The sequence below is a fragment of the Peromyscus leucopus genome, chromosome 7, assembly GCF_004664715.2.
Source record: "Peromyscus leucopus breed LL Stock chromosome 7, UCI_PerLeu_2.1, whole genome shotgun sequence".
Classification (NCBI taxonomy): Eukaryota; Metazoa; Chordata; class Mammalia; order Rodentia; family Cricetidae; genus Peromyscus; species Peromyscus leucopus.
In genome coordinates, this window is record NC_051069.1 from 21,080,716 (window position 1) to 21,224,894 (window position 144,179).

Below are 144,179 nucleotides of genomic sequence, written 5' to 3' on the forward strand. Positions count from 1 at the left end.
GTTTCAATCTTGCTTTGGTCCAATGCTTATTCACTATGCTCCCATTTCTCCCTTTTGGAATGGTAATGTATATATTCTGTGCTACTGTATGTTGAAAATATGTGATCTGCTTTTGATTTTGATTTAACCGAGGGTTAAAGTTAAGAGATTGCTTTGAGTCTCAGAAGAGACTTTGGACTTTAAAACAGTGCTGAGACTATGGGGACTTTGAGAATTGTACTGAATGCATTTTGCATTATAATATGGCCACAGGTTTATGTGGACCAGGAAGTGTAATGGAATGAGAATGGCTCTCATAAGCTCATGTGTTTGAGTTTGTGGTCCCCAGTTAGTGTTTGGAAGGATTGAGGAGGTGTGGTTGTGTTGAATTAAGGCCTTGTTGGAGGAGGTGTGATGCTGTGGGATGTCTTTCTGTATGCTGTGAATATGTGTTACTCTGATTGGTTGATAAATAAAGCTACAATGGCCTATGGCAGGGCAGGATGGAGCCAGGTGGGAAAATCCAAGAGAGACAGTGAGAGGAGAAAGAGTGGGGGAAGATGCCAGACTGCTGTCCAAGGAACAACATGCAATGGAACACAGGTAAAGCCATGGAACACGTTGTGATACATAGATGAATAGAAATGGGTTAATTTAAGATGAAAGAGCAAGCTAGCAAGAAGCCTGCCATAGGCCATACAGTTGGTAATTAATATAAATTAATTAATATAAATATAAATATTAATATAATATTAATATAAATCTCTGAGTGATTATTTTACAAGTGGCTGTGGGACATCAGGGCCAGGTGGGGCACAAGAAAACTTCTAGCTACAGTGTGTCACTGGGGGTGAGCCTTGAGATTTAAAAAAGACTATGCCAGGCGCAGTAGTAGTGTCAGTCTCAGTCTCCTCTCCCTCTCTCCCCCTCTCCCTCTCCCTCTCTCCCTCTCTCCCCCTCCCTCCCTCCCTCCCCCCTCTCTAATTTGGCCTGAATATTGGGGCTCAGATATAAGGTATCAGCTCCTGCTTCAGCACCATGCCTGACTACTTGGCACCACACTCCCCACCATGATATCCATGGGCCAGCTCTCTGAAACTGTAAGCAAGCGCCCAATTAGATGCTTTTTTCTATAAGTTGCCTTGGTCATGCTATTTCATCATGGCAATAAAACTATTTTTATTTTTAATAAAACCAAGACATAGAGTATATACTTTGGGGCCTGTTTTTGGCTCAATCTAATGTGTTTCTAATTTTAGCATGTTGTAAATATTAGTTCTTAATCCATTTTTTAGTAGTAAGTGGTATTTCATTTCAATAACATACCATAATTTATCTATTTTCTCCAAGTGATATTCAAATTGTTTTACATTCTGGGTTCTTATGAACGAGAGCTACAATGAATCTTTTCATATAAGTATTTGTATGGATAGATATTTGTGGTGGTATTGTGTTCCCCAAAATATTGTGTACCTTAATAAACTTATCTGTGGTCAGAGAACAGAAAAGCCACTAGTTAGGCAGTGATAGCACACGCCTTTAATCCTAGCATTCCAGAGGCAGAAATCCATCTGGGATCTCTGTGAGTTCAAGGCCACATTGGAAACAGACAGGCATGGTGACTCACGCCTTTAATCCCAGAAAGCCAGCCTTTAATCCTAGGGAGTGATGGTAGAAAGCAGAAAGGTATATAAGGCATGAGGACCAGAAACTAGAAGCATTTGCATTTGGCTGGTTAAGCATGTGGCTGGTTAAGCTTCAGGCTTTCCAGCAGCAGTTCAGCTGAGAGCCACTGGGATGAGGACACAGAAGCTTCCAGTCTGAGGAAACAAGACCAGCTGAGAAGTTGACCAGGTGAGGTTAGCTGTGGCTTCTTCTGTCTCTCTGATCTACCAGCATGGACCCCAATAACTTGCCTCGGGTTTGATTTTATAAGAACTTTTAAGATTCCTGCTACAGATATTCATTCCTATTAATTAGGTAAGTCTCATATTTAGAGACTTCCTTCATAAGAAATGGCCACTTTCCCAAAGTAAGTATCTGTTTCATGATTTCTTTCAGCAGGGTATATGAATTACAGTTGCTCCATATCCACTAACAATATCAGTCTTTTCTATATTTTAGCTGTTCCAGGAGTATGGAGTGCTCTCATTGTGGATTTCATTTGTGTTATCTTTTTAAAATTAATAATTTTTAGTATTCTTGATGATTACATACATGTATACAATGTATCTTGATCATATCCATCCCCAGCTCCTCCCTGCCTCTCCTTCTGGATCCTACTCACCAATCCTCCTCCCCTCTTCATGTCCTTTTCCTATAAAAAATGATCCACTGAGTCCAGTTAGTGCTTCCTGAATGGTCTTGGGTATGAGGCCTTCCACATAAGCATGGGCAGCCTACCAGAAACCCTCCCCCAAATACCAACTCTCCTTCCCCCAGCAGCCATCATGTCAATAGCTCCCTAGTAGAGGGGATACCTCATGATGTCCTCCCTATCCTCTCCTCCCCTATCCATGATGGAATGTTGACTGGCTTGATCACATGCAGGTCATATGCAAGTAACCCTAGCTGCTGTGAGTTCACAAGCTCAAAGACCATATTGAGACCAGATGGCAGCATTTCTGAATTCTTCCTCGTCCTTTGGCTATTAAATTCTTTACCTTCCTCTTCCAGAAGATGCTTCCTAGGCCTTGAGGGGTTGGTTTAGATATCCCATTCATGGCTGAGCACTCAGGGGTTACTTATTCTTAGCCATTTGACATGCTATGAGTCTCGGCATTAATTGCTGTCCACTGCAAAAAGAAGCTTCTCTCACTGAGAGTAGCATTTATGGATATAAACAAATTTTTAGAAAGTTGTCTGACAAGTCAGTTTAACAAAACAACAGTAGTAGGTCTCCCCCAACCTTCCCCTGGAGGCTATGATCTACCAGTCATGGGCTTTTGACAAGGCTTACAGTATCAGGCATGGATTCTCCCTGTGGAGTAGGCCTCAAATGCATCCAGAAAGTGGTTGCCCCCAGAATAGTCATGCCACTATGATTGTACCAATAGGCATATCTTGACTGGTATTGAGTATGGTAGCATGCAGGATTCACTGCTGAGTATGATCACTGATGGCTTTTCTCCCCCAGGAGCTTGCATAGCACTTTCTAGCACTCTTAAAGCTGGCCAGTGGGGAGGTAGTTTCTAGGTCAATTCGAGCTATTTAACTTCGTGATGTCTTCCGCAATAGGGTCTCACCATTGAGTTATGGTGGGCAACTAAGAGTAGTGGCAATAGCTTGTGTTTGGGGAGTCTCTGGGGCCTCCTTGATCAACAGCTTGTAGGGTGATATCCCATACCTGGCACTGGTATAACCCATGTCTTCTGGGAGAATCACTGTCTATCCACATTTGCATTTTCTTATAACTAATGATGTTTAGCATCTCCCAAGAACTTATTAGGTATTTGTTTATTCCCTTTGGTGAAGTATCTTTTCAGGACTTTTGAAAACATTATAAATTGGATTGTGTCTATGATTTCTTTTCTTTAGATTTGTTAGATATATTCTATGTAAATGCCCTACCCCAAGTCTGACAGTCTGCTACAGATCTGTTCTTCAGCTTTTATGTTGACAGAGTATAGGGTATCATATGGTTGGTCTCAAAATGACTAGGCTGGTCTTGTATCTCCTGCTATAGCTTCCAGACTGCTGGGATGACAGGATACACCACCATACTCTTCATCCTCATACTGCTATCATTTGATGAAGGGACCCATTTCATTTTGATAACTGGCTTTTTTCCCTGATGGATGGTCTAATTTTCACATGAGAGGCTCTTATCAGCCCAGAGACAGAGTGGAACGAGGAGCTCTAAAAGAGCCGAAGATAACGGGATGCAGTGGGATGGTGAATTCACCTTCTAATAGTGCGAGAGTCCAGCAGTGGGGCTGTGAGAAGGCACAGGCTTAATCAGTGATCATAAACCCCACGCAATCCATCATCCTGCTCACACTTCCTTTTCCATCCTATGTAACTCTTGCTTAAAAGCATCCTTTCCCTTCATCCCTACCCTGAAGGGTTGTGGAAAGGCAGGAAGGTAAGATTGCAAAACTCAAATCTGATTCTCACTACTTATTTGTGTTTTTAGAAAAATATCCTTGAGGCATGTTAGTCCATTGAGCAGGATGCCAGGCAGAGCTCTGTGCAGTGGGAGGGGCCACATAAAAGCTGGAAGGTGACAAGCCGTGAGGACCCAGAACAAACTCCCAAGCAAGCTACCAAAGGCATCTGCTCTTTTTACCCTTTAGCTGGCTACTTTCAATATCCTCCATATTTTTTTTTTTTTAAATAAATCAGGTGGCGGTGGTGGTGCACACCTTTAATCCCAGCACTCGGGAGGCAGAGGGAGGCAGATCTCTGTGAGGCCAGCCTGGGCTACCAAGTGAGTTCCAGGAAAGGCGAAAAGCTACACAGAGAAACCCTGTCTCGAAAAACCAAAAATAAAATAAAATAATAAAAAAAAATATCAGTGGGTGTTTATTCAACTATTTTTTCTAATTTAACTTTTTATTGATTCTTTGCGAATTTCACATCATGCATCTCGATCCCACTCATCTCTCCACCCCTTTGCATCCTCCCTCTGCCCTTGCAACCTTCCCTGGGTCAAGATAAAAGAAAATCTAAAGGACAAGAAAAAAAGAAATATCTTGTTATGGAAGCTGTAGTGTGGCCCAGTGAGTCACACAGTTTACCCTTTAGTCTGTACATCTTAACTTATAAGTGTTCATTGCAAAGAGTCATCGGTCTGGTTGGAGGCCTCTGGTTTCTGCTACATTATGGATCCTGGGTCTTCCCTGGGATTCCTCTTGGATACCCTGCTGTCCTGTGTCATGGAGATCCTGCAGCTTTGGGTGGTTGCCAGGTTGGTCAGCCTGCCTTCTTTCTCTCATCCTCAACACTATTGTGAGCTCTCCAGTACCCCCCACCCCCTCCACCCCCCACCCCCCCCACCCCCCCACCCCAGGCTATATCACCCTATACAGTAAGCAGCAGGGGGCAGGGCTGGTTCTGCTCTCCTGTGCTGACTCAGGCTGGGTCCCCCACACCGACATCATCAGGGCCAGCTCTACTGTGTTGCCCAGGTGAGGGGCAGGGGCCACTCTGCTGAGTGCTGCAGCTGGTGAGAGGCAGGGCCGGCTCTGTTGCTCTTGTGAAGCCCCCTCCCCACTCCCCATCTTGTTTTAAAACATTCACGCCTAGAAAATTCTCAAAGAACAAATAAAAATATTACAAAAACACTAAAACATGCTTTCCCACAAACCATCTCACGGCTATGATTTAAGTAATTTATTTTGTCAGAATGAAACACAGCCAAAGTAAAGGGCGTCAACATTGCCAATAACCTGTACAGTTTCATAAGTGTTTTTTTTTTTTTCCTGAAAAATTTATGGTGGCCTTTTTTTTTTTAAACCTTTGAGAAGCCCAACCAAGCAGTGCCTAGGAGAGTTCAGCTCTCTACAGAAATGCCTTTGAGAAGAAAATCTAGAATGGCAGAAATTAGGAAGAAAAGATTTTTTTTCTCTCCTCTTGCTTCAAATTATCCACCTTCCTTCTCAGAGATAACAAAGGAAGAAAATGGAGAACATTTTATGAAATAAATTACCATTTTTTTGATGGGAATAATCTGTTTCACAAGCTTGGTATATTTGGAGACCATGTATACTATACCATACCACACCACATCACACCATACCATACCATACCATACCATACCACCCCACACCATCCCACACCATCCCACACCATCCCACACCATCCCACACCATCCCACACCATCCCACACCATCCCAACCCACACCACACCACACCACACCACACCACACCATACCTGTGCTGGGCTGGTGGCTCTGGATACTTAAGACCCCAAAGCATCAAGCTAGGTTGGGCTGCCACCATCACTAAACCGGGGACCCCGTAGATGGGATATCCAGTCTGTTTCTGCATACATAGAAAAAGCCATTTCTTTTGGATTGGGGTGGAAGAGCCCAAGGCTTTCCTCTGGAAGAGACTTCAAAAAGTCTAAAAGCGAAGGAAGTTTTCATTTTCTTTCTTTCTTTCTTTCTTTCTTTCTTTCTTTCTTTCTTTCTTTCTTTCTTTCTTTCTTTCTTTCTTTCTGTCTTTCTTTCTTTTTTTCTTTTTTTGAGTTGATCTAACCACTGGAAAAACGCCAGTTTAAATATTCAAATCCAGGCTCTGTCTCACCCCAGTTGGGCCTTCAGAGCCTGTGATGCTGGGGGCTGGGCTGCATAGCCACCTGCTAGCAGCAGGAACCACAGGTAGGTGATGGTGTGGGAGGGGGGTGGGCAGCGAGTTCAGCAGACAATGGTGCCAAGGGAAAAGGCCCCATCCTTAATTCTTCAAAGCAAGCGTGGTTCAGTTTTCTCCGTCCAGCTGCAGAAGAAGGAAAGATGGGAGGTGGTAGAGGAAGCCGGCAAAGATAAGAAGCCATGGCCTGGTGTTAGGTTACAAAGCTGCCAGGGGGATGTGGAGAAAGCTATCATTGTGCAATATGCCCAATGTAGACAGATAGGCGGCCCAGGGCCTTCATCTTCCTTAATCTCAGATTCTGAGAGCAAGCCTTTGTTGTAGACTAACCAGTCACTCACAGACTGAGACTGGGGTGAATGTCAGCCTTACTTGTTCACTCTGAAAGAGAAGGGGAGTGTGGGGAACATGGGAAACCACCTAGACTACCTATCAAACCCCTCCCCCAAGCATTACACTTTTTGTGCTCCTTTGCCCTCAGTACAGAGTACCTTGCCCCCTATGGGATAGTGAGAAGGTGGCACTGTTCCTGCTTTGCAAACAGTTTGTGCAGAGCCCCAAAGGACCCAGTTCTCGGCATGCTCCACCCAGACTTGTGGTACCTTAAGCTCCATGAAGAGAAAAAGCTCAGTGCTCCAGTTTTGTTTACAGGACACCAGGCCAATTGTTTAGATTGGTGCCACTTGACACTGAGAGCTACCTGAGTGCAGACCAGCCACCTGTCCATCGGATGTAGCCTGCACTTGAGACCACGAGGAGGGAAGGCAGGCAGTCCACAGAGCCAGATATATCAGACATTGGCTGGCTTGCTTAGGACTGAGCACTGCTTTTGTGAATCTGTCTTTAAAGGAACAAGGGTTTTTGTCTACTACCACAGCTCTGAGTCCATGGAGATGCCAGTGGACATACTGGATGAATGCCCTCCAGAGGCCAGAGAAGTACCAGGGCTTATATTTGTGAGGACTGGAAGCTAGAGCTGACAGGCTCAGATTCTCAGTGTAGAAAGGATGTGAAAAACCAAGAGAAGGCAGTCTCAGGGTCTCATCCTGGTCACATCTCACCCTCTGCTAGTCTCCAAGTGAGCATTGGATGACCTGCTTTTTGAGTCAGCAAATGTGAGGATGCGTGTGGGCCATGGAGAAACAAGAAACACCCTGCTGCTTCCTGATTGTGGAAACATTGCCAGATGTGGCCTCTACGGGTCATTTGAGGTTGGCCAGTAGATTTCTTAGGTCACTTCTGATGGCTGATTTTCAGTGATACTTTTAATCTTTTGACACAACCTGGAAGCAACAGAAGGAAAAATAGACCACAAAATACCTAAGCTGTCAGATTGATTCTTCTTCATCTGCACACAACGGCCAGTGCTCTAAACTTCTGGGAAATTTCCCCTTTCTTCACATTGCCAGGAATGTGTTTGCCCCAGATGCCCTCAACCTGTTCACCTCAGGGAGTTCCCCTGGACACCTGGCCCAAGATTTCCTCATTGTGCCAGGGCTCCCATCAGCTTCCTCTTCCTTCCATGTCACTTTTCTCTTCAATCCTTGCTACCATCTAATACATGAAATAATTATGTGCTCTGCATCCCTACTTTTGACATCCTTGGAGGCTTGTTCATTGTGGTGGTACAGTAGCATTGGGGGCCAGTTAAGAGAAAGTTACTTCCTTCTGGTCAAAAGGATGTGAAAATTTAAAATAAACACCCCCGCCTTGATCTATGGAGCAGGAAGATGACTCAGAGGAGAAAGCACTTGTCCCACAAGTGTGAGAACCTGGGTTCAGATCCCCAACATTTATGTACAAGCCAGGTGTGATGGTCAGTACCTGTCATCCTACATAGACGGTTGCCAGTTCTGTTTTTCCTTAATTAATGAGCCTATCTATAGTTTTGATGATTTTTAAAATATTTTCCTTTATTTAGCTATAACAATATCTACTCTGATGTTGATTTTCAAGTTTTTTTCTTTGAGGTGAGAACTTCACTTATTGGCTTAAAATCTTTTTTGTTAGATTTATTTTAGATTTTTCAAATCTATGTGTATGTATATGTACCTGTGTAAGTGTATGCTACAAATGTACCTGCAGAAGCCAAAAGAGGACATGAAATCCCCTGGAGCTGGAGTTACAGGTACAGTGATCCACCTGACATGGGTGCTGGGAACTGCACCCTGTTCTCTAGTGTTTTATCCATAATGTGGTGTGGGGGAGGTTCTTTTCTGATGTGACTATCTGGTGTTCTAAATGCCTTGTAAACCTAGATGTACATTTTCATAGATTTGGGGAAATTTCTGCTATGATTTGAGAAGTGTCTGTTCATATAATATGTCCATATATAACTGGATTGTTTATTTTTTGAGTTCTTTGTAGACAATGAATATTAACCCTCTTGTACAAAAACAGCTGACAAGGGTCTTCTGTTTTGTGAGCTGTGTCTTCACTCTGGTGTTTTTTTTTCTTTTGCTGTTTTGAAGTTTTTGATTCAGTTCCAGTTGTCAATTATAATTATTTCCTGAGAAACTGGAGTTCTGTCTAGGAGGTCATTGCCTCAGCATGGATGTTAGGGTGTTTCTGTTGCATTTTCTCTTAGCCATTTCAAAGGTCTTGAGAGCTTTTGACTCATCCAGAGTTAAATTTAGTACAGAGTGAGAGATAGCGAGCTAGCCTCAATATTCCACATGTGGATATCCAATTGTTCTGGCATCATTTGTTGAAAAGATTGTTATGAGTTTTTGTAACCTTTATTAAGAACCTGATTATTGTAGCTTGTGAGTTTATGTGCTTCTATATAAATCTCACATATATATGTGTATATTATATATAAGATATATTTAAAGTCTAGGATTCACGTATGAGAGAAAAGATGGTATTTTACTTAATGATTTTCTGTGGTATCAATTTTCCCACAAATATCATGATTTCCTCCTTATTTAATGTTGAATATACTACACATATATGCATATATATATCCCATTTTCTCTACCATCTATATGTTGATGTGTAACTAGGATGGATTCCTTAGCTATTGTGAATATTGCATCACTAAACATGAATGTACAGGTGTTTCTACAGGAATAATTAGTCCTTTGGATATACACACAGGAATGATGTAGCTGGATCATATTGTACATCTCATGTTAAGTTCTGATGGGAAATACTTGTGATCTCACAGTAGTCTTAATTGTATTTCACTGATGGCTATAGATGTTGAACACTTTTGCAAATATTTATTGGCTATTTCTGTTTCTTCTTTTGAGAACTGTCTATTCAGTTCTTTAGTCCATTTATTGACTGGAATATTTGTGTTTAATTTTTGCAGTTCTTTTATATATGGTATATATTGATTCCTTGAGATATAGTTGCTAAAGATTACTTTCCATTCTGTAGGTTGTCCCTTCACTCTTCCACTTAGTTTTCTCCCCCCCATGTATAGCTGCTTCTTAATTTAATGTAATCTCATTTGTTGTCCTTGGAGTTATTTTCTGTGCTACCAAAGTCATTTTCAAAGAATCTATGCCTTTGCTGATCTTAAGCTATCATTCCTCTATTTGCTTCTGGCAGATTCAGCATTGGAGCCTTTATAAAGTCCTTTGCTGGGGTGTCTTTCTGTATGCTGTGAATATGTGTTGCTCTGATTTGGTTGATAAATAAAACACTGATTGGCCAGTACCCAGGCAGGAAATATAGTTTAGGCAGGATAAACAGAGAGGAGAATTCTGAGAACAGGAAGGCCGAGTCAGGAGTCGCCAGCCAGATACAGAGGAAGCAAGAAATGAAGCCAGAACTGAGGATAGGTACCAAGCCACATGGCTAAACATAAATAAGAATTATGGGTTAGTTTAAATGTAAGAGCTAGTCAGTGGTAGGCCTGAGCTAATGGCTGAGCAGTTTTAATTAATATAAGCCTCTGTGTGTTTACTTGGGTCCAAGTGGCTGCAGGACTGGTGGGTGAGAGAGATTTGTCTTGACCATGGGCCAGGTAGAACACAGGAAAACTTCAGCTACAGTCCTTCATTTATGTTGAATTGATTTTTCAAAGTGCAGGATGAGTGAGATGATCTAACTTCATTCTTTACATTCCCCTAGTGTTATTTGCTGAAGATGCTGTATTTTTAAACAATGCATATTTTTGATAGCATACAACAATTTTTGACAAAGCACTGAGTTTATTTTTGGGTCCTGTGTTCTAGTTCATTGGACTACATGTTTATTTTTGTGCAGAAGATCATGCTGTCTTTATCACTATACTCAGCAGTATAATTTGAGATCAGGTATTGAGATACTTTCAGCATCACCCTTGATGTTTAAGATGATTTTGACATTTGTGTCTTTTTTTATTCCATATGAAGTTTAGGATTGTTTTTTTTTTTTTTAAAATAATGTGACTAGAACTTTGACAGAGGACTGTGTTGAATCTAAAGACCTCTTTCAGTAGTAATTAAGATAAAGATTCTGCAAAGCCATAAATATGAAGATCTCTCAATCTTCTAGATATCAACTTCTTCAGTGTTTTCAAATTTTCATTTTTTCTTTTAGTCTTTCTGATGGCTATTCTTGGTTGTCAACTTGACTATACCTGGAATGAAATATAATCCAGAAATAGAGGGCACATTTGTGATCCAGATCTTGAGGCAAGAAGACAACATGCCTTTGATCTGGGTCTAGAGGCTAGATGACATACACCTTTAATCCATCCTTGAGGTTGGAAGGCACACCTTTAATCTGGGCTATACATTCTGCTGGAAGCCTATATAAGGACAATGAAAGAAGAAAGGGTTCATTCTTCACCTGCTTGCCCTTGCCTTGTCAGCATATCCATTATAGCTGAGACACCCAGGCTCGTGGGTCTGAGCAGCTACTAGATTCTTGGACTTGCCATTCACAACTAGTCATTGTTGATCTGCAGCCTGTAAGTCATTCCAATAATGAATGAGAGGAAGAGAGAGAAATTCATTCCATAAGTTCTGTGACTCTAAAGTGAAGAGTTTGTGATTAATTTCATTGGCATAAATCTCAAACAGCCTAGTGTAGACTCTGTCATGTGGATATTAGTGTTAACTCTAATGAAGATATATAATGAAAAGGAGCAAGCTGAGCAAGAAAAAATATTTGTGGAGAAAAAGGGCCCAGAAAGTGGAACGGAGCTAAATTTTCTGTTCAAAGAAATTAATGGATTAAGAAATGGAATAAAGTGAGTAGTGACCTCAGGGCAAGATTCCACCCAGCTAAATTTCCAATTTGTAAAAAGGAATTAGAGCCAGGTGTGGTGGGGCATACCTATAATCCCAGCACTGGAAAGGTAGAGGTTGGCAGATCTGAGCCTGAGGCCAGCCTGGTCTACAAAGTAAGTTTCAGAAAAGCCAAGCTTAGGCAGTGAAAGACAGCTGGAGAAGATGTATTTGAACAAGGGGGCCATGTTTCAGCCCCAACAAGCAGCAGAACCTGTCTGCTTTCGTCACATGGTTCTGGCTTTAGAGTTAAGGATAGATGAAGGGAGTTACAGGATAGAGCCAATGAGGCCAGGTGTGTGTCAGGGGTGTCCTTGAGTGGAGGCCTAGTAGAGAGGCCATTGTGTGAAGCTGTGAACTTGAAGCCTGATTGCCTTGGAGAATCCAAGATGTTAGAGATGCCAGAGTCATAGGATATCTGCTAAGGAGAGATGCTAACAGGGAGTAGAACCAGCCCAAGAGAAAGAAGTGTGTTGCAGTCAACCAAGCTGAAGAGAGTTGGAGATCTGAAGAGTGTTTTATCATCAGACATGGAGCTACAGAGTTTTGAATTTGCCCAGCCAGTTTTAGGTCTTACTTTTGTTTAGTATTTCCTTGCTGTGTTCCCTTCCCTGCATTTTTGGATGGTAATGTATATCCTGTGCCATTATATGTTGGAAGTATGTGATCTGCTTTTTGATTTTGATTTTTACAGGGGGAACATAGTTAAGAGATTGCTATGCATCTCAGAAGAGACTTTGGACTTTGAAACAAGTCTGAGACTGTTATAGACATGGGGACTTTTGAAGTTTGACTGAATGCATTATGATATGGCTATAAGCTTTTGGGGGCCAGGGAGTGGAATCTGGTGATTTGAAAGAAAATAGCCCCCAAAGGAAGTAGTACTAGTAGGAGGTGTATCCTTGTTGGAGGAAGTGTGTCATTGTGGAGGTGGGCTTTGAGGTCTCTTTGTTTAACTTCCTGTTGCCTCTGAGTCAAGATGTAAGGACTCTCAGCTCCAGCACCACATCTGCCTGTATGGCACCATGCTTCCCGCCATGTTGATAATAAACCTTTGAAACTGTAAGCAAGCCACTTCAATTAAATATTTCCTTTATAAGAGTTGTTGTGGTCATGGTGTCTTTTCACAGCAACAGAAAACTCTTAAGACAGTCTTTCACCTTGATAGTTGGTTTATCCCTATGGTTTTAAGCCATTATGGTTGGAACAGTTTCTACCATGTTCATTAATAATATCTAGGAAAACAAATAGTTTTTATGCTGATTTTTCAGAGTTCTGATGCAGTACTTGGGTTATTTGATGTGTGGGGTAATTTGACTTCCTTTTCCTTATTGGTATTTCTTTCATTTTTTTCTCTTGTCTTACTGCTGTAGCTAAATATTTTAGTATTTTAATGGAATGAGTGGAGAGTGGAGACACGTCTCCAGATTTTAGAGGGAATATTTTGTCCTCCTCATAACCATGTTGATTATAGCTTTCTTTTTAACATAATTTGTTATGTTCCTAGTTTTTGCAGGTCGTTTATCATGAAGGATATTAAAACTTTTGTCAAGTGCCCTTTTCTGACTCAGTTAACATGGAAATCATGTAATTCTATCTTGTCTTAAAATATATTACCTTTGAGTATATTGGGTGAGCTTTGTATCTAGGGAGTAAATGAACTTAGTTACGATGTGTATAATATTCTTAATGTGTTCTTGAATTTGATGTGCAAGTATTTTGTTGAAAAAATTTACATCTATGTATGTTCATTAGATCGGTCTGTATTTTCCTTATCTAGTTTTGTTACCATGGTAATGATGTTCTATTGAATTAATCTGATAGCATTTTCCCCTTTCTACTCCAGTTTGCATTTTGGGAAGTATTGGTTTTGGATCTTCCTTAAGTCCAATAGAATTTTAGCAGCAAATCTGTTCAGTCTTGTGCTTTTTTTAAAGGCAGATTATCCCAGCATTATTATTTTACACACATGTGCACACACACACACACACACACACACACACACACACACACACTTTATTCAATTTATAATTCAATTTTAGAGATTTATGTGCTTTGCTGAAAATATGTAACCCATGGCTGTTGGAAGTTTGTAGATCAGTTCAATCCAACTGAAACAGTATAGCTCTAAAGTTTTTGATTTTTGCTGAATTTTGTTTAGACAACCTATTGAAAGAGGAGAGTGGGCTATTTAAATCATCTGCTCTCACTGTGTTATGGCCCATCTTACCTTTATGACTTGCTGTGTTTGTCCTGTGAAACGGGGAAGCTGTAACACCAAGTGCAGAGGTTCAGTCTTCTGGATGAATTCTTATGTGTAAAGGATGCTGATCTCTCTTCTGAGTTGTTTCCATTTGAAGTCTACTTGACCAGATTTGGGAAGAGCTGTGTGATCTCGTTCTTGACTCCCATTTGGTCAGTTGATTTCCATCTTTTGACTCTCCCCTTCTGGTGTCTCTCCCCCCCTCCCCTTCGCACATCCAACTAAAGTTTTAAGGACTTCAGAGATAACACAGCTATACAGCTGCAGTGTGCTTCAGACTCTAGCCCACCTGTACCTTTTAAATGCCGACTGGAGACTACTACACTTAGTGTCATTACCGAGAGTTGGCCATTTTCTTTTTTTGTTTTGTGGGGTGTGGACTAGTTATTTGCTGATCTAGTCTGTTGGACTTGGTGCATTACTTCCCGGCTCTCCTTTGCTCATCTACTCCTTTCACAAAATACTACTCTTTTCTGTGCTCTGGTGGATGAAACTTCCCTCTGTGTAGTTTTCCTCTTAAGCATTTTCTTCCTGCTGGCTTAAACGGATTGCCTTACTTTGTACTTTCCTTGAGATGTTCTTATTTCTCTAATAATTTTAGATGCTTTTTGTTGGTATACTAATGACTTCAGATACTTCTAGGGTGGCTCTTTCCAGCTGCAGTTCTAACCTTGACTGTGTCTGGACGCAGGTAGAACATTCCCTGGGTAGCTACTGCTGACCCTGTTCTGGAGTAAATAACATGCTTTTTTTTTGGTGGAGAAAATCCCATTAAGGCTGATTTCTCTTTTCTTAACTTTTCTCTAATAGGGACTCCTTTTTTTTAAAAAAATTTTAAATCCTGACTCTTCTACTCTAGTCTCATAGATGGTTTCTAATGGTTGATCTTCTTGAAGTCTTGCTCTTTGAGGTCTCTGTGATTCTCTTTCTTGGGTTAACTCATCTAGGGCTTGCCTAATGGGTTTGATGTGCCATCCAGGAAACTTATTAGCATTCACATATTTTGATATTCTATGCTCACAATTATTCCATTGGGGGGGAAACTATAAAATATTTCCTTACACTTAAAAATTGTAGGCAGCAATAATCTTGGTTCCTGGATCTTGTGGAGAAGGAATAATTCTTTATAGTACCCATTTTTATTTTCTCTGAGTAACAGACTATCTCAGAAAGTTTTAGCCAATTTATTCAGTTCTTACACAAGATGCTGCAGATAATTTCTAAATTTAAGTTAATTGTAATCTAAAACACAAATGAAAACAAGTAGTATTTAAATCTTAATGTCTACAAACCTGTATCTTATATTGCTATGTGAGGTAAAAAAAATCTAAACACTATTTTTACTTTGACAAGTGAAAATACTGAAAAACACTTTTAAGTCATCTAAAAATGTATATGTGCCCGGATGTTGTCTAATAGGAACACAAAGAACAATATGCAAATCCAATAGTATCAACAGTTTGCATGTATAAGCAAGATTTCAAAACCAAAGTTTGCAAATTAGACCTCAGACTAGAGCCTTCTGCCAGTTCTCCTAGAAGAATTCACATTGTACAAAGATGATTTTCAAGGGGTTTACTGTATTTAAAAAGGAAAAAGGAAATAACACAACATGAAGGTGGCTCAAAAACAGAAGGGCTCAGAGTGGGCAGCCCAGACCTTGAGAGATTTCTTCTTTTCAGAGGGAACTTTGCTTATGAGAGGACCTCATAGCCAAAATGAAAGAAACTGAAGCAAATGCTTTACCCAAATTTATTCACAGTATAAAAATTACTGGAGTATTCTTTTTAAACAGAAAGAGCTTATTGGGTTGACAAACTAGAACCTTCTGATTCAGTGTTATGACATGCAAAGTAGACTATAAAGAAAATAGTTACTAATTAGATTGAGTCCTAATTAAAAGTAAATTTCTGTTTCTCTAAAATTTAGATAGAATTTATTGTGTGTGTGTGTGTGCGCGCACACACACACACACACACTGCAGAAATACAATTAACATTTGTGAAAATGTTTTTTTTTTTTTTTTGTCATTCCTACCTACCTTGTGAAATACATTTTTCTAGGTTCTGAATCCCTTTGAAACAGTGGTTAAATTTATACAGAGACCACTCGATAAACCTCAGGAAGTCAGGGATATAGTAGTCATGAGAAACATCATACTGCATAAATTACCTCAAAGCACAGATATCCTGGTGTGTGTATAAAGTCAACTGGGTCTCTCATCAGAACGGTCTAAAAATAAAAGAAAATCTCATACACACAATCAAACTGAGCTGATATTTCTTTTGGCATATGGACAAACTAGTCCACACCACTCTAGAAATACAATGAAAAAACACAATTTCTGACAAAATGAGGGACTGTTATGTATAAAACATAACTTACTTGGTAAACAAGATTTAAAAATATAAAAAGGAAAAACAATTTTCACTCCTTTTTCCCCCTAGAAAAACTATGAGTAAAAACTTAAGGCCACAACTCATTATGTATGAAATGTTCAACTCAAAGGGAGCTCAGGCTTGCTGAGCAAAAGAACTCTCCGCAGTCAGTATTTCTCTGTGGGACTGTTAACTGCAGGATGACATTTTATTTAACAGACAGCATGGACTTTGTACATGCCCATTATCAGTGCCTTGAAAACCAAACAATTTAAAAGTTAGCAGCAGTTTCTGCAAGGTACAAAAATACACATTTGTTACATAACACGGTAATAAAATTTGTCAAGATATATTATACAAACTCATAGCATTTGAGATAAAGAATCAGTCTAATATATTATAGATTGATGGAGTCTAATAAAATGACATGTCTGTCTTCAAATCATATAATACTTTACAGCAATATTAACAGACTATTCACATTGAGTATCATGGGAGCATCTAAGGAAACAGAGCCAGAATGGTTGATGGAGAACCTTACCAACTATTTTCTTCTATGCTTCAAACTGGGTGGACAATTTTCTACTGGCCATTATGAAAGGAAAAAAAAAAGCCAGAACTCTTTAGTTTGCTCAGGAGGCATTCTTCCAGAGAGACATTCTAAGCCATAAGATCTTCATTCACATCATGCAGTTCTGACAGTAGTGTGCCCTAAAGGGAAGGGTCGTCCTGCTAACTTTATATATTAATACCACAAAAGATACACATGGATACTTAGGAGTCTTCATATGGAAGTGGTTGGTTACAAGGTGGGATCGAGTTCAGAGCTGATTGAGATTGCCAGTGTCATGAAGGAGCTCTTTGGACACAGAGTTCTAAAGGATAATTATGATAGGGCAAACAGGGCTGTGCCCCTGAGAGGTAGGTGGCACTTCTGTAGTTAATACTTAGATGGGTTCTTGCCCTACAACTGACAAAGTGATGTTTGGGAGACGGGAGCAACATCTGCCATGAGTTTCCTGGTGACTGGTAGGGAAATAATTCGGGGATAAGCTAGTTTTTGTGTGAAAAGTCCTTTCTACAGTGGATTCATGAGATCATATAGACTCTAGGCAACTTCTAATAGGTGGTAAGTATCTCAAATGAAGGAGGATGCACATCTATTTTTGGACATATCCCTCCATTTCATCCTAACTGACAAGATCTTACTCTTAAGGAAGGAGACATCCTGGTGTAGCCTTGAAGGTAAAGAGAGGCGAGAAATCCATGATAAACTTCTGGGGTCTAAACTTTGAATATTTATGAACCACAAACCATTTGGAAAAGTTGGAGAACTTCGGCAAGAAAATCTAAAGACAGTGACCATCAAAGACAGCTCAACAGGTTCTACTCAATAACCTTCCATCCCGTCAATCTCTAATCAATAGCAATCTATGGAATGAAAGGATAATTGACAATTGTTCTTTTGTTCCTCTTGGTTGACTGTAATCTAACAAGCAGTGATACAGAGGAACATCTCCACAGAGATGCCAGATTGAGAATTGATACTCGTGGAAACAGATAGGCAGGGTTGCTGCAGGAAACTGCCATTAATCAAAACGAGGTGTGATTGATAGAGAAAAGTGTCACGTGGTAACCTGCCATTGAAGCCTAAGTCAGCGGCCTTTTCTGTGACATCTTAAGTATTGAAGGATCCAACTTTCTGATTTGATACATCTCTACCCACATTGTCTTACTGACATCAGCACAGTAAGAAGCCTTTCTCAATTACATAAATGTTGCTACCAACATGGCACAGAGCATGGCATCTCTAGTTTCTCAGCAGCCTTGCCTCCAAAATTAGTCAGCCTGGGAAAATTGCAAAATCATTTCTCTAATTCTTATATGGCTACTTGTTTTCTACACTACTAAAGCAAATGTTGTCGGTGGATCCCTTTGTAAGCAGGGATAAGATACATTTCTGAACACGTTTAGCACAGGCGCTGTGAGGAGGACACCAAAGTGAGCAATCTTTCCTTCTTTGTTTGTCTATCTACATTTCTGAAAGATGTGGATCAATCCGACCCTAACAGAAAAACAAACAACTAACCAAGCCACCCACTTGCAAAGCTGTGCTGTCATGGTGTCCATAGCTCTTTAATCACTAATTTTCTCTACTCTGCCTTTATCAATGAGCTGGTCCCTAAAATGACCCTGTGAAGACACATGACTGGGAAAAGCCATGGACTTAGATCCAGGGACATGTTTTCCATGATTTCCTTAGTGAATGTACATGCTTTTCTGAATGACTCAGTGGTCCCTCTCTCGCCTCTTTGTTCCATGGCATAAAGATGGCTTCCCTCTACTATTCTCTTGGTGGGTCACTGATCTTCATTTAAGGTACTCTGGTCTTTCAAGACAGTGAACTCACAGACCGCTGACACAAGCAAGCTTAAATGAAGGACACGTCTTCCGTCCTGTCCGCATCCTAACAGCTCAGAAAAGGACTAACCCACACTGTAACAGGAAAAGCCTTTCAGAACTTTATATGATGAGACTTTTAACCAACACAGAAACTGTCATCTTAGCAATGATTGTCCTTGTGCTACCTGCCCCGGGTGTCTTAGGAAAGGGGTCATACTAATTACTGTCTTTGTTTTGATTAGCCCACTTCCTGTTCTTAAAGATATCAGATTGCTTATTTTGATATCAGATTCTTATTGCAGGTAACTGTCTTTGGCTAAATGTCTTTCCTCATCATCGCAACCTGTTGGAGGCTCTGCACCTGGGCTGGCCACATCCTCCACAGTCCCAAGATTTGCTGAGGCTTCTTCCCAGGGGCTGTCAGAAGGGTGCTGCCCTCCACTCTCTTCTCCCTCCTGCAACATCACACAAAGCTTGAGTCTGCTCTCCAGCAGGTGGGAGGGAGAGCGGGAGTGGTGCTCTGAGTCCTGACAGGCAGAAGAACTGCACCCATGGGCTGTCTGGGCAGCTCCAGGTCCTTCATCCGCCCTTAGGCATATGCCCTCCTCACTCTCTTGCAGAGAGTCAGCCTCTGGAGCACCAGAAGCATGTGGAGGTGCCTCCAAAGGTTCTTTCAGGGAACAGGATTTCCTCTCCTCTGGTCTGGCTGCCTTTGTTTTCTTTTTGAGGGACCAGTTTTTCAAAGTGACCAAACCACTTCTCAACCATGCGCTGGGGTGAAGAGTTACAGAATGCATTTGTGATGGCTGCTCTAGGGTACCTTTTCTTAAATAAGCAAGATGGCTGCTGGACTGCCCCATGGAGGGACCAGGCATTCCAGATATGAGGCCAGGACCGTGAAAGTCAGGAGACAGCTCTTCCTGTTTTCTCTGAGCCTGAAAAGTGCAATCTATTGGAGAGGAAGTTTCGGTGGGTGTAAACACAGAGTGTTCAGAGATCTGAGAGAAAGCGCTGTCCTGGGAGCTTACTGATGAGCCGGATGGGGACGTGCCTGGGGAGGATAAACTAGAATAGCTAGCCCTCGGGCAAAGGTTCAGTCTTGGGGGCAAAACCTTCTCAGTGCTTTGGTGTGTACCACTGCTCTTGCCCACCTCAATCCCCATGACCAAACTCTGATTAATGAGCTTCTGCCCCTCAATTTGCAAAGATTTATGCCTTTTGAGATAATCCTCTTCTCCATGCAAGAGGCCTGTCTCACAGCTGGTTTTATGTTGTTTCTTTGAATAGATCCCCCTGAGATAGGACAGTTTGTAGTTTTGGTCCTCTATGCTGGGTTCTGAACAGCGCCGATGAACCCGTGAGCTCTTCCTGGCGTCAGCTGTGTGTGGTGGGGAGAATCTGCATGTATCTGCATCAAAGGGCTGCTTCCTGGGATGATCCTGGGAGGACACGTGACTGTAAGATGCCACAGAAATGGCCACCGGCTTGGACTTAGTGAAAGATGTCACTTGATTTCCTTCATGACCAGACAAGCTTTTCTTCTTAATCTTTTCATTAGTAGCATTTTTCTTGCTGATGTCAGTGCCTGTGACTGAACTCTGTTTAAGACATGTCTTTCCCCCTTTCTTCAGGGTCTGGGTCTGCTTTAGATAATCTTCATCCTTTCTGGAAAGCACGGCATCGCAGCTGGACTTGCGTAGCTTTTTCTGGTAAAACTCCCGGAAATAGGAAAGCTTTGTGTCTAGAGAGTCAATGCTGGGCTCTGAGCAGCGCCGGTGCCGCCGCCGCAGGGCTTTCGGGGCATCTGCTGCAGCTGCAGGCAGGCCGCTGGCTGTACCTGGGCCAATGAGGGTCCTAGTGTGTTCCCCTAGCGAAACCTTCCTGTAGGCTACGAAAACATTCACTGGCTTGGACTCCAGAGGTTGTTTTGTTTGAATGTGTTCATCTTTAGACTGATCTAAGTCAAAATCACTCAGGGTTAAAAGGCCTTCTACCTCAGGCTGTTCAAGGTCATAGTCACTGAGGGTTAAGACAGAGTCCATGCTTCTGCTACCCTGGCCGAGTTTTTTTACCAGGTCACTGCACGGAGCATCAGCATCCTCATTGAGCTCATTTTCCAAGCTGTCGTAGGAGGAGTCATTCATTTGGAAGCAAGACATATCTGTGGGCAGAAATGAAACCATGGTCAACATTCTTACAAATCCAGCCTGGGCTATCTTTAAAGGAAACCATGCTGGTTCTGTGTTATTTTCATGTGTAGAGTTCAAATTTATACCTTCAAGAAGGAAAGGATCTTTAAAAAATGTAAAGTTCTGTGTGCTGAGGGAGTTGGCAGCACAAGAGGCCAAGGCATGCGTGAGGTCAGAGGACACCTTGCTGGAGTTCGTCCTTTCCTTCCACCATGCTGGTCCCTAGCAGTAGGCAATCAAACCCAGGGTGTCAGGCTTATGGGAGGTGGCAGTGGAGGTAAGTACTTTCTCCCTAAGCCATCTTAACTGCCTGAATCTTTCCATCATTGCAAATGTTAGTGCTGGAGGCAAAAATCTTCTAGGAGTATGGATTCACCTCAGTTTCTAATGAAGTGACTTTTTCTTTTTCTTTTTTTTTTTGGTTTTTCGAGACAGGGTTTCTCTGTGTAGCTTTGCGCCTTTCCTGGAACTCACTTGGTAGTCCAGGCTGGCCTCGAACTCACAGAGATCTGCCTGGCTCTGCCTCCCAAGTGCTCTGATTAAAGGCATGCACCACCACCGCCCGGCATGAAGTGACTTTTTCTTAAGGTAAGATTTTCTCAAAGCAAGAAATATGTCCTAAAATGAGGAAATAAAAGTAAATAAGCCAGTGTCAGGCAGACCTGGGTTTTGAGTAAGAGTCTGCCTTCTCACACGGTGGTGCTGCATACAGTTATACAAAACACACTCCAGTCTCTGTGAAGCCTTTCTAAGGCTCTTTAAAGTTAGGCCATAGGCTATTGCTTTGTTGGACTCTTAGGATGTTGTAAAGATTAAACATTGTTTATATTTTATAGATGAAGTACTGATGCTCGATGACACAGAACTAGAGACCGAAGGAAGCACAGTGGTAATTGGTGTCCTGGAATTTCTCTTATGGAAGTTGTATGTCTATGAATTCAGACTCTCTCCCCACCCCGACCTCATAGATGCTAATTGTTTCAAATTGGGTCACAGCACACTAGAATTCTGAGGTCTTAGAGTACACTAGGGATGGCTGGGGGGTAAGAAGCACCCCAAACCAGGACTTCCCTACTTCTCTGGACCTTTGATTCTAGTTTCAACAACAGAGGTTCTAATATATAGTAGAGTTCCTCTGTTTATTTAAAATAAAGATTCCGCCTTTAATCCCAGCACTCGGGAGGCAGAGGCAGGCGGATCCCTGTGAGTTCGAGGCCAGCCTGGTCTCCAAAGTGAGTTCCAGGAAAGGCGCAAAGCTACACAGAGAAACCCTGTCTCGAAAAACCAAAAAAAAACAAAACAAAAAAAAAATAAATAAAATAAAGATTCAAATCTCCAGTGTACAATTCGTAGGCCGAGTCCTCATCCCGTGTCTGTCTTAACCCTATCACACTGACCTATCAGCAGGCCCCCTGAGGAAGGACTGACAGCCCTGGGCCCCACTGACCCAGTCAGAGGCTCTGGGACAACCGGTCTCTGTGTCTTCATAGACAAATACCTAGTTCTTACCAAAGGTGTTCTTCTCCATACCTGAGGTGTGTTCTCTACTGTCGCCTCTCTCAGAAAGCTCCCCCAAGAGAGAAGTGATTTCTTCTCCAAATATCCTACAGCAATTTTCAATCAGAAATTGTATAAGAAGTGAAACCTGTGCCCAATGAAAAGAATTCAAGCGTTATTATTCATATAACTCTTACGTCACATTTCATATACACATCCTGTTCTTAGCCACAAAATGCAAAAGAATAGAGAAAAGCATTCAAAAGGGTATGAAAACCCCACTGCCAACTGATAATACTTTAGAGAGTAGTTTGGGCACAGAACTGAATTTGAATCGGCAGACTACAATTATCTATGATTTTGGTGCAACCCTAACATTTTATATCACTAGTTCCATCTTTTAAATTAGGGCAGTTTCAAGCATTCCCCCTCCATAGGGTATTTGGGATGGACAAACATACTTTGTTATTAAAATTTATCAACTATCAGTAGTAAACACTTATACAAGGATTTCTTGTGTAAAGGACAAGTTGCTGTAATTTTGGAAGAGGGCTCCTCTGTGGGTGTAGAAGGAAGAAGAGGGACAGGCAGACAGCAAGGAAACCTGGGCTACTTCTGACTAGTCCCAGCATGGCTCCCTACCACCCTCCTTAAGTGGAGGTGCTTAGGAGGAGGGGAGCGTTTACGAGGGCTCTGTGCTGCCAAGATGGAGGGGAACTGACCTATAGATCCTTTGCCTCAGCAGCTGAGCCATGCTGTGAATGAAAGGAATGGTACCCTGTACCCTTGACCCACAGCCAGGCCCTAGAGGGGTGGGATCTCAGTCTCTGCTGTGTCATTTAAAAAGGAATCACAGTAAGGAACTTCCCTAAGGATTGTGTGGCTGGCAAATGTTGGCACTGAGAACTGAACACTGGCTTGTCTGCACTCAAAGGCCCTGGTTGTTAAAGGAGGGCTTTCTTACCAGTTGTGGTTTGAATTAGTCCTACTCTTCAGCCTCCTTCAAAGGAAAAGCGAAGTAATAATTGATCTTTTTTAATATGTTCACCTTGCTATAGTCTACCAGGAAAGAAAGGTCAACAAACCCACACAAGGAAGTCTACTTAAACTATTACAGAAACTGTGTTTCAGCACACTGTGAATTTCAAATGTTTCAAAATGGGGAACTGAAGACTCAGGACATAAAATGAAAAATGTCATTACCTTTTTTGTAAATTCATTTTCTAGTTCTGGACTGGAGGAAGTAGGAGGCCAAAGAATGCTTGGAGCGATACACACTGCTAAGTTAAATGCAGTCATCTGATTAGATAAGGAATGTTGTTCAATGTTGTGTAATACCCCAAACAGATACCTTAGGAAAACAACATTGGCTCTGGGAAGCTGATCTAATAGCCTAAAGACAGAAAAATGCAGGACGTTTTATTAAGAAACGTGTAGAGACAGGCACCCTCACTTCACCTGCATGGGGAACCATGCAGATCAAAGCGGCAAACGGCAAACCAAGAGCACAGTGCAGATACACAGTTGATGGGTGGTGGTGTGGGGAGCAAGGGGCGCTTAGAAGGCAAGCACTGGCAATTATTTTTCATATCTTGTCTTCATAACTCAATGAAAATGTAGAAGAATGCATAAAATATGTTGCCTGTTATATTTCCAAGAAAAGTAGTACAATGTGTCTTAACTCAGACAACTCCTGCAACATTCTGTAATATTCCCAAGCAAACCCACAAAAGGCAACCTGATAAGATTAAAGCACTCATCTACTTCCAAGCAGGAAGGCAGGAGTGCTATTTCTTGGTAAGAATCCAAGTCGTAGCCATGAAGACTTCCAGGTTTGTTCTGGGAGCCATGCTCTCCCACTCAGATTCCAGAAGCAGTTGTGCCCCCAAACCTATCATTCTCATGTTAGTCAAGCTTATAAGTATTATGTTTTCCACTGTTTTTATTTTATGTAAGTGATAACAAGTTTTAAATGATCACTCAACAAAACATTTTTACAACCACCCAGCACACATTCTCGCTCTCACTCTTGCTCTCTCTCTCTCTCTCTCTCTCTCTCTCTCTCTCTCTCGCTCTCTCGCTCTCTCGCTCTCTCGCTCTCTCGCTCTCTCTCGCTCTCTCTCTCTCTCTGTGTCTGTCTCTCTCTCTCTGTGTCTCTCTCTCTCTGTGTCTGTCTCTCTCTCTCTGTGTCTCTCTCTCTCTGTGTCTGTCTGTCTCTCTCTGTGTGTGTGTTACTTTTTCTACCAAACTTGGGGCTTCCTGGAGAGAAGGGAATAGATCATGGTCTCTGCATGACTTCAGTCACCAAATAAATACACTAGGAGTCATCTAGTAAGGTAGATACTTCCTCTATATGAAGATTCAGCAACCAATGGACTAATGGATTTCAGCTTCTATCAGATTCAAATAACTAGAGGTATACAATATAATTATTTCATGTTAATAAGACTAGGGAGAAAAGGCTTGGGGTGTGGTTTAGTGGTAGAGTGCTTGTCTGGCATGCACAAGGCCCCAGGTTCAATCCCCAGCACTGAGAAAAAGGATAAAACAATGAAAAACAACTTAGGGGCTATTGAAATGGCTCAGCTGGTCAGGGCTCTTGCTGGCAAGGCTGATGACTTGAGTTTGATCCCTAGGACCTGCAAGTTACACACACACACACACACACACACACACACACACACACACACACACACACACACACACATTTTTAAAACAAGAGAGAGAGGCCAGTGACAAGAGAAGCAGCAAATATACAACTGTAATCTTGTACCCCATGTATCTGATAACTGCCATTATTTTAATAGAAAAGCTTATAACATGCAAGTATTTTAAAGTGTTTTTTCAGACTCAAAATCATTACCTTTGAATTATATTAATTTTTTCTTCATCGTTTCCTTGGTCCATTACACAGACCCAGTGATCATACAGATCTGATGAAAAAATACTTTCCGGGATATTTCTCAGAAAATCCTAGGTGGGAAAAAAACATATATTTGAATCATTCTCATGCAAAATACATGTTGAAAAAAGAGCCCTGTCAACTCCGCTGAGCAGTGTACATGGAAGCATGTAAGTTGACATCTTTCTCGGGACAGATTGGAATAATCAATTCTGGACTAATGTTGAAAAAACAGAAGGCACCCTATTCAGTGGAAACTTCTAGCCTGTAGACATTTTAACAAACCAATGTGATTGGATATGGCACTACACCACCTCAAATCCTTCCCTCTCCCTTTCTTTAAAATAGCAACTTCAAGGAAATGTACCAATTATCTGTGAGTGCTGTAATTTGGCAATCATTCATCCCACCCCTCTATATGTACTTATTCACAATGGCTGTGTACTGCTTGATATAGTTGGGATACAGAAATGAATCAAGCAAGTGGCTATGACCTTAGAACACTGGATTCCAGTGTTGGTGTACAATGACTCATTCTTATTACACCCCATGGAAAGGTCCTTATGTATCTGAAGAATAAAGCATCCCATAGCTGGGTTCCAGGGACGAGGGTCAGCACGTGTGCCTTGTGTAGAGGAAATGCACATATCCACATTACATTATCTTTTCTGCTAAGACCGCTGGTGGAGATGGGAGGAGAAGAACCAGACCATGCCACAAACAGGCTAGAAGCACAGGTGTTAGCTGTTTGGGTGGGGGGGGGCTCTTTGTTTATCAAAAGCTAAAAAACTGAATTTGGTTCTTGTAGAGCATTGGCATTGGTTCTGGGCCACCTGTCTCTGTCTCTTCTGGAATGGCACTAACAAGGCTCAGCTCGCAGTCTGATAAATCAGCATCAGGCAGGGAGAACTCAGTTTGGTGCCGCACCTGGCTAACTTCACAGGTACCTCTTGACACCACAGAGGCAGGTGGGAGTCTGAAATGAGGCATATTAAAGTCATAATTACTCTCTGCAGCTTTTAAAAGTCAACATACAACTTAGTGCTTCTGTATCACAGAAGCTCCGATAATGTATTAAGATGAATTAGCTGATTATGTGGGGCTCTCATTCACTGCTTATGGGTTCTGTTGGGGGCAGGAACAGACCCTTCGCTGCTTTGCATATGACAATGTAAAGTGTAAGTTGGCACAGTGAAGGCTGGTACGGAACTGTGATAAATGTGTCATATGGACTATTAAGAGGGGATAAGGGAAGCCAGTCAACTGTAACCAGATGTCGAGATAATTTTACAGACTTTGTACATGTGCTGCCTCCTTAACTTTTCCACCACCATTTTTGGGGTTAAGAAAGATGGACTGCCTCTGCCTTCCTTCGTTTTTATTCTTCAAGCACAAACGCACCTACACAATGTGACACAAACATACCCTCACAAAAGCTGCCTCTAGTTGTCATAATTCCAGATCAATCACAGCTGTGGCACTGAAGCTTTAGAAGGGGTAAAATCTGTTACTTCAAAAATGGGTTAGCGATTGTGAATCTCTCTTTAAATCCAAGTGGAAGAGGCACGTATGATCTGTCTTAAAGAAAAACATCATTGAATCTTCAACCCATGCTTGAGAGAGAACTTGCAGTGTGGCAGTGCACTCCCCACAGCTGGAGCAACATGTTATGAAATCAAACATCACAGGGGAGGCAGATGGGGAGTCAACTCTGAGTTACAACGACGGACTTGCTGTGTTCAATGAAATGCCTTCCTTCAAAACCAGAGCCTAAGCCAACAACTTTCTGGTTCATGTGGGATGAGTCTGTGGACTGATGAGCTTCCCTTGAGGTAGGGAGGCTCAGAGTCACACTATCCTGAGCAATTTTTGTTCAATGACAGTCTGAAGAGCTAACCTTATATTTAAGCAAAACCATGTAAGTAAAAAAAAAAATAAAGACCTAAATGACTTCAGACTTTTTTAAAGCTATGTACAGAAAAAATAAAACAAAGGCTCCAGCTTTATCTTTTTCCCTAAAACCAAATGAAGTAGATGGGAATAAAAACCACAATTACACAGTGATGAGATTTCACTTATGTGGAACCCACTTAACCAGAGTCTTCAATCATTGGGGCGATTTTTATCTTTCACTTGCTTTTACACAGAAAATATCCCCACAAGCAGAAGCACAACTCACTTAAGGCCATGCTTCTTTGGAACTTATTTAGCAGAGGATTTTAAGAAGTGTGGTGCTGTCAAGTAGAGAGCGAGGGATTTTTTTTTTTCCATAACACAGGCTGAATCTGCCTAAATTAAGGAGAGAGAGAAAACCCATTTCTCCGGAAGAAGGAAGAACTGACGGTACTTATCTGTCTTTGACATACCTGTCTAGTCAAGGTTAAGCATACCATGTATCTGTATTATCCTGGGACTGAAGAGTGATAGAAACCTGCACAAGAGATCGGATGGCCCTAGTTCACTCTCCAGAATGGTATTTGTTTCTGCCAAAGCCCACAGCAGAATTTAGACACAGCCCATCAAGAAACAACAGGGGCTCTCACAAGCCGTGGTGCCGACTCTATCAGCAGCTGGCCACTCAGCTGGGGCAGGGCAAGACAAGCCATGTCCACCCGATGGCTCAGATGACCCTGGGGCCTTCTCTACCCCTGACTCAGCGCATCCCAGCCCTTTGGGAAATAGAAGTCTGAGGTGGGTCTGCAGAGACTATTGCTGTGGTCAAAAGCTCTCCTCACAGCTTAGTTCTTGTTTCTTTTACAAAATGATAGGACATTTCTAAGACCATGGAGAAGAGAATATGTTAGAACTTTCTAACTGTGGTGAAGGAAGGTGCGAAGGCCCAGCCATCCCTGCTCTCCTGCTGGAGTGCGTGAGGAGTTACAGGAGCGGGTGGGTTTGTAGGGGGCATCAGCAAATCTTGTGTTAGTTTAAGGCTAATGTATCTTTATTATGGCAAAGTTATAAAACTCTTTCAGACGTTTAATACAAGTTCAGTTTTGAAAACTTGGTCTTCATTAGGAAGGTAGAGAGTGAGGAACTCAGAAAAGCAGGATGTTCGTTGTGGCAAATGTCCTCTGCGCGTCCTGGTGATGTTACACAGTTTAACTGAGGTTTGTCTTTGTGCCTGGGGTGGTAATGAGCTGACTATCATGAGGGAAAAACAAGAGTCTATCTGGTTGTTACATTACTGGTGTTGCCATCAAAGTTCAATACCGGCTTTGTGACGTTGTTTAACATTTTTTTTTTTTTTAATTCCAAATCTATCATGGTTCTTTTCAAGCAGAACTAATGTTAATAATGGAATGAATTATGCACCTAGAGCTAAGTCTGGGGTACACAGTGGGTGGCCTATCCTTACCTTTAGCACAGATGCTATCACAAAGATGGATTCACAGTCAAGGTGGACCTCAATTCCAGAATTCAGTTTCTCTTTTAGCTCTCTGCAGGATTTCATATTGGCCGACTGCCTGAAGATGCCTTTTGTGAGAGGGCCTTTTTGGTTAAGAAAGGAAAGCATATCCTGTGAGGAAATAAATGAAAATGGTACTTACACCCCAGCACAGGAGCAGGTACTAGCCTTCTGTGGCTGCCGGAAGGCCAAGGTATGTAAGCACTGAAGGACTGGAGCTGGAGAGCTAGATGGCCAGAAGGATTCAAATGATGTTTTTAGGACATAGAATGGTTATAACCAGAGACCAGGGAGATAGTACCCAGTCCAAGAAAAAGTGAGTTCATGAGACTTATTGTTTGACATGGTGGCTATAGTTAATAAGAATATAGTCTTAAAAGTTTCAGAGAATCGATTTTAGGTGTTCTCCAATTTTGCTTTCTATCTGAATGTCTTCTGCATCCAGTATAGAAGACAATGGTGTGTGGGGACAAATGGCCATGAGATCAGGAAGCCAGTTATGTCCCTGATTTCCCGTGCAACCTGGGCTGAAGTCTGAGTTTTACTTTTGAATTTATAGAGTAAGGATGATAACGCTAACTTTACTGTGGAGGATAAACAAGATAATGAAACATCTGTCATAGTGCCTGGCATTTATGGATGTGCAACAAGGCATGAGATTCCAGAGTGTAGTGGAGCAGACTGCTTAAGGGATAATGGAAACAGAACAAATCTTGCTACTAGTGACTATTTTATCTATCAACCGGAGACTATTCAAACTCAGTAGTTATTTTCTGTCCTATTCTAGTCACAAACAACTAAATACCAGAGACTATATCTTGATGCTAAACATGTGAGCTATAAACAAAACCGTGTTTAAAACCTTATAAAGCAGTAGGATGATGATTTCTGAACAACAGAGTTGGAGAATGGATCTGTGGATTTTCTGACGACATAGTTTGAGTGGAATACTATTGCTAGCTCATAACAAGTCGACTGGGTTCTCTCGTACTACATCTCCCTCAAGATTCTGCAACGAGGAAATCTGACTTTCAAGTTTTGAAGTAAGGGTGGAGATTGTTAGCTAAAGCCAGGGGGTGGTCACGAACTTTCCGTTTAGGGGACAGTCACACCATGCAGCATTTCCCCCACTGACTTCCCTCCCCACGAGTTTACAGACTCCAGTGGCACTTACCAAGATAGGTTTGGGCAGATTGTCATTCTCACAAATATCTGGTAAAGAAACTCCAAAGAGCTGTCCTGGCATAGGGGATGTTGGTGACATGGGCAGGTTGTCCAGGTGAGTGCTGGAACCCCGCCAAAAAGCCCAGTTGATGATAGAGCGCCTCCTTCTAAATGTCTTCTGGCCAGAATCTAAGAAGTGAGATCAGGAGGAAACCTGTGATTCACTCAGACTTCTTTCTACAGTTTGTTTTGTAGTTTACTCATTACACTATTTCAGAAGTGCTTATGGAGGTCCCTTGTTACGGACAGTGCTAGCTATGAAAGTCTATTAGAAATATTTGGCAAATTAAGGAAGAATCGGCTTCTTCTAATCATTTATGGGGTGGACCACTGGACTGCTGATTTGAGTTTTGACATTAAAATTTAAAATATAGAGAAGTTACATTTCTTAGGCTGCAGATGTAGTTCAGTGGTAGAGTAACTGCCATGCACAAGGCCCTGGGTTTCACCTCTGACACTGTACAACAAAGAAAAAAACCACTCCTCTCTCAATGAACTATAGCAACTTAAAGCAGAAAGTACTTTACATCAACACATATATTTATAAATTTAAAGATGAGACAGGCATTATAAAAAAGCTGAAGAGTGAATTAGGTTAAAATTAAAAAGTGAGAAAGAGAGGATGAGAGGATGGCAAGATCGAGGAGGACTGAGGGAGAAGGAAGAGGAGTCATTTTTGTTGTTATGTCTCTAAGAAACAAAGAATGCTTTGTGATCAGATGTTTCATTCCACTGAGAACAGAGACAAGAAGCTAACGTCTTACATTTGTTTCCCTTCTCAGTAACTGCAAAATTTCCAATGTATCTTTTTCAATACCCAATTTCAAAAAGTGTGTTTAAGGCAGTATAGATGCAGACTAGTGAGATCCAGTAGGCCCCAGGGTAGTGGGGTGGAAACATCTGGAGAGAGACCTATTTGGATTGGCTGGAAGACCTAGGGATTCAAGACAGAGGCAGCCACAGCCAGTGATAGGTAACAGCAAATACCAGGAAGGAGAGAAGCAGAGTGGAAGCCCCAAATAACCACAGGTAAAATCTGCTCACATCTCTGGATAATACCTAAAACAAGCATTCATGACACAGATTCAAAACAGCTTGCAATGAACTCAAATCTGAAGAGCCTTCACATCCACTCACTGTCCGACTTCCAGGGAGAGCATGGGGAACCAACTGGTCATCAAACTCTGGGTTATGGCATTTCTATTCAGAACTGAAGTTCTGCTGTCCAACACTGGCTAATAACAGAATATGGACAGGAGATAATCCAAGGAAGACATGGTCAGCAGTATCAAATGCTGCTTTCAAAGAACCCTCTGTATCATTTGCCTATGAAGTAACTTAGCGTTTTTTTCTTCAGAATAATCTACTTAAACCAAATATGAAATAATCCAAATTGTGGGATGGTAAACAAGTGAGCAACATTTTACCAAACAGCATCTTGACTATGGATCATCACCCATACTTATCTTTCTTAGGCTACTGCAAGTAGGAAGCACAATGAGATGTGAAATAAGTGCTCTTGACAATGGAGTCGGGAGCCTACTTCAAACTGCTGCTTCACACATCCATTTAGACTTTCCTGTTTCCTTAACTTGAAATGGAAAAAGATGTTACCTATCTGTCACAGGCCTATTGAGAGGAACACTATGCTTATTTTGAAAAAGCATTTGCCCAGGTCATGACTGTGGGCTCTCTGTTAAAGCTACCTCGAGACCAGGCTCCTCTGGGCAGAGAAAATCTCTTGTTTCCCATTTTTCCATGGGTTTAACAGCTAACAGGAATGTGCAGACATAAAAGAATATCATTACTCTGCTCAGCCATAGCACTTGCTTCCTGCTTTGATCTTTCTAACTTCCATTCCAAACAAAAAAACGAAACAGAGCAAAACAGGAAAGGGAACCAATTCTCCCTTAAGTCCAGGAAGGAATCTGCCTAGCACCCTGTGCAAATGTCCGTAGAAAACGAATGCCAACATGCATGTTGAGTAGTCTTCCTGTCTGGTTTGTACATTTTAACCCATTCTAAAACTGTCACATTTGATTTTTAGCTTTCACATGCTTAAGAATGTTCTATCACCAAGTAATATACCCAGCTGTCCTATGAATGCAGACAGAGGATAAAGTCAAAACTGAGTCATGAACTTAAATATTTTCAGTGACAGTCATCCTGTGTGTTGTGCAGAACATTTAGTGTGAGACTTCAGGTTCCCCAGGACTGAGGGAAAAATTGATTGAAGTTTTTTTTTTTTTTTTTTTTTTTTTTTTTAAGCATTTTAGCGCATACTTCTTTCTAAATGACAAAGACTGATGACAAAGGATACCATTGCCATTAAAAAAAAAACCACAGGGGCAATGTAAATATATAGTAATATATAGTGAACAAAGTGTAAATTTAGCTTTCCTAGATTTTCATGTTTACATTATAAAACTCAATACTAAAAAAGTAATACAACTTTAGAGTGTAATCAAAAGCTTTAACTAATTGTCTTCTGGCCATACAACTAAGTATCCCCTCCCCCACCAGTAGCACATTCAGGTAGAGGAACAGACTGACAGGAGAAAGGGTGTCCTGTGCTTTAGCATCTTCTCTAAAGGTCAGTTCACCTTCAGTGGGTCTGAGCAGAGGTGGGAAGTGACAGCTCCTTCAGGCCACACTCGGAGACCCCGCTTCCCACCCACACTGCTCACCCCAGTGTCTCCATTCCAGATGTAACTAAGCCATTCAACCTTCACGGAACTTCTGCTTTGTTCCCGACACCAAAGAAAAGACTTGGGACAAGTGTTCTCACCGTCTAAGGACACAGGGGAGCTTTTATGTGTTATACAGGGGACAGATAAAGAGGCAAAGTAGGGCTAAAGACATGCTTGAAGGGACAAAGATTTGTTAGCAGTGACACTGGGGTCTTGAGCTTGAGATGTAATGTTTACATCTGGAACCTTCCAATACAGTAGTAGAACTGCTCATTGGAGACTAGGGCAAGTTTCAGGGCTCTAATGTACTTTTTATCTTCTAAAGGAACTTTTATTTAATCTTTGAATTTTCAACTATATTTTAACTTTAGTGTTTTAGTTTTGTTTGTTACTGTTTTGAGACTAGAATTTTAAAGGTTCTTCCATAATGTGAACTCAATATACACAAACTTAAAATTTACAAGTTTTCATAATTTTTCCAAGTGTCTAAAGCCGGTTTAACCAACCTCCACTCCCTTTAGTGGGCAGGGACAACACAATCTCATGATTTGTAGTCGAGGCTAGACTTGAATTCTTAACACTCCTACCTCAGTTTCCTAAGAAGGGGATATTTTCCTTAAGTTAACTAGAGAAGGCCTCTCTCAGCAATGCAGATAGGGAGTTTCGTGTATCCAATTAAGGCTTACTTCACCCAGGAAGCATACAATATTAAGAGAAAGAAATTATCTTCCTTTGTTATTTCCTCATTAACCTTAGAAATATATTATTTTATACACGAGAGACCATGGTATTATAGCTACTTCCTAGGACTAAGCAATTTAAGAATTTGAATTCTGTGGACTTAAGAGACACAGAATAAGAGACATCATGTGAAATTGGTACATATGGTCTGATTCTATACACTGGCAATATATGCTGTAAAAGTATAGGTCAGGCTGCCGGGCTGATACGAATAAGAGAGAGAGAGAAGATGGAGAATTGTCCTGCCTCAGCCTCCTGATTCCTTTTGAGTTCTGATTTATACTAGTGATGAGTTGGGCCCCAGCAGGTGGGAAGGAAGGTGATGGAATCATATGGTCATCTTTTCCGTATCACAGTGAAGCTATGCACACTGAAAACAATCTCCACAGTGGCATACTGGCCCCACCCAAAAGACAGCAACAGCAGCAGTGAGAACATGGACAGTGTGGCCATCAGCTGTGGTGCAAGGAGGTCTCGTGTTCACGGGTGCAGACAGCAGGGCAGTTAGGTTTGGGGCTGAGGAGCTAGGCGAGGTTTCATTTCCACTTTCTACGCTTTGCGGTGCTGCATGTAGTCTGAGGAAGCTCATCTATCAACAGAATTAAGGAAATACTCAATAAAATGCTAAGTCCCAGGTAGAAACGGTTTGGTAACATGAATATCATCACACAGGCCAATAGTCTCATTTGTGGACTCTCCAGATGCTTTGCTGTAACATTCCTTAAGCTGTGATTCTCCTACCTCAGCATCCAGAGTGCTGGGGTTACCGATGTGCACCACCACACCTGGTTCTGATCTAAAACTGTAAGCAGACAAGTGCTCCAGTACAAAACCATCCCAGAAAAGCCATTCTGCAGACAACCTGTAGCAGTTACCTTCTAAGTTCACCTGATTCCAGCACCAGTCATTCTTCCTCCTCCTCCTCCTTTTTTTTTTTTTTTTTAAAAAAACTAACCCTTGATGTAAGAGCAAGGGAAATTTCCACATTTCAAAACCCATGTAGCTATGTGACTGAGGTGATTAATTTGCAATGAAATGTGAAGAGGCAATTGTCAAAAGAAGAAGGATCTAATAAAATTCTACAAATGCCATTCAAGAGAGAAATGTGCACAATTAAAATTGTAAACTTTCATAATGGCATTAGCATTTAGCAAAACTTAGTTGTGTGAAATGCTTTAAGATGAAATATAAAAATTCCATTATAGATAAGAACATTTGCATTCAACTTCTACGATTAGATCAAGAACTTCAAATCCCAAATAAGAAAAGTGATATATCTATCCCTCCAAATTTATTTCTTCTCACTGGCAGACACTGTGCTTGATTAGATTTTGAATCCTGCCAATAAGAAATTTGTGGAAATTACCTTTTCTCACATAGCATCCAAATAATTTTCTCATCATGCTATATCAAATAGATTACATACAGATCAAAATTTTCAGAACGTCACTGGCAATACTTTGTATGGCCAATGCATTTTACTATCGGGCCCCTTACAGAAACAACTAGTGAATTCCTAAACAACACTTCACGCAAACCTTCTACCTGCCCAAAACCCTCAACCTGCCCTTGCTGTTGGTAGCTGCAGAGAAGGTGATGCGGGTGCCTTGGGAGCACGGGCTTTAGCTGCTCTCTCCCTCACCTGTTTACCTCAAGCACAGAAGACACAAGCACCATCTTCCAAGAGAGAGGAAACGAGAGAATGCAAAACAATGCATGAAGACCCTTAGTAATTACTCTAATGAAAGAAAAGCATTTAAAAACCATGAGTTTAAAGGCAGAAGAGTGAGCATATTCTCCTTAGTTAAATTCTTACAGCAATTTTAAATTCAGCTGCTAAAAGAGCCATTAATCTGTCCATGCAGTCAGCAAGTATTTTACTGAGTACTTAAGATGCTGGAACAGAGACCAGTATCTGGCCTCCTTGTTTTTGTGGTTGAAATCATTGTCTCCAAAGCAGTACCTCAAAATGACCAAAGGATGTGCCCATCCAGCCTTAGGATACCAGACTCAGTTTACTCTTAGAGGAGAGAAAATGATGACGGATAAGATTTAAGTACGTTTGCACAGCTTGATGCTGGCGAGGTTGGGAAACCTGCTGTCTGATCTGTTGCAGACGGCAGTGAAGTCATCAGCAGACAGTGGCGAGGTTGACGTGTGTGTGTGGAGATGTGTATAAAATGGGTAGTTCAGATTGCCCAGCCAGTGTGAGTGCTTGTTTGAGGTTGGTTATTAGTGATGCCAAGCTGCCCTTCTGTATGATTTCTTCAGAGTGCTCAGCAGTCATCTAGATGGGTATGTAGTAAAGTGGGAGGGATAAGAGCGGAGGTCGCCTGCAAGAGAGACTGTGATAACTATGGGGTTCGGGCCACGTGTGGCTACAGAAGCATGCGGACGTAGCGGGGACATGGTGACATCGGTAGACTCGGTAGGTGAGGGGAAGGAAGAATTTGAGTCAATAGGCAAGGGGAAAGAGGAATATGGGCTTACAGACAGGAAAAGCGTAACGAGCAAAGGCTGTAGCAACAACAGAACACACCTTTTTAGCCCAATAAAGCAGAACTTGGGATGAAAACTGAGTTTTGCACCTGATGACTGCAATTATTTTAGAAACTTACAGGTATTTTAATATGAAAAAAAATCAAAGATTTTAAATGGGTTAGAGGAGGTCCAACTGAAAAGACCTTGGCAATGCATAATATTAACACTTAAAGCAAGAGAAACCTTTATAAGTTACTGATTTGTCACTTCCTTCTAAGTTTGGATAGCTGAACACACATTTTTTTTTTTTCTTAAAGTAGGGTCATTCAGCTGTGAGGTCAGAAATGGAGAAAAATGAAAAGGCGCATTTTCATGAATGCTTCAGTAAGTGAACACAGATGAAGAGTTTCATCCGGCACTCAGCTGATGCCAATAAGCTGTCAGGAGGAGGGAGGGTGGCCTCTGATCTCTCGAGGTCCATGCCTTCTCTTTAAACCTCTTACTCCTCGAACTTGTTCATTAGCAGAAGGCAATGTCACTATTCACTGGACCAGCTGACAAAGGCAGACATAGAAACACAGTATCAATTTCCTATCACCCTTATACTTTTGGGTTTCAATTTTCTTTTGTTTCTTCACACAGTCTTGCTTCAGACTGAGCGCTTTAGTGCAAGCCTGGGTCAGGGCAAATTATAATGCTCTTCTGTTGAACATCACAGTTACCATAATACAGCCTTTATTATGGGGTAGCAACGAGACAGCTATGTTCATAGGGAATTCATGTTAGATTAGCAGGCTAAGGGGAGACCTCGGTGGAAATCATATTAGTTTTCACATACTTATCAGGACCAAGATCCTGGTCAGGGCATCACAGTCTTCTGACACCCATCACAGACAGGCTCCCTTTATAATGTGACCATTTGGGGGGAGACACATAGTGGAGTGTCTGACAGCACAAAGAAAGCATTGAAGCACCTGCAGCATCGCCCGTGCCTTTGACTGCAGTGGGCACAAGGTTAAAGGGGAGAGGGGAACAGATTATTGTCCCTTGTCTCCAAGTCAGAGGCAGTAAAGCCTATTGCTTAGTTTATAGAGCCAGCTTCCAAAATCCCGTCTTTTCTTTTGAAAACTCGTATTGGCAAGTTCATCTGGGTGGAAGCTGGGTCTTTGCCTTTGTACTAAATTGGTGTTCAGGAATGCAAGCTTTGGCTGAAAGAGGGTTCTATGAAGGAGGGGAAGCGACTCACTGCTCAGTTGCTGGGCTGTCGCCAGGCGGCTGGGTTTCAAGATGAACTGGCACTGCATCTCTCGGGGCAGCTGTTCCATGAGGAAAGGCTCTTGGAGTTGGGATGGGGTGGCGGAGTCTTTTGATCCCTGGGTCAGAAGGGCAGTGTCTCGGAGATGGCTCATTTTAATTCCATAAGGATACTCATGCCCTACAAAGAGAGAAATCCAAATGCAGACTTCAGGCTGACTGAGCACCACCAGCAAGTGCTGCAGACTGGAGTGTACAGTGATTTACACCTGGGACATCTGGGATAAAGAATCCTTTTGTTCACAGAAAGATCCACGTGCCTCGTCTACAACTGGGGCCTCTGCACATCGCAGGTGGCTCTACCAAATCAGAGTGGTTGGCTCACAGCAGAGGAATGGTGAGAGAATGAAAAAATCTTCAAAGAGAAGGAGTGTAGACACCAGTTTATGAATTGCATAGTTGGCCTTTTCTAGGTTTGCAGCTAAGAGTATTTAAGAGTGTCTTATTTTCTCCCTTGACACCAAAGGATCTGTAAATCTTTGGTGATCTGTATTCTAAATCCATAATGGACAATATTTACCTTGGCTGCCATATAAGCATTGTATAGATCAAACAAGGAAACACTAGTTGGTAACATTACATTTGAAAATAGGGACAAAGACGCCTGTCTGGTAAGGATCACTACAACCCGGCAATGGAGCGGCGAGGCACTGCCCCCCTCCATTGTTCATGTTCCTTAACACGAATTTAGTACAAAGGTGTGATGGCTCATGCCTGAAATTCAACACTTGGGAAGCTGAGACAGGAGAATCACTGAGTTTGAGGCCAGCCTGAGTGCCATAGTAAGTGCAAGACAGGACCTGGGCTACCGAGGCCATGTTATAAAATAAAACAAAACAACAACAAAACCACCAGCACCACCAACCCCCAAAGATTCACCCTGACTATTATCTAGCACATCTGTGTGGGAGCCATTTTCTTATTCTGTTAGTTGCATAATTAGTTGTTCACAGCCCTGGGATTGGCTTCTCTGATTTGCCTCTCTTTGGGGCTGGTGTTCATAGAGTTGAAAGAACTGTAGTGGGTTCAGAAGACAGATGTAACAATGAATGGACAAACTAAGGAAAACCGAATCCTGTACATCTGACCATAACCCGAGTTTAGTTGGTTGGAGTCCAAGTAAACTCATTGCTGGGGTACAATCCTTCGATCCCACCATGATAAAGATCCTTTAAGCAATGATAGTACATTTTCATCTACAATCACTGAATGTAACTCAGCAAGCCTTTCCTTTGCATCTGATACAGGCATACAAGGCAAATGTGATACTGACATTTATACATTACAGCAACTTCCTAAGACTAAGGCAACACAGCCCCTAAAACAGCAATACTAAAAACGAATCTATAAAAATGATGACCAGTTAGTTCACGCTGCTTTGTCAATCATACTAGCAGAACATTTTAATTTCATAGTTTAGAGTTGCAGTACTCAGTGAAGTTTAAAGTAGATCTATGCCTAAGAGTCACAATCTACTTAGTTCTAACGTGTTAAAATTATTTTAAATATTTATTTTATTTTTAAATGACATTTCTTTGTTGCTTATCCACTTTTGCACACATGACAGCATTTCCAAGCCAACCTGTCTGAGGGAATCAGTTTTGCTCTCAGCATGGCATGGCAGATTCCTATTTACCGCATATCAGAGTACACAAACACCTCATAGAAAAGTTTGGTGTTAATTACTCAGATCACCGGAAACACTCAACCATTCAAGAGTAATCTCACTGACAATGGATTGTACAAAATGATGCATATAACACACATTGCACAGTATCCCACAGGTAAGGAGTGTTTTAAAATTGCTAACAAATTGTTGTTGTTGTTTTAGGATCTGAAACAGATACCAGACCTTATTTTAATTGCCCTATTTGTTAGAGTGAAATTACTAACCAACAAATAAGTTATAATCTAATGATCAATCATTCCTCAGAACAGTGGGGTTTTGAATTTCAGGCTAGCCTAGACTACCTAGTGAGGCATGGTCTCTCAGGCAAAAATGAGAATCATGAAAACAAATGGAAATTTGGCTAGAAAACCAGTAGAGGAGATTACTAGTTAGTTGGAAAACTAGTCAGTGAAGACTTTCAGGAGTTAAAATGGGTTAATGTCACTTTCTTCGCGATGCTAAGGGAATTCTGGGTCATAGCACGTTCCGGGCTTAGGGATCGGTGACATTGCACCACTGTACCCTAACCAGTACTCTGTGTATGGAGGCAGCCTTGTCATCAGAGCAGGGGTAGGACACACAACAGGCAGCTCAAGACTCTGACAAACAAATCAAGATGAATTCCAATGTACACTTGCTCTCTCACGGAGAAGAAACCCCCAATGAAGGGCTTGGCAAGATCTGCTTGTAAAGTAAAAAAGCCAAGAGGAAAATATATTTCCCAACTATAATCATTAGCGGCCTGAGAGAAAAGATCCCATTGTCTAGCTCATAGTAAACACTTGGTATAGGAACATGGGCTCAAGATCATAGAGCCAAAGGAAACATGGGTGCTATCTTAGACTTGGACAGGCACTCACCGATAAGTGGGTACGGCGCTGCTTCTTTTCCAGAATTCACCCACAGCTGGTAATCTCTCTCAGAGCCCTTGAGATACAAAAAAAAAATAATAATCAAAACAAATCTTTCATGTTAGGTCCTGAATGAAGAGAGTTTGGGCATTTTATGCTATTTCGATTCATGGGTACATAGTTTGGAGGATTGTAGTGCTTATTCCTGTAGCCGTATCCTATTTAAAAACAGGGTCCATCACTCCTGGTCCTCTCATGCCCACAGCCCCTGTGCTGACCCAGGATCTCACAAATTGCAGTGGAATTAGACCCTTCCTTCCAGTGCTCCGCAGAGTGTGACAGCCTAAGCGAGCCCTTTCACAAAGGAACAACCCACTTTCTGGTTCTAAAAGGCTGGTTCTCACTTCTGAGAGTCTGATGGTCTCAGAGAATACTGGACTTAACATCCAATGTGCCCCTGCAAGACAACCTTCTTACCCAGAAAACCATAAACACGGCTGTCTGTGATACTAAAGTCAGGTCAGAGAGGCCAGTTTTTAGCTGCGTTTAGCTTAGTTTAGAGCCTCTGGGCAGTGGAATAACCAAAAGGCTTTCAGGAGATAGCTAGTTGCATTGACTACATTTGAGTAACTCCACCCAGTCCTGGGGACAGAAAGGATAAGACTTCTATCTAGAGAACAGGCTTAGTCATGGAAATCAATAAAATCATTCACTAGTGATATATAATCCAACAATACTATAAATCCCACTTGAAAGAAATAATGCTAATTATGTGGACTTTGCTGAATCCTTCAGGAGGGAAAAGGCAAAGTCCTTATATGCAACTAGAATAGAGATAGCCAAGTCTGTTGGAAGTATTTCATTTTTCTGCCTTTAACTTGCAACCAAGTCAGGGCCTGGCCCTCTAATAGAGGGCTCTGGCTATTGCACATGCCATGCATTGCTCCTGGCCACAAGTGCATGCACACACAGATCATTTCTTCTCTACCTTGTCCTTTAGACAGAAGAAGAACAATCTAATAACAACAATTTTAGGCAATGTCAGAAACATTGTACAATATCTCTTAGAATGGGTGTAGTAAAATAGTCTCAATTCCTAATTATTTTTTTTTTTTGGCATGAGCAGATCAGACTTTAAAGGAGAAGCCCGAGAAAAAAATGCATCATGAAGTAGTTAATCTTCCTTCTTAACCTAAAACTGTGCACTCTCTTCCAAAGTATGTCTGTGTAGGTTAGAAATCAATGTAGAAATACCAACTTTACTCAGTGCATATACAATTTAATTATATTTTAACCATATTACTAAATTTTACTAATCAGATTTTTTAATCCCAAATTTTGATTGCCTTGAGTCATTATGGGCTTAGTAGCATGGGTAAGAGCAAACCTAAAACAAGCAGTAATATGATGTCTTAAGTGTATCATGTCACAATATAGTTTTAAAAATGTACTACATTTATTGTGTGTTTGAGTGTACACACAAACACACACAAACATGTATGCCAATACACATGTGAAGGTCAGAGGATAACATTCAGGAGTTAGTCCTCTCTTCCTACCAAGTGAGTCTTGGGGATGGAACTCATGTCATCAGGCTTGGTAGCAAGCACCTTTACAGCTGAGCCTCTTGATGGCTTATATCATAGTGCATTTAAAAAATAAAGCCCCATAGTTTAATAGAGGAACTCTCCATGGGGTGCTAGCAGGGAGGCAAAGGGAGCTCTCCAGTTCTCCTCCCCTGACCTCATTCTCAATATTCCAATCATATCTACTAACAACATTCACAAAATCATCCCAAAAAACTAAGGGTCAGGTTCAAAGCAAGATAGGCAGACATGGTAAGCTCAGTAATGCTCTTCAGATCTTTCACAGAATTCAAAGCTGTGTTTTTATTGACTAATTCTTAAGAGGAACCAGCTGTCATCCTTAGGACTTGAAGCCAGTCAACACAAAAATTATATTACAGAGCAAACCCTTAGGGACTGGTAATCATCTGGAGATTGAGTCTTAGAATAAAAACACTATCACATGATCAAGGAGGTGATGGATAGTCAAAAAGTGATAAGGGAGTGAAGGAAGTCACAATTTTCTTATGAAGCCTTCACCAAATTTTCTGTGTATGTGTACAGGACATATAATGAAAATGCACATTATTACTCATATACTTTTTACTCTAAGATTCTAGTTTAACCATTATGTCTTCAGGTCACAGAGGTGTTAAAATAGAGCAGCATCCACATCATGCTAACATAAAAGCTTTCCTTTTTTTTTTTTACATCTGAGGGGTAAATGTAACTTTGTTATTGGTTGTGTCATAATGGAAGGGATTATACTTACATCTAATTTGCTAAATATTATTTTGAATCTAAAATATCCAAGTTTAGAAGAGTATCTAGGTGGTGGAGGCAAAGGAATCACATATTCAAGGCCAACCTGGGCTACACAGCAAGACCATGTTATATAAAGAAAAAAAATGTAGCAGAAGTAACTTACAGTTATCCCTAACATTTGTAGTGACATGTTGATAACTTCATTCGCTGTGTCTGAATTCATTACTGTTATAGTTTTAAACTGTGGAGAAAAAATATAGACATAAATGAAGAGTTTAACACTGGTGAACAAATGATTGTCAGGCGACTATCCCAAGGTGACTGTTGATCCCAAGTATGGACAGCATGGAGCACAAGCCCTTCATTATAGATCACTTCCATTCTCTGATAGGTTATGGCAATGAATAATGCATTACTTTCTCTTAAACGAGGTGGCCCATCGAGTTGCAGAAAGCTCCATGAGTGAGAAGACTTGAACCCAGTCCCAGTCAGTCACAAACACACAGGTACACATCAGCAAGGCTCTTCCTCTGTTCTGTCCCTACATGTGCACTTCTAGAACCCAGTGGGCATAGAGACAGGGACAGAGCAGACCTCACTCTGTTGAGTGCTGTTCTCACAGTATGGGTTTCATTTCTTTGTTGTGAAATCAGTTAAAGAGACACCAGGATGTGAACTGCTCACTAAAAGGATTTAAGACTTCGAGTAAGAACTCTCCAGGGTTGGGCACTGGGGGCTACTGGGGTTTGCTGTGCTGCAGACCTTCGCTGGCTTAAAATACATGAGTCTATGAAAAAGTGAAAGTTCTAGGAATCCCACTCTGTCATCTGGATAGGGCCATCTACCATAGTTTTCCACTAACAGAAAGACAGTCTGAGACAAAAAGGAGAGAAACCAACTACAGCCTCTCAGTATCTGGAGAGTGCACTGGACCCCGAGAGACTCACATACAAGGCGTGCTATTGAAAATTAACTTGGTCACACATGTAAGTAATATGATAATTATTAGAAAAACTAGCAATTGGTGTTCTGCCCCTTAACACAGGGCCTGCTTGCATGGTACAAATAAGTTGCGTGAATGCAAACAAAGTGACATGAAAGGAAAAAGGTGAGACCCACTGATAGCCATCACTTGTCTGTCATCTACAGATTTTTCACCTAGGAGCTGGTTACCAGACAGGGCAGACTAGTAATTGAACCAGTTTTTTGAAAAAGCATGTACACTGATTTCATGACTTTCTTTTACTCCCAAGGATTATGCCAAAATGTCTCAGAACCCAAAAGGGAGGAGAGGGAAGGCCCAGTGTTTGGCATCTACCAGAGTGGCATAAAAATGGTATAAGGCAGGCTTCAGTCTAAAACAGGTTTTTTGAAAAGGCTCTGCTGCCCTCGCCCTACGTTTGAAAGTCCATCCATTCAATTTAAGAAACTCTACCATAAATTCTTTTGTGTAGTGAAGTATCCATGTTCCCATATAGCTAGTGTCTAAGGCAATTGTTCTCACACTGGGCACAAACATGCTCAGCACTCTAGTTACCGAAGTGTGTCTCCCTACAAGCCTTTCTGGGGGACGGAACTCATGAGTTTCACCATACAGTGCTTCTTGCCTAGTGAAATATGAAGTAGATAGAACCAAAAATGTGCTGAGTTTAGCAGAATTCGTCAACAAGCTACACACAGCTTAAGGCTAAGAATAAAAGAATTATTTCCATGGATGTGTTCCTACTGGGGAGTCACTCAAGAAGCGTGGGTCCCTGAAAGAGACTCTTCACTGACACTCATGCAGGGAAAAACCTGAGTGTGTCACGGTACCTTGATTTACCCATGACTGTATCTCGAATCTCTTCTTCAAAAATGAGTGGGACATCCGTTTTTTAAGCAGGTGTTTTCCATACTTAAATGTGATAAAAATTGGAACCATGAAAATCCTTAATGTAACCAATCATATCAAAGTAAGCAGAAACACACTTGGGTTTTGGTTTGGTTTGTCTTTGTTTTCTCTATTTTACTGGAGGAGATCTGGGAGTTTCATAGTCTAAAAATTTGAGTATATCCTTAAAGCAGGATCTTAGGAGTTGGTCAGAATGTTTGTGTAACTTTTTTTTTTTTTTTTTACTAAAACAGAACTCTCATGAACTACATTTGCATGCACACAGTGACTATGACCAAGAGCTGCTGTGTAGTATTACAGCTCATAACATCGTGAAAAGACAAGTTCCCATCTTGTTCGTGATAGATACTGGTTTGGCTCTTATGTTACAATTTCAGCAACAAAGAATACAAAGAATAGACTACTGAAGACTTGATGTTTATCATAAAAACATGGTGATCCCTACATAATGTCACCTCTATCAGAGCCGTTCTTTAATCTCAGGGATTTAATTCATAAGAACTCAAAGAATGAGTTTTCAGAACCAGTTGACTGAAGTGACAAGTTGGGAAGAACTACTTAATAACAAATGTCTCCTGTGGAGTGCCTACAGCCTCAGCAGCTGAGAGGACCCAGACACACATTCATGCCAGGAGAAGAGATTTCCGACAAGCTGTGTTCTAGCCAATGTAAAATGTTCAATATTGCAGTTAATATGAATTTTCCTTGCTTCATTCTCTCCAGCATTGCTTTTCATGCATATAAAGACACGCATAAATGCACACACCCCTACCATGGTACCCCCAAATGCCAGCCTTCTGTAGTACACACTGTCAGCCCGCCTGCCTCTTTTTTTTTTTCATCCACAATGTTTTCTACCTTATACAGGGACATGGAATTTAATTTTTCTGTCTCAAAAACACTTACATAGGCACAATTCCCAATGTCCTTGGCGAAGATTTTGAGGGGAATGCTCTTCGGGTAGTCCTTCTCTTTTTCTAGAGTGATGTATCTAATCAAATGCAACAACAACCCAAAACAACACTGAGTCAGATGGGATTCACTAATGGCTCATTAAAAAAACCAACCTATTTTGATAATATTGTCACTATACTTATATGCTCTTTTTTGGTGGTGGAGGGGAGGACACATGAAAGACTCAGCACAATCAGATTATATGACAGGTTGAAAGGGAATTTCCCTCAGGTCATTAGGCATGGGCCCCCAAAACAATGGGACATCCATGACAAGTGGTATTGGAGGTGAGACTAGGTAAAGGTACCTATGAGTGATGGTTTGTTCTTATAGCCTTCCTGTCTCCTCTGAATGGGTCTCCACCTTGCTGGGGAGCACCTGACTACACACTACTACTGTACAATGAATTCACACTTCTCATTTAGCTGCCTGGCGTGGTGTAAATCTTGATTTTCCTATGGGGAGGGGGGAAAAGAGGAGGAGAGAACTTTGCCTCTGATAACCCCATATTGACCGTTGTATTTGGTATAGTCAATGGCAGGGATGATAACCAATTTTCTGAGATACTTTGAATAAAACCCTGCAATTATGAGGACTTAAAATGCACTTTGAAAAAAATGACCAGCTCCAGTTGGTAGCTTGGAGACTACACAGAGAGAAAACATTGGTAATTCATTTCTTTATTGTGACCCCAGTGTTCCCCTTCCTGGAAAGAAGTACTTGTAATAAGATAATTTTCTTTACATATGTTCCAGCTGGTGTACAACCTGAACAATTGGTTATTTTGCATATAAACGCCAATTTCCATTAAAGAGAGGAAGGGGCATTATTGGGGTACATCTCTGCAGTAACATGTTTGGTTTAACCACAGGTTAATAAAGTTAACAATATGTACGCTGAAAAAATACCTCTGAAGGAGAGAGAGCCATTTGTCCTTTTGTTCTGGAGAGCTGCAACCAAAGAAAACGGAAGAGAAATGAACCATATAAAATGTTGATGCCAACATTGAAAGTCTTCCAACCCAGGTGACTGTATCAACAGCTTGCTGCTGGTATGTAGCTGTACACAAATGCTGTGAGCTTCACATAACCACTTAGAAGATGCTACAGGCATTCCAGCCCCTGGGAAAGCTCACATAGTTCAGGACAGCTTTATTAAATCCAAGGCAGATCTTGTTAATATGCCACTGCTTTCACCAATGGTATTAGATCAGGGGCCAGGGACTTGTGTGGTGGAAAGAATATCTGAGTTGGAAACGAAATATTTTTTTTTTCAAAATTGTATGTATATAAGTGAGATCATCATGGGCAAGCCACTTATCTGAAGCCTCAGTTTTCCTGTCTGTAAAACTGGACTAATTATTCTCTCCAAGTGCTTGTCATTTTCAGCTTAAGTTGTCATTTATAAGAATAGAAAGTATGCGTAATATTGAGATCAAAGCAAGTTTTGGCAGACGGATGGAGATGCCTTGGCCCAGAAACCAGTCTACTGTCAGGAAATATTTTGTTTTCATCTCATATACACAAGGCAAAATAGTAATTTAGTAGATTTTTTTTCAAAGCAAACTTATTTTTAATTTCTAAAACCTCTTGGTTAATATGAATGCACATACAATTAATATGCTTCTACTGCCACTGCTGAATTTGATGTTTGAATTTAAAAATTCATCCAATTTATTCTTTTTTGTTTGTTTTTTGTTTTTTTTCGAGACAGGGTTTCTCTGTGTAGTTTTGGTGCCTGTCCTGGATCTTGCTGTATAGACCAGGCTGGCCTCGAACTCACAGAGATCTGCCTGGCTCTGCTTTCCGAGTGCTGGAATTAAAGGCATGCGCCATCACTGCCCGGTCCAATTTATTCTTATATGAGCCTGTCAATAACAAATTTTAAAAGTTTCTAGTCTCTGTATAGAAGCTGAAAACATTCCTTGTTCCAGAAAAATGTTTAATTCATATTTGTAATTTGTTTTAACTTTATTGCTTAACTATCTTCATATAAGCAATCTTTCAGGATTGGCAATCAGATGATATATTATGCATTCTTTTATCATGGAATGTAACATTTTCATACTTAACAGTTTTTGGCATCTGAAGGTTTTTCCTTAAAAAGCTGTGTGTGTATACTTGTTTGAATATATGCTACATGTATGTGGGTGCCCACAGAGGCTAGAAAAGGCTGTTGAACCCCTGGAACTGGAGTTACGGAGACAGTTGTGAGCTGTCTGATGTGGGTGCTGGGAACTGAACTCTTCACTACTGAGTCATCTTAGTCCCTTGTCTTGTGTAACTCTCCCTCAAGAGGTTTTTTAGATTCAGTTATATAAAATACTGACTAGAAAATGTGTTCTAGCACCCACATTATGAAATGAAGTCTACCTGTACCCCATTTTTGGCTGTGGTTTTCACTATTCTGCTTTCAAATGCACAGGAGAGAATTGTGCTTGTTTGGGTAGTGTTTTGTGAATGCTACAGTAAATGGGAACTACTTTGTGTCTTCTTTCATTCCAGTACCTGTGGCTGACAGACTGAACTTTAGTTACATGACATCATCTTCAAAAGCTGGCACATGCTGGTGCTTTCTTCCAGGTCTTAATACCCTTCCTCCCAACTCTGTTCTTCAGAGCCCTCAAGCAGTTGCTAATGTTTGTGTTTTGCTCAGAATTTTAAGCAGTTTTCTCCAGGGCAGTCAGTCTGTTAAGACTGATTTTTTTTTTTTCTGAATTTTTTCAGTCTGTTACCATTTCTCCACTGTTCCTCTCTTATATCACAGCTCAGGTGTAAAACTAGGGAACAATGGTGTTTACTAATAACCAAACTCCTGACTTTTTTCAGATTTCATCAGTTCTTCTGGAAATGTCTTTTTTTCTGTTCTAGGTGCTAACTTGGGGCCACATATCACATTTAGGGACAGTGTCTCCTTAGGAAAAGTCTAATTTTCCAGTCTTTCCTATTTCTGTTTTCACTTGGGCAGCTTTGAGGAGGAATTGTTAGGGAGTCTGTAGACTTTTCCTCAATTTAGCAGATGTTTATGACTCAATTAGAGATGTGGTTTTTTTTTGGGGGGGGTGGTGGTGGTAAATGGATACTATAAAAGTGAATTGTTCTTATCAAATTATATTGAGACCTACAGGATATGGCTGGGAATATTAACCTTTATTATGTGGTTAAAGAACCATACTTTGCCCAGGCAAAATGGCCCTTAAAAGTATGTGGTCACCCTCACAGGAAATTGCTTCCTTTTACCAAGCAGACTAGACGTCTGTCATGGAAGGAAAAAAATAGAATGACACAAAAATGTGTGTCTGCTAAACAAATCCTTAACATCCCATACAGGTCAACAATGCACAGCAGAATGGAATGGCATGCCCACTCCTTGGCCACAGAGGAGCAGTCTGGCTTCAGATCAAGGCCTGAGTTGTTTGGGGGTAAAGCAGGAAGAGACGCAGAATGAAAAGCTTCACGTGTATGTGATGAACACTAAACTCTTTAAAATGGAAATCAATACTGCAGCTGCTGTACAGTTGTTCAAAATCACAGGTATGAGTTTTCATTAGCTCATCCTGAGCCAGAAAGTCAAATAACCATGTTCAGGCTGAAAGACAAATACTCCGTGTTCATTCGTTCTGTAAACACATGCCAGCCTAAAAGTGGGTCTTGGGAAACTAATTTACACTCTTTAACAAGGTAAATATGGTTATGATTACCACATCTCTATAGATAGTAAATCAGAACTTAACATACAAAAGTACTTTTGACACATTATCTGTGTCACAAAAGCTTTTTTTTTTTTTAAATTGAGAGCAAACAAGTTATTTAAATGTAACTGTGTTAATTTATAAACAGTGCTTCAGTAAAGGTGTTTTTTCGTGGTTTGAAAAGACTGATCAGTCTTGAAGTCTCAACATTTCAAACATTTCAAACAATTGATAGACATTAAGAATGGGACAGTTCTTAGACAAACCCCTAGACATTAAGAATGGGATGGTTCCTAGATAGATCACTTTATTCTGCTTCCATGATTTCATAATTTCTTTTCCTTCCAATTGTTTTCATAGAAGGTAAAAACACACATAAACACAACAACAACAACAAAACCCCACCAGCTAACCCAAGGTAAATTTCTCTTCTAGTCCCTGGTATTTATCACTAATTCTTATGAATAAGAATCACATAGTCTTCATATGGACAGTCAGCCATTTGAGTACTTTTATTGACGAAGAAAGAATTACTCAATACACAGAGCAGAGTATTTTCCTTAAAAATTAGGCATGGAGTTGGTAAAAACTATTTCTCTTTGTCCTAGATATCGTTCTAGTGTCTAACCAAGGTAAACCTAAGGACAAGCCGTGGTTCTTACCTGAAAGTGGCCACAAAGTTCACTGTGGGCCAGCCCAGGACAAAGGACTTCAGGGCGTTCGTGTTGCCTTCCCCGACCTCGTCCACGCAGCTTGCTGTCCACATGTCAGTTAGCTTTATTTTGTTTTTTATCTTAAGGTTGTTGTTATATCTAGTGAGATAGAAACCAAAACGGGTCCTCTTGTTATTTTGTTTCTTGAGCTTTATGGGAAGTTCTCTTTTTGTTACGAGAGGGCAAAGAACATCTTCTTGTCCCTATCTCCTGTCCCTGGAACACCAGATTGCAGTGTGGATGGTTGCTTAGGCCTCTGAAACACTGGGCAAACTCAGCTCTCATGCCTGCATTAATGGGAGCAGATATCTGTAACTGACTTCGTATATATGTTGAATACTACATTTGGATCAAAACCCAACTTAAATTTATTTCTGTCATAAAAGTTAATTTAGTATCTGTAACTTGCTTACTTTCAAAATTATATCAATGAATATAAAAATATGTTTTATAAAATGTTAAGTTCTTCAATCTTAGATACTGAAAATGAGTCTAGGATCAGAGAAATTTATAATACACTTTCAAAAAGAATGGTTGTTAAGACTGTGGTTTTAGAAGCACAGATTGCCTTAAATTTTGCTTAAGTTTTTTTTCCCCAATCATTTTCTAGTATATTCTTACAAACACTGAAAAATTATAACAACAACAACAACAACAAAAAAAAAAAACCAGAGGGGTTGGGGATTTAGCTCAGTGGTAGAGTGCTTGCCTAGCAAGCACAAGGCCCTGGGTTCGATCCTCAGCTCCAAAAAAAAAAAAAAAAAAAAAAAAAAACCAAAAAAAAAACAAAATAAAAAAAACAAAAAACAAACAAACAAATAAACAAACAAACAAAACAAAACCAGAACCTAAACTAGAAAAAAAAAAACCCTAAACAAAAACAAAACAAAGTAGAGCTAACACAATTAGCATTCAACTCTAGGGACCTAGAAAGTAAGCTACCTTAAATTAGCTGTGATTGCTTTTTAGCAATTCCTTCCTAATCTTCTGTAGACCTTTGATACTGAAATACAATATATTTTGACATAATTGACAGATTTAATACTCATGATGGGTCTGAGGCTTAAGTAGTTAGAAGGCATTGAGAACTATGAAGAGAATGCCCAGGGCAATGGATTTCCTACCATTCAGAATCATTGGAGTAAATAAAAGCTGTAATGAGAGCAAAGATAAAGCACATGGACAGCCCCCCCCACCCCAAGGCCCCATGTTCCTCTACTACAGAGGATATAAAGCTTAATGAGATTTATACTATGAACAAGAACTTTGAAGGAGCGATGGACAAAGGGGACCAAGTTGCTTTGTTTCTACTCTTGCCTTTACTCCAAACCGTTGTTCACAATGAGTAAGTATTTAAAAATATAATCACATTGTGGCATTCCCTGATTGAAACTGAAGATTAAATTGCAAACTCCCTAGTGGTTCCAAGCTTCTGAAGTGTCCCCTAGTGTTCTCTGCTTTCTGATGCATCTTTGTGGAGTTCCCTTCTGCACTGTACCCAGGTCTGTGTGGCCAATAGCACAGACCAGAAATGACAGTGTTATCCCTTTTGAAAGAGTTTTCACTATGAAGGAAGCAGGGTACCATGTTATGAGCTGTACTATGGAGAAGACCAAGTGAAAAGAAGTCAGAAGCCAGTGAGGAACTGATGTTCTACTTTCCAAATGGGTCCTCTAGGCAAGCCTCACGGTCAGGAAGCGTGAGTCAGAGCACCCACTTAAACAATCCTGATTCCCAACTCAAATGCATGAGAGACGCTGATAGCTTCAAATTGCTGTTTTGGAGGAATTTGTTATTTAGCTCATCCTCTCAAAGTCTTTAATGGCTACTTGTTTTTTATCCTTTAATAATTCTTTACCCTAACTATCTTTTACTTCCTACTCCAGCATCTAAGTTTTATTCCTAGTATTGGTCACTATCTGCAATTCTTCATACATACACAAAGATACAAGCTGCCACATCACTTCCCATAAGGATGTAGGCTTTAGAGGAGCAGGGATTACACCATCACATTCTTCTCCACGCCCTCCTATGTTTACTGAGGTCATGGCACAAACAGGACCCTAAACTAACAGTTTAATAAACTTAAAAAATCCAAGCACCTCTTCTAAGATAATAGCTACAGGAGCTGGAGAATTGTTTTAGTGGTTAAGAGCACTGGTTGCTCTTTCAGAGAACCCAGCTTCAACTCCCAGCACCTACATGTTGGCTTACAACCATCTGTAACCCCAGTTCCAGGGTGTCTGATGCTCTCTTTTGGCTTTCATGGGCACTGCATGCATGTGGCAAAACATCCCTGTCCATACAAACATGAATAAAGGTTTAAAAAATGACACTAATCATTTAATACAGTATATACAAGTTACTTACTTGATTTTGGCTGCAATAAACAGATCATTGAATAGGAAAAGATGCCTCTCCTGCCTCTGCAGGCCTCTCTTAAGTTCCACTGGCCCATCAATCAGCAGAGTCCTACTGGAGCACATGAATGACGACAGAAATGCACAGGTGTCAATGCTAGCAGAATGACTGTCTCTGAAACAGACCACATACAACAAATCAGTCAGTCAATGCTCAGCCACGAGACAAAGGTTTCTATAGTCATGACTGAAAATTGTTTATGAAGCATGGAACTCAAAGGTTTTTTTTTAATTAAGAAATTTTTTCATTCATTTTATACACCAATCAACGATCCCCCTCTTCCCTCCTCCTGCCCTCCCCCAGCCTCCCCTTCCCAACCGACCCCCATTCCCACCCACAAGAAGGGAAGGCCTCCCATGGGGAGGTGCATCCAGTACAGAAAAGTCCAAGCCCTTCCCCCTGTCTCAAGGCTGCACAGGGTGTCCTAACATAGGTAGTGGGCTCCAAAAAGCCCCCTTATGCTCTAGAGATTGATTCTAATCCTACTGCCAGGGGGGCCCCCAAGCAGATCAAGCTACACAACTGTCTTGCCATGCAGAGGGCCTAGTCCAGTCCCATGTAGGCTCTACAGCCATTGATCCAATTTTCATGAGTTCTCTCTAGTTTGGTTTGGTTGTCTCTTCATGGTCCTGATGCACTTCCTCATAGAATCCCTCTTCTCTCTCTTTGCCTGGACTCCTGGAGCTCTGCATCTGCTTCCATCAGTCATTGAAGAAAAGCTCTGTGATGACAGGTTATTCACCGGTCTGATCTCTGGGGCAAGCCAGTTCAGTTCAGGCACCCTCTCCACTATTACTAGTAGTCCAAGGTGGGATCATCCTTGGAGATTCCTGGCAACTTCCCTGGCACCAGGTTTCTCTCTGTCCCCATGATATCTCCCTCTCTCATGGTATCTCTTTCATTACTTTCCCCTTCCCTCCCTGTTCCAGCTCAACCATCCCATTCCCTTATGTTCTCATCCCCTATTCCCTACCCTCCATTGCCCTCCCTTCATCCCCAGTTTACTCATGGAGATCTCATCTATTTCCCATTTCCAGGTTGATCCATGCATCCCTCTTTGAGTCTTCCCTGTTAGCCTCTCTGGAGTTGTGGGTTGTTGCCTGATTATCCTTTGCTTTATATCTAGTATCTACTTATGAGTGGGTACATACCACATTTGTCCTTCTGAGTCTGGGTTACCTCACTCAGGATATATTTTTTAAATCAATGGCTCAGTGTCCTCACTGGTCTCACTGATGATTCTGCACACAGCAGTTTCCTTAGAACTTCATTATGAAAATACCTTAAAATTGAAATAACTTTATAATAAATGCACATACAATCTGACCTAGACACTAGCATTAACATTTATCATATTGGCTCATCATATCCCTCATAGAATTGTCTTTCTATGGGTTCACTAATTCATTTCCTTTTTGGAATTTCAGTATTAATTGCTTTACGGCATGTGTATCATTTACTAGAGCCCTGTATTCACTTAGGAGTTGTCTCATAATTAAAACTTTTGCAACAATGAAATGCACAAGACCAAATCTTCAGTGCATATACATTAAGTTTTGACAAATGCATGCACCTGTGAAATCTCAACTCCTAAACCAAGATACAGAAAGCCATCACTCCAGAGGCCATCCTTCTCAGTCACCATATGATTGCCATGTGTTGGTCCCTGGGTGCTTTCATTCTTCACTGCAGGTTGAGACCGAAGCCAAGTTCAATTTTTTTTACACACTCAATAATGTAAAAATCATCCCACACAAGCAATGTTTAGCCACCACTAGCCTGCCTGCTTCAAAATACCCAGCATCTGCTTGGCCAATAAAGAATCTTTGGTTATGAGAGCCCAAGTTGCCGCAGAACTCTCTACCTTAGGTTCCCAACAACACCAACTACATCTGTAGCCCCCAGACACTACCCCCCCCATTCTTATCCTTAGAAATTCCCTCACCCTTTTCTGGATGGTAACTCCTTGACATAAGCCAGGCTCATGCTGTGAAGACATGATTTTGATACTGCAAAATCAACCACACATAATACATAAATGGATGGGTGAGGCTGTGTCCTAGTAATGCTGTACAAAAAAAAAAAAAAAAAAAAAAAAAAAGCACCCTGTCTGGGCTACAGTTTGCTCTAAGCCCTGCTTTAAATGTTTACTTCTAAAGCTTAAATATAAGGAGCAGCTTCCACAAACCTGAAACAACTCAGGAGCTATCACTATTTGATCAAGGTTAAAGGTTAATGTAGGCGACTTTTAAAATGGTTTACCTTTTAAAACAAAGGATTTCCACACATAACAAAAACTCTTAACTCATAGTTAATATACCTTCAAATATGATTTTGTTGAGAAGAACCCACAGAGAAACACTTTTCTGTGTGACTTTAGCAACATGCAGTCTACAGTCTGAATTTTAAAGTTTTCTGTATATGACAAGAGAGGCTTCAAGACCTTAGCAAGTGGGGCCTTGATTTAAAAAAAAATACATGTTGTAGTACATCTGAAGAAAAAGAAAATCACTTAGCACTCACATAAAAACAACTTTCACCTAAGGGGACAAACATGTAACTTTTGTGTTTTTAAAAACTTCAATCTTAATGTTTTCTACTTAAAAATGTAGTATTAGACCATGATGAAGTATTTATTTATATTCTGAGTGCAATAGAGATGTTATTATAGATGTTATTATTTTAGTCTTTTATAGTATAGAAATGGGAGGGGTAAGACCATAGTCCTATTTTTAACTCTTAGTATAGCCTGAATAGGATCTACCAGCTATAATTAATAGATCTCCAAAGTGATCTAACAATTAAATATTGTAAAAGGTCTAAAAATGAATCTGCTGAGACTCATGCAATAACATACCATTTTAAATAGTTTATGAAGCTATTTCTAAATGGCAAAAAGAACTTTAAGACCTAATTGTTACTAAAACCAGATAACTTCCCTCAAACCTGACCATAGTACTATATCCTAATATTTGCTAAAAAACAGTTAACGTTTAGATAAAGTTTTAGAGAGACAGTTGCTTCATGTAAATCACACCACAAAGGAGTGACTGGGGAGATGGCTCAGGAAGTAAAGGACTTGGGGTACAAGCGTGAGCTCCTGAGTTTGAATCTCCAGAAGAAGACTGAGTGTGGTAAATCTGTGATATCATTGCTTCCATGGAGAGATGGGGGCAGAGACGGGAGACTCCCTGATGCTGGCTGGCCCATTAGCCTCGTGATGCCCTGCAGAGGCACACAACAAAGACCCTGGCTCAGGGAAGAAAGGCCTGACACCTGAGGTGTCCTCTGACCTCCACACAGTGCTGTCTCCTCTGTTCACTGCCCACCCACATCTCCAACACAAAGTACAATAAAACAGACAAAACTGCAGAAATCTTCTGGGAAATATATATATATATATGTTCATAAGTGATAACCAATATACTAAATAGGATCCATACAACCTCAAGTCCTGGTACACTAGTACAAAATTACTTTTCAGTAGTTACTGAATACAATCTACTTCTCATAAAATTTTCCCTGCCTCACAGCCCATTCCAAATGTCATCTACCATGAAAACTTTCTCTTAAACCAGTCTGTGCTGGACAGCTCTCACTTGGCTTTTATTCAGTTCTCTATGTCTTCAATATTCTCATTCAACATTTATTGCAAGTACCATGTAATACATGGGACAGTGTTAAAGTCTGCTTTGCTGGGTACCTGCCGTGTTCAGTCATGGAAGACAGATCTGGTCCCTGACATCTAGAAGTCAGCAATCCCATAGAGGAATCAACCAGTAAACAATGAGAAGCCAGTGCTGTGAGATATACATGGGGTACTGAGACCCAGCAACGCTATGACCTTTATCTGAGACTGGATGAGTTAGGAAGGTTTCTTGGAGGTTTCTTAAAGGATGTATGTGCAGACAGATCAATAAAAGGGTACTCTAAGAAAAGGAAGTGTGTTAATCAAGACCATGTGTTCTAGAAACAGGGAAATTCAGGAGGGATTGGATACAAGAGTGGGGAAGGATATTTTTCCATTTTTTAAGAGTATTATTTAGACTTTACCCCAAACACCACAGCCTTTTAGGCCATGTTTGTAGTATAAGGAAGAAAATGGAGCAGGGTAACTTAGGGAGAGTGAAAACCATCAGGAAGCTGTCACAGTAAACTTAAGAAATGTTGCACATTCAACAATAAAGAAAGAAAAAGATGGAAAAAACACATTGAGAATTATTAAAAATATACACTATTTAAACTGTGATTAGATGTGGGGATAGAATGAAAATAAAATGGACAAGAATGCAAGCCTTATTGACCAGTCTTTATTTGCTCTACCTCTTTCTTTTATGCCTTGCTGGACATTGAACCTAGGGTCTTTCTTGTGCATGCCAGGCAAGTGCTTTACCACTGAACCACGCTCTCCTGCCATGTCTTCACTCTTTGAGGCTGTGTCTCACTAAATTCTCCACAATGGCCTTGAACTTGCCCTGACTCAACAATCATTTTGTTTGGACCACACGGAGATATCAAAAACATTAAATTTTGCACACACAGTTTGCCACTTTCCTTCTCTACAACCTATGCGGTTTATAATACTTCTGCTCCCACCAAGTACTTAAACCAGTGAATTTTGCTTAAGTATTGCTGTTTTTAAACCTCACCCAATTTTGAGTTCTGTTAAAATTATAGCAAAATACACATAAAATTTTTCCATATTTGTGTATATGTGTGCATGTACAAGGTGTGTAGAGTGTGTGCATGGGAGCTAGAAGTCAAATTCAGGCATACCTCATGAGATATCCACTTGTGGTTGCTGTTTTGAGACAGGATCTCACTGAGAACTGGGTCACCATATCTGGGAGCCCCATCTATCAGTCTGTGTGGCCAAGAAGCCCCAGGAATCTCCTATCTACACCTCCCCAATGCTGAGATTACAAGCCTTTTACATTGGTGCTGAGGATCAAACTCAGGTCCTCCTGTCTGTGTGGCAAGCATTTTACTGAGCTCTTTCTGTAGCCCTTGCATTTTGACAATTTAAAAATGTAAGATTCATTAGTATTTACAATAAGCACAATGTGCAACCATTATCACTATCTAGTTCTTAAATATTTCTATCACCCCTACAGGAAAGTCTGTAGGTCTTAAGCATTGACTCATCAGTCCTGCTCCTCCATGGATCTGCCTACTTGCATATATCCTATCATACTGCATATGTTCTTTTCTGTCTCCTTTCTTTAGGCCAGCACAACATTTCAAGGTTCATACTGTAGCTTGTCAAAGTGTTTTTTATTGCTATGTTACACAGTATGGATATACTTTAAAAATCATTTGCTGAGGGACATTTCAGCTGTTTGCAACTTTTAACTATTTTGACTGATGCTGCGATGAAAACATCCATTTTCAATGCAGAGTATACCGAAGACTAGAAACTGGCTTATATGGTAATTCTATATTTAACTTTCTGAAGAACACTAGACTTTACCACAGTAGCTGTCCCACTGTACACCCCACCAGTGATGGATGATGGCCCCTCTTTTGCTTCTTCTTACTGTTTTAAGGGCATGCTAATGAAAAACTACATTCTATAGACCAGGGCCTCATAACCACTTCTGCAGTCTGTAATGGATCCTTAACTGGACTATACTTTCTTGCTGATTCCTTTCTTCAATCTACATTTAATATTTCTATCAAACACGCTTCTAAATGCACAGTGTAAGTGAGCTTAGAATGTATACTATCTAATAATTAAGCTCAATTTGGTTATAACATGCTAGCTTACAACTCTCTATATTGTCTTCGAGTGGCATCCCTGCTGAGCCATTCAGAATAAATTAGGCTAGATATAATTTGAAACAAAAGAACATAGATATTGAAATGAGGCTACAAAATCACTAGTGATAGCCATATATATATATATATATATATCATTCAGCAATAAAAACCTGTTTATGGACTATTCGCGATCATCTTGAACATTTCAACAATATAACAAAACCTGAAAATCTAGTCTAAAGCAATTATGTCTTACTGATGGGTAAACAAGCAGGTGATGATGCCTCTCAATACACATCATTGTAATAAAAATCACATTCAAATTACTAAAAAATTCCTTAACTGATTATACTATGAAGTAGTAGTATGCTGAATTTACCTCCAAATTACGTAGACAAAATAATAAACAGAGCATGATTTTTTTTCTTAGATTATGAGAACAAAGCCCAGTGATGAACTCAGTCAGGATAAGAGCTTGAAAGAACAGATGGAACAATGGGTAAACAGAATGAGCAGAGCCTTTAAGATCAAGAAATATACAAAGGAACATTTTAATTAGCAAAATACTGATTAGAGTAGGTAATATCTATGATCTATCACAATCATCAGTATATCATATATTGAGTACAGTAATACGATATGAATATTCAAAAATGAAGGAGCACAAAAAGGTAAAATGGAATAGCAAGATGGAAGGAGGAAATGAAGGAAAGATGGACACCAATAAACAGTCACACCAGTTAGAGTCAGACACTCCCCACAGAGATTATTTCCAAAGAATAAAATACATAATTTCTTCACAGCCTTGACACAGAGTGCTTCAACAACAGTGACTAGGAAGTTGCCGAGTTCAAGGGACTGATGTTATTGAGAAAGAAGCTTTTGTGGTTGGTGCCTTTAAAGACATAAATAACCCATAAGTTATACACAACAACACAGTCTGCTTAACCGAAGAAAGATGAATTACAAAACTTCAAGTGAGATGGTAACTTTCTGAAAGGGTGATGAAAAGCACATAAGCCTCAGTGGAGGACTAGATAAAAACACCCAACTGATTCTGTCTCTTTTATGTGGTCTGTTGACTATAAAATAATATCTATTCTTGTAATTTGAGTCATCTTGGATCAGAGAATGCCTAACACATTCAAACTACTTAAGCATTTATGTATGTACTGATTGTAGTACGATGGGGCCACATGTAAGAATGTTTACCGATTGACAATGGGTCAGGTCACCAACATTTTGACTAGATTCTCCAATATTTGAGTGGATTGGTTCAGATAACAGCTATATGATGGCACATAGAAAGGAACAAAATAACCATGATTCATTCAAAGTCATTCTGCCTGAACTTATGGATTTTCTAAAGTTAAAAATGCTACCCTAATTTCTTTCACTTTTCTTTTGAGGCAAGCTTGCTATGTTGTGTTGCTCAGGCTGATCTTGAACTCCTGGGCTCAAGTGATCTTGCTTCAGTCTCCCCAGTTGTTAGGTCTATAGGCATTTGCCTTTATGTACCGCTAACACATTCTAATTAAGATGAAGAAATACAAATGATAAAGTCTTTAATGTAGTACATTACTGGCAGTGACTTAAGGTATCTATGAAGTCCAGATCATTTGTGGCAAAATGTCAAGATTTAGTTAATATGTAAATAAGTTGATTCAATTAGCTGGATGATAGTGGAAGAATGAGGTTGGTAGGAGGCTTTAACTACTTTTCTGCCCAAATCAACCACAGCACTTTTCAGAATAAGGAGTGTCTTAGTTAGGGTTTCTCTTGCTGCAATGAAACACTGTGACCAAAATAACAAGTTGAAATACCTTACAGCTGATCTTACGGAGGCATTTTCTCAATTGAGGTCCCTTCCTTTCAGATGACTCCAGTTTGTGTGTCAAGCAGACCTAGTTAAGATTAGCCAGCACAAGGAGAAACTACATAATGAAAACTGTTGTCTTCATGGTTTTGCTTTATAGTTTTAGTTACCTGACCCAAAACTGTTAAATCAGAAATTCTAGAAACAAATAGTTCCTGAGTGTAAACTGCATGTCATCTTGAGTAGTGTGTTAAAAATGGACTCTGCCCCACCTTGTCTTATCTGTTATGTGAATTATCTTTTCCTCTTGTGTATCCTCACGATGTATCTTTAGTCACGTTGCCTTCATTTTCAGGCTGATGTCACACTATTTCAGTGCAGTGTTCAAGCACCCTTTGTGTAATAGCCTGATGCTATGTCACGATGCCTATATCATTCATTGTGCCACACAGATACGGTATCATTTCACAAGGTCACAAGATGTATAAAGGCAGCACCAAGATATTTTGAAAGACTGCATTCACATAGCTTTTATTATAATGTAGCATTGTAATTATTTTATTAGCTATTGTTAACATCTTGTCATACCTAATTTATGAATTAAACTTTACCGTAAATGCATCTGTTTGGTGTAGGGTATGGTGGTAGCTTACATAATGAAGGAGAGCTTGCAAAGGCAGCGAGAAATTGTCCCATTCTGGAGGTACAGTTGGAGCTTGAGAAGATTTGATGGTAAATCAAGATTTTTGCATCAGCAGCTCAGTGGAAGTAGATTTAAGGAATCTGGCTTTTGACATGTAAAATTAGTTATCAAAATGGGTATTTTAAAGCTACAGAAATATATTGATTCATATAGAAGTGAGGAGAGAAGGAGAGAAGGCTTGAGTATTTGAGCTTTGGGTTCACTAACTTAAAATTCAGGAAAGGAAGGCAATATTAACAAAGTAATCAGAAGTCAAACCAAGAATGGAGGAGGCTAGGGAATTCCCAGCTGATGATAATTTAACTACTAGACCAAGTACTATGTTGGTCTCTAGTGACCTTGAAAAAAATGATTCTGATGGGCCTATATGAACCAATTCCTCCAATTGATATCACCAAATTTTCTTTTTCTTTTTTTTTTCCTGATTTTTTGAGACAGGGTTTCTCTGTGTAGCTTTGCGCCTTTTACTGGAACTCACTTGATAGTCCAGGCTGGCCTCCAACTCACAGAGATCCACCTGCCTCTGCCTCCCGAGTGCTGGGATTAAAGGCATGCACCACCACCGCCCCGGCGATATCACCAAATTTTCATTCACTGATGATTTTATATGGACACTGTTTACAGTTTTGGGAAAAATATTAAAAAGTTATCAAATAAAATTAGAAACATACAACAGAAGTTTCTAAGTCTAGGGGGTGTCCTAATAAAACTTTTTCAGCTATCATTTAATAGAATTATTTACAACGTTTGTACCCATGCAACTCCAGCACCCTATACTGATGTGCATATAGACAGTATGAGTTACTATAAAAAGGAAGAAGTTGGAGAGATTGCTCACTGATTGAGAGCATTAATTCCTCTTGCTGGAGGCTAGAGATTGGTTCCCAGTAACCATACTGGGGGACTCGTAACTGCCTATAATTCTAGCTCCAGTGGATCTGTCGCCACTGACATCAGTGGGTATTTTACTTCTATGTACACACCCACACATAGACATACACATATACGCATACTTTAAAAGAATAAAAAAATCTTTATTTTTTTTTTTAAAGAAAGAGGAAGACATAAAGGTGGGAAGGGGATGTGGGTGGAGTGATCTGGTAGTAGTTGGAGGAATTGGGGAAGGATGTGATCTAAAGACTTTGGATTCATGAAATTATCCTGGAATAATGAAAAGTTAAAAAATCATATAATAAAGCCAATTTGTTTTTATCCTATGAGTGCACAGTTGGCTCAACATTTTCAAAAAATGTAATATACAGTGTTAATAAAGACATAAATCTCATCTCTACAGATGCATAAAATGTACTTGAAAAACTTCAACATTCCTTCATGATAAAAGTTATGAAAAACTAGGAATAAATAGAATATATCTCAACATAATAAAAGTTAAATGGGAGAAAACTGAGACTATTTTTCTTCAAATCTCGAATTAAGTTAAGGATCCCTCCTCATTTGATTCTTATTCAATATATGTAGTGCCTGATGTCTTACATAGAACAATGAGAAAACAGAAACATTAAAAAGAATACAAATTGCAGATGACATGGTTCTTTTCTTAAGAGACCCATGACCTTTACTATAGAAGTTTTGGATGGGGTAAATCTTTTCAGTAAAGTTATAGGATACCAAAATTTATATAAAATAGCAAATCTACTAAGAACAAAATTAGTAAAAAAAAAAAATAGTCCATTCATAATACACCTAACCAAGGAGACGAAAGACCTCCACAAGAAAAACTTCAATGTGCTAAAAAATGAAAGAGAAGAAGATGGAAAAACCTTCCATCGTCCAGGGTTAATACTGTGCATATTGGCCATGCTAACAAAAGTAATATACAGACTCAGTGCAATGTACATCAAAATTCCAATGACATTTATAGCAGAACTAGAAAAAACCATTATCAAATTTGTATGAAAACATAAAAGACTGTAGAAATATTATGCAGAAAGAACACAGATATGGGTGCTGGGAACCAAACTCAGGTCTTCTGCAACAGTCATAGCACTCCTAACCATTCAGCCAGAACTTGTAGCTAGAGTTTTCCTGCCTTGCCCACAGTCAGGACAAATCTCTGACACCCGCCAGTCCCACAGCCACTCAGACCCAACCAAGTAAACACAGAGACTTATATTGCTTACAAACTGTATGGCCTTGGCAGGCTTCTTGCTAACTGTTCTTATAGCTTAAATTAATTCATTTCCATAAATCTATGCCTTGCCACGTGGCTCGTGGCTTACTGGCATCTTCACATGCTGCTTGTTATGGCGGCGGCGACTGGCAGTGTCTCCTCACACCTTCCTGTTCTCTCAATTCTCCTCTCTGTTAGTTCTGCCTATACTTCCTGCCTGGCCACTGGCCAATCAGTGTTTTATTTATTGACCAATCAGAGCATTTGACATACAGACCATCCCACAGCAAGAACTGTCACATTATTTAACTTCAAAACATAGTACACAGCCACAGTGACAAGGTCAGCATGGCACCGACACAAAGGCAGCCCAGTGGAACAAATACCTGAAGACATGACATCATAGCATGTCCTACAGCCTGGAATTTTAAATGGCCCCTTTACCTTCTCCAAACTTAACATATTTCATTACATCTTTACTATTTCATTTCACTGTCACCTGAACAGTAAATAAAACAGTACTCTAAAATGGCCAGGCATTGTTGACTATCATTGATCTGTATTGAAATTCCTATAATTAGACATGAAAACCATACAGCATTAAAACATATAATCCACATGGTAAGAAAGGGAAGCATCAGAAAGTCATTCTGGACATCTATGTGGTAAAGTGGGAAGACAAAGCATGAGCAGAGGAAAGCATGAGCTCACACACTTCACAAAGGAATCAGCAATGATTTCAGACCTTAAGTAATGACTTGTTTTCTTATTTTCAGTTATGCTTATGGGTGTCTTTGTATGGGTGCCCTGGGAAGGGAGGCATCAGATGGATACCTTGGAGCTGCAGTTACAGGCAGTTGTGAGCCACCTAATGTGGGCTCTGGAAACCAAACTCAGGTCCTCTGATCAGCAAGAAGCACTCTTAACTACTCAGCCATTTCTCCAGCCTCCAGATTTCACACTACTTGAGAATTATGTTTGACAATCAGTCATGAGGAATCATCATATTAAAATCATCATTCTCAAAATGATCTTCCTCATGTTTAAATTATCAAAAGTTTAACCACAGTGACCACACAATGTTAAGTAATAGGTGATTTAGTTTCTATTATACTCAACTTTAAAAAAAAATGTTAATAATAAGAGAATAGCAGAATTCTGTAATGATGACTGATACATATAAAGTGTGAAAAGCTAGGTTAAAAACTTGTAAAAAGCACAGGTTCAAAGCTAGGCAAAGTAAAAATTGACAGTTCAACTGGTAATTTTTCAAAGTGATTCATTACAGAGATGACAGCATTCCCCAACACAGCAGAAAAGCACACGTTGCACCTATGTTGGCAGAAGTGAGCAAACACACTTGTGGGCCTTATTTATTTCCAGGCTCTGAAAATGTTAGTAAAATGCCATCAGATGCTTTCTCTGACTGTGTAGCTCACAATGCTAAAGCAGTGTTGTCCCCCCCCCCCAATACACAGACACACAGAATGGGGGATGGAAATTAAAATCTAGGATCATATATAAGAGAAAACATGTAGTCTTTGAGTTAGGTTTGTTTTGATTAATGATTTCCAGCTGCGCCCATTTTTCTGCTATTGTCATGATTTCACTTTTCTTTACAACTGAATAAAATTCCACTGTGCAGCACATGTGTAGCACATTTGCCCAATTCACGCCTCTGCTGAATGGACACCTAGCCTGGTTCCATTCTTAGCTATTGCCAAAAGCATAGCAACAAACATGGATGTGCAAGTATCTTTTTGGTAGGACGCTGGGTATATATGCAGGAGCAGTAGAGATGGATTGCATGGTGTGGTGGTTTGAATGAGAATACCACCTCCCCCATAAGCTCATGTTTGAATACTTTTTCAGAAGACTCTCACCAGCCATCCCCCTCCTACTCCCTCCCTCTCTATCCCTCCCTCCCTCTCTCTCTGCCTCATAGTTGTGTCTTAAAATATGACCTCTCAGCTATTGCTCCAGCATCATGCCTGCCTGCTGCCATGTTCCCTACAGTGACGGTCATGGACTCTAACCCTCTACAATTGTAAGCCCCAAATAAACCCCTTTTCCAATAAATAGCCTTGGTCAAAGTGTCAGAGCATAGCAACAGAAAAGTAACTAAGATTCTATGGTCATTATGTTTTTTAATTTTTGTTTTGTTTTGTTTTGTTTTAGAAGCTCATGCTTATTTTCCATAGTGGCTGAATCAGTTCAAATTAGGTGTTCCCTGGAAATAAAATTTAATTGTAGTCTATCAGCCAATGATTAGATGTGAAATCTGGACTGGATAGGATTGGGAAAACTATATATGTGCAGTATAACTGGGTTAGATATTTTTGGATTAGAACATTAATGTAGGCTCCATAAAGTCATTGAGGGATTTATGTTTGTGTTTGTGTTTTTGTCTATATTCACAATGTTCCCAGAAGTATCAGATCATAGGAAACACACACAGTAATTTTTGCTAAATAAATTACAATGATGAATGTTTATGTTCTTATAATCTCATAAAACACCCCGTGTGTGTGTGTGTGTGTGTGTATGTGTGTGTGTGTGTGTGTGTGTGTGTGTGTGTGATCCTTATCTCCTGTAAAGCAGGCAGATATCATCAAAGATAGTGGCCATGGAAGATGAATTTCTGAGAATGGGTGAGAGTGCTTATCTCTGACATCTATTCTGTTGGTGTCTTGTACAAACAGAGCTCTTTGGGACTGGCAACCATGACTGATAAAAGAGATGTTCCCCAATTACTCTAATGTATTCACTCTGCAATCGACCTGTTTTAACTTCTTCTATCAGATAACACTTTCTCATATCCTAGTCCACTTTTACTCTTTGTCATTCAAGCTTCCCCTACTGGAATGTAAAACCCACGAAAGCAGAAATCTTATATACCCAAACATCTGAAAAAGCACCAGGTACATAATTGTCACTAAAATCTTTGTTAAGTAAATGAACAACTGCTAGGCATTGTTTTAGAGGATGAATGAGTCAGATAAAAATGTCCTTCTAGGACTCATAGTATATGAAGGCACAGAATACAATATAGGTTATACAGACCTAATCCAAAAATCTGAAATCCAAAATATTCTCTGTCTCTGTCTCTGTCTCTTTTGGTTTTTCGAGACAGGGTTTCTCTGTGTAGTGTTTGGTGTCTGTCCTGGATCTCGTTCTGTAGACCAGGCTGGCCTCAAACTCACAGAGATCCGCCTGGCTCTGCCTCCCAAGTGCTGGGATTAAAGGCATGTGCCACCGCTGCCCAGCTCTAAAATATTCTTGTATTCTTGAGTTCCAAAGTGATGTCAAAATGGGAAATTTCAAGCTGACCTCTTATGACAGACAGCAGTAGAGTTCAGGAGGACTAAAGCCATTATCCAATTGTCTTCAGGCTGATATATACAAGGTGTGTATGAAATATAAATGAATTTCATATTTAGAGTTGTGGCCCATCCTCAAACATCTGATTATTTCAAAGTTTCAACTCTATAATTTTTATAATCTGAAAAACCTAAAATAGTTTTGTTCTCAAGAGTTTCAGACAGAAAAAACTTAACCAGCATTAGGAAAAAGAAATTTGAGGACAATACATATAGAAAGTTTCCTTTTGTTTCTATTTTTTTCAAAGATTTTAGTATGCCAGTGTAACTCTGTATCTCATTTTTTTGGGCCAACCCTCCTAGCCAAGGCTTAGTTACTCCCAGGGAAGGCTTCATCTAAGTAATGACTTAGGACAGTGGCCATCAATTTTTTTTATCTGCATCAGAACCATAGAGAGAGCTTATTAAAACACCAAGTATTTACTGTTCTGGACAGTTTTGATTCAGAATGGGGCAGGGCCCTGTACTGGGCTGTCAGGTGATGCTGATGATGCTCCTGATGACGAGACCACTCTCTCTGGATGATCACTACTCCATATTGTTGTTCATAGAGTAGAGTACTTCCCAGCTACTGAGAAGTCAGAAGAGAGCACTATCATGACTTAGAGACAGACCGTAAGAAGAGAAGTACAAGCACATCAAGTCAAGTGCTAACAGGAAGGATGAAGTACTCTTTGGTCAGCTTTTCAAAGGGTCTCTAGGCTTAATCTGAGGGTGGGTGGAAAGTGCTAGCTGGTCAGCCTTTTCTTCATTCTGTTCTCATTGTATCTCAGTAGTGGGGAGCCCACTTATCAAGCCCACCTGCCGCAGCCTTTCATGAGCTTATCACAAAGATGGGGTGGGGCTGTTATTTCTAGGAGTGCAATCTTTCAGGACAAACATCCTGACCTCCCCCCAGTTCTTGGAACTGTAAGAGTTTACCCACATTTTCAGTGACCTAGAAAACAAAAACTATTGCTATTTTCTATCTGAATGACTTGTGTTTGATCACACTGGTCTCTTTGCCACCTACTCTCTTATGTCTACATATGAGATAAAAGCATTCAGTCTCTCACCCTTAGGTTCCTCCTTCATAAAATGAAAGGGCTGTGAAGAAATCTTAGATAAATACTTAGAAAATCTTTCCAGTTACAAAGATAGATAGCAATACCCTTGTGTTCCTGGGCTCTTTGCACACTAACCAGAAAGTTTGATGTTCTTTTCTATGACCACAACTGTCTTAGGGTCACACTATTGCTGTGACAAAAAACCATGACCAAAAGCAAGTTGGGGAGGAAAGGGTTTATTTGGCTTTATACTTCCACACCATAGTCCATCACTGAAGAAAGTCAGGAAAGGAACTCAAACAGGGAAGGAACCTAGAGGCAGGAGCTGATGCAGAGGCCATGGAGAGGTGCTGCTTACTGGCTTGCTTCCCATGGCTTGCACAGCCTGCTTTCTTATAGAACTCAGGACCACCAGACCAGGGATGGCCCCTCTCATAATGAGCTGGACCCTTTACCATTTATCACTAAGAAAATGCCCTGCAGACTTGCTTATAGTCTGATCTTATGGAGGCATTTTCTCACTTGAGATTCCTTCCTCTCAGATGACTCTAGGTTGTGTTGAGTTGACATAAAACTAGCCAGCACAACATATATTAATAGTGTGGGATTTGAGTCAGAATTTAAATCCTGACTCTGTCATTTACTAAGTTGTGCACTTTAATCTTTAAACTGAGTTAGTGCTTTCTTTTCAACAGATTAGGATAATTAAAGAGCATTTATTGTCTGCTGAGGTTAAAATAAAGAAATGTGCTTACAGAAGTGGGCACATAAAAAAGGCACAGGAAGTTGAGTTAGTGACATTGAAAATCATGTGCAATTCAAACTCTTGCCCCATTAACATGAAACTTGGTACACGTTGTAATATCAACTTGGAGATTGATAATTACAAAGGTAGGGAAAAAATGCCTTACTAAAACAGATGAAGTCCCCTTGGCCAGGTGAGACAACCTGAAATTAATGTGAGCCCTGAAGTGATACAATGTAAAACTACACTATATCATCCACAGAACAGTTTTTATACTGGAGGTTCTCTACACCACACTCTTGATGTGCAGTTCAGAAGTGTGCACAGTTTCAACACAGATATGTCAGGGCATTCCATTACAAAGTCACCCCATCCTCTCAGTGTTTGCTGGACCTTAAGAAACAGAGCTGACTTTCATATTTATTTCCTGTCTTCATCTATTTTTCTTTTAATAAAAAGCAGATAATTCCTAAGTCCAAAAAGAATTAGTGTATTTCAGTGACCAGGTGCACAAACATAACCCTAAACTCATTTTTATATAATTAATGAAAAACACATGTTTATCCAAGACATAAGGAGGAAAACACTGGGACAAAAATCAGCAGTACAAGAGGAAATTCATGTTCAGAATTTAACTGAAAATATCCTTTAAAAACAATGAATGGAGTTGGCAAATCAGTGAATTTTACTTCTTAGAGTCATTTGATATGCAAATGTGACCTGAAGACAGGGTACAGTTTTAGAAAATTTCAGTAACACTCTCATAATTAATGTATATAAAATATATCTTATTAATGTATATAAAATGTACATGATTAATGAAATAATCCAGCATTGATTTTTATAAATATGACTGCAGATTTCAAAGACATTAAATGGATAAGAGAGTATTATGAGGCAATACAAGATGGCTATGTAACTAATAACTTAGATGAAATGGAAAAAAAAATCCTTAACTATATAACACACTACAGCTTACTGAAAAAGAAATGATCTAGATATTCTTGATACAGAGACTTAACATCATCACAGACTTCTATAACACACATACATATAAACTAGACTTCCAGGTGAATTCTATCAAACATTTAGGAAAAATACTATGCTCTACATAAACTCTTCGAGAAAACTGAAGGGGAAAGAATATTTTCTAGACTATTCACAAAATCTAGCATTACTTTAATATCAAAGCCAAAGACAGTACCTAAAACACTAAAAGTACTCTTCAAATTGAATTCAACAGTAAGTCACAAAAATGCTATTATATCATGATATAGTAAGGCTTTGCTCAAGAATGCAGGGTTACTTTCACATAAAATCAATATAACCTATGTAGTAATGAAAGGAAAAATTATATGACTGTTCAAATGGTGATGCTTAAAATGTATTTGACAGAACCGAATATTCATAACAAGCCATTCTAGGCATAGCAGGGATGCCTTCTCTCTCCACTTCCTATCAAGGAAAAAAGGAAGACACCTACTAATATCAGGCTGTCCATTGTAGTGTGGATTCTGGCTAGAGAAGTCAGAGTCGGCCACAGAGACAGAGCGCCTTCAGATCAGAGGGAAGCAGCATGGTGTCTGCTCATGGGGGGGCCCAGTGAGTCTACGCAGAATTCCATGGAACTCACAAAAAATAACTCAAGCTAATAAATGAATTTAGAAATACTGTAGAATAAGACCAATATAAGAGTCAAGTATATTTCTGTATATAGACAATAAACATTTAAAAATGAAGTAAAAAATATTCATTTTGCCCACACTACCATCAGTGAAAAGCCACCACTATTATCTCGGCAGCAATCTTACCAAAATTGACAGATTGACACATTTACATGGATGAGCATAGGTTCTAAAATAACCAACCAGAAATAGGAAAAACAAAACAAAATTTAAAAACCACAACAGTGAAGCCTAGGGACTTGCACACCTGCTCTTGAAAATGTCTCAAAGCTCTTATTACTGGGACAGTGTGATATTGGCATGAGTAGTCCTGAGTACAGAAGGGGGCATGTCCTGGACACAGCAAATGACCTTGTGACCAAGACAGAAGGAAATTGCATAGGGAAAGGGTACTTTCTTAAAAAGTGTGGTGGAAGTAACTGGATTACCATATATAATAGATTAAAATATTGACCCTCATTTCATATGATACATAAAAATGATCCAAAGTGGACCATAGTCCTAACTGTAAACTTTTCTAAAACACAATGCACAAGAAATGCAGAAGGAAATGACAGAACATAGCATAAAGGTGTAAAAAGAAACAAGCAGTAAGCAGGACTTCATTAAAATTTAAAATCTGGCTCTTTGAAGGATGTTGTTACGAGTGAAAAAATAACCAGATCTACACTTGTAGAAAAAAATTCACAAAGCCCATGCCAAGCAAAAGACTGGTGTATAGGGAACTGCATGGAGATTATGAGAAGAGTCTATGAGCATTGTATCATTGGTAATGACTGTTCACATCTCAATGAGGTCTTAAGATATGGCTGGCATGAGTGGGAAACTGAGTCTATGGTATTTCAGTTCATTATATTGTTAGTAGTGGCTATTTTATTGGATGGTACAGATTTGGAACATAAAAATAACACTTAAAACTCAGCAATAATCCAAACAGTTCAATGAAAACCAAAATCAAGATATGTAACCAGCATTCTACCAAGGATGATACAGATATTAAATAAGCTGATGAAAGAATGCTCAACACCATTAATAACGAGAGAAATAAAAACTAAGAGATAAAATGATGTAACACACAGGACTGCTCGATATTAAAAAGCTTGGCCATCCCCAGTGCTGAGTGTTGACAATGACAAGGACCGTGCTGACACCTGGCTATTGGGGACATAAAATGGCACAGCCACTATACTTATTTGTTCTTTTTTTGAGTATGTGTGTGCGTGCACGCGCACGCACGCATGTGTATCCTTAGGAATATGTTCACGCCATGGGAAACAAGTGGAGGTCAGAGGACAACTTTCTGGAGTTAGTTCTCTCTTTCTACCGCGTGGGTTCTAGGGATCAAACTCATGTCATCAGCCTTGGTGGCAAGTGCCTTTACCCTCCAAGCCATTTTGCAGGCCCAAACACACCCACTTTGGAAAATAAATTGACAATTTCTTTTCTTTTCTTTTTTTTTTTGGTTTTTCGAGACAGGGTTTCTCTGTGTAGCTTTGCGCCTTTCCTGGATCTCGCTCTGTAGCCCAGGCTGGCCTCAAGCAACTTTAATTGGTACACACTAGAAATACCACTGCCTACCAGCAAGTTAAAAAGGCATAAGTGGGCTCCAGAAGGCTCATGCACCAGGGATAGATCCTGGTCCCACTGCCAGGTGCTCCTCAAACAGACCATGCTACACAACTGTCTCAAGTATGCAGAGCATCTAGTCCGGTCCCATGCAGGTTCCACAGCTGGTCGGTCTAAAGTTCGTGATTTCCTATGAGCTGGGTTCAGTTGTCTCTGTAGATTTTCCCATCACAATCCGGATGCCTTGCTCTACCCTTGATGCAACGGGGAGGGGTTTTGTCCTGCCTCAACTGAATGTACCAGGCCTTACCCTTTCAGAGGAGGGGGTGGGGGTGGGTCAGGGGAGAGGCTGGGGGTGAGTGGGAGGAGGGATGAGTGGAGAATATATGGTTGGTATGTAAAATGAATAAAAACATTTTTTTTTTTTTTTTTTGTGATATATATTTTTTATTTTACAATACCATTCAATTCTACATATCAGCCATGGGTTCCCCTATTCTCCCCCTCCCACACCCTCCCCTTACTCCCAGCCCACCCCCCATTCCCATCTCCTCCAGGACAAGTCCTCCCCGAGGACTGAGATCAACCTGGTAGACTCAGTCCAGGGAGGTCCAGTCCCTTCCTCCCAGACTAAGCCAAGTGTCCCAGCATAAGTTCCTGGTTTCAAACAGCCAATTCATGCATTGAGCACAGGACTTGGTCCCACTGCCTAGATGCCTCCCAAACTGATCAAGCCAATCAACTGTCTCACCTATTCAGAGGGCCTGATCCAGCTGGGAGCCCCTCAGCCTTTGGTTCATAGTTCATGTGTTTCTATTCATTTGGCTATTTTTTTCAATAATTGAGTAAAACTGAAATTTATTATAAGCCACAGTCGTCCTAGGGACCTCCATGCTATATATATAGCCTTTATGGTTCTATGGGTTGTGGTCTGATTGTTCATTTTATATCTAGAATCCACCAATGAGTGAGTACATACCATAACTGTCTTTCTGGGTTTGGGTTACCTCACTCAGGATGATTTTTTCTAGTTCCATCCATTTGCCTGCAAATTTCATGCTTTCATTGTTTTTCTCTGCTGAGTAGTACTCCATTGTGTATATGTACCACATTTTTTTCATCCATTCTTCCGTTGATGGGCATCTAGGCTGTTTCCAGGTTCTGGCTATTACAAATAGTGCTGCTATGAACATAGATGAGCATGTATCTTTATGGTATGTATCAGTATTCTTTGGGTATATGCCCAAGAGTGGTATGGCTGGGTCTTGAGGTAGTTCGATTCCTAATTTTCTGAGAAACCGCCAAACTGATTTCCACAGTGGTTGTACAAGTTTACATTCCCACCAACAGTGGAGGAGTGTTCCCTTTGCTCCACATCCTCTCCAACATTGGTTGTCATTGGTGTTTTTGATCTTAGCCATTCTAACAGGTGTAAGGTGGTATCTCAGAGTCGTTTTGATTTGCATTTCTCTGATGATTAAGGATGTTGAGCATTTCTTTAAATGTCTTTCAGCCATTTGTAGTTCTTGTTTTGTGAATTCTCTGTTTAGCTCTTTAGCCCATTTTTTAATTGGACTGTTCAGTGCTTTGATGTCTAGTTTCTTGAGTTCTTTATATATTGTGGAGATCAATCCTCTGTCAGATGTGGGATTGGTGAAGATCTTTTCCCAATCTGTTGGCTGTCTTTTTGTCTTATTGACTGTGTCTTTTGCCCTGCAAAAGCTTCTCAGTTTTGAGAGGTCCCATTTATTAATGATTGTGCTCAGGGTCTGTGCTGTCGGTGTTTTATTTAGGAAATGGTCTCCAGTGCCAATGCGTTCAAGAGTGCTTCCTATTTTCTTTTCTATTAAGTTTAGTGTAACTGGATTTATGTTTAGGTCTTTGATCCACTTGGACTTGAGTTTTGTGCATGGTGACAGATATGGATCTATTTGTAATCTTTTACATATTGAGATCCAGTTATGCCAGCACCATTTGTTGAAGATACTTTCTTTTTTCCATTGTATAGTTTTGGCTCCTTTGTCAAAAACCAGGTGTTCATATGTGCATGGATTAATGTCAGGGTCTTCAATTCGATTCCATTGGTCCGTATGTCTGTTTTTATACCAGTACCAAGCTGTTTTTATTACTATGGCTCTATAGTAGAGTTTGAGGTCCGGGATGGTGATGCCTCCAAGGGTTGCTTTATCATATAGGATTCTTTTAGCTATCCTGGGTCTTTTGTTTTTCCATATAAAGTTGAGTATTTTTCTTTCCAAGTCTGTGAAGAATTGTGTTGGGATTTTGATGGGGATTGCATTGAATCTGTAGATTGCTTTTGGTAAGATTGCCATTTTTACTATGTTAATCCTAATTTTTTTAATTAAAAAAATAAAAAAAAACTTATCACACACACACACACACACACACACACACACACACAAAGCCATAAGTGATGGTAAACTCTGACTCCAATATTGCTCAGCAGTAAAAAGAGGTACAGTATTTTTATCAAAATCTCAAAAATAGAAACAAAACTCTGTGACATCACACCAATCCCTGACTGTCTAAGTGTGCATGGAGGAATCATAAGGATGGGTACAAAGGCACATACCCAACCTTTGGAGGTCATGTTCATTATCTGACTTTGATGTTGGCTTCATGTTTGTGTAGCAAATTAAAATTCATCACATTGCAGGTATGTGTGCTTGATTATACACAGCTACTTAAATCGTAAGAAAAACAAAAATAAAGCAATGAAGCCCAAAGAACCCAGCAGAGAAGAGCAGCAAAGCTAAAGCTTGGTTCTTAGAAAATATAAATAAGGAGCACTGGAGATTATCCATATGAGGAATGAAAGGGGCATAGCTGCAGTGCTTGCACATTCTAGAAACATTAAGGCATATTTTGCTTCAAAAACAAAATATTATGATTAAATTGGTGACAAGGGTGAAACAGACATATCCCTTGAAAGGCATAAATTACCAAAACCAACTCAGGAAAAGAACGAAACACTTAAATAATTCTGCATATTAACTATTCAAGAAATTAACATAATAATTCAAGATGTTTTCAGACAAGAAAACAAAACCCTTAAGTAACATCACTGATAAATCCTACTGAACGTTTTTTGGAAGAAACAGTAATGTTTCCCTACACTCTCAGAAAGAGGAGGTGGCTTCTTTCCTGGGGGGGTCTCCCCACAGCGCTGATACTGTGTGGCTTTCCTCGCCTGCCCCCAAACCAACTGGTCAGAGTCTGAGAGGAATGGGGAGTGGAGGTCGGTCTTTATAACCTCATTTCGGTGGCAACACCACTTTCTGCTAAAGCGCACGGGTTACACAGTTCAATTCGGATGCAATCAAGAAATCAGACAAGCCTGTGACCACCTGGAGGCAGAAGTCACAGCCATGCGGGTGGTGGCACTGTAGGAACTGGCGGACAAAACCAGACCAGAGATCCCACAGACATAAATGCTCAACCTTTTCCTTGAAAGGGATTACTATTTATTTCTCACTAGTATGGCACACACTCAGATATTTTAAGAGGTGTCCAAAAGCATTAAAGGACAGAGGTTAAATAAAAACAATTTTATACATGTAAAAAAAAAAACATTTTTTTTCATGGAATTTAAAAGCTAAGTTAAAAAAGGTTTACCTATAAAATGAGAGAGATGCAAGAACCACACATGCCATTTCTAGTCTGTTATGCCTGTATGTCAATGAGTTACTGAGAGAGAGATGGTGTGTACACATGTGTGCACATGTCCGCATGCATGTACGTGGAGGTCAGAGGTGGATGCTGGTTATCTTTCTCAGTTGTTCTTCACCTACCGTACTTCATGAGATAAGGCCCCTCACTGAACCCAGAGGTAGCCCACTCAGCTAGACTAGCAGGCCAGCAAGCCCCAGGGACCCTTTTTGTCTCCACCTCCCCAGAGCTGGGATTCCAAGTGTATGGTGCTGAACATGGCTTGCAAAGTAGGCCCTTTACCACTGGGATACCTTCCCAGCCAAACATCTGGGCCTGTACAACGTCAATGAGGTAAGGTCACATACATGTGCCTGTTACCACAGTGCTGCAGGGAGCAGGGGTGTGGGGCAGAGATAGGTGGATCACTGGGGCTTGTGGACATCAGACCAGTTCCAGTTCCAGTGAGAGACCCTGCCTGTCTCAAGAGAATAAGGTTGAGAGCAATAGGGCTGGGTACTCTGTGTCCTCTTCTGAGCTCCGCTTGCACGCACAGGTGTGTGCACCATATACATGTGCATACATCATTCACACACATGCACATGAGAGAGTGAGAGTGAGAGTGAGAGTGAGAGAGAGAGAGAGAGAGAGAGAGAGAGAGAGAGAGAGAGAGAGAGGAAGGGAGTCTCAGTATACAGTCTTTACTGCTCTGGAGCACACTATGTAGACCAGGCTGGCCTCAACTCATAGGGACGTTCCTGTCTCTGCCTCCTGAGTGCTGAGATCAAAGGTGTGCACCACTACATTTGGCAACACAGAGAAACCCTCAGTCTTTCTATATACTTGATGATAAGGAGAAGCCCCGGGGCACAGCAAGAACAGGTAATTCTACCAAGGTTAAGAGAGGCATGGCATCAGGATCTATGAACTGTGTCTTCTTACAGTAGGAATGATGAACAGGAGAACCAATGGCATTGGACCCTGACACAGAGGCCTGTTGGGAGCCAACAGTTTCCAAGGCTTTCTCAGAGGCCTTGATGAAAGGACAGAGGGAATGTTAATTCTGTGTCCTTGCCTAGGAGCAGACTTGGCAAGATCTGGTCTGGAACTGGGGCCAAGGCCTTGAAGGGTTAAGATTTCAGATCCTGGGAACCCCTGCTTTCTCCCCTGAAAGGCTATGGCTGTCAGTCCTAAGGCAGCTGTGCCTGAGAACCCATGTTCTCTTTGCCTACATTGTCTTTCTGCTGACCTTGGCCCACTTTACCCCTAGAAATGGTATATAAGATGCTGTACTTCCTAATAAACTTGCTTGGCATTAGCTGATGGTTTATGATCTCCTGGTCCCAGCATTCTGACTCCTTTATTTTCTCATCCCTAGTCCTCCCACTTGACACCTTGCTGTTTGGAACCCTTATTCATGTGGATTCTGGTGAGAGGACATAATAAATAGACAAGCATTAATTCAACTTATATTTTATTATTCAAGAACTGTCCTTCCTTCCAGGGTTCTTTCTAGTGCTGTCCATTCTACACTGTCTACAGACAGTCATGTGCTCCTACTCAGCTAGGCAAGAAAGGAATTATGTATTTAATCCAACTAATGTTTATCCACTAAACATACAGATTTTGAAGAGTAGAAATATGTTCCTGTCACTCAAATTGGAAAGACAAGATCTACATCTATATCACTCAGATACTAAGGCACTAGGTTGCTAGGGAGTAAACAGGTATATATATGTAGTATTTAACAAAAGCTTATGTTACAACTATAATATGTAAAATATATTATAATAGCTATTTTAATAGGTTATCTCATTTTACAGATAAGGAAAGTAAGGCCCAACGAGGAGGAATAGCTTGCCAAAGTTCTCACAGACCATAAGAATCAGAGCTCAAGCCCACAAAAGTAGCCCAAGAGTTCACCTATTTTAAATAGTGGCAACTACTTTTTTTCCCCTTGCTTCCTTCTATTTTGTTCACAGTTGTCAAGGAAAATCAATCATAAAATGCCCAGAGTACTGGGGGAACTTTAGCTTTGGGCTTTACAAGGTAGAGAAGCATGCAGTCTAACACAGCAAGGGCACGCTAGGACAGCCCGCTGTGCTCGGGGACAGGACAAGGAGGAGTAACTCAACATCCACCAGGGAGGCAGCGGTCCGCTGCTGCCACAGGGGTACCCACACCGAGTCATAACTGCAATGAACAAATTAAGTCAAGCTGGGATGAAGGAACCATGGGCATGTGCCATTCTGTGAGAACAAAAATAAACAAGTTCAACCTGTCAAAGCCCACTACAACATGGAAGGCTTAATAAAAGCTTCTAAGGACCCCCCACCCCCACCCCAGATTATGCCACAAGAAACAGCACGCTGCACCAGGAACAAATACATCTGATCGTTTCTGAAGAACAGAAAATGTTAACCGGGGAGGTTCATTCCAACAGCAAGATGGAATAAAGAGGAGGAAGTGAGTTCACAGCTCTCTGTTTCCTGACTGTGGACACAACCTGACCGGCCAGTGTCTTTCAAAATACCCCTCTTGGCCTTAACCTTTATTTCTTTCCATCTACCACACTTGTGTTTGGCTTCTTGTTTCCACAGCTTTTTTTTTTTTTAATTTTAATTTTTTTTTAAATTTTTTAATTAAAAAAAAAATTTTTTTAAGGTGAACACCTATGGCTATGCATGTTCTTTCTGGAACTTTCCTGGCTGTATACCAGAAGTTCTGATAGGTTGTGCTATCATTTTCATTTGCTTTCAAAAGTTTTAAAATTTCCTCCAAGATTTCTTCAATGACTCATTCTTTGCTCAAAAGTACACTGTTTAGTCTGTTTAGTCTCCAAAGATTTGTGCAGTTTTTGTGGTTTTGCTTACTGCAGATTGGTAGTTTTACTCTATGATGTTCTGATAAAATATTATTTTTAAGGAATTATTTTAAGTTTTTTGTATTTGTTAAAGATTGCTTTTGTGGTCTTTAATGTAACTCTTTTAGAGAAGGCTCCATGGGCCGCTGGCAAGCATGTGCATCCCCCTAATTGTTAAGGGAATATTCCCTAGACATGTGTGCAATCCAGTCCATCTATGGTTAGCACTGGAGCGTCTGTGCTCTGTCTTAGTTTGGAAGACTGATGTAAAGATGAGTGTTGGGTACTGGAGTTCTCACTGTTACCATACTGGGGCCTATCTGAACTCTCATGCCTTTCTGTGTTTCTTTTATAAAATTGGGAGTGCTGACATGTGATGTAAAAAATGTTAAAAGTTGCTTATGCACTCTTGACTTGTTTCCTTTACTGAACTGTAGTGGCCTTCCTCACCATTCAGTTCATGATAGTTAGGAGCCTACTTCATCAACCAGAACAGTTGCTACACCAGGTTGTTAATGGCTATAATGGACTTGGTGGACTGACTTCCATCCTTGGACTCCCAGTATTTCGATGACTATCACTGAGGAGTCTTTTTTCAGAGACAAGAGACAGTTGGATCTTGTTTTTATAATCTAATTAGTTTGTGTTTGTCTTTGAACTGATAAGTGAAGGCTATTTGCACTCAAGGTGATTACTGAGAAGGCTCTGTTATTTCCTAGTTTTTGTTTGATTTCTGGTTGGATAAGCAATAGCTTTCTTCTTCCTTACTGCTAGTCCCAAGAGTTTTCTGGCTCACTGTGTCCAACAGGATGACTCCTTCCTGGTTCTCCTTTGTTATTCCTCTCATGAAATTATGTTTTCCCATGCTCTTGTGGCTAAAACTGCTTTTTTCCTTCTGTGTGTCGTATTGCTTTAAGTAGTTTCTGCAGTATTGGTTTGGCTGTGACAAATTACCTTAATTTGTATTTACCTTCTGTTACGTTCCCATTTCTTCTCAATTTTAGGTGGTAACATTACTGAATATAGAGATCTTAGTTGACCGACACTTTCAGGGCTTGAAATAATGCTTTCCTGATGATCGAGAATTCTGACAAGAGATGTTAGTTCCATGCCATTTCTGTCTTTGAATGTGACTTGGCATTTTTTCTTTATAGCTTTTAATTGTTCCTCTGCTTTATGTTTGTGAGGTTTTGATCATGATTCATGGTAGAGAGATTCTTCTCTACTTGTGCCTTATGTGGGTTCAAAATCCCTCTTGTGTTGGGATATCCATTTTTTTCTCTTCTAGGTTTGGGAAATTTTCTGCTAAAATTTCATTGAATAAACTGTTCCATGTCTCTAGATGTTATTTCAAATTTTTCTTCTACTCTTTGAGTTATTAGGTTTGTTCTCTTGAACCTACTCCAGAGGTATTGGAAACCTGGTCATGTTCATCAGCTTTTGTCTTCACATATCTTAGAGTGGATTGTTGCCTTGACCTTATTCTCCACCCTGAAATCTGTTCTTCTTGGTTTCTGTTTTTTTTTTTTTTAACATAATTTCTTTATTGATTCTTTGGGAATTTCACATCATGTACCCCAATTCCACTCACCTCCCAGTCCCCTCATATCCTCCCCTCACCTCTGCAGCACCCCCCAAAAGAAAGTTTTTAAAAAGTCAAGCCAAACCAAAACAAACAAACAAAAAAAGCAAGCAAGCAAACAAACAAAAACAAGAACAAAACAAACCAGAAAACCCTCTTCGTTTCTCCTTTCCCGCCTCTCCAATACCTCTTCACGTCCTGGTGGCATTGGCAGCGGTTTGCCATACAGTGTACCCTTTTGTCCAATCAGCTTTACTAACAAATGTTCACGGCAATGAGTCACTAGTCTGGTTTGAAGCCTCTGATTTCTGGTATCAGCTCATCACTGGATCCTCACTGAAACTTCTCTGGGATATCCCACAGTCATTGAGATCCTGTGGATATCATTCCACAGGACCAGTCCCTTCATGAGCTCCAGCAGGTCTTCTGTGGGGTAGATGTTAGGGTTGGCCAACCCAAGGCCTGGCTGTGGGCCTGGTAGCTGAGCTGGTCAGTCCTATCACTGGGGCCACCCACCTCAGGCGAGGGGGCAGAGTCAGCTCCCCTACACCCACACCCTTAGGGTCAATTCTCCCTCACCTGTGGTGAGGGGTGGGGCCACCTCTCTTGCTGCAGTGCAGAGGCAGAGCCAGCTTCCCCAGGGCCAGCAAAGGATGGGGCTGGCTCAGCATGACCCTCTGATTTCATCATGCATGGTTCCTATGGCCCTCTGAGGTGACACGGGCCACAGACATCAACAAAGACACCAGCTGCAGCTGGTCTACAGACCCAGACTTGCCTCTCATGGCCCTCATCAGCTTCTCGGCCTGGACAACAGGTCGGGATGGCTCTGGTGACAGCATGGCTCCTGGACACTAACAAAGGCCACAGGTTGCAGCCCCACCTCTGGGCTTCCATGTGACTTCAGCACAGACCCCAGTCACATCAGACCGCAGACCCAGACATGGTCCTCGGCAGCAGCCGCGTCTGGATGTCACCACTGCCCCAGGTGGCAGTGCAGACCACGGAGTTCAGCAAGGCCCCAGCAGCAGCATGGCCCTCAGACACCAACATGGCCCAGGACTTCGGGCCTCCACGTGTCCTTTGATGGTAACAGAAGCCTTTGCCATCAACACGGACCCTGGCTGCAGCAGGGCCACGCTTCTTGGTTTCTGAATGATACTTTCCATTGTGTTTTTTATTTTATGATTCTTTCATTTCCAGAATTTGTTTACACAGATTCTTTTCTGAGTCTCAATTTCCTTTCTGAATTTTCCTCCATGTTTTTGAATTTCTCCTCACAGACCAGCTCATCATCCTCTGTGGTAACTTCCTGTCTAGGTCCTGATTCCATTTCATGTATCTATCTACCCAAGTCCCCCCTACAGCCATCGATCCTTCTTAAAAGTAGAACTCTGAACTCCTGAGACTCCAGTTATCTAACTATCTTTAGTTTTTGGTGTTTAGAAGTAGTAGGTTTGTGTAGGTGTCATCGCAGATTATTGTCTCATTTGTGTGCGTTTATTGGTTGGGTTTTGTGTATCTGTTGGGAGGAGTATTCTTGAGATTTCTTATCCTTCTCCATTTCTGCTTTTAGTTTGTCTTGTTTTTTCTGGGCCCTCCTGGTGAGCTGTCTTCACCTGAAGTTGTTACTGCTGTTCAGGAAGAGGCCCTTCGCCATGGCAGCCCATCTGACAGCAGTCACAGTGTTGATGTGTGGTAGGAGACGCTTGTGTATTTCTCTTGTGTCTCCAACAAGGTTCAGAGACAGCAGCAGTGGGACCCGGGTACTGCTCAGGGAAAATGCAACTTATAGTATTTATTTTAGAGCTAAGACGATTAATAGTGAGCTGGTCAAGTGAACTGGCAATGAGAAAAATGGGGAAGAGTAATAATGAGATGAAATGTATATAATATAGGTATAATATATAATGTATTGCAAAATATATGAGGAAACATTTTTGAGTAAGTATAGAGAAAGGACAATCCTAAGTACTTTCTGGTGAAAACAAGTTAAAAAACACAACAGAGTAATTGAAATAAAGTAATAATGATGAAATGATAAAAATAAGCAATAAAATGCCTCCAGTTGGAATGAGAAAGTTCCTCCCTGCCCTTGGCTCATCTTTCCTGTCAGAATCCATGGGTTTGGAGGTGGGAAGATGGCTTCTAGCCTGAGTAATTCAGACACATTAAGTTGATGTGTCCTTCCTGATGAGAAGGGCTTCTGTGACTAAGTCTGCTTCTGCCTCAATCACCCGATGGAGGCCCCTCATTGTTTCTGAGGCTTCGGGGACTGTCCTTTCCACGCACAGAGCTTCCTCAGAGGCCCGGAGTGGGCAGAGAAGGCCTGTCTGCCTGGGCTTACTGTTGTCAGAACCGTCAACTGCCTCGTGACCCACAGCACACTCCAGTGATCCTAGACCAGTGGTCAGGGAGGTGCCCTTCCCTCTCTGGAAGACCTCCTGCCTGAGTCATAGTCATGCTTGTGTCTCCACTGGCTGCTCTGCTCCAGCCCTCTCTTCCTGCACGCTGGATCTAATATCTGGTTGCATTTCTATTCTCTTGGCTCTGGTGCTGTCTGTCAGTGAGAGTACTTCTTGGTAGCTACAGCTGACTCTAGTAAGCTCAAGTAGTATGGCATGCCTCCTGTTCCAATTAGACTGTATCAGGATCTTTCTGAAAACAAACCAACAACAACAAAACCCTAACTTATTTTCCTCAGCGCAGATGTGGCTTATGAGCTGTCATTTACCTGCTTATTTCCCCTTTATTATATGAATCATCTATTTTATATAAACACACACATTTATTTTAGTTTCTTTTATATTGTAAAATGACATGTAAACGTAATTGAAAAATATTAATCAGGACCTTAATAACAATAGAAAGGAAGACTCCTAGCAATAGTCGAGAGGGTGCCTGAACTGTCCTTTCCCTGTAATCACATTGGTGACTACCCTAATTGTCGTCACAGAGCCTTCATCCAGTACCTGATGGAAGCAGATGCAGAGATCCACAGCCAAGCACTGGGCTGAGCTCCAGGAGTCCAGCTGAAGAGAGGGAGGGGGGGGGGATTATATGAGCAAGGGGCCTCAAGATCATGGCTGGAAAACCCACAGAGACAGCTGACCTGAGCTTGTGGGAACTCAGAGACTGGATGGGACTGACCTAGGCTCTCTGCATCTGGGTGACAGTTGTGTAGCTTCGTCTTTTGTGGGGCCCCTAGCAGTGGGACCAGGACCTGACCCCAATGCATGAGCTGTCTCTTTGGAACCTATTCCCTTTGGAGGGATGCCTCGTTCAGCCTTGATGCAGCGGGGAGGAGCTTAGTCCTGCCTCAACTTGATATGCCCTGCTTTGTGGATTCCCAAAGGGAGACCTTACCCCATATGAATGGAGAAGAAGGAGGAGTGATGGGGGTGTGTATAAGAAGGGAGGTGGGGGAAGGAATGGGAGGAGAGGAGGGAAGGGAAACTGTGGTTGGTATATAAAATAAAATAAATAAAAAAGAAACAAAAAATAAAAAATAAAAAGGAAGACAAGAGTGCCATCAATAAATTATGTGCTTCGGTATGGACATATCCAGATATGATTATACTAAAACACAACAAAGGGTTCAAATGTTTACATCTACTTACCATGTATATATTTAAATTTAAGCACAATAGGATAAGCAACTCTCTAATGAAACCAATACCCCCAAATGTGGTGGTACTACCAAGTGATTTTTTTTTTTTGAAATGGTTCAAAAGAACACAAAGTGTAATTATCTCCTGCTCTACAAAATGTAGTATCAGTTAAAGTACATAAAACACCACGTTTCTATATAAAACATTCAGGTTTTAGGTATGAACAACACACACAATTTTTCTCTTCATAAACACGCTGTATGTGGGACACTCAAACGGGACACCAGCACTAGGTCAGAGTTCGCTAGATGGCCTCTGCTTTGCCATCTGGGCTTGTGGCCCTCTGTATCTTCTCAGGAAATCCAACCCTCCACACAATTCAAAGCGCCCCCTAGAGGCTAGGGAACAGAATATTTTTCTAAGTGTCAGTACCTTGCATCAATGCTAGTATAAACGTCTGCCTGGGCTTGAAGAGTATGTCTATCTACTGACCCTGAACTCAAAGCTTCTTTTAGCTGAGAACCCCTACCACACTTGGAACCCACAAGTGTCCAGGAATAGACTTCATTGAAAACCCTGTAAAAAGTTATCTTAGTATGCAGAGAACTAGAGAGCGCTGTCCTGATAATTTCATTCCTCTCGGCATCTACCTCCTCCTCCTGTGCTTCCAGGAAGCAGGATCACACTGTGAAGATGAGGCCACTTTCTTTTACCCACACTAACAACAGGAGTGTGCTAAAGCAAATGTATAAAGTCACTTTCGTAGGCCACTCAAGTACTTTACTGCATGTTTATTTTGAATAGCACCTTCCTAGTTAAATTTTGATTAGGCGCCTATTGAATAAAGGTAGTTTATCTTGCTTGACTAACCCAGTGACTACAGTGTCTGCATTTAGGGTGCAGGTCAGAAACAACTTAGTTTGAGAACTGAGAAAAAAGTGGCTTAAATATTTTGAATATTTCATTAAATAGGATTGGAAATTTATCTTCTTTACAAAAACCTGTTGTGACCACTAGATGCTTTGTTAAATTAGCACACCACTTGTAAAAGCAGCAGGGTTTAACCCTCCCTTTAAATAAAGATTACGGAGATTCTCTTCACACAGGGCTTACAGCTTAGCTGAAAGTCATCGTAGCTGCCCTTGGAACATAAAAAAATGTCTCTTAGTTAAGATGCCATTTAAAAAAAATGAATGAATCATTGGATGAAGTGATTCCCAGGCAAGCATGAGGACCTGAATTCAGATCCCCAGCACTCACATAAAAAGCTGGTGGCAGAGGTGGCCTGCCCAGTGATGGGGGGCATGGACAGGGCAACCCTGGGGCAGGGCGCAATGGCTGGTGAGACTAGCTGACTTGGCCAGCTCTGGGTTCAGAGATTCTGCCACAGTCAACAGGGGGGTACTGAGGCAGACACCCGATGTAAACCTCTGGCCTCCACACACATGCATACAAATGCACCTACCCACATGGGATGGGGACACACACACACACACACACACACACTATATACACACTTCACAAAACAAAACAAAAAAATGAAAAAAAAAACCCCAGAAAAAAACAAAACCCCAAACTTTGGATTAGTGATTGAATATCAATTAAATTTGTACATAATATAAAATACTTTCTTAAAATCCCCCTGGAAAAGTAATTAGACTTAATAAGTAAAATGGCCATTTTAATATTTAGTCTAGTTTTCCACTTTAAATTCTACTTATTTACAATACTGTCTGTAACAACCTTTTAAAGAAAATAATCTTAATATGGTTTATTTATTCATAAATATAATTGGTAAAAATTACCTTATTCATGGATAGGTTCTACCTTGTGGTAAAAAGCAAGCACATTTTGGGTACAGAGCAATCATTCCATTTCCAATACTGGGATTTCTAATTTTCCAAATAAACTTTGACCCTCTGCACTTGAGAGCGGTGTGCTGGGAAGGCCGCTTGGTTCCATCTTAAAGCAAGTGGGTACATGCTTCACCTCTAAAGCTGTCTAGTAAGTGACTTCAGAATCATAGTTCCTATCATCAAGCAGAAAATGCGGCGCTGACAAACCATCTTCCAACCTACAGAAAGATGATCTGAAAACCGCATCCATGACACAGACTCCCCAGCAGAGAGCAGCTGTAAATACAAAGCCTCGTTCTCACCTGCTGCTCGGCCGCTTCTGTAAGGCTTTGTCCAGGATAAGGGAAGGGGCGCTCCTCCTCCTTTCCGCTAGTGTTTTCATTTTCTGTTGAGAAGAAGAGTCAAAATAAAGACCAGATGGTTTGTGAAGGAAGTAAATGTTGGTTTCCAATCTAATTTAGCACGTTTTTGTCTTGACTATCAACCTCCATTAAGGATCTAAAGCTGCCACTCACTTCTAAAGTAGGACCACAAGTATCCACATGAGACACAGGCAGTTTTTATTGCTAGGGAATAAGCAAAAACACCACCACAGTCTTTTGTACACAAGCTAAATGCTAGGGAAGTGGTTCTCAACCTTCCTTACGCTGCGACCCTTTAATACAGTTCCCCATGTTGTGGGGACCCCAACCATAAAATTATTTTTGTTGCTACTTCATGACTTTAGTTTTGCTACTGTTATGAATTGCTATGTAAATATCTGATATGCAAGATATCTGGTAATTGACACATGGGAAAGGGCCATTTGACCCTCAAAGGGACATGACCCACAAGTTGCTAACAACTGTGCTACACAGGCATGGATCATTTTATTTACATTCCAAGGTATCATTGGAGGATATAATTTTGACTCAATTGTATGGTGATGATGTGTTCTCAACCAAGCTTCAATGGAAGAAAAGATTTTGAGAGGTCAAATAAAGAGAAGGAGAATAAGTTAAAGCCAAAACCATAGTGACTAGGACCTTTTTTTAAAAAAACAGGATTTATTGATTTTTATGTGAACGAGTGTTTGCTGGCATGTATCTATGTACACCATATATATACATGTAGTGCCCATGGAGGCCAGAAGAGGGCATCAGATTCCTTAGAACTGGAGTTAACAGGTGATTGTGAGTCACCTTGTAGGTGCTGAGAATTGAATCCCGGTCCTCTGCAAGAGCAGCCAGTGCCTTTAACCCCCAAGCCGTCTCTCCAGCCTAGCAATCAGACTCTAAAACAGATGTACAATCAAGTCATGATTTTATTTTACATGTAAATATTTACACTTAACTTTTAAGTAGGCAATTTAAAAGTAGTAAGATAGACTTGATACTTCAAGTCCTCTATTTTCAATAACTGAAAATTTGTGGTGAATATATTTAACATGAGATACCCAGATAGTTATGCTCTAATGAAAGATTATGAATGTGAACAGCCATCGATCGATCGATCGATCGATCAATAGAGCCAGAGAGCCTGCTTCTAGAGATTGATCAGTAAGATTAACAGGAGTCACAAACAGCCATGACTAAACTTCAGACTGTACGACAAAGGTCATTCTAGCTGCCATATCCTCTCCCCAGCCTGGCCAGAGGTCTCCTTTACTGCCTGAGAGCTTGAACTAGCCATTTGTGGAAATTGGACATGGCTCTAATAGTAACTATACAAGACTAACTCAGTAGTTCAAGCTGGTTCAGCGGCAGCATCTCATTATGTGTCACAAAGGAACCAACCATTTCTTAGGTAGTAAATAAAGCAGAAGATGACTAACACAGGGGTGGAAGAATCATCATCTAGTTGGATAATACACTTCGTTAGTATGATTCTTACTCCCAAATCATGTTCCTAGGGAATCTCTCCAATGACTGATGTCACTGGTGCTCTGGCCTCATGACTGGGGTTCACCTCACCTTTGCCTCCTGTGTAGATAGTGTATCTCCAAATCTCCCAAACACATCTGACACTGTAGCTGAAGCAATTATATACAATGATAAAGACCAGGACACAAACGGGTTAAGAAGTAGAGAATACCAGACACCTAGGTCAAGCATTATTGACTACAAATCAGTTACAGGCTCCAGGTCACACAGGGAAAGAAAGTCTGCATGAATGCCTCCCTTATAGAAGTCCATAGATTCTCAGGCACCTACCCTTCCCAACCACAGTGACTTCAACAGCTTATTTCATATATTATAGCATTTGAGGTCCATCTCACTGTTTTCGTTAGTCATGCCCCTCAGCAACATGCCTCGGGAACCTGTTATTCCTGAGGCTGCTATGACTGTCTTCCTATGTGAACAGCCCCAGTACTGGAAGACTGGGTTGATTTGACTAATAAAGGTGCAGGTTAATAATAGACATCAAAGCTGTTTCAGGTTTTTTTTCAGGATTCCATTTCTTCTGGCTTTGTCTTGCTCCCTCTTCCCCATCTGGACTCCCTTTATTCATTTTTTTGTTATTGTGATATTTGAAATGTGGGCAATCCTGCTTGCCCTACTGGAGGGAGCCCCTCACTACCTGTTTGACCTCGAGGGCTTGCTGACCCCTTGGGGCCTGCTGCAGCAGCAGCTTCTTGGCTACTTACTGGTGTCTCTGACATCACCACCAGCATACTAAAGTCCTAGAGTAGTTCTTCATTTGTACATGACTTCTAATTCTGAATTCGGGTTGATCAAGAATTTGGAAAGAATTCAGAGGAGAGCCATAAAATGAATTAAAATGTGAAGAAAAGAGCTTACCACAAAAAAACCCATAACAATGAGATTCTTCATTCGGAAATGAATGGTTTCCACATTAGTGCAGCATGTTACACTAGGGATGGGCATCCATGTGAAAGACAAGGCAGCGGGGGAGGGGGAAGACCCATGGAATGAGATTCAAGGGTGACCTTGGCTAACGGGTATTTTAAAATTCGCAAAAGCTGGGAACTAATTCTTCCACAGAATTTCAAAGATTCTGAAATGGAGTCCTTAATAATCCAGTGATTAAGAAACCATCTGATTTAAAGACATCTTCTTCCTAAGGGAGTTGTAAAACACACAAATGGGTAATTTAAAAAGTGGTGACAAGTGTTCTTTTGTGAAGGTATTTTTAAATAGTTTTTTTTTCCATGAAAACAACATGAAAGAATGTTTGTATACACAGTGATTAGGCTGTCTTCTAGGTAATGCAGAACTGTTAGATGTATGAAGGGTCAAATACTGACTTTACTCACCTCATCCATCTAGATTCATACTGAAGGAGATGCAATAAAATTACAGACAGAATACTACAATTGATTGACGTCTTAAACTCAGACTTCACTCCTGATGGAGTCATATAATCCAAGACAATCCAATCCTTTCTATGGGCTTCTATCAACAAGAACATTTGGACTGCACAGTTTCTTAGGTCATTTGATGTTATTATTTCTGATATTCTCCATGAATTTGCAAAAAAAAAAACCACAAGGAAGAGAAATGAAAGGAAAGGAAGAAAAAGCATTACATAAATCATTTAGGATTCACAGGATCCGATTTGTCCAGAAGTAATAAAAGTCTCAGGAGCAGCTGATATAACTGGAAATACAATACATTAGATGTTATTTCGTACAAAATCCATAGATCTTCCTTGCTTATGTATGAAAACCAAAGGTCCATGGGGTCTTTGAAACTACAAAATCACTGCTCTTTTCTCAGGCAACAAGGACTCAGACTTTCTACTTGTTTATAATAATATGAAATTCAACATATTGGAAGAGGATGAGACTTGATTCCTTTATAAATATATAGTCATACAATCTTGTCAGGTCAGGCTCCACTAGACTGACAAAATTTACACTGTTCCAGGGGTAATTATGACTTGGTTTTGTGAGAAACCAACAGCAAACTACAAACAGTGTATATTTTGTTGGATTACAAATTACTATTCTGTTTATCATTATTTTGTATTTTTTTCTGAACTGAAGTGTTTGATGTTTAGAGCAAGGTGATGTCATAGTGGTGGATGCAATTTGGGAAAGAAATATTTTTTAAAAATATTTTTAAAAGGTAATCTTTTATCTTAAAAAAATTAAAATGTTTAAAGAGAAAAAAGGTAATCTTTTTAAAGTGCACAAACTATACATTAAATTAAAAATAAACTGTATATATCTTTTGGAAATGAGCTTACTATTTTACCATTTATCTAGTGTGAAGCAGCTCCAAAATTAACAAGAATTTCATGTGTGCTAAAAATCAAACAAACACGAAACAGTATCTCTGTCTACACTGTCCCCCAAAAGGATAAGATCTTACAAGAAAGTGTAAAAGAAAATAGTGACCACGTTTTAAAAGCTGCTCCTTTTTGCCAACAGCCACTTATTCGATAAGCCTAGCATGCACATTAGGGAGAAATGAAATCTTTGATTTTTATGCTGTCTCCTCTGCAGCTATATTTAGTTTGGCAGGTCAAAAAAACTATTCCGCCCAAGAGCAAACGGGCAGAGGTCACAACTGCAGATGAGAATGAAAAGCATGTAATTCATGTTTTGGTTTGTATTTCAAAAATAACTCAAAGCTTCAGTGATGTTGCCAACTAATCTGTAAGACATTTCCCACCCTAAGCCATTTCTATCAGCTGAATTCAGCATACATCCAACTCTCTGTGTTCCCATCTCACTTAATGTGCTATGCAAAAGTTATACAACTTTTGTTGTTGTTGTGACATTATCTCTCCGCCCCTTTCTAGAGAACAGGGACTACCTTCCCTTCCAAACTTGCCCTCTTTCTTCAGCAATTATTTCTTGCAACTTGACTTTGCATTCCCAAAGCTTAGTGTAATGTCTGGCATAGACTATATAGTCAATAAACAGGGGAGGGGAGTGATGTGAATTAAAGCCCAGTCCTTCACTGCATCAACACCACCATCCCCAAACACATACACAAGAAACCAAACACCCAGGCCTTGAGCTCATGCCTATAATCCCTGCACTTGAGAGGCTACAGTAGGAAGATGGCTGTGAGTTACAGGCTAGCCAAGATATCTTGTCCTGTCAAGGAAGGAAGGAAGGGAGGAGGGAGGGAGGGAGGGAAGGAGGAAGGAAGGAAGGAAGGAAGGAAGGAAGGAAGGAAGGAAGGAAGGAAGGAAGGAAGGAAGGAAGGAAGGAAGGAAGGAAGGACCTTTAGCAGATTCTGTGAAACGTAGGCATCTGCAAAGGAACTGGAGAGTATGTGGCATTGCTGTCCACTGGACACCATCCTTTAAACACCATGTCACCACCACTTCATGCTCTTTGGTAAATATCTGTCTGATGATTTAGCCAAGATTCATTACCCATCAACAAACTGTGCCGGGATAACTGGATAACTACATGCAAAGGAAGGAAGTTAGGGTTGTATCTCATACCACATACAACAATTAACTCAAAAGTGATGAAATGAGTGTGTTAATATAAAAATCCTACAAAATCCAAGCTATCTTGGTCACTTTTTATGAGGCAACCAATTGTTTTTTCATGTAACACCACAAACACAAGCAACAAAAGAACAGAACTTGTAAATCAGGCACTGTTAATACTGAATATTTGCACAGAATGGAAATCATTTGTAAATTATACTTATGTTAAGTGACTTGTATCTAGAATATATAAATAGCTATTACAACGCAGTAACAGAGGCAAATTACCCAAGTGGAAATCAGGTGAAAGACACGATTTCTGCAAAGACATAGGAACACAATGTTCAACATCATTAGCCACCAGGGAAATAAAAGCCACAATGAGCTACTGATACATCCACATTAGGATGGCAACAATAAGAGAGTTTTCTGTTTACAGAGGCATTGGACTCTTATACACTGTTGTCTCATTCCAACCTGGGGCAGCTATTCCCGAAAATAGTTCAAAGTCCCACAAATGGTCAGCTTTTCCACGTGTCCTGCAATTCATGCCAAGGTATATGCCCCCAAGAGAAATGAAAATGCATGTCCACAAAAAGGCTTGTATACCAATGTCCATAGCAGCATTACAGAAACAACTCTATGTCTACCAAACTTATGAATAAATAAGTACAACGTCTCAAGTTTAAACATGGAATATTACTTGGTAATAAAAGAAATATTGATAGGTGCTATGACATGCCATGCCTGAACCTTGAAAACATTATGCTAATTTAGGTGAAACAGTCACAAAAGACCATAAATTATGGATTCCATTTATGGAAGCTGTTCAGAACAAGGCCCTCTGCAGAAACAGAATGTAGATTACTGATTGTCTTGAGCTTGGGAAGACGAGGCACTGGGAGATGACCGAGAGCTGTACTGGTCCTTCATGAGTTAATCAAAGTTCCCTAAGACAAGTGCATAATTAGAGAACCAATCTAGAAACCAATGACTTGTACACTTGAAGCAGGAGTATTTTAATTGTGTGTTTAATCAATAAACAAAATAAAAAAAAATCTAACTATCTGTCTACTAAACCATTAGGCTCTGTCCCAGCAAAGTGAGTCATGACCAAGAGTTAGAATATTTCTACCACAACCACTGAAGTATACTACATCAAAAAGGAAAACTGTTTGCTCTTTGTGTGGAATGGCTCAGTGGCTGGCTAATGAAACTCCAGAACTAGCCGGCCCACTTGTTAAGGATTTGCTGCTAACCACCCCTAAGGTGTTCAAATGGCAAGTTATTAAAAGTTGTTAGGTCAGAGAGTGGTTACCTTGACTTACACATGAGACTCTCGGGCGATTAGCATGGGTATACCTATATAGGAAAGTGAACTTATAAACAGGAGACTTGAGAAAGAAAAGGAAAGAGTTGTAATTTTCAGCAACTGAGAAAATTTTCATACTTTATTGCCTAAAAAGATATTCAGTAAAGGAAAAAGCAAAATACACTTCCCTCTTAGTACAGCCTTTCTTAACCTGTGTGTCACAACCCCTTTAGCAGACCTCTATCCCCCCAAATATTTACATTATGGTTCATAATACTAGCACAATTACAGTTATGGGGTAACAATGAAAATAATCTTATGGTTGAGGGGTCACCACGACACAAGGAACTGCATGAAAGGGTCGCAGCATTAGGAAGGTTGAGAATCATTGCTCAAGTGTTTTCTAGCAAAGAATACTGCTCAGTCATTAAAAATGTCTCTTTAAAAATATTTAATTTTAATATTAAAATAATTATCAAATTTGCCTCCATTCCCCTCCCTATAACTCTTCCCCTATCCCAAACACTATTCCCTACCTTTATGTGCTCTTAAAAAAAAAAACCACCACAATATCACCCACTGAGTCCACCTAGTGCTGCATTGGGTGAATGCAGGGGAACCTGCTGGAGTGTGGGCAGGAACTCAAAGGCTGCATCCTGAAGGAAACCAATGCAACCTTTCCCAGCAGCCACCACTTGCCAATAGCTCCTCAGCTAGGAGTGGGACAACAGACCCCATCCATGCCTGCATTTTGTCTGGGAGTCACAGATGCTGAGTTCATGTGCACACCGGCCTTGTCATGCACAGAAAACACTGTTTTAATGCAGTCATCCACCACCTCTGGCTCGTACAATCTTTCTTCTCCCTCTTCCAAGATGACCCCCTGCTGTGGATATCTGTATGCTGTGAATGTGTTGCTCTGATTGGTTAAAAAATAAAGTGCTGATTGGCCAGTAGCCAGGCGGGAAGTATAGTATAGGCGGGACAAAGAGAGAGAATTCTGGGAAGTGGAAGGCTGAGTCAGGAGACGTTGCCAGCTGCCGCCATGAGAAGTAAGATGTAAAGTACTCATAAGCCACAAGCCATCTGGCAACTTACAGATTAATAAAAATGGGTTAATTTAAGATATAAGAACTAGATAGCAAGAAGCCTGAGACATTAGGCCAAACAGTTTAAGTAATATAAGTATCCGTGTATTTATTTGGGTCTGAGTGGCTGTGGGCCCAGGCAGGACTGGAGATAACTCCAGCTACAACCCCCCAAGGAGTCGGGGGCAGAGGTATTACACAGATGTCCCATTCTGGGCTGGCCACTCCACAGTCTTTCATTCTCTGCATGCTGGCCATCTGGAGGTCTCTGCATTAATTGTCATTACTTCAAAAGAAGGTTCTCTGATGAGGGCTGAGACATGCACTAACTTATGGGTATAATGATAAGTATTTAGAAGACAATTTGATACTATGTCCATCTATCAGAATAATTGTACTAGAGTAGAGTTTTTACTATGGACTATGGCTTACCCACTTACAAATTCTTAGAACAGTTAAAGGAACCAGAAGCGAGCTTCATTTTGTGGCCTTAAATTCAACCAGAAAATGGTTGGTTACTCCCATAACATTTATGCCCCAATTTCACTAGTAGACATGTGTTGTTAGGCCAGTCATCATTATAGCTTTCAAGCTTCACAGTTGGGTACAACTGATAACTACTTTTCTCCTCTGGTAATGTACATAGCATCGGCCAGCAATGTGAAAGCTAGCCAGTAGGGGTGAAACTTCGAAGTTGGTAACAGCTTTACTCTTCCATGTTTGCTGATTCAAGTATGTAGTGTCTTTGGCAATAAGATTTTACCAACAAGTTCCGGAGGGCAACCAAAAGCCATGACAATATCATGTTATGTTTTTTTTGGGGGGAGTGGTGGTGGTGGAGGGGTGGAGCATGTGTCTATAGGGCCTTACCGATCAACAACTCATAAAAGGGAACCACATATCTGGCATTGGGCTTTCTATTTGACAGCCTATACTGTGGGGAGAGGTATTGTTGTCCCTTCCCCATTACAGAGTAACTCCACGTAAACTCTTGTGAACTATGTTTATGTTTATATTGACAGATGCTTCAAAGCAGTAAGTTTCCCTAGGGATTTTTTCCCAGGGTCTTTAGAAAGAACCCCCCCCCCCCTCTATGTAAAAGCCTACAGATAGGTCTGAAATAGAATTTTAATTTCATGTCAACCCAGTGTGACAGCACTTGTCTTGTTCCCCTCCACATGTGAATCCAATTCTGGCCATTCTTAGCTTTCCCAGTGAGTAAACAGAAATAAACATTATCAGAAGTAAGGAATCAGATGAAAGATTTAAGTCGGACATTTTTCATGGTTTATTTAGAGATAAAAATTCAAGCATTTCAATCAAACTTTCACAGAAATGGAGTTAACATCACCTTTGAGCATTTAAAGTAAACAAGGGTAACATTAAAATGAGAGATCTGAGGGAATATTGTAAAGAACCACAGATTTTTCACAGCTAGAAAACTACTGTATCAAATTTACAAACTAGCTCACTCAAACCTGACTCGAAATCCTTTTGAGACTAGTTTGTACAATCCCGTGAGCAGTTCTCTCTCTCTCTCTCTCTCTCTCTCTCTCTCTCTCTCTCTCTCTCTCTCTCTCTCTCTCTCTCTCTCTCGTTCCCTGCATGCCTGCAGTATTTATTTGTGGAGACGGACTCAAGCCACTGCACAATTATAGTTGGAAAACATTGGCTCTGCAGTGGGAAAAGAATTATTTTTAACCTTGCACCTTGCTCCTGGATCCGACTATCACAACAAGCTTTTGACCACTGTGGTAAGCCGATGGTTCCAGCTACTGTCAGTTCAGTTTGTGCTAAGTATAATATTCTATCTACTCACAAACTGTCCTGTCCAGAATCAGTCTGAACACTTAGCTCAAATAAACATCCCAGTAAAGACTACTGTGAGCAGATTAACATTCCTTCTGACATTATGATAGAAACAATTTTACTTTCGGCTCCTTGTTCTTTCCACAAGACAATCACTACTTTCAAGTACAACAACAAACACAAGAGTCTATAGAATGTAGAAGAGTAAGCACTGGGCTAGCAGATATGGGGCCTTAAATCTGGCCCTAATTCCACGACATAGTTTTTTAAATTCTCTCTAAAACTGACCTAATCCCTGCCTTATCTCTCTCTCCTCTCTCTCTCTCTCTCTCTCTCTCTCTCTCTCTCTCTCTCTCTCTCTCTCTCTGTATATATATATATATATATATATATATATATATATATATATATATATGAAATTCCTGAATTGAAAGGTACTGGGGCATGCATACAAGACTTCCAGTAGTGTTTATAAGCAAGTGAGGACATCACAATGTCCCGTGCACATTCGTTGTTTCTCTACTTCCATCCCTATCCACCACGGATTCTGTGCTATCGTCACTATGGGCTTTTGAAATTGTTGGACCATCTGTCAGAGCCACTGGTTCCCATGTTTGGCCACGGTTCTCATTCAGCAGCACACACGTACACAGGTCAACCATCAGTGCTCTTTGCCTTACAGAACAGGGTTCTGCTACGCTTTTTCACATCATGGCTACCACAAAATAGTTATATATACAGCCATGGACACTCTATGATAAGCACACAGACAGTCAGACCCTCCTAATACCCACTTGTCTGAGGGCCAAGGGCCTGAAGGTATGAGACACACTGCAATGGTTGGAGAGGCCTGCCTTATAATACAGTTTTTCATTTTCCATATGCAGAGGAAAAAGGCATTATGATCAAATCCAAAAGATGTAATGACAAAAAAAAAAAAAATCCAGAGTGCGTTAGTGAGAACAGAAACAGATCAGGGTCTGTCTGGATATGGCGATATCTGGTAGTGGTTACTATTCAAGGTCAGGTGTAAGATGGTGACTGGAGGGGTGGAAGAGAGAATATTAGGCATTCCTTGCTGCAAATGAGGTCCCAGGTAAATCAGGAAAACACGGGCTGTGGAGAAGCCGAGTTTTCCAGATCTTGAAATGTGAGCTTCTGTGGTGACACATACCTTCCATTCTCAGAGTCCTCTTGAGTGACCAGACATCTAAAAACAGCTTTTACATTCAGTTATGCTGCGTGACAGGTGTCTGTCAAAATTAGGTCAGGGCTGCTCAGCACACTACCGACACGCAGTGCTGATGGGGGTGCTCCTGCTGCCGGCTGGACGTTCCTAATCTAAACTTGTCCTGAAGAAAACACGGCTGGGATCAAACTTAAAAATAAACCGGGCTGTGCTGCCTACAAGCACCATCCGGGGTGAACGGCAGAAGTCAGGGAGTGACCTCTTCGGCTTTTCTTGTCTCCCAAGCTGTGGCACAGTCTCCCACACAAGAACAAAGACTGAGATTACCCAATCCTAGTTTCAGACAACCGTTAAGAGTTGTGACTAGCATAGACAGCCTGCTCTCTGTAAGTGTTGTAAACACACCGGGACTCAGAGAATTCCATCATCTTGAATATGATAGAACCAACAGAGGCAGCAGGAGCGCCAATCTTCCCTTCAGTACAAGTTTATTTTAGATGTATTTTATCAAGTCTCTGGAGACATGAGGGGTGTATTTCAAGACACTTCAACTGAGTATATCTATGTGTGTGTGTTTGTATATATATATGTGTGTGTGTGTGTGTGTGTGTGTGTCTTCAAACACTAGCTATATGACATATATATATATATATATATATATATATATATATATATATATATATATACACACACTGACTTTATACAGCTATTTTTGGTAGTATTGTTAGTGACCACAAAGGTTGAAAAAAATATGTAAGTTGTATAATTACATGTCCCCAGTAAGTTGTGTGTGGTGTAGACATGTGATGCATTTACAATAAAAAAAAAAAAAAATCCAGCGTATCCTGACAAGGTCACAAGCCATGAAAGAACTGAGACATCTCAGTGATTAATAGGAAACAATTCATTTTCAGCTTTCTTGCTCCTCTTCAGTCACCAAATATGTTGCTGTTTGTCTTAACCTTAACCTGCTGAAGGCGCTGGAAGTACACATTGCCTCACTGCAATCTGCATTTCAACACCAGCAACAGCAATTCCACAGACCCTTTTGGTAGGTCTATAAGTTATAACTGCCCATTTTAATCTATGAGACTCAATCTTCCACTTGAACTCACTGGGGCTGGGGAGATGGCTTAGTGGGCAAGTATTTGTGCTGCAGGAATGAGGACCTGTGTTCGAATCCCCAACAGCCAGCCACAGAGATGAGCACGGCTGTGTGTCTAGTGCGAGCACTGGGACAAGCAGATCATGTGAGCTCCCTTGCCTGGCCAGTCGGTTTGCTCAGTAGGAAGGCAAGCTTTGGGGTCAGCGAGAGACTGGCTCAAGGTAGCAAGACAGAAAGCCATAAAGGAAGACCCCTAATATCTTGTTCTAGCCTCTGCATGTGAACGTGTGTGAGCACACACACACAGACACAGAGAGACAGAGACAGAGACAGACTTTTAGATAAATGTATACAGATTAAAAGATGGTGCCTCACTTATTTTAACATGAAATTTTAAAGCCACAAAATGTTAACTTTTTTTTCTTTTGCTATGTTAGAATGTAGTATTATGCTCACATTTGAAGGGTCATCCCTGGATGTATTTTTTTTAAAAAATTTAGTCTCAAGACTTCTAAGTTTACTGATGTAACCTTCAGTGACATTTTTCACACATTCTTTTCCACAGCAGAGTTATCAGAGACACAGGAGTTGGTGCATCCACACAGAACTTTGAAACACAGTCCTGAGTCCACGTGCGGAATATGCCATGCTTTCCCACAGCAGCAAGGCTGAGCCATCAGCATGAACATCAGGCCCGGCTGAAGAGCTCCTGAAGTAGTATATCTGCTTCCCTGCTATGAAGCATCTGAAGGAGGCAGACAGCAAGGCACAAACCCCAGGGAGGTACCCAAACACACTAAGACTTGTGAATGTTGCATCAGTGGTCACTGCTAGTCAAGCTATCTAACATTACCCAGAGGCTGCAGTGACTCTAACAAAAGAATCCTTCCTCCTTGTTTGTAGGCAATTCAGTTTATGAGTAACACCAAGGAAGGGCTCAGTAGGACACAGTTTTAAACACGGGCTTGTTTTACTCAGTACTGAAGAGTAAGACTGAAGCTTACTATTAAGGCATTTCATTCAAGGCCCAGTACTACACATATACTTGGCTAAAATAGTCAGCTCTTGGTGGGGTGGGGTGGGGCTTGGGGGTTGGGAGATGTTTACCACCAAATGCTATAAACAGATTTGGACCCAGAAAATGCACAAAGAGGGGAACAATAGAGTTTGTAACAGCAGCTGCTACTTTTTGAGATGCTACAACTATTTTAAAATTATTTTCCTTTGACTGGTTTTCTATGCCTATACATCTCTTTCCTACTCCAATACCCCTTGCCCCATTAAACAGTTTTTAATTAATAAGTGAAACCAAAGGGTCAGTGTGCTTGAGTAGGACACAAGTCATTCCTAACACCAAAGTGACTCTAATATGGGCTTGCAGTGTATCAGGACTGTGCAGGGCAAATATGGACACCCCCAAGAACATATTATCCCAGGAGAATTTAAATTGCCATCTGTATACTGCAGGCACACTTGAGAGCCCTATTCTAGGAACCACTACATGTATTTATTCTATGTTCTTCTGAAGACCCCCAATGACAGAAACTCTGTCTTCTAAGGTAGGTTGGATTTTCTATAAAAATCATCAAATCTTGTGAGTAGCAAATGAAGGCAAGCTATCCAGCTAGGTAATTCTTTAGGTTAAAATAATCAATGAGGCCATAAAATAAAAAAGACCAGCTTCTTACAGATCTCCCACAGGCTAGTTGCTCAAACAGACCTACCCCAGAACCTCTGGACTTAATGCTGCCCCCACTTTCTGTAATCTTTTTTTTTAATGCAAGAGTCCTTTCCTTTTAAAGGGAACTTTAAACAGGTCTTCCCTTTAACAGCCCAGTGCAGATTGTCCATCTGAGGACCTGCATCTGTTCAAGTCAGAATCCTAGTGGGGTTTACTTGTTTGTTTTGTTTTTTGTTTTTTGAAACAAGATTTCTCCACATAGCCTTAGCTGTCCTGGTACTCGCTCTGCTGACCAGGCTGGACTTGAACTCACAGAGATCACCTGCCTCTGCCTCTCCAGTGCTGGGATTAAATGAGTGCGCCACCACTGCCTGGCTACTAGGATAGGGTTTTAATAAGCCATTTAATAATTATTTTGTTACTGTTTTTAAGCTCTCCCTCTGAACCTGCTGTCCAGTACTGTAACCACTGAATATACACCACTATATAAATTTCAATTAAATTCAAGTTAATTTCAATTAAGCCAAATTAAAGAAAAAAAAAAGAGCAAGTTAGATTTCACCAAATGAAAAAACTTTTGTTCTTGGAAAAACAAGGCTGCAGAAATAAAAATACAGGTCACAGACAGTGAGAAAATATTTTGAAAATCACATACCCAATAAAGGATTTGAATTCAGAATGTATAAAGTACTCTCAAACCTCAGTAATAAAAATAAGCTAGCAACACAACGGAAGCTGTGAGATATTTAAATAGGTAGCTCACCAAAGATGATGTGTGGATGGCAAGCATTTGAGAAGATACTCAAAATCATCAAGGAAGTACAGATCCAGATCCCACAGCACTACTTCACACCCCCTTGGATGGCGGTAACCCAGAGAGATGGTAACAAGTGTTGGTGAGCATGTGTGGCAACTGGATTACCATACACTGACTGCTGTTAGAAAATTAGTCACTTCAAAATAAAGCAACCAGTGTTTTGAAGAGTCAGGTATATGGCTAAATATGACCTAGTCATGCCATGCCTGACTATTTACCCCAAAGCAAGCCTAGGTCCATGCAGAGTTGCATGTCAAGTCTCTCAGCAGCTTCACTTCTAACAGCCAAGAAATGGACACAATCCAAATACCAGATGAATGGATAAATGCACTTCAGGTCAAGTATCCAGAGTTCCCAACCTGACATCCAAAACGGCTTCAGACCTGAAACTTTCTGATTGCTGATGTAAGATGTAAGAAGAACATTCTATGCACATCTCCTGTGATGGCTTAAAGTCAAAATACACTAAAAACAATGAACAAAATTACTTTTACATTATACATGTAAGGTGTTTATGAGACGTCAATGAATTTCACATGGAGTCTTGACTGCCACCCACAAGGTATCTCATTATGTATAAATAATTCAAAATAAAAAAAATATGAAATCCGAAACCCCCAAGATATTTGATCTTTACCACTCTGCAATGAAAACAATTAATGCATACAAATAAAAAAGAATAGATATAAAAATTATAGTGAAAGAAAGACAAAAACAAACAAAAATCATATTTTACTTACATAAGCTGAAAATGCACACTTTATAGTGGCATAAAGAAGTGTAATGATTTCTTGGGAATATGTAAATTTTTTTGAAGTGCATACATGCATTGCACCTTAGATTGATAAATTCTAAACATGTTAGGTTATTTTTTTATCAGTTAAACTAAAGGGAGTTGTTAAAATCTCCAGTTGTACCATCCACACCTCAGGAGCTGAACAGACACACATGGTTACATGCTTCTCAACTAGACCCTGAAGACAAAGCTTCATCACCTCCCCAGGTCCCACTGTTCCAAAAGCACTGTTCCAAACCAGGGAATGGGAAACTGCAGAGTATGTTTATTTTATTATTATTATTATTATTATTATTATTATTATTATTATTATTAGTGTGTGTCTGTCTGCATGTGTGTGTGTATGTGTGTGTGTGTGTGTGTGTGTGATGCATGTGCTGTGTGTGTGTGGAGGTCAGAGGACAATTCTGTAGAATCAGTTCTCCCCTTCCATCTTAATGTGGGCTCTGGGGGGTCAAACTCAAGTTTCCAGGCTTGCTCAGCAAGTGCTTCTACCTGATGAGCCGTCTCACCGGCCTCTACCACATGTTTGTGTAAATGAAGCTTTCCTGGAGCACAGTCAAGCCCACTCACTCATGTACTGCCCGTGCTGCTATGGAGCTGTGATGGAAGAACTGAGCGGAGACCATGAGGTCTGCAAACCTGAAGGATTGACTACCTGTTTCTTTAAGGCTGATGGTCCTTCTCTAAATGATAGATTCTAAGGACGGGGCCACACTGCTCCTGTTCTTTGCTTTACATAACCCAAGGGATGCTTAGGAAACACCTAGTATACAGCAGGCCCTACTCCAGCTTTGAGGATACAGTTGGGGTGGGTGGGGGGGGGATGCAGGTAATGGGAAAGGAACAGATGAGAAAATGCCAGGGGCAATGCTAAGACAACCAATGAATCAGAAGGTACAGGGCACGGCTAGAGGTGGCTTCTATTTATGAAGTAAGGAGAAAGAGAGAGACCTCTTGGAAAACCCAAGATTTGCACGAAATGAAAAAAAAAAACAACTCGTGGGGCAATTGGGGGGGGGGTAACACCAAAAACCTAAAAATAGGAATGGATTTGACTTGGTGTATGAAACAAAGGCCCATGTGGCTGAAGGCCATACCAAAGGGGGCAGGGTGAAGGAATGGGGGTAGCCAGGACCCAGGAAAAGGACCTGCATTTTACTATGCATACAAAATGAATCTCTTTCAGAATTGTAAGCAAATGAGCATCACGACCAATTAAAAAAAAAAAAACAACCCACATTCTGGCACTGCTAAATGCAGAATGGGCCCCAGAGAGACAAGAAAGGAGAGTTTCTGCAAAGGCACAGGTTAGAGGTGGCTATGGGGCAGCTTGGGCTGCAGGGGCAGCCGTGGGGATGGAGTGGAGATATTCTAGACACTTCGGAAGGATAGTGGCTGTTCGGATGGATTGGCTGTTGCAGAGTGAGCAAAGGTGTTGAAAACCCATTCTAGATTACAGGCTTGAGCAACCCGGGGCACAAACGTTGTGAACTGCAAACCCGGGGAAAGGTACACTAAGTGTTAACATCATGGTGCCTATGTGCCATCGTTCATTCATTTAATTTGCTCAACAGTCTTGGGAAAGTAGAGATTGATGTGGTAATGTACTAGCCCTTTATGTTTTATAACGAAGGACACCAATCGTAGAGAGCGCGGCTGTGCTAAGAGAACATGGGGGAAAAGGGCACAGCCACCCTTCAGTTATGGGACAATCCAGGCTTGAAAATGATAAAGCTACTCTTTAATGCCCCACCCCCCAATCCTATGCTAGCGTGCTTAATCAGCCTTGGGGGAGGGGCCACACTCTTCACGAAAACAAATGCTTGATTCTTTCCAATTCCTTAGGTTTACAAAAACAGAAAACGCTTTAAATCTATGCCAATTGCTTAATGTTCATTTGCCATTCTAAATTAGGACATCCTGACATTTTCATGTTTTATTCGGAAAAACTGGATTTTACACACACACACACACACACACACACACACACACACACACACACACACCCTCCATCTCTGAAGGGAAGGGGGGAAGAACCACGGCAAGGACAAACATCAGTCTCCATACATCAAAGGCTGAGCCGTCACTACTGCCCATACATCAAGTTCACAGACACCCATAGATGGCTCTGCGACAGGGCCAAGGGCCTTGGGAGCTCACAGACATTTCTATACAGATGTCACCTCTCTTCATTGACCTCCAGCCAACCCACCATCCTAGTGGGAAGATTAATGGAAGGCCATAAAACCCGGACACTCAGAGAGCCGGTGTATCCCCTTGAGTCTCTAATTATAGTAATGCAACGTCTTCACATATTTGTTCGGGAAGAGCTAGAATGATCTCTCAAACCAACTTGTTTCCAGAGACGCTGGGGAAGGCAGCACCACCGTAAGGAACAAATATGGCCAAATATCGGAAGGTTTTGTGCTGGAGGAAGGGGGAGGCAGACATGGCTACAGGAATACCCAAATCAATTCCCTGTAGCCCAGAAGCTCGAGGCCCACGTGCACTTGCTCAGGAACCTATTGCAGACACCTGACCTCCATCGAAATCCTCCCTCTACACTGTGGACCAGTCAATCACAAGCAAACGCTACAAGTAGTTGCCCGCACCGGTCCTCCGGGGTGACAGGGAACAAGGGCGCCGCCCCCATAGGTTCCTGCAAGGTCCCCTCTCAGGAGGTGGCTCCGGGCCAAGTCCCCCATGCCCCGCTGGGACCTCCGGAAGCTGCCCACCCGCCGCTATCCAGCCTAGATCTAGGCCAGCCAAACGAACCTCCGGTCCCGCAGTGTGGCCCACGACACCCCATCTCTGACACCCCCTGGAGGCCTGGGCTGGGCGCATAGTCCCCCGTCCCGGGCCTCATACCTTCCTCCAGGCTGCCAGGTCAAGGCCACCTCGGGGGCCCGGCGGGGAGGCACCTCCCGGGTCAGAGGTGGAGAGGGACCTGTGGGAGGCAAGGGGCTTCTCCGAGACCGGTTTCCACCAGAGAGACAGCGGGGGATTCCGGGAGGTGACACCCCGCCCCTCCCCGGCCCCGCGGGGACCGTTAACCCCCTCCCAGCGCCAGGCACGCGTGGAAGGCGCGCGCCCGTGGGGGGCACCCCGCTCGGGGTCCTCACCTTCTTGGTGCCGGGGCCTCCCGCGATGCGAGACATCCCTGTCAGCGAGGAGGAGCGCCCCGGCTGCCCCCCTAGAGCATCCTGCTGTGGAGACATCGCTTCCATGAAGATGATCTGCAAGCCAAGCCCAAGCCCAGGACAGGGTAGCTGCGCGGCGCGGTCGGCTCAGGCCGGACGCCGCCGAGCTGCGGGTGCGGGCGGCTCGCCTCCCGTCGGGGCCATGGACCGCGGCCCCCGAGCCGCGCTCGCCGCGCTCGCTGCACTCTGCTCGGGCTGCAGGCGCTCCCCGCGGCCGCCCGTCAGCGCCAGCCCCGCCCCGCCCCTCCGCGCCCGGCCCGCCCCCGCCGCCCTCCCAGCGCCCGCCTGTGCGCGCGGCCGCGAGCTTTCCGCACTTGGCGCTGCGGGAGCCACCAACCTCGCTGGGAGCCTCCGAGCCAGCCGGGTCCCAAGCCTTCGCGGTCGAGCGCCACGCACCGCGGCCTTTGGTTGCAGCTCCGCGCGCCTGTCCGCTCGCTCGCTGGCTCCCGCCCGCGTCCCTTCCCGCGCAGCTGCAGCGCGGGAGCCGCAGCGACCGGGGCTGGCTCGGAGGAGTTGCAGGGACCGCCTGCCCAGCCTCGCTTTCGCGGCGGACTGCGGAGGGGACCCCCACCCCGCTTCCCCGCCCGAGGCCTGGGGACCGAGTTGGATAAAATTGGAAGCCCCCGCGGTGGCATCGCCCGACCTAGCGTGCAATCTCGAACGCTTGCTAGCTAAGCCTGGCTGGGTTAACTCCCCGGCCATGGCTTTTACAGCTGCAGGGCAGCAAGCAGTCAGTCCCCTAGCAGGGTTGCACCACGGGCTTCCGCAGGCTGCAGAGAACCGGCATTCTGAAGGAGAAAGCCCAATTAAAAGGAAAACGCAGGCAGAGAGGAGGTTGAAAATTGGCATAGCTATTGAGAAGGCGACAATATGTGGAAGCGTTTATCTGATATCTGCCCCCAGAGCCCAACTTCCTGTCAGCCCAAATAGTGACTTTTTTTTTTTTTTTAAACTAAATAATCAGAGGGCATTTGGAACAGACCAGGGTTAAGTAGTACCAGTACTTTGCAGGGCTGGCTGCTGGTGGAAATGATTCGGTAGGTGGCATTCTTCCCTTGGAATCAGAACTAGTGAAAAAAAAAATCACTAAGGACACCACTCCCTGATGCTAGGCTGTTGCGGGTTTGGCTTATTTTTGTGACAAGGGGGAAAAAAAAAGAGGTTCCTGTCAGTTTGGGGTGTTTTTAGAGAAGGTTGTAAGGAATAGAATTCTGCAGGCAGTGTTTCAAGCTAGGGGGATTCTGTCCAACACACACTACATTACCACCACCACCACCACCACCACTACCACCACCACCACCACCACCACCACCACCACCACCACCACCACCACCACCAAACTCTAAAATGGTCGAGGAAATATAAGGCTAATTTTAGGCACTGTCCATACCATATGTTTAAAAGGAGTCTTAATAAATCTCATATAGATTATACATTTACAGGACTGTGGATAAGGGGGTGCTACCCCCATGGCCCTTATGCAGAGAAGGGACCTCCCAGCCACCAGTTTATGTGTTGCATTTAAAGAGGGCTTTTTAGTTCTGTTCATTCACTTGAAACCATCCTCGAGGCTCCTTAATCTCTTAATTCTTTGGTGAATGGATACTCCCAGTTTTTCTTAATCTGCCTCATTTTTTGTTTCAATTATTTTATCTCCAAATAGTTCACTTAGCTCAGAGAATTGGAGGCATCTAGACTTTTTAATTCTTTGTTGACTCCCAATACTTAAAGCAGTGTCTAACACAATAAATGTTTGTTAGTTAAGTGAATTGAGAAAACACACAAACAGTATGAGAAAGATCCATAGGGGTTAAGCCAGTGTTGGCTGCCAGTCAAAGAGCCCCTGTAGCATAAAGCATCTCTCTGTGATAAAATACTCAGTGCCCCAAATCAAGGTGCTCTTTTTACTGCATATGTGGAAAATTTTCACTGCTTAATTTGTGTTTTTATTTCCAAGATTAAATAGCTTGGGTTGGCACAGAAAATATTGCCCCCACCCCATCTTAAGTTTTGAGGCAAGGCTACTCAAGAAATTTGGGTTGGGACAGGTGACAGTAGATATACATATCCGATCACATCTCTCCTCTGCTAAAGCTTTATTTGATTCCTCCTATGGAATAAACCTAAAATGCCATAGTACAGTATGAAAGGGTGACACTCCACCCCCACCTCAATTTCTTGCTGTCTCTTGTGTCTCTTTAACCCTCACCCCATTCTCTGTCACCTTGATGTCTTCATACCTCCAGAAACCCACTCTGACTGGTCACACTGTCATGACTTTGAACCTGTTCTTACAGCCCAGGAAGTTTTCAATCTACATTTCTACCTTCTGTTACACTGGAATATCTAGTATCCAGGGCATAGACATCGTCTAGTGAATATTCATTCTGGAAATCTTCAGGACTTCTATCAGGATCTACCTGAGAAAACTCTCCCTAACTTTACTTCTTACCTATTCTTCAGAGCCCCCCCCCGCTCCCCCCCCCCTCCCCCGCTTGAGGGCGTCTTCTACAATTACAACAGGAAACCTGTTTACTTTATGCTAGACTATAAGCATTTTACAGATATAATTAACTTCCATCTTTAATAGTCTGATGGGATGGGTTCACTTATTCCGTTTCATATATGAGATAACAGCAGGCCATGAGGACATTAAACGGTGTGCCTAAAATTAGCTGGTGACTTGGAAACTGACGATTCAGCTTCAGAACCAGCGTTCTCCTTAACCACTTGGCCCACTTCCTGTCCTGTAGCAATGTTTTCTTCTCCAAACGACTCACACCTCACTGTACTATTGTCATTTGCTTCACTTGCCTTAAGACAAAAGGTTTCGTGTTGTCTTCTTTATCCCAGGCACCCAAGTATGCTGCAGCAATTGTCACCAACTTTTCTATTTGAAAGAACACATGCATTATTATAAACAACCATCTTCAACTCCATCATTATTCTGTCTAGTGTGGAAGAGATGTTATAATGAGGAAGAGGCAACCCTGGACTAGTCCTTGTATTTGTTAGATGGTCAAGCCATTTTTCTATGTGTTCTATGCTGTAGAAAAGGGTGACAGCAGAACATAAAACTGATGATAAAGCAATTGAACAGTGTGATGAACAATGCCTGGCAGGATGCACCTAGAATATTGTGAAACAAGCTTTGAAGCAAAATACTAAGAATAGCTAACACCTAGCAACTGGGGAACACCAGGAGCAGGCCTATAGTGGACACTAAGAATGAAACCAAAGTGTTTTGCCAATCTTTATTATGAATAATCATGAAGAAATTTAACTATTAAAGAAACTTTATGCAATGTTTCTTCACATGCAGGACAATTGCCTCAGGCACTTGATGAGCTAAGAGGAATCGTCCTTATAAATACCAAGATGCACACAGCCATATGTCCAAATATCCTAGACACATGGTGCAAATTGATGGCCTGCAGAGCGAGTTCAGATATACATACTTAAAAATTATATTGCCAAACTTAAAAATCAGAATATTTTGGTATAATTCTGGGTTCTTTAAAAAAAAGCAAGAACTTGTCGATACTAGGCTCGAGTTTTCTGAGAAATAACTGGAGGTATGATTTTATTTAATGTAACAGCCCTTATAGCCACCACTGAGAATGACTGGTAAAATGATGAAGGTGAAAACTAGGAAGGGAGAAGGTAAAAGTCCAGAGGTAAATGAACGGTACTAAGGGGTTCATTTTTTTTAAAGTTAATCTAAGTTTTTGGAGAACAGAAGTAGTGGGTAGGTTCTTAGGCTGCAAGAGGCCAAGCTGCTAGAGAGTAAGGTGTACTTGGAAGAGGAGAGGAGGAGGATTGAAGACTGCTCTTCATAGATTAGCAGTGGATAGGAAGGCAGCCCCTACCAGAGAAAGATGGAGTCTATTTATTACCAAAGCAGGAGGCCAGATCTGTTATGGGTGAGGAAGGGGAGAGATGCTAATATTCAGTTAGTGAACAAGGTCAGAGGAAAATGTTTCTAGAAAGAAAAAAATCATCAAGAAGGGTAAGACTGGAAAATTTCTATTGTATTTCCCAACAGGAGCAGTGTGTGTGTGTGTGTGTGTGTGTGTGTGTGTGTGTGTGTGTGTGCACGCGCGTGTGTGCCGGGGACCCTATATAGATCAGCTGTAGAGTTATGAATAGGCTAGAGTTTTACATGTGAGAAGGTAGCATACAGTGAATGTGCATGCCTGTCTGGAGGTATGGCTGAGTTGAAAGAGAAGGCAGAAACTAGAGAAGAAATCTAGGTGGGACAAGTGAGTTCATATAATATTGAAGGGAAGGCATTGGGGTCAATAACACAGAGCAACAACACTGATTCTATCATAACATGAAAGCAGGAAAGGTAGAAAGCTTGCCTGACATGTTGTAAATAAGGGCACTAAGTACGGATTAAGGTTAGGGACTCAGGAAACCTTTCTACAGTTAGTTTGGGGAGCAGTAAATTCTGCAGAGAACTGAGGGGATCATCTGAGTATTGGAAGATAGATGGTAAGTAAAATGCTTTAAATAGGTTTGAGAGAATGAGCAAGACCAGGACTGTGTCATGACTTTATAATTACCTTCACAAGGTAGGGTTTCTCTTTGGAGATTCTGGAAAGTGGACTGAATTCATTCAGAGAAAGGGTTTGTCAAACTAGTGTGAACAACAACAGAGCAAAAGAATTGAGAATACGGGGCTGGGGATGTAGCTCAGTGGTAGAGCACTTGCCTAGCAAGCACAAGGCCCTGAGTTCAGTCCTTAGCTCTGGAAAAAAAAAAGAATTAAGAATACTAGTAACAGAGTCAGTTTGGCAGACCCTGACTAGGGCTTTCTTCTTGAAAGTCACTGGCTCCTCTTCTTCCTGATGTCCATATCAAAGATCTTTGGAGCTTTATTTCTTTTATTCCCATACCCTGGAAACACTCAAGGATTTACCCTGTCATCCAAGTATTCTTGGAACTTTGTGTGGCTGTGGTCAGACCATATTCTGTAGTACTAACTGGGTCCCTGTTAATGAGTTACTTATCTCTGTCCCAACCTCATTGTTGAGTACCTAATTGACTCACCCATTCATGAGCACCTCTACCTCACTGGGTCTAAAGCTGAATTCATTAACTTCTCATCTCCTCCACCCCTCACCAGTTCATGGTCTCTCCTGCCATCACGTGCCTTCATAATTCAGGCTCAATATCCTAGATTTCTGCTCTCTTCAAATCCAGTCCGTGATCTACTACTTTACTCCAAACCAATCACTCATAGACACAGTGTCACACTGTTGAGCACCAAGTCCTCTGCTATGTTGCACATTTGAGACATTTTCTTTGTCTTTTCTCTTGGCCATACCCACAGAAAATTTCTGAACTGCCCTTTAAAACTTTTCTATCCTCATTCATGAATGGTGGGCTTGGAAAACGGTGTACTTGGTGTTTCCTCAGAAACCTAAACCCAAATTACATTTGACTCAGCATTTCCATTCCTAAGTCTATACTTCCAACATGTTGAAAACAATGATTCTAACAGGGCCTTGTAAGCCAGTATTCTTAGCAGCATTTTTCACAAATAAATTTGGTATACACACATAATGGAGCATATTTGGTCTGCCCAAGGAATGGAATTTTAATGTATGCTATACAACATACATCACATTAGGTACTAAATGCAACTCGCAAAGCTCCTCCCAGATCTTCCTGCATCTCCGGGATGTATTCTTGTTTCTATCAACTGCACTAAAGCTTTTCCCATGCCCTCGATTTTGTATAGCAAGGGAGTAACTGTGTGGCACAGAGGCTGCTTTGAGTAGTCTGACAGCAGAGTGTCTTGTGATTGAGATGTTTATAAACTTTGACATAAGATGGATCAAGATCAGACATGAGGCTTTATTCCTCTTCTTTTGGTTGTAATCTCACAAGAGGTGATTTGAACAATGAACATAATCCCAGTCTAAGAGACTTTAGGGCAAAGAGGAAAATGGAGCTAGAGAAAGGAGAAAGGAAGAAGGATTCTAAGAGGGGAGATGCTAGGAACTAAAGCTAGAAAAATAATTTGGGGCAAGATGGTGAGGGATTGTAGACTCTAGAGTAAATATGTAGACAATGATTTTTCTAGGCAATGTGAAAGGAGGACTGACATCTGTTGAGTGCCTACTATATGTCAGGTAAACTTTATACGCATCTCATTTAATCTTCAGTAATGTCAATGAGGCATTGTTTTGATCCTTTAAAAAAAAACTTACTTGTGTTTATGTGTGTGGGTCTATGTGGTTATGTACACATGAGTGACAGTGTTCATGGAAGCAAGTGGCACTGGATTCCCTGGAGCTGGAGTTATCAATGGTTGTGAGCTGCCCAATGTGAGTCCTGGGAACTGAACTTGAAACTTCTGCAGGAATAAGAAGCGCTCTTTACTGTGGAGTTATGTCTCTAGCCCTCATTATGTTCATTTTAGATACAAAGGCAAGACTGAAAAATAATTAAGTGGCTTCACGAGTGTTAGGTTTCAAACTTGGGCCAAAGGCTGAGGTGCCTATTTACCATACAAAGTGGACCTGGTCACTAGGTTCTCCCAGCATCTCTCCATCCCTACTTGTTACAGGGCTCTCCTGGCTGGCTCACCCTGCCCCTTACCCTAAATTCTCCAGCCCAGGGACTGGGCTGCCCTTGCCTGTATAATCCAGTCATTTTGGATACCTGGTTATTCATCTGCTCTTTTGGGCCTCCTGGCTGCTATACCTGGTCCCCTCTTTTCTCTCTCCTTTCTTCTCCCCCTTCTCCTCACATGGCTCAGAGTCAGGTCTACCCTGGACTCTCCCAGATGTCCCTGCCTCTGACTATGCTCTCCCACATATCTATAATAAACTTTCTCTTCCACCATACCTAAGAGCAGTCATGTCCTTTACTTTTTTTTTCTTCATTCATCTGGTACTGAAACCAAGGACCAGTCATGTTCTTTTCTTTCTATTTCTTTCTTTTTTTCTTTCTTTAATTCATTGAGTTCTCACAATAAATTGGAGAGTTAGGATTTGAACCAAATATGATTGATTACCAAGCCCAATCAGATTGTAAGTATTATTAGAATATCAAAACACCACAGTAATACTCGTATATAATCACTTACTGGGAGATAACTTTGCAGGATGGAGATTTGGGCATTAAACACTACAGTAAACATTTGTCATAGTGTCACAGATTTCAAGATAATGCCCCCCCATGGTGACTTGCATTTTTATGATTATTACATAAATGAACAGCTTGGTACTCAGGGTTATTAAAGTACTTATTAGAATACATATAACTTGGAAATGCAAGAGCCAGCATCAAGCCCAGGATCCAAAGCTCAGATTTTAGTCACTAAATCTGATGATACTATCCTCTTTATTTGCATGATCATAAATAGTGTTGCATCCATTTTCACGGGACATGTGACTTTACATACCCTACTTAGCTTTCTTGCTGGTCAAAGGCTTAGTTTAATCATACATTTGTAGGATATGTATATATCTTGATTGTTTAACAAAAAACAGCAAAAAGCAGAAGAAATATGTTTTCCATCACAATTTAGATTGGTTGATGAGCCAGAAAAAAATTAAATAACTAATCATTCATTCTCCACTGCATGAGTCATTTTCTTGCCCATTCTTCAGGGGTAATCCCAATCTGTGACACTTCTCTCTCCTACAAATCACTTGGGGTTCCTTTCCTTTCTCCTAGACATTTCAGCTGACTGCAGGTTTGTTAGTTCAGTCTACACATTTGTGTTACAGTTCTCCATAGAGATTTATGGGAATACATCCTTCCAATATCATTCCTCTATTTCAGGGCTGCATGAAACCTTCTTTCCCTTAAATTACAAATGAAGGGATGAGGGGATGATCACAAGGTGGAAACACTTGCTTGGCCAGCATGAAGACCTGATCCTGAACCCCAAGAACTCACTTGAAAAGCCAAACATGGCTGGTCCTGACAGTCACCCCAGCATTGGAGCATGGATAAAAGAAGATCCCCACAGCTCACTGGCCACACAGTCTTGCCAAAATTGTAAGCTTCTTGTTCAGCAAGAGACTCTGTCTCAAGGCAATAAAGCAGGGAGAAGAAAACCATCAATATCTTGCTGGGGCCTCTGCATGGGAACACACACACACACACACACACACACACACACACACACACACACACACATATATATACCCCATACATGCACACACTATATAAATAAATAAATAAATAAATAAATAAATAACAACTAAAAACCAACCCTTGCTTATTTGCTATAGAAAGGGAAAGAAAATGATACCGGTAATTTGCAAAAGTGCTTATTACTTTAAAAATAGTACACAAAATAAAAGGAAGTTGAGAAGTTAGATGAAGACATTCCAAAAAAAAAGGTTTCACTTTACAGCATATTTTAGAAAGCATGTCATATGCAACATCAGTCCCTTAAGCCCCTCTAGGAGAATATAGAGTTTCACAGCCCCGTGTGTTTTGGAAAGACTGTTCAAGTGACACTGTATGTTATTAAATGTGTGCATGAGACGCTTTGATAAATTCTGCATTTAAAGAAAACCTATTTAATCTCTACTTAATCTTTTTCTGTCTCACCATAATTAATGTGTTAAGTCTGCCCTATCAGGAACACTGCTGGTTGGTTACACACTCAATTTTAGTGGGATAGGGATGGGGTAGTGGGGTTTATTCTTCCTTAATTGCTTCCTTCCCAATTTTTTTCTCTTAGTTCAAAATATGTTAAAATCGTTTATAGCTTTCTGATTTAAAGCTTTTTCAAAATTATTTTCTAAAGAGCAATTTTAGGTTCACAGAAAAAAAAAAAGACAAGAGTCTAGACATGTTCCTATTCCCACATTTCAGCCTCCCTCATTATCAGCGTCCTTCACCAACGGTACATTGGCTATTACTGAGGAGTAAGATCACAGTCTGTAGTTTACATTAGGGTTTGCTTTTGATATTGAGAATTGATTTCTTGTTTCTCTGCTGATTTTGTTTTCAATTTCATTGATTTTTGTATAAATTATTATTATTTCTTGACTTCTGATTAATTTGTTCCACCTATAGTTTCATTAGGCAGAAGCATATTATTGACTTTGGACCCTTCCTCTTTCTTAATATCTGCATGGAATTCAATGAATTGAGTTACCCTCCAGAGCCCTGTCTCTCTTGTACCCCCAAAACTTTCATATTGTTTTCCATTTTAGTTAATTAAAGATACCTTAAATGTTCTATTGAGACTTATTCCTTGACTCATACACATTTCTTTTGTTATTTTTTTAAATAAATTTATTTATTTATTTATTTTACATTCAGGCCACAGTTTCCCCTCCCTCCTCTCCTCCCAGTCTTCCCACCACCACCCCTTAATCCTTTCTGTTTCTGTTTAGGAAAGGGCAGGTCTCCCACGAGTATCTACAAAACATGGCATATCAAGTTGCAGTAAGACTAAGCATCTCCCCATGTATTAAGGCTGGGCAAAGTGACCCAGTATGAAGAGCAGGGTCCCACAAGCCAGTAAAATAGTCAGAGACAGCCCCTGCTCCCACTTTTAGGAGTCCCACAAGGACCAAGCTACACAACTGCTACATCTATGTAGAGTACCTCAGTCAGTCCCATGCAGGCTCCTGGTTGTCTCTTCAGTTTCTGTGAGCACCTATGAGCCCAGGTTAGTTGAGTCTGTGAGTTTTCTTGTGGTGTCCTCGACCCTCTGGCTCTTACAGTCCTTCCTTCCCCTCTTCTCCAGGATTCCCCTAACCCAGCCTAATGTTTGGTTGTGGGTCTGCATCTGTTTCCATCAGTTGCTGGATGAAGTCTCTCTGCTGACAATTGGGCTAGACACTAGTCTGGCCACAGAGATGGCCAGCTCAGGTTATGTATCCACTATTGTTAGGAGTCTTAGGTGGGGTCATCACTGTAGATTCCCGAGAGATTCCCTTGTGCCAGGTTTTTACCTAACCCCAAAACGCCCCTGCTTTCTAGTAGTCTCTTTCACTACTCTCTCTCCCTCTGCTAACCTCCAACCTGATTGCTCATGTTCCCATCCCCATCTGCCTTCAGTCCACGAAACCTCTTCTATTTCCTTTTCCCAGGGAGATCCGGACATCCCTCCATGAATGCTCCTTGTTACCTAGTCCCTCTGGGTTTGTGGATTATAGCATAGTTATCCTTTATTTTATAGCTAATATCCACTAATAGTGAGTATACACCATATTTGTCTTTATTAGTCTGGATTACCCTACTCAGGATATTTTTTCTAGTTCCATCCATTTGCCTTCAAATTTCCTGGTATCCTTGTTTTTAACAGCTGAGTAATACTCCATTGTATCAATGTATCACATTTTCTTTATCCATTCCTCAGTTGAGAGACAGCTAGGTTGTTTCCAGTTTCTGGCTCTTACAAATAAAGCTGCTATGAACATAGTTGAGCATGTCAAAAATATATAAAGAATTTAACAAACCAAATAATCAACAAAGATATCAACGATCAAGATATCAACAAACCAAATAATCCAGTTAAAAATGGGGTACAGATCTAAACAGAATTCTCAACAGAATTTCAGTGCATGAGCTGGCTTTTTGGAACCTAGGGCCTATGCTGGGACATTTTGTTCAGCCTAGGTGAAAGGAGGAGGGGACTGGACCTGCCTCAACTGAATCTACCAGGCTAAGCTGAATACCAAGGGGAGTCCTTGCCTTGGAGGAGGTGGGAATGGGAGGTGGATTAGGGGGAGGGCAGGGTGGGAGTGGGAGGAGGGAGGACAGGGGAATCCATGGCTGATATGTAAAATTAAATTAATTATAAAATTAAAAAAGAACAAACAACAATAGCAACAACAAAAAGAATTTCAAATGGCCGAGAAACAAGGAAATGTTCAACATCCTTAGGCATCAGGAAAATGCAAATCAAAACAACTCTGAGATTCCATCTTACACCTATCAGAATGGCTAAGATAAAAAACACAAAGGACAGCTCATGCTGGAGAGGATGTGGAGCTCGGGGAACACTCCTCCATTGCTAGTATGAGTGCAAACTTGTACAGTCACTTTGGAAGTCAGTGTGGTGGTTTCTCAGAAAACTGGGAATCAGCCTATCACAAGACCCAGCTATACTGCTCTTGGGCATATAACCAAAAGATGCTCAATCATAGCACAAGGATGCTTGCTCATACACATTTCTAAATAACATATTTATCATTCATTTATTTATTAAATAAATTATTATTTTATTAAATAAAATACGTTATTTAGACATGTGCTGTTCAATAAGACTTTGATATTTTTCTATTGTTGCTAGTTTCATTCCATTGCCGGTCTGATGATGCTTGGACTTGTAGAGAGATATTTGTTAAAGTGTGTTTTATGGCTCCAAATGTGGCCTTTCTTGGCGAATGTTCTATGTTGAGTATGAGAAGAATGTGTTCTCTGTTGCTGGATGGTACAGTCTATGAATATTCATTATTTCCTGTGGACTGATGGTGCTGGTGGACTCAACCATGCACTTACTGGTTATCTGACTGTGACCACTTCATATAGGGAAGTGTTGAAGTCTCCAGCTATGATATATCGATTTGATTTTTTTCTTGGAGTTGTATTTACCACTATAGCCATTATTATTAGTACAATTACTACTACTACTACTACTACTACTACTACTACTACTACTACTACTATCATTATTATTGCCACACATAGTTTGGTGTCCTGCCTTGAGGTACATACCTATTTAATATTGTTTCATCTTCTGGAAAGTTTACCCTTTTACTGTAACACAATATCCTCTGATAATTTTTTAATATCCCTGATATTTCTTGGCTTTGCAATATGCTTTGTGTGAAATCAGGGTAGTCACTCCTGTGTCCTTTAACTGGAATAACTTGATCTAGTTTTCATCTATTAATTTTCAATCTGTATTAGTTCTTTTCCACACAGCCCAGGCTAGGCCAGAACTCCCAGTCCTTCTGCCTCAGTCTCCTAAAGTCCCGTATCTTTATTTACAGTGGGTTTTCTAGAGACTGGTTATAGTAGCTCTTATCTTTTAGAATCTCTGATGATGTTACTCAGTCGTGCTGTATTTGCATTTCTCTACTTGTATTACATATCAGTTGTGCTTTTTTTTTTGTTTTAAGTGCTTTCTACACTTAGGACTAATCTAATTGACTTACAAATAACACATATTTATTGTTTTATGGTAGTGAAGGTACCATGGACAAAATAACACTAATGCCTTCTCCTTTCTCTCTTATTATTGCTTTAATTCATTTTACATACATATATACATAAATATATACATACACACACATACACACACATATATATGGTCTGACAAGAATATAAATGTAGAATGTCATTATTTTGAATAAACTTGTTTTTGATAATTAAGTATAAAAAGTGTTTGTCTTTACTTCTTTTTTGATGATTGTATAAAAATAGTAATTTCTGGAAAAGAGATTAAAATTTTTTATCAGTCTGAATTGCTGTATCTTATAATATTAGCATACACAATCAGTTTTTACAAGACTAATTTTTCTTTGAAATGAAGAAAAGAACTTAATTTGTTAACTCTTCACAGTAATTAATTCTATAAATAAAAATCTTATTTCTTCTTACACTTAATTTTCTATTTCTAAAAGCTATTAACAAAAATATTTTTAAAAATCCCTAGAGACTCAATAAAACAGCGCCTTTGTGAATAGGCACACCACTTCTTTTCAGAACGAAATTTAAAATTTCAAATGAATTTTGCCCTAGATTCTAAATTGCTGTAGTTGAACATTTATTTGATATACATTAAGCACATGGAGAATGTTCAGTGGCAACACAGAAAGCTACATTGGGAACCTGGAGGGAAAGCAAAACCCAGTGTGCTCTCACAAATGCTCACAATGCTTTTAGAAGTTAGGATGCCTTTCGTGGAATTAAGCCACTTGCCAGACTTCTAACTCAGGCTGCACGACTTTGAAGCTCTTTATGTGTCCTCTCTCATGTAGTCTCACAATAATCGTGTGGTGGATTCCTCTTTTGGTGAGCTGAAGACAGATGAAATAATAAAGAACAAAATTATTTTTCCAAATCATGAGACAGGAACACATTCAAGCCAGGCCTACGTGATTCTACTGCCTATGGTTTTCCAGTATTCTAGTCTCTGGTGTGTGAGTGTGCAATCACACACGTCACCACAGGGACAGCCTTCTACAGTGAGTTAGTAATTGATTTGGTTTGGCCTATTATTTTCTATAGTCATTTTTTTCTTGAAAAACATGCTGTATGGGGTGGTGGGGGGCTGGGGAGGGGAACCACTGATTCCTAAGACTTTCAGGGCCCAATTCAATTTTATGATCTAGTAAAACACACCTGGTGCGATTTTCAGCCCAGATCAGAATTTGAACTTTGTAGCTACAGAGTTTATGGCTCTGCATGCTTTCCAGAAATAAAAGAAATTGGAGAAGGGCAGGGAGTGTGAGGTTCTCACAATATCACTGAACATTATTTTCCTACTTAATCCTGCAGTAGGAGACAAGCTTTCCTGAGGAAAACAAAATGAAGAAAATGTCATAAATCCTAGTTTGTATACCTCTTCAAAGCCTTCTGTTTGCATCTCTTTCTTCTCACATCATCCCCTTCCCCCCTACACTTACTTTAAATTCTGCAAAGAAAGCAGATCTGGAGATGTTTTACATTACGAGTCTATGGAACAATAGCCAAGTGCTTATGATTGTTAATTGGGAAACTGAAAACACAATGACAGTGCCAGTTGACACGCCAATGTGGGGACACTTCACAAAGCCCCAACCCTAGATGGAGAGCTACAGGTAATTAATGACTATGAGAGAAAAAGCATCAGTCTTCTCTAGAGACCAGCCCTCTTGTAGCTTATCTAATCCAAGTGATCAGCCCTAAACACATATTCATATGAGTAACACTAAATGGACTTAGCAGACTGTATTTATATCTACATATATGTAGATAATATATATGTACATGACAATAATAATTAAAGAAGTCATAATATGAGAGAGTGTGTGGGGCACAGAAAGTCATGAATGTGAGAGGGAGGAGAGAGGGTAGGATAGAAATGTTACAAATACAGTACTCATGTATGAAATATTCAAAAAATGTTAAAAAAAATAGCCTTGGAAAGACAACAGATTGCTTTTGGATAGAGTCTGTGAAACAAAAGGATTTTGCTGTTTACACAATTATGTAAGACACACAGTCAGGATGCTTCTGGAATGATCAAACCTGTGGATATAGGCTTTCTGTTTACCAAAGAGACCAACATAGTACTTGGAAATTTACACTTTGGTTGGATCCCACTTGTTATTAACTTCAATAACAGGCCAGGGAGGAAGACTCAACTACCTTTGAGATTCATTCTGTTGTTTTCTAGAGTGAGTGTTACAATCTCTAAAACTCATAAAACTATAGATATGTGCAAAAATCACAGTGGTATATTCAGAAATTTTAAAATTGCAAGATTTTTTTTTTGTTTCAGAAAAAATGATAAAATTTGGATTATCTAGTGATGGATCTAGTATGTAGTTAATATCAAACTGCTAATGATTCTGAAAGCAATCTATTGTTTGATTTAGTGATTTATCAGTCTTGTTTAATAATACTATTAGAGTTTCTTTGCTAATTTATTACTTTTGAGTTAATATAAAAACTGACCCAATATCCTAGTGAACATTGATAGCCAGTTTCAGGAGGGCAACTGCTCTGGGTTTATAGCTTTGAAAACAGGGCCCTTCTCTGGGTAGCAATTAACCTTGAATCTATCTGCCTCATGACTTTCATACCTCCAAGAAGGCTGGGCTAACAAAAACATTGCAGGAAATGGCCTCTGAACGGAAACATTTTATAGTTGATTTAAAATATGAATTCTGAAAACTGTTCCATTCAAACAGATCAAAGGCTTGCAAGATGGCTCAGTGGGTCAAAGAGCTTGCTGCAAAGACTCACGGCTTGAGTTTGATCCCTGGGATCTAACATGATGGAAAGAGAAAACCAACCTCCAAAGGTTACCATCTCCTCAACATGTGTACCATGGGAAACATGTTACACACACACACACACACACACACACACACACACACACACACACACAAATTAAAAACAAAAGACAAGAAAAAAAATCACAGTGTTTATATGAGGGAGAGAACATTTTTATTAATCACCACATATCCTGGCATTTTTATCTACTATATTCATATCTAATAGATTTGAATGCCTAGAATTTAAAATTAGTAACTTGCTAATCTTTGAATGTAAAAATGTTTTAAAAGTGTCTAGATTTATGAATATGTAAAGAAACAATATTTCTAAGAATCACTAGCACAAAACAGAGAAATGCCATTTGGAGTCAAAGAATGAACTTACCTGCTTCCTGGAGCCTATTTTAAGTGTGTAAACACTGATGGATTACTTAAATACTCTGAACTTCCATTCAAATATATCTAGTACTTAACCTTAGGGGTTCCTTGAGCTGCTATATATGATATGAATGAAGGTAAAATACATGTTATATAATAAACAACATCCACACAAGTGACATTTACTATTATTATCTAAAGTTTAATATAGACATGGGTGTCCCTGCAACCTGAGACCTATGCTAGAGCTACAGGTTAATTCTGGAGTGATTGATTCTGTAAGCCTTGTGATGTCTCTGGTCCTGAAAGAAGAGGAGGAGGGGAAGAGAGAAAGGACAGAGCCTTCTAGTCATCTTTCCCAAGCCATACAAAAAGTCCTTATGAAAACCAGAGACCATGAAACTAAGGGTGAAATGATGGGAATGCATTCCCCTGCAAATTAAACTTTGCTTTCTTATGTGAGTAGATCATTAAAGCACAGGAGGTTGTCTCCAGCGACAAAATGCTCTGATGTTAAATTACTGGCAGGTGTTATACCTCAGGAAGAGGAGACTGATGAGAGAAGAAATTGCCCGTGTTGACACACAGCAATGTTTGAGTAATCAGCAAGGAACAGAAAGAAATAAAATATACATGAATGTTTAAAGGGGTTTTTAGCATATTAAATTTCACAGAAATATGCTTAAGCATGTGGCATTGCTTAAGGGCTTTGCTCCCCAGGTCAGGCGATCAGGCAGAGCTTTTTGTTTGCATACTGTGTGTGGCAAAGAAGGAGAGAAATACACATTCATTTCTGGGGGGATATATCATAGCTGTACTAAAGCAGCAATGCATATTCTTTTAAGTCTTTGGGTGCAAAGGCATATTAGGTACAATCTACATTGAATCCAAGGACAAGGTGAGAAACAGTTTTGTAGGAAGGACATATCAAGTGAAGATGTATCCAATATATCACAGGCTATTGCCATAGGCACACTGCTGCACTGTAGGGGGACATTAAGACGAGACAAGATAAAGTTACAGCTGACATTGCGTTTTTATGTTATCTTGACAAGAGCATCAGCAGGACTTAGCTTAACCAAACATTGGCACTCTCCCAAATGCTAATGAAATACAAGTAGAGAAATTGGAGAATTCTGGATTTAAGTATTTCATTGGCTGAAGTTTCACACATGTAGCTTGTTCTTTATTGGAGCACGTACAGACACAGAATTATCCCCCTGTGTGATCACATTCCACGAACTGTCAGAGTTAACTTGTGACTCTTTAAGCCTGTAGATCAGTGTTTAGGAATGGAGAGATGAGAGAAGGGGAAAGGGAAAATGATATAGAAGGAAGGAAAAGAGAGAGGGGAAAGAGAGAATTGAAGGAGGGAAAGAAGAAAGGAAAGGAAGGCACAGGAATTAATCACAGACAAGTTTGGTCTATCAAATTGTCAAGTCGTATATGAAGAACTGCCCTAAGATTGCAAGGCAGTGAAGACCTGCCCTTCAATCACATTTATTAGGAATAACATATAGTGGAAAGTAAACATGCCCAGATGCACTAAACCCTCTTCTGCAGTGCATTGTGCAAACTGATTATAATACCCTTGTATGACTATTGAAGATAAACAGCCTAATGACTATATAAATGAAGGATTCAGCATAATTAAATTCAAAAACAGAATTTCAATTAAGTACTCATTAATGAAGGCAATGTACACTTTGGTCACATGACACAGAGAAATCAAGCCAGCGCTGAGCTGGGAGCTTCTTCTCTATTGGCTAGCCTTCATAGTGCCAGAAGGTGCTACGTAGACTTCTCGTAGGAAAAAAAAGTAATCAACAGCTTTATCTGGCTATGAATTCTGCAGACTACAATAACAACCCACCAGGCAAGATATGCCTTCTAGTGAAATAGTGGCATGACTATTGTGGGGTAACAAACCCCCAATATTATGATTGGATTTGAGGTCTGCTGGGCAGGAAGGAACTCCCGGTTCTGTAAACCTGGTCAAGAGCCTATGGCTGGGAAAGTCATAGACCCTTAGGGGGAATCTATTTTTGCTTTACTGAATGGTCACGTTGTCAAACTGCCTTCCAAACATTCTTGTTCATAACTATAGATCAGTGCTGCCCAGCCTTTATCAGAGAAACTTCTTATTTCAGCAGGCAGTAGTCAATTCAGAAACCCATAACTGACCAAAGTGCTGAGAAGAAGTGATTTTCTGAGTAAGGGGCCAGGAAATATCTTGAAAAAGGAGGTGGAAAGAATGGGGATCTAGAATATGGGGCGATGTGCAGTAGAATGACGTCTGATGCATATAACATTGCCATTGCACTCACGAACTCACCACAGCTGTGCTCATCTGCCCACGACCCACACAAGACTGGACATACCAACACTTCATCATGTATGGGGGGAAGTGTCCATGAAAAGCCACCCCTTCCTGGTGGAGCACTGACAGTTAATCGTTCTTGGGGGAGGGGGAACATTTTCCTCAGTGGTGTAGCAACTGGCAAGTTACTCTTGTCCCAGGAAATGACCTCCTGCCCGTGCACAGGCACGGAACTTTGACTAAACCCAGTGAGTCACATAAGAAAATAAGACGTGAGAGTGGGGGGAGGTTGTCAGGAAGGACACCAAAGGGAGAGGGAGAGAGATGAGAAGGGAATGGGGTGTGTGTGGAGATGACTAAAATTCATTATGTGAACATACGAAGCTGTCTAACAACCATGGAAGTTTCCCACATGGCAGGTGGACTACATAACAGAAGAGGCCATCTTGGCCACATTGTGTTATTTTATAGATTATTTTAATATAGACTGATATGGTTTGAATGCCTCTGATAGTTGTCTGCCACTTATATTCTTTTCTGTAACATAAAGATACTCTGTCTTCAGAGAAATACCTTAGGTACATATCTAATAAGATGGTCTGGTTTGCTAAAGCTTTGCCTATTTACCTGTCTATCTGGCATACCATACAGTCATGTTCTAGCTCATTTTTTATTTTTTAAAAATGTTATAAAGACAGATTATCTCTTGGAGCATTTCTGATAAAAGACCTCAGGTTTGGAAGTGGGGAAAATGAGAGGAAACCTTATTATTACATTCCCCTTCCAGCTGTGGCCCAGTGGTGCTAACCCTTAGTGATCCTTAATGTGTAGAAAAGAAGTCTCTTCACAAGGATGGCTGAGGAGCTGACACTGATCTCTCAACTTAGGTGTTTTCCACGAACTATATTGAAGTATATAATGTAGCTCGATCATATTCCCTTCCTCATTTCTTTCTTTTCTCCTCTTCCCCAGGCTTATAGCCTCTCAGCGTGGAGTCCTAAGATTTCTAGTGGTTCTCACACTCATTCTCGTCATGTTCTGAACATCTGGGAAGCTATTTGCAACAGTGCCATCATTCTGTAAATCTCCCAAAGGCCTAACTGCGTGGGCTCATAGCTCCCTCTTAATCCTCACGTTGAAGTAGAATGGTACATGGCTGCTTCTTTTGAAGTAGCTCTCTAGTATGTCCCCTTTCTTCCCATGTGCCCCACTCTTACACCCCCTCATCGTCCTAGGTCAGCTCATATCATTATTTAATGATTTATTTATTCTTTGACAATTTCACACATGTATATAATGTAATTTGATCATATTTAGCCTTGCCCTATTTCTTTCTCTTATCTTCCTCCCCAGGCTTTTAACCTCTATGGCATGTTGTCCTAAAATTTCTGGCTGGTTCTCATACTCATTCTTTGCATGTTATAACTACTCAAGAAGCTTCTTGAAATAGCCTTATATCCCCAGGAATAATCAGGAGGTGCTAGATTTGTGTGCAGCAGGTTAAGCAGAAAGTGCTCCCAGGAGCAAATGAGCAGAATGAAGGAAGTAGATAGAATTATAGACCTGTGATATAGCTGCAACAAAGGCCTCCAGACTCAATCAGAAGTTCTGAAGTGTTAATCTTCAGTGATGTCCACTGTTGAGACAATAGAACTGGACCCACTTAGACTGAAACTGCATGGGACTTCCCTGGGGCCTGAGGAAAGGGGACTAAACTTGTGTACCTTATCTCCCTTCAGCAGACCATAAGCGTCGCAGGGACACATTCATGCTTCTTTTCAGGAAGCACTTGTGTGGTGATATTTTATTTGTATTAAAATGTTATTTGTATGTTAATAAATAAAGTTGCCTGGAGGCCAGAGCTATTAGCAAGCCATAGGAAAGCAGGGCAGTGGTGGCATATGCTTGTAATCCCAGCACTTGGTAGGCACAGCTAGGTAAGTCTCTGTGTGTTCAGGGATATAGCCAGCATTGGATACACATGCCTTTAATCTCAATACCAACCATAGAAGACCTGGAGGTCTATACAGACAGGTAATGATGAGGCTGTCATATGGTTGGGTTTACAACCAATGAGAAGGCAGAACAGAAACTCTATATAAAGATTTTAACACAGGAAGTAGCTCTGGTTCAGAGAGGTAGGACCACTGCAGGAGGAAGGGTAAGGTTTTAGCTCTTAGCTCTGACCTCTTGGCTTTCTTCTTTACATTGGTTCTGTGTTTCTTATTTAATAAGATGGTTGGTTACATCTACACTTGTGGCTATTGGAGCAAGTTTATATTGGTCATGAGGAAGGTTCTAGAATTCACTTCTTAGCAATCTCAGATCTTGTTGCTTCATGTAAGATATTTATAGCATCTGGGAAGATCTATAGGATTTTGGTTACCCTCATTCTTTCTGGAAAAGTACAAGAGGAAGGTGTGAAGTACGCTGTGTAGTCTTTGCTCCTATAGCTGGTATGAAAGTGTTGTGAGACAAAAATTTTTGGGGGGAGATGCACCACTACATACGTCTACTGACTCCAGATGACAGGGCAAAGTATGGCTACTACCAATGTTCAACTTGGTAAACCAATGAGTTATATTGAAGTCACTTACATGTGCAGAAATGACTCACAGACAGCTGCTGCATCATCAAAGCCCACCCAGACTGGAAACCTAGAGCACATTGCACAGTGTGTGGGCTCCTCAACAGGTCAGAGAGTGCTTCTTCTAAGTGGTTCAATTCGTCTAAACCTCTTCCAGGCAGCTCAGCTGGTTTCTGCTTCTTTCAGGCAACTGGTCTGTTCTTGGAGTCTTCGATGCAGCTTGGCTTGTCTGAAAATGACAAGTAGCTTGGCTTATCTGAAAGTGGCAAGCAGCTTGGCTTGTTTGCTCTTGGGAAGAAGGAGCCTAGAGAATCTAGTCAGTTTTAGGGACTTCCTAAAGCTATTTTGAGTTGTTTACCTTCCTACTTAAGGAGTTTCCCAGCAGGATGGAATGTTTTAATCTTGGAGGAAACTACTACACACCAGAAGGTTCTTACCTATTCTAGATCACCTTCACCCTCTCTCTTGTAATTCTTTAGGTCTAAGTGGTTTAATTGGTGTGATAAATAAATCATTTCCTCATTCCTGAGGGCTTTATATCTTGGTCATCATGTCTTTGTGGGATTGTGGCTGATGATCCTGTCTATTTATTAGTATAATTTGGCAGTGGAGTACTAAAAAAAATGTCCCAGAAGGTTATTCAAGACTGTTAACAGAATTTATACTGCTCTGGAGAACACTTTATCCTTGAAGGTGTCATCTCTGTAAAGCCCCGGAGGGTGGTGCTGTGTGAGACACTGAGGCAAAAAGGTAACCCCTATCTCTTACATGAGTCAAATCCAGTCAAAATGAATTGTTGTTATTTCCGGTTTCAAGATAATACACTGCAATATACTTGCTAAATAGCTGGCTGGTTTCTGTAAGAGGCAGTGATGAATCAGCATTAGTTTCATTATTGGCAGGTAGGATATTTGGCTGCAGCAATACTTATCAGTAGGTGAGCCCATGATGTCTCTGCATTATAAAGCAACTGTGTTGGTACTTGTTTGTCAAAGATAGGGGTTAGCTGACAGTAAATGACCAGGCCATTCTGCCTATTTAATTGTTAAATGCCTTTCCTGTGAAAGAATGTTCCTTGGTGGCCATTAACATGTGATAAAGATCTTCATTTTTTTTAATACTCTATTATAACTTCTGTCTCAGGGTTTATATTGCTGTGAAGAGACACCATGACCACAGCAACTCTTTTTTTAATTATTATTATTATTTTATTTTATAATACTATTCAGTTCTACATAACAGCCACAGATTCCCTTGTTCTCCCACTTCCTGCCCCCCTCCCCTTCCCCACAGCCAACCCCCCATTCCCATCTCCTCCAGAGCAAGGCCTCCCCAAGGACTGAGATCGACCTGATAGACTCAGTCCAGGCAGGTCCAGTCTCCTCCTCCCAGGCTGAGCCAAGTGTCCCTGCATAAGCCCCAGGTTTCAAACAGCCAACTCATGCAATGAGCACAGGACCCGGTCCCACTGCCTAGATGCCTTCCAAACAAATCAAGTCAATCAACTGTCTCACCTATTCAGAGGGCCTGATCCAGTTGGGGGCCCCTCAGCCATTGGTTCATAGTTCATGTGTTTCCATTCATTTGGCTATTTGTCCCTGTACGTTATCCAACCTTGGTCTCAACAATTCTCGCTCATATAAACCCTCCTCTTTCTCGACAATTGGACTCCTGGAGCTCCACCTGGGGCCTAGCCGTGGATCTCTGCATCCAGTTCCCTCAGTCATTGGATGGGGTTTCTGACATGACTATTAGGGTGTTTGGCCATCCCATCACCAGAGTAGGTCAGTTCAGGCTGCCTCTCCACCGTTGCCAGCAGTCTATTGTGGGGGCATCTTTGTGGATTTCTGTGGGCCTCTCTAGCACTTTGCTTCTTCCTATTCTCATGTGGTCTTCATTTACCATGGTCTCCTATTCCTTGTTCTCCCTCTTTGTTCTTGATCCAGCTGGGATCTCCTGCTCCCCCAAGCTCTCTTTCTCTCGACCCTCGCCCTTCATTGCCCCACTCACATCCAGGCTGTTCATGTAGATCTCATCCATTTCTTTGTCATTGGGCAATCCCCATATCTTTCTTGGGGTCCTGTTTTCCAGGTAGCCTCACTGGTGATGTGAGTAGCAGTCCAGTCATCCTTGTTCACATCTAGTATCCGCCTATGAGTGAGTACATACCATATTTGTCTTTCTGTGCCTGGGTTACCTCACTCAGGATGATTTTTTCTAGATCCAGCCATTTGCTTGCAAACCTCATGATGTCATTGTTTTTCTCTGCTGAGTAGTATTCCATTGTGTATATGTGCCACAATTTATTTATCTATTCTTCAGTTGAAGGGCATCTAGGTTGTTTCCAGGTTCTGGCTATTACAAACAATTCTGATATGAACATAGCTGAGCAAGTGCTCTTGTGGTATGATTGAGCATTTCTCGGGTATATGCCCAAGAGTGGTATAGCTGGATCTTGGGGGAGATTGATTCCCAATTTTCTAAGAAAGCATAATATTGATTTCCAAAGTGGTTGTACAAGCTTGCATTCCCACCAGCAGTGGAGGAGAGTTCCCCTAGTTCCACGCCCTCTCCAGCATAAAGTGTCTTCAGTGTTTTTGATCTTAGCCATTCTGACAGGTGTAAGGTGGTATCTCAGAGTTGTTTTGATTTGCATTTCCCTGATGATTAGGGTTGTTGAGCAATTCCTTAAATGTCTTTCAGCCATTTGAGTTTCCTCTGTTGAGAATTCTCTGTTTAGTTCTATAGCCCATTTCTTTTTTTTCCTGTCTTGCTTTCATTCATATATATATATATATATATATATATATATATATATATATAATTTTACAATACCATTCAGTTCTACATATCAGCCATGGGTTCCTCTATTCTCCCCCTCCCACCCCTCCCCTTACCCCCAGCCTACCCTCCATTCCCACCTCCTCCAGGACAAGTCCTCCCCCGAGGACTGCGATCAACCTGGTAGACTCAGTCCAGAGAGGTCCAGTCCCTTCCTCCCAGACTGAGCCAAGTGTCCCTGCATAAGCTCCAGGTTTCAAACAGCCAACTCATGCAATGAGCACAGGACTTGGTCCCACTGTCTAGTTGTCTCCCAAACTGATCAAGCCAATCAACTGTCTCACCTATTCAGAGGGCCTGATCCAGCTGGGGGCCCCTCAGCCTTTGGTTTATAGTTCATGTGTTTCCATTCATTTGGCTATTTTTTTCAATAATTGAGCAAAACTGAAATTTATTATAAGCCACAGTCGTCCTAGGGACCTCCATGCTATATATATAGCCTCTATGGTTCTATGGGTTGTGGTCTGATTGTTCTTTATTTTATATCTAGAATCCACCTATGAGTGAGTACATACCATAACTGTCTTTCTGGGTTTGGGTTACCTCACTCAGGATGATTTTTTCTAGTTCCATCCATTTGCCTGCAAATTTCATGCTTTCATTGTTTTTCTCTGCTGAGTAGTACTCCATTGTGTATATATACCACATTTTTTTCATCCATTCTTCCGTTGATGGGCATCTAGGTTGTTTCCAGGTTCTGGCTATTGTTTATAGCCCATTTCTTAATTGGACTGTTGGTCGTTTTGATGTCTAATTTCTTGAGTTCCTTATATATTCTGGATATCAATCCTCTGTCAGATGTGGGGTTGGTGAAGATCTTTTCCAATTCTGTAGACACCATGACCACAGCAACTCTTATAAAGGAAAACATTTAATTGAGGTGGCTTACATTTAATTCAGAGGTTTAGTCCATTATCATGATGGGACATGGTGGCACACAGGCAGACATGGTGCTGGAGAAGGAGCTGAGAGGTCTACAGCTTGATCCACAGGCAGCAGAAGGAGACTGTGTGCCACACTGGGAATAGATTGAGCATGTAAGACCTCAAAGGCACCCCCATAGTGACATACTTCCTCCAACAAGGCCATACATATTCCAACAAGGCCACACCTCCTAATAGTGCCAGTCTCTATGGGCCAAGCATTCAAACACATGAGTCTTTGGGGTCATTACTATTCAAACCACCAAAACTACCCACATATTACTTCTCCAGACTGTGTATAGTTTTCTCATCTATTTCCTAGATCTCTGATCAACTAGTCAAATCCATTATCACTGCGCAAGAGTTTATATTCCAACCTTGGTTCAATTATTTTTTTACACAAGGTAGACAACCAGTGAACTTCCCAAAGATTCCCATACCAACTTATTTATATTCTCTGGACCTTCTTGGACTCAATTTAAAATGTATTGCTGTCATCTTGAGATGGATTGTGTGAGGAGAACCCAATTTCATGGCATGGTAGAATTGACAGAATGGCAAGGAAGTTCAGGTCACTGGAGAGCCACTGTTAGGGTAAGTTGAAAAGTAGATAGGAGGCAGACAGGTAGCGATGGATGCATAGCTAGCTTTGGCAAACAATAGAGAGTCCCTGTCTCAAAGAAGGTGGAAGGTGAAGACTCATCCAAGGTTGTTATCTGACTCGTACTGCTGTGGATATCATTCTGTATAAATAAAACAGTGATTGGCCAGTAGCCAGACAGGAAGTATAGGCAGGACTAACAGGGAGGAGAATTGAGGGAACAGGAAGGCAGAGAGGGAGACACTGCCTGCAGCCGCCGCTAGGACAGGGAAGATGTAAGGTACCAATAAGCCATGAGCCACGTGGCAAAGTATAGAATAATAGAAATGGGCTGAATATAAGAGTAAGAGCTAGACAATGATAGGCCTGAGCTAATGGCCAAGCAGTTTAAATAATATAAGCATCTGTAGGTTTATTTTATAAGTGGGCTAAGGGACTGCTGGGGCTTGGCAGGACCCTGTGAGAAAACTCTACAGCTACATGTACAGGTGTGTGGGGACATTCACGTACCTGAACTTATACACATGAAAGTGCAATTTCATATATAAAAGCGTGCATACCTCCATACACATATTATACACACACATATCACACACACAACAAATAAAATAAAAAATACTAAAAGTTCTCAAGAGCTTGACAATAGTTTCTTCAGATTTCTTTGAAGTACACTCCAACCTTGAATTATCCACTTTTCCACAGTTCTTGCCTATTTGATAATTCAGCAGACCTTCCCATTTGTACCTAGCTATTTATCATGAGCCATTTCAGCACATGAACATCACCAAAATGTACAAACACTAGCCTTTGACATCTTTGTGTTAATAAGATTATAGAGTCAATTATGTGGTTTTTATATAATGCATCTTGCCTGTTAGTAATGATGGGAAAGAAAATACTGGAAAAGCATACAATGACTTAGCGGAGTTTTGTAAAGACAAATCAGTCTGTTTGAGATACCATTTCTTCCACAGAATAGCTGGATTGGCTTTTCTTGACCAAGATGTTATTTTTAGAAAACAAAATTAACCTAACAGCTGTGGCCTGCTCTGCCAGGGCATCCCCTTTCCCAGTGTACTTATTATCTCAAGATCCCATATGCTTTCATGGGTAGTGCCTCCTTTCAATGCATAATCTCCTAGTGTCAAGAGGCTTAGCTTTAATACCTTGAGGGATATGAAAGGAAAAGGAGATATTATTAAGGAAAAAGATTGGAATCAAGGGGAAATTAAGCAAAGAAGAATATGAGATAGATGCGAATGTTGATTATAGTCAAGGTTTATGATATGTATGTATATATACATGCAAAAGTCCTATAAAGTACAAGAAATGTTTGTGTGAAAATTTCACCCCAAATCCATTCTTTGTATAATTAATACATAGTAATAAAATGGGGGATGAACATTAACTCAAGCTGAACAAATAACCCTAAATATTCATGTACTATTATCGTCTTTTCATTTTTTTCCCAAAGGGATAATTTATCACAGAAGAACATATTAACAGACTCAGAATAGTTTCTCAAGGGAGAATGCGTGACACACCTGCTTTCTTCTTAGCCACACTCCCAAACACTTGGGACATGTAGCTGTAATTTCACCATGCAGCTAATTCTATAAGATCCCATCCAATGTGAGGAATGCATGCACCAAAGTGTTTAAAGAGAAAGCACACTGTTTCTAGAAATACTCTTCAAGATTACATAAGGTCTTTCAGTGACCAAATCACATTGATTGTTAAGTTTATATTTCAAACATCACTAAATTTGAAGACATAAAGGCACAAGACAGTTCCTCATTTCGGAGTTCATAAACTAGTGAGAGATGAATATATGCAGGCAATTGAAATTCATGTGATAAAAGAAATTACAGAATCCAACACACTCCAATGTCCTAGGGATTAAAATGAGTGTGTTTAGGTCATTAAGGATTTCTGGAAGTAGCTCTTTTGCTTGGCCAAGTGTGGGGAGATGGGAGAAGCACAGAGAAAAAGAAGAGTACACACAGATAATGGTCAACACTACTCATGGAACATACTACGGGCCAGTGACTTCATATACATCACCTCAACCTATCCTTATATCAAGTCCACAAAGTGTATATTAACACCATAATTTACTGAAGGCCATATATCTTTAGAACCTGTTCTAAAAGCTATTCAGCTAGGAAACATAAGGAATCTGTATTGGAAACCAAGACAACTCGTCATTCTAAACTCTTACGCTTGTAGCTACACTATATTTTTAAAGCACATTAACAAATTTAACTTTCATTTCAGCCTGCATTTGGTCCTCACTCTGGAAAGCAGGATTTATATTAATTATTGTTAAATGTATGTTGTTAATATATGTCTGTCTATCTATGTAATGAGTATGATAGATGACTTTGGCAGAGTAGGAAAATATGAAATTTCAACAAAATGAGGTATTTATCTTGCCTTAGAAATTTTAAATATTTTATCATTTTTTTTGATTATGGTAAATTACACAGAACATAACTTATCTTATTCATTAACCATTTTTAATTATATAGCTCAGAAGAGTAAGTACATTCATTGAGTCATATAACCATGGTACCATTTTACTCTGCAACTCATTGAATAGTAAATCCTACCCTCTGTACAAGCCACCCAGTATAGCTTTTGTTAAGGGAGGGACTCATAGTGTGGCTCATCGTAGTTTCCGATTTGTAGCAATTTTCCTGGCTCAGACTACAGGGATTACTGGCTTGAGTCATTACACCCAGCCACTTGGAATCATTTTAAATAAAATGTTATTTCAATAAACAAACATGCAAATGGGATAGTCTAAAGATGATGTAATCAAACAATACAAAACATCAAAATTTTAATGAATATTCTAGTTATTATATTTGAATTTGTGGAGTGGATCCTAACTTTTTCCTTTCTGTATTTTCTTTTCAAGAGTCAAGTCAGATACAAATTTTGTTGTTGTTGTGGGGGTGGTGGTGGTGGTGGTGGTGGTGGTGTGTGTGTGTGTGTGTATGTGCTGGCCATCTATTCACTGCTAAATAGAGCTGAAAAAACGCCCTAGGGGACTGTTCCCTCACTGTGCTGAGGTCCTTTGACAACAGACTCACACAAGTATGAGTTCCTCAGGAAAGCCAATACCCACAAGCTATGGTTTAGAAGCATGCCTCAAGGATTGGTAGCCTCCCTACGGGCGTCACCAGCTCTAATCAAAGAAGACTCATCAGCTTGCTTGAAGGCAGGTGAATGTTTCATCCTGTTCGTGTCTCTGGAGTCATCTTGCTCAGAGGCAGACTTATTAAATCAAAATGAATTAAACACAGACTAGAACCATAACCATTGCAGAATTGCAAAAGTGTGGTTAACTCTCTCCCACGTATCTTGACATTGCTTCTTTAAAGTCACAGATCTCAGAACGCAATTGTTTATTAGCTCTTGGGAACATGGAGAGAGAGGGAAATAAATGACATTTCACTCCCTACCAAGTCTTCAGTGTAGATGACTATCAAGAAGAAAGCAAATGTGATAGATTAAAAAAAACAAGGAGCAAGTAGAGCGAGAGGAGATACTTGAGTCTTTTTCTCCATAGTTTCCATTCATATCCTGGCAGATAAGATGAAGAAGCTAAGGTAAGGGTTGAGCTCCACAGCCAGCTCTTGGAAACCTCACCAAGCAAGTTCTTAAAGCTGCCCCTTTTGAATCTGCTTGTATAACTGGTTAATTCCAGCCTTTTTAATCTTAACCCCAGTCTCCTGGTAAAAAGCCTGTTGCTAGCAGGTATGGAAAAAGATAGCTTTATAAAGACTATTTTGGTGAATGATAAATAGAGAAGGGGATACACTTTGAGCTGAAAACAGTTTACCTAACAGTGAAATTTTATATGCATTTTTACTGGTAATAAGGCAGGGGTATTTTGATATGTGTTTGCATCTCTGAAGGACGTTAAAATGAAGTGAACAAAAACCATCCTCGAGATTCTTCCAGGGCCTATAGTTGCTCAAGGGAATGGTAATCTGTGGTTAAAACAACAAAAAAGAATGGTATCCTGGGCTGATCAATACTGAAACTTACCCACATCTGCCATGGAATATTATTTTTTTCTTACCTATGTCCTCTAGATTGAATAAGAGTTTATGATGTTATTCTAGGGTGGCTGGCTATGGAGATAAATGAATCTGGGCAGCAGGTACAGAGCACAGGATGTTACTACAGATGTGATGGACCTACAGTCTCCATATTTATGAATTAACTATAAGTCTGTCTGTCTGTCTATCATCTATCTATCTATCTATCTATCTATCTATCTATCTATCTATCTATCTATCTAGTTGTTTATCTATCTTTACCTCTATCTATTTCTCCGTTGTTCCCAGGGGATAAGTCATTTGCTAACTGTGCTTATCTGAGGAAGTGACCCAGCAGGGGATTTCCCTTAATATATCTGAGGCTGGAGGTGAACAATTACAAGGTTCCTCAATTTCCAAAGGAAGTTGTTTATGGTTCCATGACTGCCATGTCATCCTTGGTCTTTCACACACCACAGGTCCTGACTGAGCTCCCTGTGGAGCTCCCTGGGCTGTGCTTTGGGTGGCACCTCTCAAACCATTGGTAATGTTGGTAGGACCTTTGGGGCTTGATCACTGATAACAAGATGTGGACCTTGGGCAGGCATCTGAGAATCAGCCATTTCTTCTTGAAAGTCTATCTCTTTGAAAATGTAGACTTCAGCTTCTCACTCAGTCCTCACCAGAGAAGCTTTGTTTTCCAGGAGATGGGAATTAACACAGAGACCAACAATGTGTCTCTGTGTTAACCATTGTGTAGAGAACAATGTGTAGAGAGTGAGAGACTTTGGAATACTCAGTCTTAAATGGGATATATTTATCAATATGCTCCCTCCAAGCCTCAGGGGTCTATGCAGAAGAGGAGGCAGAAAGATTGTAAGAGCCAGAGGTGGTAGATGACTCCCAGGAAACTGTCTTCCACACACAACAGGCTGATGCACATATGACCTACAGATACTGTGGTAGCATTAGTAAGATCTGCACAAGTTCCAGCCAGATAGGGTACCATCACTGAGAAGGGGGAGTAGACACAGGGTCCTACCTCTAACCAATAAGATATTTGCAATTCATATCCACTGACAAACAGAAAATAAGTTTTCACCAATAGAGTGTAACTGGGTATATCAATCACACTCCAGGGTAGGCCTCATGCCCAGAAGTAGTTGGTTAACCCAAAATATTGTATGTTTGTTGTTATTGTTGTTGGTGGTGTCTTATTAGAGGGAGAGCTTTTTTTGTTTCATTTTCATTTTAACTCTAAGTTAAAAATCTATATTGTCACATGAAATTCTAACTTTAAATAGTGTCAACTATTAAAAATGTTTTTTTTTTTTTAAAAAAACATCATAGTGGTTAATGTTTTGCTTGGTATGTATGATTTATGCGCTTACACTAGACTGTTCAGTTTGAGTGGGAAGGGCCATATTTGGCCCATTTATTTCCACGTCCCTAGTAGTTAGTTTAGTTTCCAAGATGAACAGAGGCTGAGCAATTGTGGAACAATAGAACCAGTTCAGTAACATTATCAAAGAGAACAAAGGGAGTTGAACTCGGCCTCTAAGGCATCATTCCTGTTTCCTCTATGTTCACAAACCATTTCTTTAACAGTCCAGGAATCACATTCAGTGACAGGACCACGTTCCTCTTAGAAAACTGGAACGTTGCTTGCCTTTGCATAACTAGCTTTGTGATATCCCCTTAGGAGCATCTCAGACATCACTGGTGTGGCTATGATGTTTTTCTTTTTAGTACTTTTGAATAGGTGAACTTGAATTTACTAGGAACAGACAGGTGATTTTTTTTTACAGCTTCTCTATTCATTTTATTGCACCATTTTCAATATGAAGGAATTTTTCCTTGAAGAGGTAAAGTGAAACAGAAATTAAGCTCCATTTTTCTGTTATCCATTGGTATTATTGAAAATGATTAGTATTAATAAGCCATAACTAACTTAATTCATTTCAAAAAGTGATCATATAGTTGGTTTGCAATTGTTACTGGAATTTAGCAAAGGGATATTCTGAGTAAAAGTTGACCCTAAACCAAATAGGACAGATAGTTTCACTGATATTCAACAACAATTTATTGATCATATTACATGTCAAGAAGTATGCTATGTGTTGTAGACAAAGAGTTCCATTTGTGACCTGGAGGACCTCAAGCTGGTGGGGAAAAAGTGGAATGGGGAGCTGGGGAAGTGGGGCAATTCATTAGATAGCCAAGGAACAGACAAGAAGATGGTGGTTGTTAAGAGCCCCAAATCAAAAATTTTATTTACTTTCATTCTTTGAAGGGGTTATTGTTTAGTAGTCCAAAGAATACTATATATAGGGAACATATCTTGATTTTAGCAGAATGCCATGGTCTCTTATAATCTAATGAGGCCCACTAGTAACATAGCCCATTTAGAAAAGGTAAAAAAACAAGCACCAAGAAGTAAAGTTCACAGTTGGTTCCCTGACCAAAGAAGGGTGGTTCATTCCTAAGCATCAGCAGGAAGTGGTGCATTTCATAGTGTCATAGGGCTTTGGCCTAAACACTGTCCTCCTCTATAAAGCTGCTGGAGATGGAAAACGTGCACCCAGTAAGTCTGCAAACACCAGAAGGAAGAGGACACGCCAGGGAGGATGCTGAAGACACAAAGCAAAGCTACCAAGTTGTGGAATGACTGACTGAAAGCAGACAGAAGACAAGACAGCTCCAGCATCCTTTGTGGGAAATGCTTGGGACAAGAAGTAGTTCATAATATTTTTTGAATGTTTGCATATACCTACTGATATTTATCAGAGATGGGACCCGAGTCCAGACACAAAATTTATTCATGTTTCCTAATGCTTTATAAATATGCTACATGAAGGTAAATTTATAAATTATTTTTAGTGCGCTTGTGTTTTAACTGCAACTTAAATGAGATTCAGTATGGCAGTTCCAATTCCTGTTTGTTGCACTCAAAAATTTAGAAATATTTAATCTAAAAAAAATTACATAAGAAACTGGATTGCACAGTGTGGGGTGGAGAGAATTGCGAAAATCCAGAAGTTTTAGTTGGGCATCAGCTTAATGGAACATGCAGTCTTTTCTATAACAAAAAGTATGTCATTCTTGCATTTGCTAAATTAGTGGTACATAAAGATTATTTGTTTTGGTCTATCTCCCACCAAATGTGAAATTCTTAAATATGGGGATTTTTTTGTTTGCTTGTTTTATTTTGTTTGTTCATATTCTCAGGATTAACTCAGTTCCTGGAATAAAGGGTTCAGTAACTATGAGAAAGAAAGTAAGAAGGAAAGGTGAGATGGACTATAATTCTTCCTCTTAAGGGCCTTTAAGTAATGATTATTATTAAAGGGATTGTAGAAAAAAAATTGAGATGACAAAATTTGCATCATGAAAGAGTATTAATGAGAAAAAATGGGAAAATATTACTTAACATAATGAGATCCTGGAGCATGAGTGTTTTGCTTTTCCAAGCCCCTTTCCAAAAATAGCCAGTAATTAAGAGTATGGAATCCTACAACTTGAGCTCAGGCTGGCAGAAGTATTCCACAGCAACCTGATTTATGGTATCTCTCTCGCTGGGTCACAGTCTTCCATCTACAGGGTAGTGTGAAAAAAAGCACCTGCGCATAGGTCCATGAAGTGGATCAGCTAAAGATGCATGGCTTTGAAACAGTCTGCAGTGGTCCTGAGTGCAGAGGAAGAACTATTGAAGTATCCGCTTTTAGTCTGGCTCCTGTTATTGAAGCATTGAATTCCTCAGTTTGCACTGCAAAGTCAATAATATCATCTTCTAGTAAAGAACCAACTGTCATTTTTTGCCCTTTTAGAAGAACCAAAAATGCACCAGAGCTTACTTTAGTGATGGCACACTGCCATTTCTGGAGTAATGTTGACTACAAAAGCAATGATCACAGCAAATAAAGTAGTATCACAGGGCTGCACCGTCAAAACATCCAAGCTCAGAAACACCATGAAGGACTGAGTTTATATCATCCCCATGTTTGAGAGCATAAATGGTTAGATAAACAAGTATCCAACTGATGAATGGTTAAAGAACCTTGGGGATGGGAGGATGGCCCTACAGAACACCTTGACTCAGCTATGACATTCTGGCAGCTGGGCAGAGTTGGTGCTTCTAGAACCAGGAGTCAAGTTTACAAATTCCTTAAGTTAAAAATAATGGAACCATTCTACATTCTTTAAGAATGGTTAATTCTTTAACCATTCCTACAATCATTTAACTCAGAGTGATTTTTTTAAGTTTAAAAGCTGCATCCCATTATTTTATCTATAAAATAAAGAGCAAATGTCTGTGTTTAAAATTCACAACATGAACACAAGTATCAAAAGGAAAATACCAATTCAAAGCCATTGTTAATCTTTCTTTCTTCTCCAATGAAGGCATAGTTCTTTCTTAGAGATGAGGAAGTATTGTTTGGGAGGGCTCATAAGTGGAGAAACAGACTAAGAAAGACTTATTAAAAGGATTGTCTCAGCTAATACAATAGTGGTGGCATCAGAAACATTGCTCAAAAAGATTGGGCTACATGACCTCACACTGAGCAGACAGTGGGCATGCCCCTCCAATGGTGCTGCTTCCATTCCAGCCCGAACTCAGGAATCCACTCTAGATTCTACTCACCTGAGCTGCCCAGCCCTGTCTATTGTCCAATACAGATATACCCAGCAGGAAGGAGTAGCTGAGGAAATTAGAAGGCAGTAAATGCAATTCTATTCAAATATGCCCAATTCAACCTAATGAAACTAAATTCAGTTAAACAAACATTTGTTGAGCTCCTTGCTATTGTACAAGAATACTAATCTATATAAATGAGAACTGTTCAGGGTGGGGATGCAAGTAAAAGTAGCATTCCAAATTTTCCCCATGCAAGCAAGGCTCTGCAGCCCTATGCCTTGGAGTCTTTAAGGGAAGCAGGCTGAGCAAGGAGGAAACTTTTTAAAAAATTTATGGTGTACTTTTTATAATTAAATGCCTGGACTGAGTTTACCTCAGAGGTTGATCTCAGTCCTGGGAGAGGCTTTGCCCTGGAGGAGGTGGGAATGGGGGTTGGCGGGGGGGGGGGGGGAAGGGGAGGGGGGAGAACAAGGGAATCCGTGGCTGATATGTAGAACTGAATTGTATTGTAAAATAAAATAAAAAAAGTAGCATTCCTGTCTTCAGAGAACTCACAATTTAGTGAGATAGAATTAAATAAAATGGACAGTAACAGCTAGATTGTAGGGTTCTCAAACATGGCAAAATAAAAGGGTGAAGAGGGTGTAGCAGGAAGAGCAATTGTTTTCTGATGGAGTTAGCCAGTTCCCTTGACTTATGATATCTCATTTAATCCTGGCAAGTCAGGGTGGAAACTTTTATCCCCATCTGATGTATGGGGTAACTAAACCTAAAACAAATTGCCTAAAGTTATGCCGTAAACAGGTTAGCAAGCTTGGCTCTGAAGTTAGGTCTTCAGAGGCTGAAAGTGGGGTCTGTCTACTATATCTACCTGATAATCCCAGTTCTATATTGCAGATCTGAAAGCTTTCACTACAGGGCCCCTAACACCTTATACATACTGTGAAAAAGCAAATATCTGTGTTCAGATGGGCCTGGATATACCTTGATGCTTCCATGACAGGAACTGGTCCACATCAGGAGCACCAGACAACTAGATCACAATAAAAGATCGTGTTGAGGAAACATGGTGCTGTACTTATGCATGCAATGAGAAAGATGCACGAAATTCCAGAAATAAGTCCCAAGCATGGTAACTAGTCCCTGATCTCACATAGCCCTTCTGTATGGAAACTCCCTGGGCACGCCTTTGCCACAGACAGCGTTCCTTCAGGCCTCTGAAACAGCCTCCTCAGGCAGAATGAGTGAAGGATGTTGAACTTGATTCTGGTCCTAAGTGGCTTCTCTGCTCTCTTATTTACAGCACTCACCTTAGGAAGCTAATGCTTCTAAGTGATGCCCAGGCAAACTGCCAATTGCTTTTGCCTCCCATTAATATGTGCTTCTGATTTGGTTGCCATGGTTACAGGAAACTCCAATTCTGGCTTCTCCCTAAATCAAGGTCCAGTGTTTTATTTGTGGGAATGCTGCTGTCAGACCCAGCAGTCCAAATTTTTCCCATGCAAGCAAGGCTCTGCAGCCTTATGCCTTGGAGTCTTTAAGGGAAGCAGGCTGAGCAAGGAGGAACCTTTTTTTTTTTTAATTTATGGTATACTTTTTATAATTAAATGAAATGTTACCTCTCAATATTAAAACAGGTTATTTCCTAAGGGGGCTTGGGGCCTGCTTTGAGAAGAGCCATTGTCTTACAGTGGTGAGAAGATTCACAATTCCTCCAAGGGAAAATTTGTTTCCTTTCCATTCTTTCCTTCACAGCCTATCATTACAGAGAAAGGGGATCCTAAATACCACGATTAGTCTCAACTATATCATTTCCTGAGGCAAAATCATGACCAGTCCACGGAATCCCTTCCCAGTTATCAGGATGACCTTTAGAACTACCTGTCTTTAGAAAAATGCCTTGGGAATCCTCAGCCCATTCCATTGCTCAGATGCTTTGCTGCCTCTGCTTCTCACAAACTCTGCCTTTACAAAGGATGCCTGGTGAGATGCTGTGAGTTTCCAAACAAGCCTGCGGTTCACGGAAGTGTAAACGCCTCCCTGGAGATGTGTGCTGCAGTCTATGCTGCTCACGTGCATGGCTGGCAGGATCCTTAGTGTACAACTCTTTTACAAACCTGCCCTTAACACTGGGTTTTCACCAGTTCATCTGCAGTTATAAGTGGAGAAAGGTGTGTGGGGCGGGATCTGCTCCAAATGCGTGACCCTGGGAGTCACTGCCAATTCTGTGATCACACATACAATGTTCATTATACCTGTTGTGACTCAACTAGGCTTGTGCAGGGTCTTCATTTTAACCTTTCTGAAAGGAACCGCAGAGAAAGACTTCAAGTATTCAAAGTAGGAGTCCCTTATTCTGTTCCACTAAAGCCCATGCATGCAGCAGCAGCTCTGGCAGTGCCCCAGAGCAAATAATGACTGGGTATTTCAATATTCATTCTGAGGATTGCCTATTCCCTTGGGCAATTGGGCACATGCTCTTCTGGAAATCAAACAGCAATAGAATCCAGTTAGAGCTGGTCTAAGTTAAGACATTTCAGGAAATATGGGTTGTTTTTTTTTTTTTCTACAAACATAAATCTGACCACACCACTGTCTATTGTAGCCCCTCCTCAAGGACGAAGAGCTTGCCATATGCACCAGTGGATCTGCCCAAAGCAAAGAAAAGGACTCACATTAACTATTTCCCTTCTGGACATTATGGAAATATGCCTGAGCTCAAGTCCAGGAAGGGTACCTAAGGAAGAAAGGACAGGTTAACAGCTCTTCTTTGGCTGCACACAGCCTGCTTTCAGTTGGCATGAGTTTAATTTAGTACTTGTGTGGGCGGCTGTGTGCAAATTTGCAGAGTAACTTGCCTTAACTGTTTATTTACTCGTCCTTTGGAATTTGGCGGACAGCCTAACAGCCAGGCCTTGGCTAACTTATGAAAGTGGGGAGTAAGGCAAGTTTGTTTTAGACAACCTGCTGCCTCTCTTTGCTCGCTCTTTCCACATCTGTGGCATCCCCTCCCCCATGGCCCAAGCTATTTTGCTCCTGCCTCCCAAATGTGCTCAAGAAAGACTTTGAATAAATCATTTGATCTAAGTTTCAAGACATTATCCCAGTGGAGCGATCATGTCTTTTTTATCCAGCCATATTAGAAAATGAGGCATTTCACATAAATACAATTTATAGATAAATGAAAACCACACCCCGAAGTGCCAATTAAAACTTCAATTGGCTTCGAGAGAAGCATTTAAAAATCTTTCCTATGTACCACTACCTTCATACACAGAGGTACCAACATAGTAACTGACCAATAATGTGAGGTTTTACACATTACAAAGTGCTTCCCTATGCATTTTCTCATTGGTTTTCATGACTTTAGAAGGAAGGCATTAGGTTTCTGTTTGCTGGAAATCATGTTTCAAGCGTGAGTTGTGATGCTGTAGTCTGTGGCACACTATCACACAGTGACATCTTACTCAGATTTGATTTTTCCTGAGGTTCCCCATTGTTCACTGGGCTTTCTGTGTCTTAGTGCTTACTACCTGTGATCAGTCAGCGTCTGCTTCTCATCACGAGAGAAGTTGTTCCTAGCAACATGGACCGGCTAACCTGGTTTATTATACGTACTTCCTTCAGCTCCACGGTTCTAACTTTTTGCTGGCTGGGAAATCTGATGAATTAGCTTATGAGGAGACTGTCTTACAATATAGTCAAGCAGGAGACCCGTTTATTTCAGCCTGGCTGTCTAAATGGCTTCATTTCAGGATGCAAAGCTTTAATCTTCTCTTCTCTGACCACATTTTTCCAGACTATATATGACCTTATTCTGACTTTTGTGTTCTTTCCTAACAGCCTACGTTTCCTTGTCAGCTGTGCCCACAAGGCTCTATTTGGAAGCCCCAACTAATTTCCCTTCTGAAGAAATGCAACTGTCTTTCTCTGATCCTGCCTGTCCCCAGGACTCTGAATATTCCTAGCCTAGGGAAATGCAGGAATCTAGGGATCATTGTGCATCATTATTTTAAAACTTTGTCAAATTAATACAGAATACATAGAAAATAAATTTGAAATGGTTTCTTCCCCAATGCTGGACAGAACTCTCAGTAGATCCAGTGATCACATATAATCCCCAAACTCAAATCCCACAATCCTGCACACTTCCTTCCTGTTCCTATTCTCCATGCCAATGTGAGATCTCTGTTGTACCTTTAAGTTTTTTCTCTCAGTTTATGTCATTAGTTTTTATACCTATTGTGTTTTATGATTGTGTGTTAGCTTGCCGCATTGTTATATTTTCAATACTGATCATGTGTCTATTTATATATTCTTGGTTTCTTTTCTGGTCTATGACATTATAAATAGCACTGTAATATTGTTATATTTGGGGAAATTTTTTTTAACTCAGGTTATTTCCTAATTCACACTCAATGTTGGAATGACCAGATCAAATGCCAAGATAACTTAAGATGTGTGAAATCACTAGAATACTGACTCTTGTCTTGATGACTTAAGTTTTTATCATTTATCTTACACTAACTTCTGCCAGGCACTGGTGAAGCAAGTAGGACCACATATGGTCCATATCCTCAAGGGATGCTGTTTGAAGTTTTTTTGCTATCAATGCTAAAATGATATACATGTTTGGAATAGTATGGGCACTGATGGAAGTATGGCTAATTTGTGAATTATGTCTACATTGAATTGCAAAGAACAAGCAAAGATTCACCAGGACCAGACACAGATTGCACACAATCAGTTGTTTTCAGAAAAACACAAGTATTTTGGTATCAGTGGAGCAAAAACCGGGGACCAATCAATCGCTGACATCTGCTCCATTTTATGTCAGGTTATATATCAAGGACTTGCTAAATGTTTTATTGACACAATCTCTATCATCTTCATAACAACTTTGTGAAGCAAGTATTATTAACTCCTTGTTGCAAATGAAGACTACTTAGCTATTGATTACTGTATATAGCAGGATACAGGCCTACCTAGGGGCATGGTCTATACCTCTAAACATCATGTTATACTATCTGGACTCAAGTGGGACAATCATGGAAGCCGAGACTGGATAAGCAAGGAGGTCATAGAAGTTATTCTATCTCATGCTAAGGAGCATGGTTTCTTTTTCACCAATATTGGGTTCTCTCTTCTGTGCTTTCATCAAACCTGTGCAGACTTCTATTATAACAGTCACCACACATCTGGATAGTGTCTGCTTGAAGCATATCTTCACTGACCCTCGATTCTCAGGTTTAGAGATTGTACCATATGCACATTTATTTTCCCAGCAACTAGCTCAAGAGCCAACAGAGAGTAGTTACGAAATCAACAGGACTGAATTAATTCGGGGGTTTTATAACAGATATTGATGTAGTAGAACAGGTTCAGACTTGCTAGTCCTTATATTTACAGGAATTATGTGTGCTTGCTAATTTCAACCATTATTAAAAACTAAATCATATTGGGTTGGGTGATAGTGCAACGAACGAGTCAAGTGCTTGCCATGAAAGTGTGAGGAATTCGGATTCCCCAGCACTGACATAAATGACAGGTGGTGGAGTGGCCCACCTGCTATTTCAGGTCTCTGAGGGCAGAGATGGAAATCACTGGAGCAAGCTGGCTAATTAGACTAGATGTATCTGAGATCTCTGGGTTTGAGAGACCCTGCCTCAGTGAATAAAGGGGAAAGCAATCAGAGAAGACTCTCAACACTAGCCTGGGGCCTGCACACCACACACACACACACACACACACACACACACACACACACAGGGTGGGGGGAGGGAGGAGAGACAGAGAGATAGTGACAGCGACAGCGGGACAGACAGAGACAGAGAGAGAAGAAAAACAATACAAACTTATAATTAAATGTATAATCATTAAAGGTAGAGGCCATGCATCATCAAAATTCACAAATGCTTTATTCTCCAATGAACAATATTCTTGGGTTGTTTTGTTTTGTTTTTTCATCTATTGCCTTTATGGTGAACATATTTTACAAAGAGAATCTCTTTGGAACCGTATGCTTATGTTGGTAACTTGAAGTAGTTCCTAGTACCTCTTTTGTCACGATTCTTTAGTGCCTCTGATGTTTGTTTTATTGACTTTCTGTTTATCTGACCATTTGCCTTTCTTGTACTTTTTCTCACTTGAGTTTTAGAATTTCTGGCTTGATCCCTGTTCTAGTTTCGTCTTCGTTGCTGGTATAGAAACGCCCTGAAAAAAAAAGCAACTTAGGGGAGAGAGGGGTCTACTGGGGATGTCTTTCTGTATGCTGTGAATGTGTTGCTCTGATTGTTTAATCAATAAAACGCTGATTGGCCAGTAGCCAGGCAGGAAATATAGTATAGGTGGGATAAGGAGAGAGGAGAATTCTGGGAAGTGAAAGGCTGAGTCAGGAGACACTGCCAGCCATCACCACCATGAGAAGCAAGATATAAAGTACTGGTAAGCCACAAGCCATGTGGCCACTTATAGATTGATAGAAATGGGTTAAATTAAGATAGAAGAACTAGATAACAAGAAGCCTGCCACAGCCATACAGTTTATAAATAATATAAGTCTCTTGTGTGTTTTCTTGGGTCTGAGTGGCTGTAGGCCTGGCAGGACTGAAGAAAACTCCAACTACAGGGGTTGATTTCCATTTACAGATACATGTTACCATCTGTCACAGTGGGGAATTCAAGGTAGGCTCTTCAACAGCTAGTCATGTTACATCTGCACTTGAGCAAAGAGACATGAATGTATGCACATTCATTTGCTCATTTGTCCTCAGCTCAATTTCTCCACTTTAGATAGCTCAGGACTCCTTGCCTAGGGAATAGTACTGCACACAGTGGGCTGGGTCTTCTCACATCAATTAACCAAATCACACAAACTCCCCATAGACATGTACCACAGGCCAATTGAGTGTAGACAATCCCTCATGGAGACTCTCTTCCCAGGTGATTCTAGATTATGTCAAAATGACAATGTTAACCAACACAGTTCTCTTAAGTCTTTTGATTTTGGATGACTTTACCCACATCCAATGTGTCAGTTATTGTTATCATACAAACAGCTTTCACAGGTGCTGAGAAGATAGGTGGCTTACTGGGTAAGAGCACTTGCTTTGAGAGTATGAGGACTTGAGTGTAAAAATGTAACACCTGTGTAAAATGCCAAGTATGGGCATGTATGCCTGCAATCTCAGAGCATTGTAGGAGTAGAGCTGTGAGGATTTGGGGGCTTTCTGACTGCTAGCCTTGCTCTAGCTTCAGTGAAAGATACTGTGTCAAGAATACAGTGGACTTGGTGGATAAGCTAGCCCTGAAGTTGTGAGCATGGGAGAGGTGTCCACATTACTCATTTGTCATGTGGTGGCACAGGCAGGGGAAACACCCCCTCCAGCCATCATCTCCCTCCCCCCTTGCCTTGCTACCCATCAGTGCCTGATGCAGGTAGGAGAGCTGGCCCTGAACCAGAAGAGTGGGAGGGCAGGCCCTGCCCCCATCAGCTGCAGCAGTCAGGAGCGTGGCCCCCTACTCCATGCCTGGGTAACACAGTAGAACCTGCCCTGAAGGTGTAGGTGTGGGAGATCCAACTCTGAAGACAGGAAAGCAGGAGAACTGGCCCCGCCCTTTGCTCCTTGCTGCAAGGGGTGAACTTGCTAGGGCTAAGTAAGAGTGCTTACCCTGGTGGTGAGGTCAAGGGAGAGCTGGCAGTCTGACAAACTCTGCAACTACCCAGGCCCAGAAGCAGGGCTATGTATTAGCCCACCCCAATATCCAAGCCATCTGTGATCTGCTGGAGCATGTGAAAGGACCCGTCCTGCAGACCCAAAGCTTCGGGATTTCCATGACACAGGGCAACAACAGGATACCTAAGAGGAGTCTCAGTGAGGGCCCAGCATCAATAGTACAGCAGAAACCAGAGGCCTCTGCAATGAACACTTACAAATAAAGATATATGGATAAAAGGGTTTACTGTGTGACTTACTGTGTCACACTACAGCTTCCATGATGAGATTGATTTTTTTTCCTTTTCCTTTTCCCTCTATTTTTCCTTCTTCTTTCTCTTAAATTTTATTTTGGCAGGGAGGTTGCAAGGGCAGGGGCTGGATACAAAGGGATGGGGAAATGAATGGGATGGAGATGTATGAGAATAAATAAAAAGAAAAAAAAAGAATACAGGGAGAGTGACAAAATAGGACACCAGATGTCTTCCTCTGTACTCTACAAGCACACACACACACACACACACACATACACATGAGAGAGAGAGACAGAGAGAGAGAGAGACAGACAGAGAGAGAGAGAGAGAGAGAGAGAGAGAGAGAGAAGGAGATAAAAAAGACAGCTTTTTAAACAATATATCATTTAGAAGGCAGACAGCAAGTTTTAGAATTGCCATATTATATGGCAAAAGGGGTTCTGTGTATGTGATTGAGTTAAGGACTTTGAGAAGAGGAGACTGTGTTGGATTAGAGGGGACCCATTATAATCACACAAGAGAGTAAGTGGGATCAGAGGTAAAAAGGGAGTCATG

General features: G+C 40.8%; 1 protein-coding gene across 3 annotated transcripts; it reads right to left on the bottom strand.

Moving 5' to 3' along the window:
- Positions 1 to 14,949: 14,949 nt before the first annotated feature.
- Positions 14,950 to 102,766, bottom strand: Arhgap20 (Rho GTPase activating protein 20). Of its 3 annotated transcripts, none has more exons than XM_028864939.2 (15): positions 102,675 to 102,766; positions 84,243 to 84,325; positions 51,477 to 51,641; positions 49,056 to 49,205; positions 45,611 to 45,652; positions 44,655 to 44,739; positions 42,021 to 42,098; positions 39,537 to 39,603; positions 36,940 to 37,128; positions 29,732 to 29,910; positions 28,507 to 28,668; positions 25,110 to 25,219; positions 23,450 to 23,639; positions 22,280 to 22,394; positions 14,950 to 20,721 (listed from the first exon to the last, which is right to left on the bottom strand). In XM_028864939.2, exons 2-15 carry the CDS (start codon positions 84,320 to 84,322, stop codon positions 18,854 to 18,856), a joined length of 3,480 nt encoding a protein of 1,159 aa, XP_028720772.1. In that variant the 5' UTR covers positions 84,323 to 84,325; positions 102,675 to 102,766; the 3' UTR covers positions 14,950 to 18,853. The 3 variants fall into 3 exon arrangements, with proteins under 3 accessions (XP_028720772.1, XP_028720770.1, XP_028720771.1); XM_028864937.2 differs by lacking the exon at positions 102,675 to 102,766 and adding an exon at positions 102,260 to 102,537; XM_028864938.2 differs by lacking the exon at positions 102,675 to 102,766 and adding an exon at positions 102,006 to 102,181.
- Between the last annotated feature and the right edge of the window lie 41,413 nt (positions 102,767 to 144,179).

What these genes read in the sequence shown, in the direction of transcription:
- Arhgap20 (XM_028864937.2), bottom strand. Translation starts at nt 102,364, where the DNA reads ATGGAAGCGATGTCTCCACAGCAGGATGCTCTAGGGGGGCAGCCGGGG. An exon ending in TTTATTGCAGCCAAAATCAA is followed by an intron (nt 49,206 to 51,476) that starts GTAAGTAACTTG and finishes CTATCTCACTAG; the next exon opens with ATATAACAACAACCTTAAGA. An exon ending in ACATTGGGAATTGTGCCTAT is followed by an intron (nt 42,099 to 44,654) that starts GTAAGTGTTTTT and finishes TTTTCTCCACAG; the next exon opens with TTTAAAACTATAACAGTAAT.